We start from the raw sequence: 127,773 nt of genomic DNA, 5'->3' as shown, positions 1-127,773 counted from the left end.
GACGGAAGTGGCCCAATTTGCCACAGTGAAAAAAACAAAGCACATAAATACCATGCGGTGTCTGATCTCCTTGCAGAATTATATAACAAAATAATAAATAAAACTTATAAGACGATTAAAGAATGAAAATAAGTATTAAATTATGATCTAAAATTATATTGACACTGTCAAACAATAATGCAGACTGAAGTCATAGATGACATCAACTTAATGTATTTGATATCATATCTCTTCCCATTCATCGGTCAAATGGTTTACTTTTACGTGTTTTTTTCATCAACCAATTTTATAAAATGTTATTTATATATTTTAAATTCATTGTATTCTACCTCGTTCTATTGTTCTTCATTTTTTATTTTCCAGCCTAAAATCATGTTGCATGATCTATTGAGTGTAAACATTTATTGTAGTTGGTGTAACATAAATGTACAAAGTAAATAAATTTTAATTTTAAATCTCCAATCTTAAATTCTAAATTTTAAAATCAGCTTACCATTAAATTTGTTTTAATTTCAATAAAAGTTAATGTTAAATTTTTACTTAATATGAATATGAATATAAATTATATCAGTTTTTTAACTGAACATACATAGGAATGAAGGTAAATGTATATATGTTTGTATTTTAATATTTATGTAATTATTATTTGATATTTTATATAAGATTTACATTATAAAAAAATTTATAAACATTGAAAAAGCAAAATATATGTGTATTTTATTTTATATTAAATATTTGATAATATTATATTTTTATTGTATTTTTTTAAAATATATTTAATTAATATTTAAAAATAATAAAGAAACTGGTGATAAAGACGAGAATGAAACAAAAATTTATACATATTAAAAATAAAAATGAATAATTAATTTAAAGATAAATTAGTTAACCTACATCTCTTTCACTTTTTTTTCCCTATGTCTAGCATTGTAATTAAAAAATAAATTTCTTAAAATGTTTTTCTTTTAAAGTTTAGGAAACATTTCTAGCGGTTGTTTATTTTCTCAACTATGATTCTTATATTTATACTTGTCACCAATATTGAACTTTGTTTTTGAATCACAACTTTTAGTAACTTGTTTATATTTTATAAAGTTTATTTATATTACATATTCAGGATTTGGAGAATTGATTTTGTTCATGCAATTTTAATCATTTATCTATGTATTTTGAGTTCTAAAACATATATTTTAAGGATAAAAAAACATACAGAGGTTGGTATTAGAAAGTGACATAAAAGTTTATTGATAAGTACGAAAGTCTCAATAAAAAATGCATAAACATTATCAGTTTATTGCTACACTTAGTGTAAGCATTAGATTAAGAGTTCAAAACACATGATTGAATTTAGGTTAATCATTATTCTTAATGCGTAACACAAAAGATCGTTGTCAGTTAAGATACGTACAATACTGTCTAAGCCTCGTTTCTTTTATGTTGAATTATAATGTTAGTTAATTTTAATATTTATAATTTTTTATTTATTATTATAGAGTATTTATATGAAACAAAAATTTAAAGAAATATTTTTTTGTCACCCATAATCTTATTTGAAACTCAAGGTTTTAAATTATTGTCATGTGAATTTAAAGAAAAACACGTTCTTATAAGCTTAAATCTTAAATCAAATAGTGTAATAATGATGTCTTAATATTAATATTATATTTGTTTCGCATCTTTATTAATATATTTAATAATTACTACATCGAAATACTTCCTATTATGAGATCCACACTTTAGAAATAAAGCTTTTTGTTTTTGGAAAATTTCACTTTATTTCAAAATACATTTAAGGTGACTCCACACTTAATTAATACAAAAATAAAAATACTCAATAAGCTGATTAAATGTATGTATGATTTAAAAGGTTACAATCCAATGTATAGTTATAGTACGTGTTCTTTAATTGTTGCAAATTTCGATGATTGAATTTATATTTCTTTTTGGTATTCCTCAAATCTAAATGAAATTTCGTATTATATTAAGTAAGAAACATCAACTTATTTAAAGATAAATCAAGAGGGAAAAATAGTACACAGAATTTAAATATTGGTTTTCTTTGAATAAAACTTTTTTCTTTGATTGTTCCAATAGCATGAATCCACGTCTATTGAAAATTAATACACACACAGCTTTTACGTCATTAATTTTTAATAACATGAAAATTTCGAACCCAAACGCTACGCGTAGTTCTTTCATTTGTTTAGAGAATTAGCAAGAAAGTTTTATAAGATTTTAAATTTAGTTTGACTTCTAAACAAAACAACACCAAGTTAGTCATATTTTTCTTAAATCTAGAATAAGTATAGTTTTAGTCTCCAAATTAAAAAAAAAGGAACAAATTTTAGAAGGCTGAAACAAAATGAATCTTAAATTTCAGAATTGAAAATATAACTTAACAATATTTTTACTTTAGATTTTAAGAATTAAAAAAATGAAAAACTATTGTTTTGGATTTTCCATGATGAACAATTACTTTATCTTATTTTTAATTTTATTTTTTGTTTATACAGCTATAAAAGGCATAGACCGAATCTTGAAGAAGGATCTCATTTAATTAAATATTTTTGCATCATGAAATGTATAAAATAAATAAAGAAACGTACTCGATTCATTAGAATAGTATCAAGAGCATGTGAAGGGCTTCTTTGACCTTTTCCCACGCATTCTTAAACTTATATTGTTTTTTTCTCCTGCGTAACATCTTAGACTTTTGTTATCTTCCAAAATACTCCTTCAAAATTTTCTCAATGCCCCATTTGGTGCAAAAAGAAAAATGAAGAAAATTATTTGACGAAAATTAAATAAATGGAAAAAAGATTTCATTATTTTACGCATTAATGTAAGAAGCAAAGTGATTCTTTCTTTCCTCTTTTATTTCACCATCAATGACAGAGGCTTAATTAAGTAAAACATCTTTTTACACGAAATAAATCCGAGTTGTCTTAATTAATTTTTGTTTTGTTTCATTAATGATTTCTCGAAAATTTTTCATTCGACATCCTCGAACAATGTCTTGTTTTGTTTACTATATTAAAAGGAGTTTCTAGAAGCGGTGTGCAGCAATGGCCACACGTATTATATTTCACCATTGGCATCTACCTATCTACCTTGACTTTCATGACTTTCGAGATTCCGCTATTCACTATTCTTGTAAAAGAAAAAAATCACTCTTTGCTTTTTTCTTTTTCTTTTTCCAAAAATACATTTACATGCTAATTTATGAAATCCAACGTAGTTAATCCAAAGTAATGAATTGGCATTCTCATATGAACAGTATCTGTTATTTGTTAGAAATCCTTCACCTATTATTTCTCCTTGAATGACCCTGGTCCCAGAGAGAAAAAAAACAAAATTAGATAATTATTAGGTGGTTTTTTTTATGTGTAATTGTATTTGTTTATGGTCTTAAAATCGAGTATGGAGAGGGGTTAAGAGAAAGATCCATTCCCATGTGCACGTTGAAAAGTCTATTCTTGTTAGCCACGGCGAGTCAAACTGGGAGGGCAGTCACAATTCAGCTTCCAACCCAATCGAACACATAATAGGTTGCCTTGTTTCTCATCACTTTCATTCCAAAGTTATACCTTTCAGCTCTAACAAGGGAACCTCTGTTTTTTTCTTTTCTGGGTTTATCATATTTGTACAGATACATATAAAGAACAGCTTTTTTGCCTTTCTCTGTGCTTAAGAGTTCTTTCTCACCCTCTGCAAATCACTTCCTTTCAGTTGTTTGATTCTTTTGTTGGTTTCATTTCATTGCTTCAACGCCACATATCTTTCTTGATTTTCACAACTGCTTTTGAGGGTCATTGAGTTGTTGGAGCTGGGTTTGAAACTTTGAAAGGTAAATCTGATAAGTTTGAGAGCTTTTGGTGGAGTTTGAGCCATGGCTGGGGGTAGAAGGAGGAGGCACCACTTCGGCAGAATCCATGCATTCACGTGTGGGAAAGCTTCCATGAAGGAAGAACATTCACTGATTGGAGGCCCTGGGTTCTCAAGGAAAGTCTATTGCAATGACCCTGAACGTGCAACCGCGAGTCTTCTCAATTATGGAGACAATTATGTCAGAACAACTAAGTATACATTGGCCACGTTCCTCCCCAAGTCCTTGTTTGAGCAGTTCAGGAGGGTTGCAAATTTCTACTTCCTCGTTTGTGCAGTTTTGTCTTTCTTTCCGGTGTCTCCTTACTCTGGAGTCAGTAATGTTGTCCCTCTACTGGTTGTGGTAGCTGCCACAATGGTCAAAGAGTTCGTTGAAGATTTTAGGAGAAAACAACAGGTAATGTTCTGTAATTTTGATATCATCTTGGTTCAGAGGATGTTTGCTCTCTTACCTTGTGTTGTTAGGTAGACTGCATGTCTGTGATGGGTAGTTATGGATGATAGGCTTTGTGGCTAAAATTTGGACTGTTCAATCCATTATTCCTAGACTAGAACATGTGGCTATTGATTGCAGATGTATTGAGTACAATATTAATTGGTTGGGAAATTTATGATGAGAGTTGATTTGAACCGGTAAGTGAAATTGTGAGAGGCTTAGGGGTTTGTGTGCTAAATTCATGCTCACATATAGGTCAGATAGCTATTTTCCTCTTGGCGTACGCAGAGCTTTTTTGACAAATAGGTAATAAGGGTTGCATTAATGTTAGTGAACTTTTTTTCTTTCACAAATAGAAAAATGATTACGTTTTCTGCTACTCTTGATTAATCCCAGGCCGATGATATTGTTTTGTAATTTCCTCAGGATATAGAGATGAATAACAGAAAAGTTAAAGTGCATGGTGGAGGTGGTGATTTTTCCTATTCTAAATGGAGGGATTTGAAAGTTGGAGATATAGTGAGGGTGGAAAAAGATGAATTTTTCCCTGCTGATCTTATCTTACTTGGGTCAAATTATGATGATGCAATTTGCTATGTTGAGACTATGAATCTTGATGGAGAGACAAATCTGAAACTGAAACAAGCATTGGAACAAACTTCAAAGTTGCAAGAAGATTCGAGCTTTCAAAATTTCAGGGCTGTCATCACATGTGAAGATCCAAATGCAAATTTGTACACATTTGTTGGAAGCATGGAGTTTGGGGATCAACAGTATCCTCTTGCACCTCAACAGCTACTTCTCAGGGACTCTAAGCTGAGGAACACAGATTTTGTTTATGGTGTGGTAATCTTTACTGGACATGACACAAAGGTTATGCAGAATGCAACAGACCCGCCATCCAAGAGAAGCAAAATCGAGAAAAGGATGGATAAGATTATCTACTGCCTCTTCTTTCTACTTATTTTGATTTCTTTCATTGGGTCCATATTCTTTGGGATTACAACAAATGATGACATTGAAAATGGAAAAATGAAGAGATGGTACCTTAGACCAGATGATACCGAAATTTTCTATGACCCTAATGAACCTGTAGCTGCTGCAATTCTGCATTTCTTGACAGCACTTATGTTGTACAGTTACTTGATTCCGATTTCCTTGTATGTATCCATTGAAATTGTGAAGGTTCTTCAAAGCATTTTCATCAACCAGGATGTGAATATGTATTATGCGGAAACTGACAAGCCAGCACATGCTCGTACATCAAATTTGAATGAAGAACTTGGCCAAGTAGATACCATACTTTCAGATAAGACAGGAACTTTGACTTGTAATTCTATGGAATTTATCAAGTGTTCTATTGCTGGGGTTGCTTATGGCCGAGGAGTTACAGAAGTTGAGAGAGCTCTATCTATGAGACATGAATCAGATTCAGGTAAAGAGTTGAAAGAAAACAACAGCAGTGCAATGGTTCGTGAATCAAAGTCATCCATTAAAGGGTTTAACTTTATGGATGAAAGGATCATGAATGGAAATTGGATCAAAGAACCCAATGCCAATGTAATCCAGAATTTCCTAAGGCTTCTCGCTGTATGCCACACTGCAATACCAGAAGTTGATGAAGGAACTGGGAAGGTTTCATATGAAGCTGAATCACCAGATGAGGCAGCTTTTGTGATTGCGGCAAGGGAACTTGGATTTGAATTTTATGAAAGGACACATGCAGCTATTTCACTGCGTGAATTAGACCCCATAACAGGCCTGAAAGTTGAAAGGTGAGGTTACTGTGCTTAAATGTGAAGATTTAATTATCTAATATCTTGTTATACTTATACATATGCAATTGAATCTTTAATTGTGTATTAAAAATGGCATATAATTTCACTTTTCCAGGTCCTACAAACTTCTGAACGTATTAGAGTTTAGTAGTGCAAGAAAGCGGATGTCTGTAATTGTAAGAGATGAGGAGGGGAAACTGTTGCTTCTCAGCAAAGGCGCTGACAGGTTTGTAATCTCATACTTGGCTATCCCTAATACACTATGTAAGCATCATTCACTTTGTTTTCAAAGTTCATATATTGAATTGCTTTACTTTTCTGATTTTCACAATCAGTGTAATGTTTGAACGAATTGCAAATAATGGAAGGCAATTTGAAGAGAACACAAAGCAGCACATCAGTGAATATGCTGATTCTGGTTTGAGGACCTTGATACTTGCATATCGTGAACTTAATGAGGAAGAGTACTATCAATTTAATAAAGAGTTTACAGAGGCCAAGAACTTAGTGAGTGCAGACCAGGAGCAGCTTGTTGAGAGGATAATACAAAATATTGAGAAGGATTTAATTCTTCTTGGTGCTACTGCAGTTGAAGACAAACTACAAGATGGGGTATGCTCTAAATAATGTGTTCACATATATTTGAACTTAAATAATCGGCAGAGCTAGTACCTTTTCACATTTTCAGCTCATCATGTTTTGAAAATTTCCTTGTCTAATAACTTCATTATAATAGTTCTATATATTGTCTTCTTATGAATCAGTTCATGTTGCGCAGGTTCCTGAATGCATTGACAAGCTAGCACAGGCTGGGATTAAGCTATGGGTTTTAACTGGTGATAAAATGGAGACAGCAATTAATATAGGGTAAGTTAAAAAATAATCAATAAATCTTGGAGTTATGTGCGCAAGCAATATGATGTCACTGATTTGAAAATTTTTGTGTGGTTGCAGATTTGCTTGTAGCTTACTCAGACAAGGAATGAAACAAATTACAATTAGCTCAGATACTCCTGAAATCAAATCATTGGAGAAAATGGAGGACAAGGCTGCTGCTGATGCGGTAAACAACTCTGATCCTAAGTTCCTTCGACAGATACTGGTTTCCATTTAGCATGTCATGAGATGATTGCATGCTCTTTAGGTTGTTATTTCACTCAAGTACGACAATGAGATCCTATGTATTACATGCATTGATTAGAATGTGTTAGAAAGGGACTTGCAAAACTGAATATTATAACTAGATGTACAATATGTATTGATGGGCTCATGGAATCTTATTGATTTTTCAGGCAATTAAGTCAAGTGTTATTCGTCAACTAAGGGAAGCAAGTGCATTACTTTCTTCATCAGATGAAAGCTATGAGGCCTTAGCCCTGATCATTGATGGGAAGTCTCTTACATATGCACTGGAAGATGATGTAAATGATTTGTTTCTTGGACTTGCCATTGGCTGCGCATCTGTTATCTGCTGTCGTTCCTCTCCCAAGCAGAAAGCACTTGTAAGTTCTTTTTTGAAAAAAGCCCCAGCTATGTATGTCTTCTACTTATTGTGTTATGGTTAGCCTTGGAAGTTTTTAATGATCAACAAGGCAAAGAGATTTTTACCTAAAAGCGATATATTTAAGAGCAAATCATGGTCTCTTCCTTTGGTGGTTTTCCATGCACAGTCTCTTATTCATCTTCTACATAATAATGCAGGTTACAAGACTGGTGAAGATGAGAACTGGTAGTACAACACTAGCTATTGGAGATGGGGCAAATGATGTTGGAATGCTCCAAGAAGCAGACATTGGAATTGGTATTAGTGGTGTGGAAGGCATGCAGGTAAATCTCTAACATCTTGCATATTTTTTTCCTTTATTTTTTTAACATACTTTCTTTAACCCTGACCCTGAATTTGTATTGTTTTTACTTTTGTGTCTCTAATGTTTTCATTCCTCTCTTTCATTAAAACTTCCAGGCAGTTATGTCAAGTGACATTGCAATAGCCCAATTTCGGTTTCTTGAGCGGTTGCTTCTTGTGCACGGACATTGGTGTTACAGAAGGATATCATCAATGGTAACAATCTTGTCTTGTCTTCACATATGTTACATAATACTGAGACTCCTAAATTTGGCATGTATCTGCACTGATGCCACCCTATTGCAAAGTCTTTGTTCAACTAAGGTTACTATAATTATTTTGGTCTGTGACAAACTTTACCTTTTGTTTGGCAGATCTGCTACTTCTTTTACAAGAATGTTGCCTTCGGCTTCACTCTGTTCTTCTTTGAGATATATGCCTCATTCTCTGGCCAGGCTGCATACAATGATTGGTTCATGTCACTATATAATGTCTTCTTTACTTCACTTCCTGTAATTGCATTGGGAGTGTTTGATCAGGATGTCTCTTCCAAACTATGTCTCAAGGTAGGCCTCCGAACTCAGTAGCTTCACGATGTCAACTAGTGAAAACTCAGTTTCCTCAGTGATATAGTTAAAAACTATATGATTGTTGTCTTCTCACGAAACCTGTCTTCTGCTGTGATTTTACAGTTTCCATTATTATACCAAGAAGGCATCCAAAACATTCTATTCAGCTGGAAACGGATCATCGGTTGGATAGTTAATGGAGTTGTGACTTCTGCCATCATATTCTTCTTCTGCATCCGTACCATGGAACATCAGGCATTCCGCAAAGGGGGTGAAGTGGTGGAGCTGCAAGTTCTTGGTGCCACCATGTACACCTGCGTTGTGTGGGTGGTGAATTGCCAAATGGCATTATCTATCAGTTACTTCACTTATGTACAGCATATATTCATCTGGGGAAGCATTATATTCTGGTATATATTCCTCATGGCATATGGAGCCATAGACCCTTCCTTCTCCACCACTGCCTATAAGGTCTTCGTTGAAGCTCTTGCACCAGCACCATATTTCTGGATCATCACTTTGCTCATTCTCATTGCTTCCCTTCTTCCATATTTCGTCTATGCTTCCATCCAAATGCGTTTCTTCCCCATGTACCATCAAATGATTCAGTGGATAAGGAAGGACGGCCAAACAAGTGATCCAGAATACTGCAATGTGGTAAGGCAGCGATCGATAAGAAACACCACAGTTGGATTCACAGCTCGTTTGGAAGCATCCAAACGTTTTAATGCATCCAGAAGAGTTGAATCAAGCACAAAATCTGAAACAGCATCCATAATATTTGAATCATCCAAACGTTCTGAAGGGCAGTCTGAGGACCGATAATCATAATTTTGTTGCTGTTGTTGTGTTTTTGCCTCAGCTGGATTCATCCGTAAGAGGAAAACAAAAAGAGACAAGGATGTAAATTTTTCCATAGGTTACAAACCTTGTACATATTTAAGGTAAAGGAGCGTTTTCCTTATGCTGCATGACATGAATCCTTAAACGAAGCACAATAAAGCAGTCTGTTGGTTGGTATTTTTTGTGTTGAGAAGATTATGATATAAAATCTGAGTGCTTCGAGATTAGAAAGAGCGCTGTGGTCAACAATAATGTATGATTTATCCTAGTATAGAAGAATATATTGATTCATTCTTTCATGGTACACATTCTTCCCAACATTCTGTATCTTTGTCTGAATCGAATTTCAGAAATCTTTTGGCTTTATAACACAAACAACATAATTTCATGCTTACATAAACCTCTTCATAGTTCCCGAGTGTCAAACGTATAGCAATTTCTTTAACGAGAATGCAACGATAACAATAACAATGTTCGAAGTGAAAAATACGTACCTAAACAAATCACGCAGAATCAGTTCTTGCTTTAGCCTGGAGGACAAACCCTGATTCAGATCTAATAACAGTAGCATAGATGGACTATCTTAGAGTTCATATCATATATGTCAAAAAGTTTTGTATTCAATACTAACCATGTACTAAGATGATCACAGTTCAGTTTTTTTTTTCTATAGAATATATTAATTAATGTTTTTGGTTTTTCATGAAATATTTCTTTAACTTTTTAATTTAAACTTTCTTGAGAACGTAAAGTTATTTCAATAAGTGAAATCTCAATAAGGAAGTCTTAAACTATAATCATCTTGAAATACAAATACTAAGAATATTTTTTTTCCACAAATCACATATATATATACATCTCCCAGTAAACAATTTTGGTCGAGTAAAATTATTAAATCCATGATTGATCCTATTACATGTTTAAGACTTGAACTTATAACTACATGATCTACGCAATGACAAATAATTATTTCTACTTTATATTTTGATCCCAAAATTAATGCACTCATACAAATTAATAATATTAATAGTAATAATAATAATAATAATAATAAAGAAAACATGTCATTTGAAACGGTTTTGGTAAAATAACGTTATTTTCTTTCGGACAGTGGTACTTTCACTCTGCAATTTAAACTTTGAAGTATTATTATTTTATTTATATTTAATTTTATTATGTTAATATGGTATTTTATTATTAAAATGAGTTCAAATGTGCGTAAAAAAATAAAAGTAGTGTCAAATATCTTTTTATTTTTCTTGATATGTATGTTACATTGATGTGATTTATTTGAAGACATTAAAAGTAAAATAATTAATATTTTATAGAAAGCTAAAAATACTAGTGATTATAATAATGGTAAACAAAACTACGATGGTACTTGTTATGACCGAGAAAATATAAATAAAATGGAAAATGTTATTTGGACAACGAAATTTTGACACAGATTTAACAACGCCACGTGTCAGCTCTTGATTGGCCAAATAAATTGAAAATAAAACAGAGAAAGGGTTACGGGACGAGGGGTATTTTGGGATTTCGAGGTTAAAATTTGAAGAATTGGGTTTCGCGGTTTAGGGTGGGAAAGACGTTCGTTCAACCCTTGTCGCTCTCTCGCTCTCTCGCTCTCTCGTTAAAATTTAAAGAATTGGGTTTGGGCGGTTTCGGGTGGGAAAGAAGTTCGTTCAACCCTTCCATATTGTGTCTCGCTCTCTCGCTTCGTCTTCGAAGCTTCCATCTTCGCTGTCGTTGTCTCGCTCTCTCGCTCTATCATTTTTACTTTGTGTTAATCTCACTTATAATGACAAAAGTAGTGATTGAAAAATGAACGCAACATTATAATAAGAATTTGAAAAGTACGAGACCATTTTCAGTAAAATTAATGGTAATTAATGGGAAGGAGTTGATCAAATTCTGAGTGGGGAGATGGGTGTTGGTCATTGATGTAAACGCAAGAAGTGTGGAGTGACCCGTGATGAGTAGGGGGACGAAGTAGTGCAAGGGATGAGTCAGAGTGTTGAAAAAATGGTCTGGTAATCGTTTACAGAATCCTGGTAAAAGATTACCCGAGAGAAAATTGGATTTTGTACATAAAGTCCAACACAGGTAGTCAGCCAGGTGAACAGGGGTCACCATTGGAAAAAAAGCTCAGTTTTAGGCAGTTCTGCACCTGTCTGAGGCTGGTCCAGGTGTTTCAGTGGTGGGAGAGGGTGGTTGGTGATGTGATGTGTGTCCAAGGAGTGTGGGGTGACCCCTCATCAGTTGGAGGAGCAACCTCTGCAAGGGATGAGTGAGGGTGTTGAAAAAAGGGTCTGGTAATCGTTTACAGCATCCCTGTAAACGATTACCCGAGACAAAACTGGATTTTGTACAGAAAGTCCAACACAGGTACTCAGTCAGGTTAACTGGGGTCACCATTGGCCAAAAAGTTGAGTTTTAAGCACTTTTGCACTTTTCTTATGCTGGTCCTGGTGTTTCAGTGGTGGGAAGTGATGTTTTGGCACCCCATGATGAAGAAAAAAAACAATGTTTATGAGATGAGCAACTTGGGTGAGATAACATGCTGTCAACTTTGACCTTTGTTGGCTATTTTACTGATAACTTTTCCCACCGACCTCCAAATGATGTGATTCTTTTTTTATTAGAAACTAGACTCAAAAATCTTTCCAATGACTACTAATTTGTATTTTTTGGACATCTGAGTTGGTACAGTTTATTCTTTCAAGTTAGCGTTTCATATATTTTTGCAAACTCTGACCTTTGCTTGTTCTTTTGCTCATAACTTTCTCCACCGAACTCCAAATGAGTTGATTCTTGTTTTATTGGAATCTATACTCAAAGACCTTTCAAATTATGCCTTAGAAATCAAGTTTACACCTTTTTTGACACTATAATCGATTACAAGGACACTGTAAACGATTACCCGAGACAAAACTGGATTTTGTACAGAAAGTCCAACACAGGTACTCAGTCAGGTGAACTGGGGTCACCATTGGCCAAAAAGGTGAGTTTTAAGCACTTTTGCACTTTTCTTAGGCTGGTCCTGGTGTTTCAGTGGTGGGAAGTGATGTTTTGGCACCCCATGATGGAGGAAAAAAACAATGTTTATGAGATGAGCAACTTGGGTGAGATAACATGCTGTCAACTTTAACCTTTGCTGGCTATTTTACTGATAACTTTTCCCACCGACCTCCAAATGATGTGATTATTTTTTTATTAGAAACTAGACTCAAAAATCTTTCCAATGACTACTAATTTGTAATTTTTGGACATCTGAGTTGGTACAGTTTATTCTTTCAAGTTAGCGTTTCATATATTTTTGCCAACTCTCACCTTTGCTTGTTCTTTTGCTCATAACTTTCTCCACCGAACTCCAAATGAGTTGATTCTTGTTTTGTTGGAATCTATACTCAAAGACCTTTCAAATTATGCCTTAGAAATCAAGTTTACACCTTTTTTGACACTGTAATCGATTACAAGGATACTGTAAACGATTACCATAGTGTTTTTTCTGCAGATTGGGTCTGCACTTGTCCAACTTGGTCCCTTTAGTAAGAATGACTTCTTTCCCACTTCTTGGGGTCACCTCCCATCACCTACCACCCTCTACCACCAGTCAAACACCAACACCAAGTAAATACAAGTGGACTTGTGCTTTAAATTAACAGTTTTTGCCAATGATCACCCAGGACACTACAACTGACTACTTCAGTTCAACTTTCTGTACAAAACAGTGATTTCTCTCGTGTAATCGTTTACGAGGCCACTGTAAACGATTACGACAATGTTTTTTCTGCAGATTAGCTCTGCACTTGTCCAACTTGGTCCCCTCAGTAAGAATGACTTCTTCCCCACTTCTTGGGGTCATCAAACATAACCTCCCAACCAGTAATGACCCTTAAATTCACTTGTATGGTTTTTTGGTCAACAAATCCCTTGCAGAGCTTGCTCCTCCAACTGATGAGGGGTCACCCCACAGTCCTTGGACTCACATCACATCACCAACCACCCTCTCCCACCACTGAAACACCTGGACCAGCCTCAGACAGGTGCAGAAGTGCCTAAAACTCACCTTTTTTTTCCAATGGTGACCCCTGTTCACCTGACTGAGTACATGTGTTGGACTTTCTGTACAAAATCCATTTTTGTCTCGGGTAATCGTTTACAGGGATGCTGTAAACGATTACCAGACCTTTTTTTCAACACCCTCACTCATCCCTTGCAGAGGTTGCTCCTCCAACTGATGAGGGGTCACCCCACACTCCTTGGACACACATCACATCACATCACCAACCACCCTCTCCCACCACTGAAACACCTGGACCAGCCTCAGACAGGTGCAGAACTGCCTAAAACTGAGCTTTTTTTCCAATGGTGACCCCTGTTCACCTGGCTGACTACCTGTGTTGGACTTTATGTACAAAATCCAATTTTCTCTCGGGTAATCGTTTACCAGGATTCTGTAAACGATTACCAGACCATTTTTTCAACACTCTGACTCATCCCTTGCACTACTTCGTCCCCCTACTCATGGGTCACTCCACACTTCTTGCGTTTACATCAATGACCAACACCCATCTCCCCACTCAGAATTTGATCAACTCCTTCCCATTAATTACCATTAATTTTACTGAAAATGGTCTCGTACTTTTCAAATTCTTATTATAATGCTGCGTTCATTTTTCAATCACTACTTTTGTCATTATAAGTGAGATTAACACAAAGTAAAAATGATAGAGCGAGAGAGCGAGACAACGACAACGAAGATGGAAGCTTCGAAGACGAACGCACACAGAACAAAGTGAAGCGCCACGAAACGCGACCTTCGACCTTCCAAGAGAACGCACCTTCGTTTCCAATGGAACAGAGAAAGGGCTATTTTCGGAATTTCAGTAAAAATAAGGGTTACGGACTTCCGTTTCGTAGGTTTTAAAAAAATTTTATTTTTAAAACAAACCAATCAAACAACGACAGGTGGCGTTGTCAAAACAGTGTTAAATATGCGTGGTTGGAATATCGCGGTCCAAATAAAATATTGATTCTTCGTACATTATGAATCCATAACATACTTATCGCTTCGTATGCTTTTTTTAAGGGTAGATCTTCTTCGATAAATATTTTGGAAATATCAAACTCTTTTAATTAATATCAAAATTTGTTAGATATTAAATATATAAAATATTTTAAATTATATTAATTTATATAAAAAAAAATTGGGAGTCAATGTTACTCATTCCTAACCAACATTCGTCACTGCTTGTCTTAACTGAAAATTAAAAAAAAAATGATGCTCAAAATTGACAGAGAAACTATGGGTAAGTATTAATATTCAGTTTTAGTAGTTTATAAATCAGTAAGTAATTTTTTTCATAACATAATTCATATAACAGAAAATAATGCCGCAATTTTTTTTAATATTTCATAAAATATTGAATAAAAAATAAACATATTAGTGTCTTAAATTTACTGATTACCTAAATATGTTGGAGGATTTCGTAACGTAAGAGTAAAATTATTCTAATAATAATAAGAATATATATTGTTAATTAAAATTCTATATTTTGCTTCAATTCGGAGTTCCAAAAATCTTATTTTTACAGAGAAATGAAGAGTAGTATAGTGGTGAAGCAATAAGTGCAGCAGAAGCAAGAACCCTTATTTGTTTGAATCATTGAAAAGAAGCTACAAAATGAATGAAAAGAATATTCAGTCAGCGGAAGGAGAGGCCAAGAAAATCAGAAGCAGAGCGAGCCATGATGGAGGCAAACTCAGTGAAGCTAATAACGCCGTCGCCATCGGTGTCAGCCTCTCTGATCATCTCTGTGAGTTCTCGGTAAGTGAGTGGCTGCCCCATTTTGGCCATGGCCCCAGCCAACTCCGCCGCCGTAATGAAACCATTGCCGTCACGGTCGAAGTACTTGAACACCCCTAGGAGCTCTTCCTGGTTCACCAAAACCTGTTCGTTTATGTCATCCAAAATTGCCCTCACCAACTCCTCAAACTCCACTTTCCCATTGCCGTTTGAATCCATGTTCGCCAACAGGGCTTGGACTTGGTCCCCCGAAGGCTTCAACCCCAGTGCCCTCAGAAGCGCTGCTAGCTCCAACATCGTTAAACTCCCATCCGAGTCCATGTCAAATCGACCGAATATCTCTCTCAGTTGCTTCACTTGCTGCACTCCAAGCTTAGACATGGTAATGCAGATAGTTTCCAATGCGAAGAAGGAACAACAAATAGAGGAGAAAGGAAAAGGAGACGTGAATGTCTCAGTCAGAGTGTACAAACACAAGCCGCGTCGGTGGTTATATAAGATTAAACTATTCCTCTGAGAAGTTTCCTATCTACTATGTTTGATTCTCGGTACCACTACTTTAATCATGATGATGTTTTTGTATATTGTCGTAATTTGGTCAAAGTAAACGATTATATTACGTAGAAATCTGCACACACACAAATGGGAAGTTTCCACCGTCATGTGATCCATATGCAAAGGGTGACTTAGAGTGTTTGAAATTTTCCAAAGTGTGCTATGTTAAAATGTTACTTAGGTTGTTGTTTTTTTTTTCTCGAATTCAAGGTTTGACTAAACTAATGAATAGTATAGTACAGTACATATAGAATGAAAGTGACAGGGTTCATTAGTAAGCATCTTCAACCACCATCCATGTGAATGTGATGCTTCCTCTCTTCCAGCTAGGTTGAGGTGGCTTTATTTTCACACTATTTTTAGGAACTGGTCATTTTGGATTCTTTGAAAGAGAAAGGAAAACAGTTGGGTTTGTCCCCATGTGTTCATTATTGTTGTAACGTACACCATGTACAATTGCACACTTAATGTTAGCATTAATTAATATCCTATAGCATATGCATATGCATGCTAGCATTAATGTTCTTTTGCAATTCACCACCATACCTATTGGTTCAACAAATCGCCTTTATTAATTTCATCTCCTTTTTTTTCATTTATTGCTAGAAAGCGATGATTAGTTAAGCCTTGTTCTCAGACACTACAAGAAAAAGAAGAACAAAGTCAATATAATTGGACTAATTATTGGAAGCATTTATAGCTGCTAATTGTTGTTTTTACGTAAATGAATTAGACTTTCTTCTACTCCTATGCTACTTTTTTTTTTATCAAAGTTAAAAAAAAAACATCATTTGATTTTCTCTTTTTAATGTAATTTTATCATCTATATTTTAATTTTAGTATAGCATGGGTTATCATCCAAACTAAATACTCCTTAGACCAAGTTTTTCCAAACCAAAACCCAAAAAAAAATAGTTGATTGATTTAAAATAATTATAGTATGACAGGCATGTGATTAATAATGTCGAAATCGAACAAATTTCAGTTTAGGATCAAACTTAAGTTGTGTTTTGGTGATCAACTTCACCATTTGTACAATGATGAATTTCCTCAAGGTCATCATCACAAACCATGACCTTGGCCCCAACACCCCCAACTTCGATATCATTGCCAATGCGTTCCCTGCACACACGCTTTAGCCACCCAGAAAACCCTCTCCCTCTGATACTCTCCAATGGTGTTTTCGGTCTTCGATTCCACTTGCGACCCAAATAGCAAGAAAGAACAGCCAGAATTACAAGCACAGACATCACAGCAAAAAATGGACCAACAGATCCTGAAGACTTCCATGCGCTAGAACCAGTACTGCTCGGAACAGCTTCTCCCTCACCTTGTTGCTGCTCTGACTGCACCATTGAAGCCAGTGCTGGTGTTGCCATGGTTAATCAGCATTAATATAATTAAGGTGGAAGGATTTAATTAATCTTAATCTACCTCTGCTAAGAGGTAAGAATATATATATATATAAAAGGGTAGTTGGTTTGGTTTTTGTTTGCTAATATAAGAAAGATGTTTAGGTTTCTTAGCGTGGTGTGGAAACTTGAAATGAGTGGAAAACAAACGTGGAAAAGGGATAAAGGAAGAAGAAACTTTGCACTTTTGCAAATGGTTTTTACATATGCATGGATGTCTTCCTTCATTGCACATTGTGCAGAAAAGTAGAGCTTTCGTTTTTTCTTCGATATCTCAGTTAAAAGTTCCAAAGTGAGCCACACCCACATCAACAACATGTGAATGAGGTGTGATATCTTTTTTCTTTATCCTTTTATAAATATCTCATTCCAAACATAGATGTTGACTGCACATGCATGGAGTACTTTGAACTTTGTCGTCTTCTTTTCTTGTGTTGTCGCCTTTCATCACCTCTCACATATAAGGATGACTCTACGTGGTTCAATTATAATCAATTTTTAGGTAAAACATTATCTCATTAATTACTTCAATAAATTAAGTTTCAATAACTTTTAATGCTACTATTAATAATATTATTATTGTTATAATTGTTTAACGGAAATGTAAGGAAAAATATTTCTAAAAGATTAGAAAGTTTTAAAAAGTAATTATAATAGAATTAAAATTTTGGTATCGGTTCACACAATACATATTGCTTCGAGATGTATGGGTAGGGTTTGTGGTTGGTCTTTAATGTGACTACATGTGATTTCTGGATTGTTTGTTTGTGTTGTTTGAGTGCTATGTCGTGTTTTGTGGTGTGAGGTCGAGTTTTCTAGTTTAGTTAGATTATATTTACAAAAGATATTTGATATTAAAATTAATAGGTGATTGATTAGTATATTATTAATATTATATATATGTTGCCATGTTTAATTCTGTGTTATGTGAAAATCATATCTTAGATTTTTATAAATTTTATTATGAATTTTTACTTTTTTTTCGGTCAAATTAATCTGCTAACAAGTTGATTTGTGATTAACATTATTAATCTGATTATTATATAATAGGTAACAAATTGAAAATTAGTTAAAATATAATGAAGTATTATAATATCTAATTAAACTAAATTAAATTTTTATTAGATGTATCCTTTTCACTAATGATTATGATACGATATTAATTTAAAGTATCAATGCACTTAATAAACTCTTAATCTCGGTCTAGTACCTCTTTTGTCTTTTTAACACGTCTTAAATGGTTTTGATCACCATACACGTACTTATATTCTTATTTCTTATAAGTTAAGCAACGGTTTTCACTTCAATATGATAACTTTAAAATATTACAAATTGAATCTCATAAATAAAACTTTATTCTTATACATTCCATAATTCTTTTGCTTGTTTTAACTTATATATGATATAAATATAATTTATCATTAAAAATGATTTGTTGGACCCATTGAAAATATCAACATTGGTATTTAAAAATAAGCAGTAGCTTAAAAAGCATTGATGTCCAATCATATTCTAAATGAAAATAAAATGTTTATATTTTCTATTGAGTTACTATTGTTAATTTTGTCAGTCAATTGGAGTGATGTGACTATGTTTACACTTATTTATAAATTTGATTATTTTTAATTAAATTTTTATTCAATTTTTAAAATCATTATATTTTTAATTGAATCTTTTCTGTTAATTAGATTATTTGATTTTACGATCTCAAGTAAAATACCTTTAACTTGACAATTAAAAAAAACGAAAGTTTCTCAATCTTTTTTATAAATAAAATCAAACAGTTACCTACTCTAATTGACAACAATGATTCAATTAAAAAATATAAAATTTGTAAACATTTAATAAAATATTTTATAATAATTAATTAATTAATATTTAAATTCATGCAGAATTAAAAACTTAATTAAACTATTTTCTTGTTTTTCATTTAAAAACACAAAATACGTAAACGATGACAATATAAAATAACAGTCATGTTATATCAAACGACACAGTAGAATCAAATGATAACAGGAATTAAACTAAAAATAAATAAATATTTCAAATACTCCATAAAACAACAATTGTTAATAAAAATCCAATTAAAAGATATTTACATTTAAAAGAAAATCAAAACGTTAATTAAATTTATTATCTATAAAACATCATTTCAAAAGTTATTCTTACACAAGAGTATATTTATATATTATTTTTAAATAAGAGCTAAAATTACTGTAATATTCTAATTTCACGTGCTTAATACTTTTTTTGTTTTTTGTTTTTACACTTTAATTAGGTATCTTAACTAGAAATAATTTTCTAAGGCTAGGAATGGTTAAATCGACGGTAGCATGGGCGTTTTGTAAGTTAGTGGAATAGAGTTGATGAGGTGTTTTATAGAAAAAGAAGATAATATTAGGCTTTATCAATAAAGACAAATAAATCCTTAAATAAATAGTCCATTATTGGATGAAAGAGATACCCACCATTGCATGCATTAGTTTTCTGAACCTCCAACTGTTGCTTCTTTGTCTATATTCACGACTCTCCTTTCTCTTTCATTCCTCACATTCAACACTCTCTTCCAAATTAATAATGCACTTTTATGTTAATCACATTCCACTCTATTTTTTATATTTTTATTTTAGCAAAATTAAAACACTTCTTTGAAATGCTTCAACATAAAAAAAAAAAAACTCAGTATTTTTTCATTTTTAATTTAATAAAATTTAATCAATAATGAATGTGTTTTTAGAAATATATATAAAGGGTACGTTTCTTTCTGATTTAGCCATATGGGGTAACATTGTCAGGACATGAAATTTAGATGATAACAAAGTTGAGTGGCCTTTTTATTATTTTATGCTTTTATTTATGCCAGGCTATAATTAATGACAACATATTAGATCTATTAGACAATCAGTTCTGTTGTCGGTTAATTTGAGAAAAAAAATTATATTAACTTTTTTTATGTAATTATAATTTCACATTTTTTAAATAATTAAATCTTTACTATTTTTTAAACTTTATATGTATTTTTATTTTGAGAAGTTGTTTTATAATAAATTGACCTAATAAATATTTATTTGATTTTATTTCATTTTATTTTAGGGTTTCAATAATACTTCTATCAAATAAAAGATATTTAATTATTAATCATAGAAGTTAACGAAATAGTTAGGCATCCTAGGCTGATAATATACGTGGGATCAATTTTACGTAACTATAAATTCATTTTTTAATTATCGTTAAGTGTAAAACCAATAGAAAAATGTTAGGTTAAATTTTTTTCTAAACCAATCAATGGAAATTTCATATAAAAATTACTATTAATAAAAATATATTTAACGTGACGTCATAATTTTTAAATTTGAAAAAATTAAAAATAAGGATTATCTATAATTTTATGTCGCTAAATTATTATCCTATTTTAATTTTTATCTTTATCGATAATCCTCTTAATAAATATATAAATATACTCTCTTTTTTTTGTATAACAATGTTAACGTGATAAATTGTTGAATGTAATTCACAAATTATTCTTTTATCAACGTCTTAGGTCAATATGATCAGTTTGTATCTCAAACAACTATTAATGTTGTTGAGGAGGAAGGTTATAGAAACGAAACTAAAATCGCGTTTAGTGAAAAAAATACAATTAATTTTAAAATTAATAATTTAAAATAATTTCTTCAACTATAAATATTTTTTTAATTTAAAACTATTTATGTATTATGAAACATATTAAAACAATAACTTATCTATATATAAAATGTACTTTTTTTTTTAATTTTACCTTTAGGCAACCCTTATTTTAAATTAAAATAATTACATTTTTATTTTATCCTAAATTAAAATAATGATTTTATTATTTTATTCTTTTAATATATATTTTTAGTTTAAATATTTATTTATAGTAACAAAATATTTGATAAAAAATACAAATAATTTATTTTTATAAATATTTTTAATAAATTTTATTTTATAATTTAAATTTTTTTTTTATAATAAAAAGAAATGGACATATGTTTCGACTAGTATATATTAAATAACTGTGATTAGAGATAATATAATAAACTTGGTAAGGCACATGATAAAAAAAATTGATTACATAAAAATTGAGTAAATTACATATAGTAGGGCAGAATTTGGGTTTGGAAAGGAGGGATGGAATAGTAATTACGATGCCCCGATAAAAGAAACAAAAAAATGGAGAATGATTGGGCTTTGAAAAGTCACTGTGGATCTGTGACTCAAAACAAGAAGAAGAAGAGAGAGAAAGAGAGAGAAAACGATACACACACTTGCGGCAATGGTGCAATGGTGACTCCACAGATTCCTGGTTCATATCACATATATTTCTCTTTCTCTCTCTTCTATCTGCATCCTATTGTTTCCTTTTCTTTAATACTATTTATTGCTCAGTTTCTTATATTTCGTATTTTCGCCCGTGTATGTGTGTGGATTGTGATGGAAGGGAAATTGCCTCTTCCTTTCTCTTTATGTTCAGATCTATGTTTTACACATCACGGATCCTATTTGCTGTTTTTAGCTACCGTCTTTTTGCGTTCAATTTCTCAACCGTATAAACGAAAAAAGCAAAAAAAATGAAAACGAAAAATCACGAACTCGTTTTTGTCTGTTGTTTTGATTTTTGTTGAGAGATATTATTTGTTTTTGATGCGTATGGAGATGAGGTGAAGTCACTGGAGGCAGCGGTTCATCGATCTCTTCCTGAATTTGGCTGTGGAAGAACACAAAGCAAGAATCGGTCGATAAACCTCTGCATCCAGCGCTCACTTTGCCTCTCTTTACCGACAATTTCATTTTCTTTTTCTTCTTTTCAATGATAATACTCTTTAGATGCTTCCTCCTTTTTCATTTCGCAAGATTAGTTAGCTATATAACGCTGACGAATTCTCTGTATCAACATTTCTTTCAAAGTGTTTTTGTTTTTTCCAGGAGAGTAATTAAATCTAGATGTTTCCGGTGTGATTTGAAATGATGTTGTATTGGTTCCTTTCGTGTTTTTCCTAGAGAATGCCTATAGAGATGTTGTGGATGCCAGCCAATGTTTTGATTTGTGATTTTGCTATGAAAGGTTAGAAAAAATAAATCTGATATATTAGCCGTACTGAACAGAATGCATTATTGTTTGCTGCTGGTTACTTCTGTAGAATACTCTGCTAATTTTCCTTTTCATTGTTCTATCCTTGTGCGTTGATTAACTAGTCTAAAGTACTTCTTGTAGTGTTTGATTGAGTTTATTCTGAACTCACAATCTAGTGTTTTCAACATTTTTAGAATTTTTTTAAAATAACAATTATGTTTTTCGGAAATTGTCTGCTTCCGAACAAAACTGATGATACAGTATGATAAATTTTTCTGTAAGCATTTATAGAATTCTTTTTCAGATTTTATAATTAGTTTACGTATTAATTAATTTGAATTTTTTTAGAATTAAACTTGTTAAAATGCTAATGTCTTTTAATTTCCGTATAAATATATTTTACTTTTTGAAAAAGATTATTTATTTTTTCTCGTAAGCAAGTTTTTTAAGAAGTTTATGAAATAGATTCTTATTGAGATTGTAGTATCCTTGCAAGCGCAGGTTATTCTTTTTTGTGGTTGTGCTCCTTTTTTCCTTTCCCTATAACAACCTATTTACCTCTAACAGAATGCTTTCCAACCTTTAGTTCTTCGGCCCTGTGTTTAAGTAATGATATTCTTGCGCGTCGGTAAGGAATTCCTTTTCACAAGGCATGTTATATATCTCATGTTTTCATTCTGTCTTCGTGAAGAAGTAATTTGATTTTCCCTTTTGTTTATGCATAATTTCACTCGCATTTCAAATTCAAGAGTGAATTTTAGTGTATTCGTGAAACTTCGGTCCTTGACGTCCATAGCATAATTTATGGTGATGATAATCTATGACCCTAGTTTGTTCTCAGTCATTTAATCGACATGACTGTACTGTTCACTCTTGAAAGAACTTCTGTCTCGATTGGTTGGAGTTTTTGAATCTGATACGTAAAATGGATGTGCACTCTTCTTCCGGGTTTATTCCGATGCTCCAAATACTGGTTTGTTCATGGAATGGACTTATCTAAAAGGGTGCATTTTAGAGAATAATGAGCAATAATGACAGTGAATTTGAAAATCAATCGATGTGTTTTTAACAGCATAACCTATTTTACATGGGCATGTATTTTATCAGTCACCAGGGTTGATTCTGAGATCAGTGGCCATTTGTCTTCTAAATCATCTCTCCACACATCAGATCAGAAGAGACAAATCTCTTGATTCACATGTGTATCAAATAACAACCGGGAAGAAGTGTCTACGTTCATTTTAAACATTTGTTAGTATTTTTATTACTTGGAGTTTTTTGAAGAAGCTCAAGGGAGTGCCTTACACTAAACACGTCATTTTCTTCACCATGTGGTCTAAAGGTCTCTGCTTGTTTCTTTCCTGAAAAGGTATTTTGAATGTAGGTTTCCAAGTGGTAGGCAGCACACTACACTTCACCTAGTTGTACTGTATGTAGGTCTTTGCTGCGTGAATGTCAATAAAAGGTACTCTTGAAGGGAGTCCAAGTTGCAAGGGAATCATTTAGTTGGTTTTTAAGGGAATCTGGTATCAATTTTCCCCTATATATGTTGAATGAAATCGAAGTAAACCAGAATCGGATAAGGCTATTTGGGTATTATGCGCAGCACAAATTTTGATTCTAAGAACTGTGTGTACATATTGAGTAAGTAGGGTAATAATGTGGGGAAGCGTCATCAATCCAAGGATATTCTGACGTTTCATCACTTGTTCGTATTCCCTGATTCACAATTTTCTCATGCACTACCATTTAACAATTAACATTCTATATTTATATTCACTTCTCTGCCCACTGTTCGCCTATGCTTAATAGTGGAGTAATGTTCCTTTTCAATCATATAAAAGTAGTGCCAGAAAGTAAACAAAGAAATTCATGAGTCATCTAGAGTTTGGGTTATTCTGAATAAAGTCTTTTATAAATACTTGGAAGAAAATAAAACAATAAAAAAAATCATTACTATTTTAGATAAACTTTGTTTATATATGACCAATTTGTTAATGTAGTTTTACATATTGGTTTACCTAAAAGCTTATTTTAGTACATGGATATTAGTCAGTTTTATTTTAATGTGGAAACATACGCTACTTTTAGTTTAATGAAAGGTTTGTTTCATTTTTCTTTCATATTTTTTTGTCTCATAAATGTTAATGAAAGGACCTTTATAAACTTGTTTTGAAAAAAAAATGGGTTGGTTATTTATAATTTTCCGCTTAAGCATAACAATAATATGAATATTAGTGCTTCTTTAGTATTCTTTAAGTTCAACTACTTTCATTGATAAGAAAATGTACCGGCAATCGAAATATCTATTGGTCAGATTGTGTAAATATTAAAGGCTATTTATGAAAATTAAACTATCAATGTGCGTGTTTTTATTCCTCCTGCTTTTAGTTTGAAAAGAGTCAATTACTTGGTATCGAATAATAATGTACATAGTTGGGCTATATTGGATTAAAAGTAAGTTTTAACTTTAATTGAAACTGGATTAAATTTTCTTTTATATATATTATTTTAGCAAAAACGAAGAAATGTATCCCCTAGGGTAATTTTTTTTTAAGTGGGTAGATGATTGTAACAATTAATAATTAAACTTATAAGAGGTTACGAACCAAACACGCAATTAATAGATTGTAAAAATCATATTTAAAGCACTGATGACAAAATAATAAGTTTGATTGAGGTCCTTTTATGATATTTATTGCATAAAATACGGATACTTAAATGTGATATATTTTTTCATATTATGTAAACTACTCAAATCCCCGGTAGCCAGCCTGTATACTACTGAGCAACTTCATAGGCTTTTGTTTTACGTGCCTATCTTATTGAAGATAGTGGTGGCTTACACACACACACACACACACATATATATATATATATATATATATATATATATATATATATATATATATATATATATATATATATATATATATATATATATATATATATATATATATATATATATATATATATATATAATGCTAATGCTAATGCTAATGGTGTCTATATGTTGGGGCAATAAATCGAAGGTGGTGATGATTGTAAGGGTGAAAATAAGAAGGATAGTTTTTAAGAAGAGGGTTTGCGGTTGCAGTGGCTGCTATTGGTGTATGGTGGCTACCAAAGAAAATGACCCATACGAGATGCCAAACTCCATGACAATGACCTTTTGTCGTTTATAAAATGGTGATAATGACGAAAACTTGTAACTTATGCACAGTTGTATCAAAAGAAAGCTTTTTAATAGATTCATTATGTGAATAAGTGCTATAAGAAACTTCTCTATTTATGTCTTTTGTGTGAAGTTTAGTGGGAATCAAGCATGCATGAAAGCAAAAATGAATGTCATTAGGACCCAAATGCATTCAGCTAATTTATGCCTATCTTGTCCACCAACCAAAAAAGAAAGTTTATCAAAATGTTCAAATAATTTTATTTTTTTATAATTGATCTCGACACATAATATTGTTATAATTTTTTTTTAAAATTTAGAAACAATAGTGAAAGGTTAGATGTTTGACCACAATATCAAGCTTCACCTAAACTAAAACTACACTTGTAATAACAGATTTGGGGACAACCTCCATTACCGTGTGATCGAAGACAACAAGGAAGTCAAATTGATCGAAGCTAATAAGGAAACAGTTCATTTAAAAGCTTTTTTTTTTCAAATTTGTTAACTTCTGAATACTAAAATGTTGAAGTAAGTGATCATTGAAGAGTGCTTATTGTAAGTTTATGAAGTATTATTATAGTATATCTTAATCATGATGGAACGAATAATTCAACTGATTTCTCCAGGATCAACTTCCATAACTCCAAGAATTTAAAGAGTGATGCTATTTACTAAGAAAAATTTATACAAAAACAAGAATTATTGGTATGACCAATCGGGATAGTAATAATCATAGACGAGGAGTTAGAATGAAAATTGAGTAAATAGATTTTAGCTCTCTTGGTTGTGTGATTTTAGCATTTTTCATCTCTTGATTATGTATAACAGCTCGAAGTTGTGTCTATGTCTATACCTTGGTTCGTGGAACATGTGTTATCATCATAACTATTTACTTTAAACAAATTTAAGGTAATCAATCAAATAGTTCGGGTTAATTATAATAATAGTAACTCCCTTAAATTATAAACCAGATTTCGATCGGTGCCTTAGGTGGGGTGCCTTAACCTTGATAATGAAATACTTATATCATTAATTGTTTTACTTTAATACGTGATTTTGAATCCAGAATATTTTTTTAATTTTTTTTGCTATCTTTAATAGTATTAGTCCGCTTGAATAGAATTTTTTTTCTTACGAAAGATACACACTATTTGTAAAAAAATCGGAATATAAAGTTTTTATCATTTTTAATCGGTTCATAATAACATGATTTTTTTTTTCCAGAAATTTGAAATTTTCAATAACAATTCTGCAACCATACAACTATTTTGCTACGATTTTATCTTCATTATTTATTAATATACTTCTCTTCTGTTTGTACCATACCACAACAAACATTGCTACAAACTTTTAACAGGAGAAAAGTGTTGGATTTCTGAACACATGATTAAATTAACTATTTCCTATTCCCTTTCTACATGAAATTGGGATGCTTTAAAATATGAATACGAATATAAGATACGTGTCTATATTTTTCAATATATTGTTGAGCTAACTACATCACAGCATTAATTCTTGCTAATATGATTTTTTTTTTCACAAGATAATACGAATATTTTTAATGCATATATAAACAAGACCTAAAAATTTGACATATTTAGTGGTTATTACAGACTTATTTTGGATACGAATATTGATCTTTAAAGGTGAGTTGCAGCATCTCGCTTACGTGAAGATATTTGATTACCAAGAAGACCAAGTTCCAGAGATGTTATGAAAAGAAAGAACATATTGAGAAAAAATATAAATTATTAGAAGATGAACAAATTTCTATTTTTTATGAGGTTAAATATCCATTGTATAATTACATTTTAATTTATAAAGCAGACATGAAAAATATTTTCTAAGAGGAAGCAGATCTCATAAAAGTTGAAGAGAAGATGTTAAATTAAATCTCTTGAGTGATAACTAGACAAAGTAGTTACGAAATATAGACTCTTGAAGGGAAGATATTAAAAGAAGAGTTCTATGAAAACAAGAAAATAATACTTACTGCATCACATGGTGAGTGTATCATCATCATCATCATCATCATCTGGTGATAGCATGCATGTAACAGATATCATATATGCAGTGAAGATAACAAGATATCTGTTTGTGAAGTAAAATAGGTCAAGAAAGACATAGCAAGCAATAATTGCAGCAAGACATGCTGGCTTAGGGGGTTTCATCATGAGAAGAAACACTGAAAGAAGGAGCTACAACAACAGAAGAATAAACCTTAGAACTTCCGAAAGAAATTCCACAGCAGGCAGAGCCTTGTTCCGGAATGGAACAAACTATAGTTTCCTCAACAAGGGTGTCGTGTTCATCTCTCAGCATGATCTGGTTTTTCCAGCTGGGCATGAATGTGGAATAAAGAGATGCTGAAAGTGCATGGTTCTTCATAACTGCATGCTTAAGAAGTTGGTAAGACCTTGGATTCTTGCCCAAAATGCTGTAGTCTTCTTCATGAGTGTTCATGATTCCAGGGTTTGGAAAGTTTGTTTTGGCATTTCTCCCTCTAAGAAGCCTTGCAGCACAGTCATAAGCCAAGGCAGCTTCTTCTGCTTTGTCAAAAGTTCCTAACCAAAGCCTTAGTTTCTGTGAGGAATCCTTGATCTCAGCAATCCACCTTCCTGAAGGTCTTTGTCTCACCCCAAGAAACTTTTTCTCAATCTTTTTTCCTACTTTTGGAATCTTCATCACTCTCTTCTCATAGGGCTTGTCTATTTCAATAGCCATCAAGGAAAGATTCTTGTTTTGGTTTTGAGATTGGTGTGAAAGTTCTGAGCTGTCTATGTTTTCCATGAGAGTATTTTTAGCATACATATGAGAAGAGGGTGAACACTGATCACTAATAAAGCCGTGATGTAACAATGATGTCGATGATGAGGTTATAGCATGCTATTTGTCGGATTTGGGTTTGTTTCCTTCTTCGAAGGTTATTATACAGAAATAATTAAGCAACAATAAAGGAGAAGAATTATGGAATCTTATCAGAAAGAAATACTTTTTAAAAGACATCCCTGTCATATTGGAAACATGGATGTTGATAAACACTGCTCTAACTACTCCTTTAAATTGTGATGAACACGTCTAAATGTGGCATGGTTCTGAAGCGTGGTTCAATAATATATATAAGTTGGTTTTGTTGTGATTTTAATATAAGTGAAAAATGACGTTTTTGCTTAACAAGTACCCTTGAGGGAAGGCTCCAACAGCCTAAAAACAAAGTTAACACCTCAAAAGTCCGAAAAAAAACAGAACCCACGTGTTGGTTTCACTTTCTGACTCCAATTAAGAACTAATATGGAACATTTGTCACATAATGGATGTCTTTGTTGTCATTGTTGGTTCTTCCGAGTATGCTTTTATTCTCAATTCTGCTGCACTGCAGATGAATCAGTGGGTAGTTTATCTGTTGGATTATCTCAAGTTTGTTTCTCTATTTTCTTTTAAAACCATCTGCCTATTGCTAATCCTCTTGTATAGTTAAAAACTAATATTTAATTTTTGTCAAACTATTGCAATTACTGACATATCATTATCCTTAGCGAAGTATATAAAATATCCCTATCGGAGTTAATAGTCATTTGTAGTAGGTATTAATGGGTTTAGATTGCCTTATGCTTTATAAATATACGAAATTAAAATAATTGATTATTGGGTTTGATTGTTAAAAATATACTGAATGGTTAATCAATATGTTTGGCTGTCACAACCGCTATAAATATATTATTGAGTGATGTCTTCTACAAATCAACAACCCATCAAAATAATTACATTCTCGAAAAAGATTGAACGGTCGAAAAATAATCAAACAAAAAAAAACGACCGACGCTCAATCAATTCATTCGAAACGATTAGTATGTTGAGCCTGCGTATGAGAATGAAGTGTATCACTATGTCTTGTCGAATACTGCATAAAACAAGGCTAGTGACCAAATCTGATACAATATACAGACGCAATAAAGGATGCAATTGGGACATAAATCATATGCTTTCTGCCCTTGTAAGTAAAGTTGCTTTGTCTTCTTTCTTCTTTCTTTCCGTTTCTCGTACCAATTCAACATCTCGTATTGACTATAGATAAACTAAAATTATACACTAAACAAATTTTCCTTTTCTCATCGAGTTATATTTTAGAGAGTAAAAAATTATTATGGATTAATGAATTAGATAAATCAAATCATTTAAAGATAATAGATTAACTTGATCCATATATTTTTATAATAATATAATCAAACAATTCATCTATTTTATTAAAAAAAATGTTAATTGAAAATTAAAATTTCAATTTATATAATAAATAAATAAATTAAATATTTAAAATTGAATTTATTTTAAAAAATCAAATTGTCAATCTACATAATCTAAAATAATGAATAATTATAATAAAATACTTATAAAAAAATATTATTAATAAATTATTGATTAATTCACAAATCCTTTTAATCACAAATTGAATCGATTCTATCTATTCCATATTTAAAATAATTAATTATTTTATAGTTCAATTTAATTGAAATGCGTGATGAGTGAAGTTGATTTACAAATTTAAAGTCGTTTTAACATCTCTTGATAGAAACCTCGTAACGAAAGATCGATTGTTGGAATCAAATTCAATCTCTTAGGCTACTAATGCAATTATTAAAATGTGTAGCCCATGTAAGTTTCAATAAACTATCTAAAATGTAACACAAGTTTTAACTTTTAATAATTACAAAAGGATACGATTCTTTGTTGTGTATAAAAGTTATGATGCTTTAGGGTATCTTTAACTGAATGTGGGTCTTAAAAATAAATATCCAAAATATTCAATCATGATAAAGTTACGAAGAAAATTTATAAAAGGTGTTTATTTTTAAACTTCACACAATAAATTTATAACTTTTTCTCTTATATTTTATTCGTCTTAACTCTTCTCTTTCAAGATATTTATAAATATCTAATAATCATTTATATAACAATGCAAAATTTAATAAAACACAAATGAGACAAGACAATTCTAAAGATTTTTTTAGCCAGAGACGGAGCTTTGCTGGTCTCTAAGATTTTGGCTCCCAAAAAGATTTTCACTTCTTAATTAAAATATAATATATTTTCATTAGTTTAAAATATAAGCATTTAAAAAATCATGTCTTTTAGAGGTAAAACTTAAACAATTATTAAATTTGAAAACATGAAAAATATATTAACATTTATCATGTCTTTTTTTTCTCTCACTTGTTATCAATTAATATTTTTGTATTTATGTTTCAAATATCATATTCAAAAGAAAACTATTTTAAAAATTTAATTTCAGCATTTTATTATAGAAGTTCTTAACAATTCAAATTTGGAAAAATTATTAATCATATTCGAATTGTGTTAATTTTTTTAAGTATAAAAAATACATTTTAATTAATAGGATTTTTTTAAGTATATTATTTTGGTTTTCCTAATTACTGGTCAAGATACACCACTGCTTCAGCAACATGCATTATGATAGATTGAGGTGAAGAAGCATGTATGAGCAGTTATTTAAGCTTGTGTTGTTTTTACTTTATTTTTGGATACATAATTTCATATTTATTAAATATTTAAATATATCAAATTTAAATTAATCTTATATTAAATTATTTTATTTTTTAAATATTTTACTTAGATAAATTTATTTAAATTTATAAAATATATTTTTATTTAGATAAAGGAATAATTTAAACAAAAATATTTAAATATTATATAATTATTAATAATTCAAATATAGAATATTAATGAACTTATTTTACTTTGATTGAAGACACCCAAACCTTAACCAAACCAACAATTAAATTGAAAATATATATATATATATATATATATATATATATATATATAATTGAGAATATAAGACTTTTAAATTTTTACTAAAATTACTTTATTTTAAATAATTTAATTCCATTTAAAACTTTCAAAATTTCTAAATAAAAGAGAATATCTTCTCCAAAAATATTTTAAATTACCTGTAAAACTAAATTATCTTTTTAGAATTTTGTTTCAAATCCCACCTTAAACTCTTTCAAATATTTGTAACCATTTTAAATTACCGGTAGACAGCATGCAGGATGCATGTGTGAGAAAACATCCAACACAAAACGACGTTGTATAGAACTAAGAACGTGCTATAGATTGAATAAGATTTTAACCTAGCTAGCTTTTTTTTCTAGTTGTCACATGAAGAAGAAATTTGTTGGCATGACTATCTGACAAATATATTGTAAAAATTTACAAATGATCATAAATGATTTATATTCTCTCTCTATTATTATAATAATATAAAAAAATTTCTTAATTTTTTCTTTAATATAACTTTCAAAAAGGTTAAAACGTAGGTGAATAATCTAGCTCACTACAAGTTTAAATCAGATTAAATTAAAAAAAATTTATAAATTTTAGTACAGATAAAAATAGAATTGGTGAACTAAAAATCCAACTATCCGGTTGAACCTATATAAGCCAGATTGATAATCCAAACATATAAAAAATCATATCACTCTTAATTTAATCGTCCAATCCAAAACACGAATAATTTTTATTTTTAATTTTAAAGGAGGAGAAAGAGCCATATCCATCATCTCTCATTCACTCTCTACATTTATGTTTTATTAGTCTAACATTTTATCATTTTTATCATTTGTTTGTGTGATAAATGGTTTATTTATTCTCTAAAATGAAAAAAAAAATTAGACTTTTTAGATTTTGGTTATATTAAAAAATGTTAGATTAAAAAAAATTATATATATTTTTTAATTAAGTGGACCTTGATAACCGTTTTGACAGTTATAAATGTATTGTTTTATTTTAAAATTTTTTATAAATATAAACTTTTATATTAATGGTTGAATTAATGAACTGAACGCTATGAAAATTACTGTATTAAGTGGCTAGAATTAAATATGATTAATCCTTAAAATGTAAACTATGGAATTCCTGATTTCACCATCTCGAACATGCAAAATGGTTTGATTGCGGGTTTAAAATCGTTTGGAAAGTGTTTCATCCTGCACCTCCAATCATTTCATCATGCACCTCCAATTTCCTAAAATATTCCTAATTAATAAGTGATTTAAAAGTTTAATTTTTTGATTAATAAGAATTTGTGTGCCCCATTGACTCTACCTCCATTTTCCTTCAATCACCAAACATGCATTCCTGCTGCACCTGTGCATCCTTCACTCCTGCAACCCCTACACCCTTGCATTCCTGCACCCCATTTCATCTCTATAAAAAAACACTACAGCAGTGTATCTTTGGACCTCTTTCATAATATTTTTTCTAGAGCTTTTTACTTTGCAGCTTGTATTTGTGAGTGAGTGCTGTCTAGAGAGATTGTCCAAGTACAACTTAAAGTGGTTTAGTTGCTGCGGTGGTGCACTTGCAGCGTGTTAGCTCATTTTTCTCTGCGTTCCTGCTGAAGAGAGGTTAGTGTTGTATTTTAATTTGTGTGCATATACTTATTTGATTGCATACAGAGAGTATTTTATTTTTGTTAATCTGGTTGCATGGAAAAACTGAAATTGAACTGGAGACGATGTACGGGTGTCGGATGTGGACATCCGATTAGGAAGCTTCGGATTTAGATATCCGACTTTTATTCATGCCTCCAAACATTGTATACTTATTATATTAGTTTTAATTTTTTTAATACTTCTTATATTAGTTTAATATTTTTTTTATGAGTTTATATAATTTCTAATTAATATAAAATAATTTTATGAATGTATTAAAATAAATAAAACTAATTTTTAATAAAAAACCTGAAAATGAAAGTACTAATCGGATGTGGATATCCGAAAGCAACATAATCGGATGTGGATATCCGATTGTAACCTACTCGGATGTGGAAGTCCGACTACTATTTACTAATTTATATAAAAGTTTAATAATATTTATTATTTATTTATTTTATTAATTTGTAATTATTTTTAAAATTATTTACTAAGTTTATAATGTAATTATATAAATTTTAATTAATATAAAATAATTTCAATAAATTTATTAAAATTAATAAAAATTATTTGGAAGAAAGACAACCTTAATACCTATCGAATATAAAAAACTGAATTTATAGAAATCAGATGTAGAGATCCGATGGTGAAATATCATGACGAATGTTTAATATATGTTATATGTAAAACTTTAATTATATTACTGTTTGAATTATTTTATTAGTTTATAATTATTTTTTCATGTAATTTTATTAATATTATTTAACTAGGTTTGTTGTATAAATTTTTTTATAAAACTAGTTAACTTCATTTCTATAATTATTAATTTTTGTTAATATAAAAAAATGAATTTTAAATATTTAATTTTTATAATTTTTTGGATAAAAAAATGTATATGAAAAATTTTAATAAATTTTTATATAGTTTTAAGTTTAATTTGGCGTTCTTTTTTTAGTTGATTATATTGTTAATAAATTTATAACTGTGTAATGTATTGTATTAGTTTTTTATTTTATAATATAAATTTTAAATTTTTTATATTATTTTTTTTATTTGGTTATAGGTGATAATAGTCTGATCCTGTGTGGCACTGGAGAAATGAAATTGAAGATTGAGAATGAGATGAGAGAGAGAAAGTGAGAATAATATCTCTGCTAGAATCTTTAACTTTTAATTTTTTCTTTTAAAATATTAAATCCTCTTAATTATGGATATTAATGATGGATAATGTAGGTATTTTAAAAAACTTTGGAGGTGCGGGATGAACACTTGGAGGTGCAGATGAAATACTCTCGTTTGGAACCCAACTTGAAGGGATGGACATTTGTTAGGATGTTTTCTTGCACCTCCTAATTTCTAACTGCACACCATGATTTGAAAATGACCATTTTACGTTATTCAAAGGCGACTTATAAAAATTACTTGTTCCAGAAATCTTCAGAAAAGAAAATCTGAAATAATATTTTCAGAATATGTATGTATAATACTTTTTAGAATAATTTTTTCATAACAAACTTTCTAGAAAATATGAAATATATTTTTGAACAAGTTTTTTTTAATATGCTTTCGGTAAACCACGAGATGTTTAACTTCCCAAAAAATAATTCCAGAATTGTTTATTAAGTTCAAAAATAATATAAATTCTTAAAATGATAGGGTTCATGAAGAGAATGATGGGTTGTAAGAAGTTGCTTTGAGTAGAGGTGAATGAGGGAGCTTTTTAGTTCTTTGGGGGGCTTTGACCCCTCTAATTGTTTTTTCTAGATATATTATAATATAATACGTTATTTTTTATAATTTAAAAATTTTAAAAAGAAAAATTCCGAACAAACGTCACTGTTGAGAGGTGAGACATTGTTGACATTGACGATGGTAACAATGATAATGAACATGAGATAATAACAGAAGATATTTTAGTCATTTGCATTAATATTCGGTGCAGTTAGTAATAATATGGGTACAACAAGGCAAAACACATTTCTCGTAGTCGATACAAAAGTTTACCTTCTGTCTTTGATATTTACCATAGTAAACTATCATCCCGCCTTCATTTTCTTCTAATTTCACCCTTACATTTTCTTAGCTTTTTCAAGAAAGTTATGATGTTTGTACGAGGTATTGTTTCCGTTGTGTAATAGGATTATGACTTTTCGATACACAGTGAAAACACAACAAAAGCATGTTTGCAAAACAGCATTTGATCAATTATCAAATACCGATGATGAGTCAAACATGAAATCATACAAAATACACGTAAATCAAATCACGTGAGTGGCGAAAATAGTGTAAAGTATTTTTGAACAACCCCCTCGGACTTGATATGATTAAACTGGAGTGTTTGAAAGACAAATAAGAAAGTAAAGTAAAGAAGTGAGATAGATGGGACTAAAATCGGGTCTACCAAACTGTTTGAATTATCGTTCTCCACGAAAGTTCATGGTATGCCACGTGGAGTGGTGATAGTTTTGCAGCCTCAAACATAGATGGTGCATAGGTGGACATAAAGAACAATTAAACTCTGTCATGGCTTCACAATGGATTTTGGCCACACATCTCTCATCACTCTAACCAACTTTTTTCATCTATCGTCCTTCAACCAATCACTTTCTAAACTCACTGGCAAAGAATCTTTGAGTAAGGGAGTGAGTGTGTAGAGAGTAGCAACCACCAATGGAGATTTCTGCCATGGCTTCTTCAGCTACTCCAAGACCTTCTCTTCCAACTCCTTCTTCACACCCAGTTGTCACCACTTTTACCAAACCTCAACTCAGACGCAACCACATAGCACTGCCAACCTCATCCACCATTTCGCTCCTCGCTCTCTTCGCCCCTCCCAACGAAGCCAAAGCCGCTGTCTCCATCGCCAAGGATCAGATTGTTTCGTCTCTCACCCAGGTAATTTTTTTCGATTTCCTTGCCTACCCATTATCTGGAATACCTCGCAGCTTTTGTTTATCTTTTAAAGAATCTAACTTTATTTGTTTTATTTATAGGTTGAGAAAACGATTGACCAGGTTCAGGAAGTGGGTTCGAGTGTTCTGGACACGGCACAGCGTGTTGCTGAGGTAATTGGGAACGCTTTGAAACCTGGCATCGAAACGGCGTTGCCGATTGTGCAGCAAGCTGGGGAAGAGGCCTTGAAAATTGCTTCCCCTGCCATTTCTGAAGCTTCCAAGAAAGCCCAAGAAGCACTGCAAAGCTCTGGTGTTGATACCCAACCTGTTATCACTGCTGCTAAGGTTTGTTTCCTTAACTGCATAGTCATTTGGTAGGATGAACATGTTGCACTGTCGTTGTGTGCTAAATAATTTTTTGGGATGCAAAACCATTCCCTGGTTGGAAGCCAATCATGGGGTTGAGGTCCTTTTTCCTACTTTCATTTGTGCCAATTGCACCCTATGTGTGGATAAATCATAAATTTTTGTTGACATAGTCACACAATGGAATATCATGTTAAAAACGATCTTCTTTAAATGGAATTTGGTATCTCTGGGAACTACTCTGATTCTAAAGGAAAGTGTGTTCACCTTAAATTAAAACATGTTAAGAATTCAATAACTTTGTAACTGGTTCTATGCATGGATTTTATTATTTCGTTAGCAGTTGATTGGACAAGTTCTCTTTTGATTGAATCTCCTTTTCAAAGATTCAGTTTTGTTTGACATTTGAAAAGGCAAAACCTGATCAGGATAGTCTCTTTGATATCAGACAGTGGCAGATGCTGCACAACAAACGACCAAGGTGATTGATGTTGCCAAGCCAATAGCTTCTTCAACCGTTGAAACCATATCCTCTTCAGACCCTACTGTGATTGCTGGAACTGCAGGAGCACTATTCGTTGCCTACCTCCTGATTCCTCCTATCTGGTCTGTCATCTCCTCTAATCTTCGTGGTTACAAAGGTACCTTAAAGACTTCTTTTGATGCAAATTACATTGTTTTTTGTATGCATGCACTAAGCTATTGCATTGATGGATTTTTAAGCTCCACAACCCTATTATGGAGCCTTAACACTTCTGCTTCCATGACCTTGTAGGAGACCTAACTCCTGCTCAAGCCCTTGATTTGATATCTGCACAAAACTACGTTTTGATTGATATCAGGTCAGAGAAAGATAAGGACAAGACTGGTATCCCTCGCCTTCCCTCTAGTGCTAAAAACAGGCTGGTTGCCATTCCGTAAGTTATTGCTTTATCCACTACCGACCATTTTCTAGGAGAAACAAAAACATTCACCTACTATCACTTGTTTTGGTCTTTCAGTTTGGAAGAACTGCCAAGTAAGCTCAAAGGGCAGGTGAAGAATGTGAAGAAATTGGAAGCTGAAGTAGTGGCTTTGAAGATTTCTTATCTGAAGAAAATCAACAAAGGCACCAACGTTGTGATCCTGGACTCGTGGGTTTCTTTCCATGTCTACGCTTTGATTGATTATATTCCATTGTTTTTCATATTAATTTGAGCATTTGTTGTAACATTAGGTATTCGGACGTAGCAAAAACAGTGGGAAGAACACTGACTAACCTTGGTTTTAAGAACACATGGATCGTTGCTGATGGATTCTCTGGGAACAAAGGGTGGTTGCAGAGTAGATTAGGAACAGATTCTTATAACTTTTCGTTCGCAGAGGTGCTGTCACCATCCAGGATCATCCCTGCATCTGTGAGAGCTTTTGGCACAACTAGCCAATCTAGCACTAAGCTTCTTCCTGGGGCTGACTAACTTTTTGTGCACTAAACTCTTGCTAATAGAAATCACTCTTCTTCATGCTTCACTCATCCTATATATTTATTAATTATTTCCCATAATTATTTCATCAATTTTGTCAACCATGTTATTTCAACCCTTTACCTTTATGCAAGTTTTGAGTGCCTGCATTGCATCCCTTAGTTGCACATATTAGTTTTGGAATTCCAAGTGTCAATCTAATATACACATTGAATAAAGATATGAGAAGTTAAATTCCAATTGAATATAGATGGAAAAGTTGAGTGTCATATAAAACGAAAAGGTTAGAATTTTTTTTTTTTTAAATTCGATTATCAGTAGTATCATTATTTTAAAATTTTTATTCTTATTTTAAAGTTTAAAGTAATAAAGGAGGAAAAATCACTGGAAGTTTTTGCTTTGGTAATCATAAGCGCCTTGCACAACAAGAATCACTTTGTATTGCTAGGCTAACAAATATATTTGTTAGGTAAAAACTTTAATTTTACATTAACTACAACTCTAACAACAAACAAGGTTGGCAAATGAACTTGCACTTTTTGGACAAATTTCAAATAGAATCCTCAATTTTTTTGTGAATCAATGTTTTTAAGTTGTAGTCCTCATTAATAAATGCACAGCGTTTAAACAAATGCAAATGTTTATGAAAAATCATATACTTTCCAATTTTACTACTTATGAAATTTGGTGCTTTGTGAAAGAGTTAACACCCCAAAACCTCATCTTCATTTGTTTAAACTATCCATACCCAACTTTGCACCCTTGATCTAAAACGAAATGTTGTAAGAATTATATCAACTTTCTCACAAAATTTGCAACATCTCAAGTTTTGCAATTTATAGTTCATAAAAAAAACATTATAAAATTGATAAAATAAAACAGTCTCAAACTTATATATTGATATAATATCAATATAATTATCTAAAAGAAAATAACTATAATAATAAATATATTAACCATTAAATGACTAAAAGTAAAACTTTATCACGTTACCGTGTTTTATCATAAAAGCTTCATCATACTTGTTCACAACCATAATCATCATTAACAACTTTATCACCATATCATACATATTTATCTAATAACTATTCTCAAATCATATTAAAAATCAACTATTGTTTTAACATTCACATCATCACAAACATTAAACATATTATAAGAGACATAAAGGTTTAGTTAAAATTATTATATTTATACTCATCAAGTAATGCTAGATGTGATCAAATGGCTTGCTCAGCTATAATTATGATTTAGACGTTCAAACCGCTGCACCAAACTCCAAACTGGTCTTGCATTAGTTGCTGGGTTTTATTAGCTCAAGACCTACTCACTAATTGGCCAAGGACACAAAAAACAAATTGCACTCCAGCTAATTCACGCATGCACCAAGCAGGATAGAAGAATATATAGCATTTCTTTTTATTCTGGACACACCTACAATGCACTTTAATTACCTTTTTATTTTACACTGCACCACTTCAGCAAAGAACCAAACATCAAAGACTCCACGACCACATGCCTTAATTCCTTTTAAAGTCTATGAATAAGAAAGCTTAGGAACCAAATATTCATGTTCAGATAGGGTTTGGAGGTCCCCCACTGAGACACTCTTGGTTATATTGAAGACTGGATGGGCGTTGAAGACCGGACGGAAGAACGTTGCTCGTTCTCCCTCCCCCTTCTCCAAGCCGAGCGGACACCTGTCAAAGGTACTTCGACGCTCAAGTCAGTAAAATGACTGAACGGTTAGCACCGCAAATAATGCGCGTGGTGTGCATAATGAGCAGCGTGGTCCAGAAATCATACTTGGGACTCTTATTTATAATGGTTGTAATGGGCTTTTACCTTTTGCCGCCCTAATGACGGCCCAATTACGTCTTAATCTTCATTTAAGGGCTTAATGGGTCATTACCAGTTGACACGACCTAGGTGGACGGCCATGGGAGGACGTCCTGAGAGGACGGTGGACGACCTGGGAGGACCGTATGAAAGGACGACCAAGTGTGAGGACCGTATGGCCAAGAATGAGAACTATACGGTACAATACCACTCACTAATGGAGACGAATGGAGAATAACAACTAAGAAACTAGAAAACTCTAAAAAATAATTTTAAAAAAAATATGATGTGTTTGAAAACAATTAAACTTATTTATAACAAAATTATTTATATTAAAATATTTTAATATTAAAATAATTAAGTTTAATTATTTTTAAATCACTATCCTTTTTAAAATATCAATTTTTTCATCTTTACAAATCTTATCACCTACACCTATTTTTAATTTCTTACAATAAATTTCATCTTACAAGTTAACTCATGAAAGTTAAATTACAGTCAAATTATGTATTTTATCATTTAGTTTTTAAATAAACAAAATTACATCCTAACTATTAACTTTTTATTAACTTTTAAACCATGTTCTCAGATTTTTTAATTCATTGTTTTCATATTTAGGTATTTTTTTATTAAGTAATAAAACATCTAAATATATTAGATCATCACAATTTATTTAAATTTAGCTTTCTTATTAATATTAAAATATTTGAATTTATAAAATAATTAACAATAATAAATATATATTTTAACAATAATATACAACAAACTAAAAATAGTGAATGTAAATATAAACACTTATTAACATACTTTTTTTTTATCTTACATATATATATATATATATATATATATATATATATCATTTTCATGTAAATAGTATAATATAAAATTTATTATCGTACATATATAAAACAACAAATGAATAAAATACCTATTTCTTTCCTAATAGTTTAAAATGTAAATTGCAATGATTATGTTTATTTTATAAAACTGAAATTGCATTTACAACAAACGAATATCTTTCAATATAAAAAATATATTTTAAGTATGTAGTGAAAATTTTAATTAATAATATAAACTATTTTTAGAAGAAACAAAATGACTGAGATGAGTAATAGAGAACGTATAAACTAATCAGATACATAATGTATGAAATGCATGTACAAGAATCATAGTGATTTTTTTTTTTCTAATATAGGATGATAAAACGTAATGTATCATATTTTGAACAAGACGGTACCCTAGCAGGAAGTGGTTCACAATAGAAGACAAAAGTAATCAGTTATCTTCTTCCTCTTCTTGTTCTTCTTCTCAGTGCCAGAACCTAAAGAAGAACACGTTCCATTTCCCCTTTGCTTTTCCAATTTTCCACCTACCATGCTATTCAACTAGGGTTAGGACGTAGGGCGTTCTTAATTTTTTCGCTCTGTTAATTACAAAGAAGGCCGACATGGTTGTGCTTTCGCTCTCAGCTCCCAACCTCTCTACCGCTTTTCTCGCTGAGAAATTGTACCTCTTTCTCTCTTTGGTTTCCTTTGCGTTTTGAATGATTGCCTTTAGTTTTCAGATTAATCGACCTCTTATTTTATTTTATATTGATGGTTTCGGATTCGTCTATCATTGCTCGTGCATAAATCGTGAATTTGGGTTTCTTCAGGTATCTCCGAGAACACGCGAAGAAGCTTACGGCCTTTCGCACTAGATGCGCGGTGGACACGCCCTACGGAGGTATCACCTAAATCCTGTCAAATTTATTCATTTAATTACACAACAAAACTTCCAACCCTATCAATTATATAAAATAAATTCCTCGAAATGTTTTATTATTGATACAGTCATGAGGCGGTGAAGTTGCTTTATTGTTAAGGTTTCGCTACTGTGCACATTAATGCGTACTTGTTTATTTCTTGGCTTGTTTGGGCTTCAATTCAGTTGTGTCTAGCCTTGATTTTTAGTCCTGCTCAGGCTTCTGATTTTTTAGCTCAAGCTTAGTTCCCTTTTGTGTATAAGTTGATGGAAAATCCAAGCTGGGCTTTGTTTTGCTTTGTTTTGGGACATGGGAATTTAGATGAATTCTATTCCTATTTAAAGGACCTCCAATAGTAAGTCACCTTCTGCACCTACCCTCCCCTTCAGATTTTCTCTTTCAATATATTAATTATTTAAATATATGGAATTTTTAGCAATGTTACCTGAACTATTTAGATGTATCATTACTTTTTTTTTTCTGACTAAAATCATGCTGAGAGTTAAAGAAAGTAACGAGGATCCTTGTTATTTGATCTTGCAAAAGTACAAGATAAGCTATACTATACGACTCTATAGAAACAATCACGGAAAACTTTATCTCTAAAGGTTAAGATGAGACCCAACAGACGTGAATTAAACAAAGTTTTCCAACAAGGAGGCTGTCGGTTGATCAACCAAAAGAATAAACAATGCAGTTTCATTGTCTATGAAATTTTGTGGGAGGTCACCTGTCACTCTGTCAAGAGGTGCTTGGTCTTGTTTAGATGGAGTGAGACATATAGGTATGAGTCTCCAGTGAGACTTATTTAATTGGCAGCATTATGTTCCTGTCTTGAGAGATATCTTTTGTACCTAGTAACAAACTTTTGGCTACAGAATTTGATCTCAAGAACAACATGCCTTTTTTAATTTCTGGTGCTATTTCTTATTATCTTGCTAGTTGAGTGATCTCAAAAAGCCTGTCAACTTCTATATCATTGGCTATTGCCTGACAGCTGAAGTTTAACTGACTTAGATCATGATTCATATTTATTTGTAAAGTCTGCATTTATGCTCTTAGTTGCTTTTCTCTGTCTATTATTTTCCACCTTATGAGTTAACTATTGATATGTGAATTTATATATAATTCTTATATGCAGGTAATGTCCAGAAATTCCCTCGAATCAATGTTTGGGATTCTTACCGTCGTCTTGGTATTAGCCCTGATGCTTCTGAAGAAGAAATTTGGGGATCAAGAAATTTTTTGTTGCAACAATATGCCGGGCATGAGAGGAGTGAAGAATCAATTGAAGCGGCTTTTGAAAAATTATTGATGGCAAGTTTCATACAGAGGAGGAAAACAAAAATTAATTTGAAAAGCAAGTTAAAAAAGAAAGTAGAAGAGTCTCCACCATGGGTGAAGAACTTGCTAAACTTTGTTGAACTTCCACCGCCTGAAATCATCCTCAGAAGATTGTTTCTCTTTGCCTTCATGGGTGGCTGGAGTATTATGAATTCCGCCGAAACTGGACCTGCTTTTCAGGTTTGCTTTGAATTTCCTTTTTTTTTTTCTCTTTCCTCTTCTGTTTGGTGTATACCTAAATGCATTTTTTAGAATAAAACTGTATTTTTTTCAGGAAGAAAAACTTTATAGATTTCATTTTCTATAAATATTTGGAGAGTGACGCCCCTAGATTTTAAAAAAGAAAACCGAATTATATATTCATTTAGTCCTTACCTTCCGAGCCATTTAGCATATGTGTATCAGTCCTTATCCACACTGCTGGAAATGAAGTCAACTACCATTCAAAGGCTATACTTGAGTGGTGCCTGACTATTACTTACGGTTCCATAGAAATTTCCGATCATTGTGACTATCGGATTTTCAGGTTACCGTGTTCAGTACTTTAACCATAAACCATGATTTTAATCCAATTTTCTCCTTGGCCATTCTCTTTTTTAAGGTTTTCAGTATTTTAATAAAATGTTAATATTGTCTTGTTTTCCAAGAGCATTTCCCATGTAAGGGTCTTATAGGAAGGAAACTTTGATAGATCATGCTGATGTTACATCTCATGGTCAGAGTCTTGTCTTAAAGTTAAGACTCTGACCATGTATAAGACCTTGTATATGACCTTCAGTCTTTAAGTATAAAAGGTAACTTTTAACATCAGCCTCTTTGAAACACCAACATTAAATTAATATTTAGTTATAATAATTAAATTAATTTTTTTAAGTTAAAACATTGAAGTGCAAATAAAAAATTATAAAAGTGTGGGTCTTTTACAAGACCTCACTTTTAGAACAAGATTTCAAAGAGTAGCTTAGAAATGACTTGGTATGGTGAGACCCACTTAATGTAAAATAAGATCTCATGAGAGTTTCTTATAAGACCCTTACATGGTTGATGCTCAATGGTCACTTTGGGTTCCTCCAACTCTAAGTAGATTCGGGCGGGCAGTAATGCTCTCCTCTTTGTGTGCATACATACTCACTCAAAGGACTTGAACTTGAGATTTTACATAAGGGGAACCTGGTTCCCTTCTACTTGGATCAATTGACTTTGGTAATATTACCTTTGTCAATGCATGTCTACTTATTGACAGAATTATCGTATTGCTTCTGCAGGTGGCGATCTCTTTGGCTGCTTGCATATATTTTCTTAACGAAAAGACAAAGAGCTTGGGGAGAGCATTCATTATTGGGTAAGTGACTAGAGTATCCAGCTTATATTTTCCCGCTGATTTTTTTATCCTATTTGCCATCACCGTCTACATTGTTTTGTTTTTGCACTATGATAGATTTGGAGCTCTTGTGGCTGGATGGGTATCTGGTTCAGTGCTGGTACCCAATATTCCAGCTGTGTTGCTGCGCCCAACTTGGACACTTGAACTCCTAACGTCATTGGTAGTTTATACATTCTTGTTCGTTGCTTGTACTTTTCTCAAGTGAAGTAGAGCATCAATTCTTTCAACGTTTTATTAGGAGATGAGTTTATAGGCGATCGAGCTGCACTTTTGTTTAGCGAGCTTAAATGTTTACTGTCTTATACTTTATCAAAACAACTTTCTGAATTGGGAATGGTCAGCGTGATTATTTCAAAATAAGTTCATCTTAATCATTATTTTTTTATCTATCACATATTGCAGCTGTTTAATAAATATTGAAATTGTAATGATTATTTCCTTTTGAAGTATCACGAGGTGCAACGTGCAAAACTCTATTCTTATCAGGGTGAAAATTCTATTCCGTCTTCTAATTTTCACAATATTTTTATAATAATTGTTTTAAAATTTACACACACAAAATTATTGTTTTTATTAATATTTAAAACTTCTTTTACTATTAATGTCGGTTGGCAATTGAACTAAAAAATTAATAAAGTAAGAAATAATTTTAATCGTCACTTTTAGTCCAATTATTATTATTAAATTGTCAATAAATTGACGAGAAAATATGTAGTTGAAAGTCCAAAACTATTTATGCTGTCAATTTATCAATAGTTAGATTGAAGGTATTGTAAATACTACGACTCTTTACATGGTAAAACATCTGTTTCGGATCAATATTTCCATAAGCTTGTGGTAGGGTAGGGAGAATTTTGATGGGGTACAGGAAGAAACACCCTAGATATTTCCCGACAGCCCGTGAATTTTAAAGAAAACTTATTATATAAAAATAAAGAAATAACACTTGAGATAAACACTTACCTCCTTATCTAGTGAAACGTTGTATCCATATTTTTTTAGCATAACAAATAACAATACAATTATTATTATTATAATTATAAAAATAAATATAAATCACTGTTAATGGTCAAACGAAAAAGGATCCCTTAAGAAATTACTTTAATTTTAAAAAAAAAACAATACCTAAAAAATAAATTGAAAAAAATTATATATAAAAATGGAAAATCCTTTCTATATAATAGTAGATATCATTCACTCCTTGTAATTTCTGAAATAAATATTATTTTCTATTATTTTTAAGTAAACAAAACATTTCTATTATTTTATGTCTTTAATAAAGTGATTTTCACCTCCTGTATTTTATTATACGAAACTAAATATCTATATTTTCTTATAAAAAAATAAATTTTATGTTTTAAACTTTACTCCCAGTTTTCATAATTTTATTTTAAGTTTTAGTTAATATAATATCTTTACATAAAATAAGAAAAGCAAGTGCTATTTTATTAAAAATATAAAAAAAGTAAATATATCACTTTATTAAAATCATAAAAATTCGATGCTGACATAAATGATTAAAATTAACAAAAAACCTGGAAAGCAGTTTTCATTGAAGGATGAACACGACTGAGTAGGAAACATATGATATGAAGGCTAACATCATCAAGCGTTGATGATTGAAACCAGAACAAATAGTTCAAGAAATGAACACAATTCAAAACAGATCTAAACGCTAAATGCCACGAATAACAAAAGGATTAAAGAAATTGAGTAACAATATCCAGCATTACAAAAAACCACAAAACAATACATAATATACACACATACTGACGTCCAAACAATTAATACTAATGCACTTCAAACATTATAACTAAGTAATTAACCTAGATAATGAGGACACAAACTAGTTCTCTGTATATGTTGCATGCAAGAACACTAGTGGAATCAAGGAAATGGTGTTTTGGGGTGGTTGCACTGTGAATCGAATCTGTTGTTCTTGATGGCGTAGCAGCCCAAGGCATATATGGCAGTGACTACCAAAAGCACGCATGCGTTGAACACAGTGAGACGTCTCCATTGGTTCCTTATGTTAGCCAAAACTCCTCCCTTGCATGAATTGCAATCGTAGCACAGTTTGTCTTCTCTGTTGTTCCAAGTGCTGCAGTCAGAATTATTCACTGCTGGACCCTCTTTTGGCACTTCCCAGAACGTACCATTCTTCATTATGAACCCACAATACGCTGGTGGTTTACAACAACCAGACTGAAAAAACAAAATACAAAAAGTTAAGTAATTGCTACGTACGTCATTCAAATGCATTTGCATGTCGCAACCCTAGCCATGATAACGTAATTTAATCACCATGATTCGAACACTGTTTGCAAGATGATAACAAGTGAATGATAAACTTACATGAATTATTTATTCTTAATTAATGAAGTTAACAAGAGATTAGAAGGAGAAAGAAGAGATATAAAACCTGCGTTGTTGTTAGGTGTTTGAAAATGAGGAAGTCGTTGTTGCGGCCACCGTTGATGGCGAGGTTCTGGCACACGTGCGCGTCCATCAAGCAACTCTTCACCTCGTCCCAGTTCTTGTTGTTGACGACGTAGCGCTGCAGCCAGTGCGAGAAATCGGCCACCCTGTACTCGCCGTAGCCCTTGCCGGAAACCTGCTGCCCCACCTTCCTGTTCGTCACGAACAGCGTGAAGACGGTGAAGAAGGCGAGGCCCACGATGAGCGCAAACGTGACGAAGAGGTAGGCGTAGAGCGCAGTGTTGACACGGTACAGCGACCCCACGATTCCCAAGGTGGAGACCAGCACCACGAAGATGCCGCCGACTAGAAGCGGCACCTGCAGGACCTTCTGGCAGTCGGAGCCGCCGCGGATGTGGATGTAAGCGGAGGAGGCCACGGCGGCCACGCCCAGGAGCAAGGAGAGAATGTTGAGCGCGCCGACAACGGTGTTGCTTATGCGGAACATGTTGGCAAATTACGAGGAAGTTAATGAAAAGTTGAAGAATGAATGTTTGGTGAAACGTTGTGGATGAATAGGAACTGTTTTAAAAGTGGAAACAAAAGCAGTTTTTAGTGTAACTGTGGGAGGGATGGGAGTGTAATTACGGATATGCGATCTGCATGGTGTGGTGTTCCACGTGGCGCACTGTGGATACATCACATCACTCTGTATCAGTTCTAATTTGAAACTGTTTCACCTAATATATTTTTTCGCCTTGTATCATATTATATGAAAAATAAAAAAACTAAATTATAATGAAAATAAATTCGTACACTGATGAAAAAAAATATTCATATTCTACTTACGACAATGAGATTAAAAAAATTTAGGATGTTTAATATATTTTTTCTTTACACGAGATTTTGGTTTGAGTTTATATTTTAAAGTTTGATTATGATAAAGCCTTGTATTACGAAATTAATGGATTTAATGTTTAATGTTTAATGATGTTAATTTCTTTTAATTTTTAGTTTACCACTAAAACGGATGGCATACTCACACACCTTGTGTGCAGCACATATTTTTAGTTTACCATTAATAATTCTTTTAATTTTTCATATTTTGGTCTCAGAATTATTATTCTATTATTTACGCATAAGATAAAAAAAATAAAAAGAAAAACTAATTATCCATTTAAAATAACTTTATACGTTTATTTCACAAGTTTTTTTTTCACTTTCATATAAGTTACATTATATATAGTTTCTTTAAAATTTGTTCATTACATATGTCGCATACAAAAATAATATAATATATATAATTAAAATTAAAATAAATATTTACACAATTCTGTCAAAATACTCCAGCATATAAATATAGTTTGATTGAACAACTGCAAGTAAGTAGAATATTAGAGCAAACTGGTCAAGAATCGGTAGTTAGTTGTTCAGAAAATGCATAAACAACAAAAATTTACAAGGAGCAATAATTAAAAGAATTCCAGCAAGTTAAACTTATCAAATTTTAGTGGGAACTGGGAATGCATCTCATTGAAGAAAACATGAAAGTTTTCAGTCTATCAATCCATATAATTGTTAATGTGCATATATATGTTTACATTGAATTCACTGTATGTATATTTTATGCTCAGATAATGTAGGTTTTATTTACCCAGATAGTTCACTTTTACTTTTTCTACTTTATTAATTCGGTTTAATTTTAAACATGTTTTTGCATTAGTATGGCTTTTTAACAAAAACTCTAAAAACATGTTTAAATTTCGGTTTCTCAAAAACTAATTTTTCAACTAGCACAATAAAAAGCATATTATACAGGTAAAAATAAAACCTATAATATGTTATTTTGCTGAAAAGAAGTTCACGTTGTGTTATCTGTGTGAAAAATTCATACATTTACATGAAGAGAAAAAAAAAAACATTTTTTTGAATATTTGATGAGACCTACAGAAGATTGAAGCTTTGTTATGATTTCGGAGATAGTGGTTGAATAAATTTGAGAGGATTTAAAAGTAAATTTTTTTGTTGTTTATTTGAATGGATTTGGAAGTAAGTGAGACTGGATTTGAAAGTAAATTTTGTGAGAATTAGTGTTGGATTTGATTGATGTAACAGATTAAAAAAAATTACTTTCAAATCTATTCTCACTTACCTCCAAATTCACTAAAATAAATAACAAAAAAATTTAAATTCAAATCCTCTCCAATCCATTTAATCATTCTCCCCCAAATTCATTCAAGTGAACAAAGTGTTAGGGTTTGAGATGCATAGGAGAGAAAAACGTTCTTTTTTAACATCTCTTGAAGATTAAATAGTCTCATAAAGATTTGGAAATCATCTCATCTTTTGGTTGCTCTAATTTTTAGAATGTTATTTTTTTTTTGTAAATAAAATACCACTCTCTTTGTTTATTTAAGAGAGTTTTTCCATCACTTTGTAAGGGATTGAATATTTTCTAGAGTAAAGTTAATATGTTCAATCATTTCTAGAACGAGTTGAGATAGTCTCTTTTTGAGTGTTTTTGAGCTCCTCTTATCTTGAACCAAGGCTTAACTGGCACCACCACCACTTATCTTGTGTAGTCTGGTATCATAATAGTGTGAACACTTTATTCCCTTCGGCTTCATGTCTTTCCATCTTTTATTCCATTTACCTTTCCTATTTTTTTATTATTTTATGTTTCTACCATTTATGTTGTCTATAATATCTTATGTTGTTTTTTTTTGTTATATTAATTTCATCCTCTCGTATTTCTCCTTAAATAATTTGAAATGAAACTTCATACCTAAATAAATTAGTTATAGTAATGTCAAGTAGAAATCTTTATTATATTTTCTTAAACAAACATTAACAAAAAAAAAACAATTTGTTCTCTTAAAATTAACAATGAATATTTATCACTTATGTATTCTCCCGTATAATCACTTTGTATTATCTTTTATCTTTTAAATTGTTTCTATCTAGATGTGTTTTTATTTATAAATTTTAATATCAACTTTATATTATTTCTATTTTGTGTAGAATCATTCATATTTCATAATATAGCTTATAATTTTATTTTTTTACATACATTCTACTTTTATTTACCAGGGACCATATTTCAATTACTTACACTCTTTTGTTATTGTTAATTTATCTTTACATATTATTTTCACATATAATGCACCATACAAGAGTGTTTAATATCATTATTGTGTATAATTATATTATTATTGTTTTAATATATATTATCATAAGATAATATAACTATTTAATTCTTTTACATGATTCAACTTTTTATTTATTTAACATATCTATATGTTATATATGATTATAATAAAACTATATTATTTTTCTAAAAGAAATAAAAAAAGAAAAAGACCCGGCTATGCGAGGGTGAGAGACTAGTTGAAGTAGCAAAGAGTTTTTGAAAGGGAAATGGGGAATTTGGCGGGAATGGAAGGGAGTGAGAGTGAAGCGGTGTTTGATGCTCTCAATCTGAACCCACAACTCTTCTGTAACGAAGTTCTGAACAACGTCGACGATGTTCTCGATGAAGCTTTCGATTTTTTCTATCAGTAACACTCTTTTCCTTTTTTTTCTATTACTTTTTTGAAATATAATTCTGGAAATTATGCAACGTGAGCTTCAATTGCAGGGACGCATCCACGAAGTTGAACATCGAAGGCACCCAAAAGTCCCAAGATCTGAAAAGGGTCTCTCTCTCTTTCTCTTATTGCGTTGGATACAAAAATTAGGGTAATGGATCTTATTGTGTTACTGTTGTGTTGTGAAAGGGTGTTGATTGCATTCGTCAGAGGGTTCAATCTGTTTTGGACAAACAGCTTGGTGCTTGGGAGAATTACATCATCCGTCACTGTTTTTCTCTCCCCCGAGGTTTTCGTTTGCCAAACACGGTATCTTCTGCTGCAATTACTGTTTTTAAGCATTCTTTTTTAACTCAAGTTAAGTATTAATTCATTTTTTATTTGCGCGTATTGGCCTTTATAACATTACTATTTCGTTGGTAATGTTATATATGATGCTTTGGGTATGGTGGATGTGTCCTTTGAAGTGCATACCAGAAAACCTGACATCTAAACCCTAAGTCATACGTAGAAAATATATGTGCTGGTTTATTGCTTCCTTAGTATAAATTTTCATTCTTGGTTGATTGTCTGACCATGATAGAATGTGTACTTCCAGGATGAATCAACTGAGAGTGGCCATGATCCAGGTGCTCCTTTTGATCCAGATATAGATGCTCAGTTAGATTCTTTGAGAGAGAAATTAACTGAGGTAATAAGAATGGTGATTGCTAAATTCTTTCTTTTTTTCAGAATTGATTATTGTTGGACTTGTCTTGGTAATGAGTATGCTGTCAGGTGGCGAAGGATTCTGAAATGCTTAATCAAGAAATTCAACTATTAGAAAGAAAGTCTACTGTCAATGCTGGATATATCAATGAAGCAGTACAATTATATGAGAAAAACTCTATGAATGAGTTGTTTCAGGGTAATTAAAGAGCTCCTCGTCTTTTTGCTCATATCTTGACCATCAGTATTCACAATTCAATCCCGCTGAACTATTTTTTATAGCAAAATTATGCTTTCCATTTTAATCAAGCAGGGGATACTCCATTTCTAAACGGTATCTGTTTCGACACCTGCATATTGCTTTTGATTTACAGTCAGTGAACCACAAGAACATTGAATTCTTAGGTTATGTACAATTCAGATAGAACGTGATTTAATTATTAAGAAAATCCCTTTTACGGATCCTCAGAAATGGCATTTCCCATTATTTATTCTTTTTTCTTTTACAGTTGCATACCTTGGTCATTTTATTAAATGATGTACGTTCATGATCGTATTGGTCATTTTATTCTGATTTTTTTATACGTCGTTTTTTATCTGATAGGAATTTGACAAAACAGTTGTAAGAAGGGTTACTTTAGTTCTTTGTACTTAAAAACCACACCAATTATTTAGGGGCACCATCATTGGTGCCTATGGATTGGGATGTTAAGGTCCTGCCAAATAATGCGAACAACATTTTCCGGTGTCCTATATTGTTCTCATATGATGGCAAAAAAAATGCAATTTCTGGTTGAATTATTGTCAAACATAGTTGAATCATATTAAGCGTCTGAGTTGACAGATCTTTATACAAACCATTGATTGCTGCAGAGATTGTGACCACTGCCTCAGAACTTGGAATGAAGTTGGGAAAGCTAAACTCCAGCATGATTGAAGAGACTGACCAAATGAAAACAAAAAGGATCTATAGCACAGAAATGGATCTATCTGCTGTACATTCTGCTAAAGGTAGCCAAAATTTAATTCATTGTAGTGCAACATGCATCAACTTTTGCTAGTTAAACTCTATTCTGTTCTTTAATTGATTATTCATGTTTCCAGGACTCTCAAATAAGAACTTAGACGACATTGAAGAATTTGTAGGTATCATGAAGAGTATGTGAACTTGTCATTTTCATCAATCTAGTTGGACTGGACGCTGCGTGTTTTACCCACTATATAATTACTCCTGTATGTGTCAATTTCAGAATCTTAAAATTACCTACAAATTTAATTGGACTGAATTTCCCGTAGTTATATACTATATATATGTTGAAAATATAACAGATTAATTTCTCTAAATACATTCACATTAACAGGGCATGCCCAAAGTTATATCTCTGGTCATCGAATGGTAGCAATGTTAAAATAACATGATGATTTGGACAATAATTTACAATACAGAATAAAACGTAGATTTGAAAATATATAACTAAATCAAAAAAGGAAAATATGGTGGTAAAGATTTATGATAAAAACATCAAACACACAAAGGAAGAACTGAAAATAATACCTTTATAGGCTTTGGATGATCCTTGTTGTGAGCGACAGTTTTCAAAATGTTCAGGCATAAGACTAGTTCGCCCAGCCTGAATACAAGTAAACATTCTATCTTGCTTGAGTTTTTGATTCTTATGTGCATGTCTCACATGAAAAAAAAAAGAGATTATCTTTAGAACATAAAAATAAAATATGGACACAAAATTACCAAGAAAAAGAAATTTATGACGTCAAAACCTGTTGGAAGCTTCAACTTTAATTATACCTTACTTTTAACAAATTATTTAATTAGTCATTTTCTATTATGAAGCACAAATTTAACAAATTTCACGCCAAGATCAGGAATCGAGCCAAAATGACAACAATGTTGAAAGCACTTCTATTATAACCGAGAATTCAAATAATCAAGTAACATTGTTACAAAAATAGACATTCATAATCAGCAACTAGAAGCATCCCAAATAATTTTGAATCATACAGTAAAGTTGTTAATAGTAAGTGCATGAACACGTCATTCAATATGAAGCAGAAAAATAATCAATCCAGTAATGTAAGATAGAGAAACTTCCATATTGTAGACAGATAAATCAGTAGTTAGTTGTTCAGAAAATGCACAAACAACAGAAATTTTACAAGGAGCAATAATTAAAAGAATTCCAGCAAGTTAAACTTGTCAAATTTTAGTGGGAAACTGGGAACGCATCTCATGTGTTTACATTGAATTCACTAAATGAATATTTTATGCTCAAAACCTGTCAGTTTAATTTTTATAAATTGGAATTCAAACCAATAAGATATCAAAATTAAACTTTGAGACAGCTGTTAAGTCAATATTTTTTTCCCATCATGCCAAAATTGTTAGTGTTACCCTAAACATTCTCTAAGTGAATTTTTTCTCCACAGATTTTTAACTTCTAGCCGAATTTATCCTCAGATTTGACATGTATTCAGTAGGAGAAGCATTATAGTTACTGCTTACCACTCCAAGAAACAGAAATTTGGGGTAATCTGCATGAATCTACAGTTCCCGAACTGCGTACATGGTGGGCACCTCAATGGTGTGCCATCTCCATAAAAATATAATATGGATACATCACTTTTTTTTAGCCTAACACAGATTAGAGCCAAGATTTCAAATCTTTGAAAATCTAAATATAAGGATACTATGAAAACACAATACCTCTTACTGTCATATAATACAGGGACACAGGGGAATCGTCAATTATATGCAAGAATTTCTGATGGCAACTAATGTTCTTTGCCTGAAAAATGTAAGAAAGGAATGAAATTACTTAACTGAAAATTCGTTTAGAAAATTTACGTATTTCGTGACATGAGATACCAAAAGCACCATAAAGATAAACTAAGAAACGTAATTGAGAAAAAGAAGTACATAATGTTCAAATAAAAGAAAACCGGTTTCACAATGCAATAAATTATGAACTCTCTATACAAGAACAAGATTATTAAGAAAAATAGATAAATTTATTAAATTACCAACCCCAAAGAGAACATGATTTTACATCTCTGCAACATCGGATGTTAGATGAGGAAAATGGTGGAAGATTTGAGATTAAAGTTATGAATTATTTGAAAGTGGTTTATAAGCCAAACTCATCCTCACAAACCGGCTTGTATGGTGAGATTTGCATCTTATATATTATAATTTGGCTTTATCTCGTGAGACTTTCAACACCCCCTTCATACCGAGGTATAGACATCTCGAGCGTAAGAATAAAATTAATGGGTAGTCCAATAGTGACTCAACAACGGTGGAACAAAATGCTCATATAGATCTTACTAGGATAGGCTATAAGCATGACTCTGATACCATATTAGAAAGTGATTTTTAAGCCTAACTCATCCTCACAAACCAGTTTGTATGGTGAGGTTTGCATCCCACTTATATATTATAATTTGGCCTTATCTCATGGGACTTCCAACATGAAGGATATATGAATCTTAAAGTAAACAAAGGGATCAATCTTTAGGAAAGGAGACTAAGTTGAAATAACATTTGAGAAGCAGTCAGGTAAGGTGGGTTTTCTAAGTTAGGAAAACATAGTATTGATAAGAATGAAGTATCATTAAGGTTTTGTGCTTAGTTCAACAATCAAAAGAAGATGGTTGGACCTTCTCAACAAGTGTCAAATCGAAGTCAAGATTAGTTAAGATGTTCAAGATTAGTGATTAGTACATAAGTAAGGGTTGACTGTGGGCTAAGGTGAAAGATTCCAAGCATTGAAGGAAGAAGCACAATAGAAAATCAGTTTTGTAAGGAAAATCTATGCTAGTGAGTTTGAAGCACAATGAATGAATAAAGGAGAAGAAAAGTCTTGAAAAAAAGCTAAAAGGGTGTCTACGATAGAAGTTGTTGAAGTGGTTATCACAAATGATCAGAGAGCTTGAATGGGTTGAGAAGTTAAGAGACTTGGAGTTGCACAAGAAGTTTGGAACTTATTTCATTAAACGTAGTAGCCTAACTATATCTAGTGATCTTCTAAGTTTGATCAAAGAGAAATAGTTATTGGATCCTAAACTACAAAGTATAGTGAGGTTGATTGATACGGTTCAAGCCAGAGTGTTGAGGATGGGGTTAGATGGTGTGTTGAGGTTTAGAGGTAGAGTTTGTATGCCAGATAAGATAAAGTTGAAGAAGTTGATTCTTGAAGAGGGCTTTAAGTTGAGTGGATCGTTTTTCTATAGTTGTGATCAAGTGAAAATTTCTTGAATGTGTGACATGTCTTGTGGTGATCAAAGGATTCAGGATCAAAGTTTATATCAAGAGTGGATTGGTAGTTCTCCAATCTCATTCTAGTGGATTTCGATCTTCCAGAGATATTCCTGGTTTCAAAAGGGTTAACTAGTAGTTATGCATCGAATATGGATTAAGCTAAAAGATGTGGGCAAGTTTTATGTGAATCAAAGATGTTTGACAAAGACAAGTGAATAATAGAAGTGCGTGATTGTAGTTGTGGTAGAATTACCACCTAGGAGTAGTGGCATTCAATATTGTCTTGGTGTCTAAAGTAGAACCAATGTCAATGGTTCCTAATCAAATATTTTTTTTTGGAGTGTAAAAGTAGAAGAAGCGGGTAGAGAAGTTGTTAAAGGAGTAATGGTTTGGGCTCAATGTAATCATCGAAATAATTACAAGTTTGATGGATCTTGGAAGAGAAGCATAGAATAAATTGAATAGTGCTAGTATCTTTAAAGTTAGAAACTCATAGTGTTAGAGTGTTGTTGTATATAAAGTTTGTTGTTATGGTTATTATTAGATAACATATTTCATATGTTTTATTTTAAATTAACTATTTTTATTTATTGAATATGTGATGTTTTCATATTAGTGTTATTAAAAATGAAATGTTACACCAAACGCAACAGATTAAGAAAAATGATAAAATAAATATAAAATATTATGAATCTTTAACACAATCTATAAAAAAACATAATTAGATATTTTTAAAAACTAAAAAGATTTAATTTTATTAATTAAAATTTATGTATCATATTGAATTTTTCAAACAAATTGGAGTAAAATTAAGCCTATATAGATTCAAGAAAACAAATTGGTAAAAACATTAAATTATTAGATTGCGCCCAATAAGATAAAATGTTTATTTATCATACTCGTAGTAAATAAAATAAATATTTATTTATAAAAATACCTAAAGTATTCTTTATTATTCGCCGAGAATCAAAGAGTCAATATTTCTGAAATTAAAGCGGCAAATGATAATATAGATGGTGTAAAATAAAATAAAATATCTCTTAGTCATATTTAGAATCAATAAAATAAATACAATGAAATAATAATGTAGTGAAGGGAAAAATAGTATGAAAAAGTTATTTATCATATTAAAAAAATCTATAAAATAATATTGTATAAATAAGATAAATTAAGTAACATGATCAATTTATTATTTCCATAACTATTATAATATTATTAAAAGATTATTCTGGTCAATAAAATTAAATACATAGCCAGATCTATTATCATGTTTCGATAGATAAAATCTCTGGCTATCATGATCGCTGTAAAAAAGATAGTATTACTAAAAAATATTAAAATATTAATTAATATAAAAATGCATAGAAATATTTATTTATTTATTTTAGTCAATCTAACAATGTTAATATAATTAAATTAGTATTTATAAGAACATATACTCAATTTTTTTTATTTTATATTTAATAATATTTTAAAGTCACTCTTAAAATTATAAAATGAAATATGTCCATTCATAAAATTAAAACAGAGAACGAAAAAAGAAAGAAAAAAAAAAACTAAAACGTGATAATAAAATAACTTACTGGAGATGAAAAAAATAAACCATCCACCTTTGACTTGGTCTAATTAAGTTATAAATCTTTAGAATGATTTTGTAGAATAAATAATATATTTTATTATTTTATTTTCATATGATAAATAAAGATATATAAAATAAAAAGTATATGTTAATTTCAAATAAGACACATAATTAAAATTAAGAATATATATATATATATATATATATATATATATATATTATTTAGAAATAATATGATTTAAATTTTATTTTTAAAAAGTATTATATTATAAATTTTGATATTTATTACATATTTTTAGTTTACCGTAAATAACTCTTTTAATTTTTTATATTTCGGTATCAAATTATTAGTCTATTATTTACACAGAAATTTAAAAAAAAAACTAATTATTCATTTAAAATAACTTTATACGTCATTATTTAACACCATTATTGTTTTTTCCTCTTTCATATAAGTTACATTATATATATAGTTTCTTCTTTAACATTTCGTTCATTACAAGTCACATATAAAAATAATATAATATATATAATTAAAATTTAAATAAATATTTAAGTTAACCTCTTAAAATAAGATAGAATAAGAAAAATATACTATCTAATAGTATAATAAAATTCTCATCATCAACAATGATAAAATATTAAATTATAAATATTATATAAAATTAATAGAAACACTCATTTCACACTTTCAAATATCGTTGAGATAATATTGGTAAAAGATGAAACTGATAAATTGGATAAAATATATGGTTAGAAATATTAATCATCCTCACAATTAATAAGATTAAATTGAATAATAGGACAAATATTCATTTATTCTATTCAGATTCAATAAAATATATATTAATAAAATACTAAATCCGTAATAAATAAAAATCACAAAAATTATTTATCTGGCGAAAGATTTAATGGGCAGACAAGATAAAATAAATTGCAAAATCGATTAATATACAAATTCAATTAAAGAAATTTGGTAAAAATATTAAATTGACCAAAAATATAAATTATCTATTTATCATACTCAGAGTAAATAATAATTAAAATTAAATAGTAATGGAAAAATACTTAGAAATATTTATTTATTGTTTGTTTGAATCAAAACATGATATTTATAAAATTAAATCGACAAATAAGATAATATAGACAGTGAAACACAATAACATAAAATAAAATATTAATTCATCATATTTAGAATCAATAAAATAAATGTAATAGAATATCAATTGGTAAAGAAAAAAGTACACAAAAAAGATTTATTTAGTATATTCAGAATTAATAACATAATATTGATATAGATCAACGTGGTAAATGGGGTTAAAATATATTACATTATCTATTTATTATTTTTAGAACTAATAAGATAAATATTATAAAACAGATTAAAATGGTAAATAAGATTAAATAGATATCAATATCTATTATTTTGGCTAGTGTTTATATGTATATATAATTTATATCTTTTCACATTTTTACTCGTTTTAAAATAAACCATTAACTTATTTTTAAATCAAATAATTTATTTTTATGTATGACAGTAATATTCATATCTTTTATTATTTTTAAAGGAATTTATCTTCCTTTTAACTATCACACTCGTAATTATTATATTAGATAAGATAAGATAAAATAAAACTATAATCATTTAAAAAAAGTTAATAAAAATTGATATTTAATATGTATTTATCATATTTGATTTATATACAAAATATTTCGTATAAATCTTCTAAACCTTTTATATATATAACTCACACTGAGACATATTTCATCATTCACTATCATACAATTTTTTATTTTGAATCTTCAAATTTGAATCTCAATATCAAGTAAACATGACAACTTCAAAATCGATGAAGGCACAGTCCAAGAAGAGGCAATGCCATGAAAGCAATGAGTATGCTCATTTGATTGGAATGGAAGAATCACTTCAGAAAGATAACAAAAGACAACGCACTGAAGATGACAAATCTACATTGTTTCCAATCAAATCACTTCCCACAGACTTATTACTTAATGTGGTTGCAAAGGTAAGTTCTGAATCTTGCATTGATCATTACAACATGAAAGTATGTTGTAGAGATTTTTTGCATGCCACAAAAGACAATTATATGTGGCAACAAATTTCTTTAGAAAAGTTTTCTTTGATTTCATGGTCATGTAAAGAAAAGGCAAGGGCATTTGATATTTTCATGCAAAGTTGTAAAGAAAGTGGAAATATTGAAGCTTTGTATAGGGAGGGATTAAGAGAAATAATCAGATATAAGGGAAATATTGAAAAAGGCATTAATGACTTGAAAATGGCTGCCAAAAAGGGTTATCTTGAAGCAAAATATGTATATGGTTTGATCTTATTATGTTCATATGATAGTGATTTAAGAAAAGAAGGAGTTAAGTATATGCAATTTCTGAGAAATGTCAAGTGTGTTGTAAGGTGTAGAAATAAAGTAGTAACTTTGTTGGGAAACTTATGGAGAAAACCTTATGGAACACTGGTGCGCAATTCAACTCCTTTATGTTCTGAGAGACAATGCAATGGTTGGAATATGAAGAAGTGTCACTCTTGGAAAATAGTGGATAGTGAAGACGATGATAATAATATTAAAAACTCATGTGAAAATTGTAGGTGGGATGTTGAGTTAAATTTTTTTTATAATGTTTTATTCCATCCTATTTAGTTTTAGTTATCTTTCAATCATACAAATTATCAGTTTTTTTTGTAAGAGAGTATTTGTAACATTTTGTTTTACAATTATAAATACTTCTTTGTAATATACAATTTGTATAAAGATGTGAATATGTTTTTGAATTATTAATGTTTTTTTTCTATTGAGGAGTTTTTTTTATTGTAATTAAATGTCATACTTGAATTAATAAATATATTGGAATAATCTTTAAAAAAAACAAGAAACCATCTTAATTTTCTTGACCGAATTATGGAATTGGAGAATGAAGTAAGATTTAGAGAACGATTTTTGTTCAAATTTCTAAAAGAAAAAAAGTGAGAAATACTAATTCTTAGTTAAAACATTTTTTTTGTGAAACGAGTACATATTATATTTTACATTGTTTTGAGTGGTAATGACATAGATTTTGATAAAAAAAAATGACAAATTATCTTTAGATTTACAACGTGTAAAAATGTGAAAATGAATTTTGGAATGAACTGGATTTAAAAACCTTACACAAGACAAAATTTTGGAGTAATGAAATGCGATTTTGAATTTTTATTAGGACAATTATTATCACTATGATTGGTATTACTATTACATTATTATTATTATTATTCACCATTTCGAAAACAATATTTTTTGATATTCCGAAACAAACATTTCAAAAAATATTTTCCAAAACATTCAATCCAAAAGAATATTTTGAAGAAATATTTTCATATCTAAAAATACCTTTCAAAACACTCCATTTCAAATATAATTTTTAATATATTTTAAAATGTATTTTCAAATCTATAATTACATTCTAAAGTATTCAGTTTGAAAAACAATTTTATATTTGAGATTAGATGCTCCAAAAGATATTACCAAATTTAGTGGAATATTCAATATAAAATGTTTTTTTATACTTTTTGAATTGAATATTCTGAAAAATATTTTTCGTTTTCAAAAATGCCTTCAAGCATCCAATCCAAAAAATACTAAAACAAAAGTTAAAGATTTATATTATAATTTTAATGACAAGTAGTTCGAGAATTATAGATTTGCAGAAAAAAAAATAGAGCGGAGAAAGAAACACCCTAATCTAAAAGGCAAGAAAAACTGCCGCAGCCCAAGCAGCAGACACCTTTTGTATTGACAATTTTCAAAGGAATCAATATCCTTGCAGTCTCGATTTAAAACCAAAATTAAGCGTGTTTGAAAATAACTAATTATGGTAGAGATTATACCTATTAACAAATTCGTAACTTCAGATATTCTAAACATGTAATAACGACAAAACTCGGTAAAAAATAATACATCTATATAATGAACAAAACACCCTAAGTTACATTCCGCTTCCCAGCAAGCGTAGTTCTAATTGCAGACCAGACATGTATGGGGAAGAAGGCGTTTGCATCGTGATTCCCAGTTTGATAAATATCTATATATTTTTTGAAGCGTGATTCGGTCAAAGCGTACCTGCATAAAAACCAAGCCAGAATTTTACCTAAGGAGGCAATGTAGCAGTTCGGGGAATAGAGGTGAATGACATGAGCAACAGCATGAAAAAAAAATAAAAACTAACAAGAATAAGTTTCGGATGACACTTACTAATTGATACAAATGATCACAAGAAGCTTTCTATGTTAAGTTCAACAAAGGAGCATGGATCAGGAATGTCGAAGTTGTTGAGTACCTGAAAGTATATATAAAAACACAATTAATAGTTGTATTATATACGACTCCAAAATATTTCGTTCCGAAAGAATAATGTCACTGTATGGAAAAACATAGGTAGAAACCATGGTCAGGTGAACAGATAAAAAAGTTATGCAGTACTTAATTTCCATTCACGCATCCCAAAATACGCATATTATATATACCTTGACTACCTAAAAAATATATTACCAAAATTTTAAAAAAAAGGAATTGCAGATTATATGCTATTTGGACATATTACAACAAGACGATGACATAATTTTAGCGATTACAAGTACCTCGGGATGAACAATGCCAAAAGTGCCGGCATGCTTTCCCTTGTAAATGATTCTAGCTTGTCTACCGGCAAGAAACTCGGGTTCCTTCAATGGGCAAATGAGTCATACATAAATTATCTTAAGCAGAATAAATATCGCAAAAATAGGACAAAATAAAAAAGACAACTCCTATGCAATGTTATTCACTTACATCTGACCGCTCAATGTAATACCCCAACTTATCACCAGGTGAAACAAAGGGAACACCGTTCTTTTCCATTACTCTGTCGACCAAGCCGTGAATTATCTGCATATAATTGGATATTTATATATATATATATATTGAAATACAGCCATCCCATTTATTTTTACCATGTCAAGGAATAATAGATTGTAAGTGAAAAGCAGTAATTTATTTTAGATATGATTTTTTGTTGAAAATATAGCTACTTTAAATTCTAAGCAGTACCGGAGTTCTAGTCAATCAAGTAAATATAGCTACTTGTATTGAAATACCAAACAACCAAATGAAGCGTCATATACCTCAAATCCGGCATTAGCACCACAGTACAGAGCAGCAAGTTGGCGAAGATTTTTTGCACCAACATCTCTAGTATCATCCAGAAGTGCTACATCACCCACTTCAAAAATCTGAAACACATTTAAGATAGATACGTATTCTTACAAACTTGCAACACAAAAGAAAAACAAAAATAGAAATGTACACATTAGAGGAAGAGTAAACAATAATTTTGAAAGTTTGAATCTTCAAAAGACACTACCATGCCTTGAAATATTTTTGAATGAAAATCACTAAAAGTTGCACATGCTAATTAATTATTAAATCAACAATTGTCTCTGGCACCTAAAAGGAAGTTTTAAACAAAAGGTAATTGGACACATGTTATAACATCATGGCAGGGTACAGTACAAAAAACAATTTTACAGTTTTTGGAGGATGAAATCAAAGTCAAATGACTTAATAAAGGCCCTATTATTCAATAATGACAAAGGAAGACAGACCGAGTGGGAAAAGACTCAAATTCAAGGGATGAGACAGTTTAAGCGGTTACTGCTTACACACTTTTTGCAGCAGTCCATATGAAGAATTTATAAGCCACTCAAGATGTGCCCAGACACCGCAAAATCATCTTTGTTCCAACTTCCAATTGCTTTTTACGTTTACTTTTCCTTTCATTTGCAGCTTTTATTTACATTACAAGCCAGTTTAAGGCTTTCTTTACTGTTTTCCGATTATGTATATGCCATTTATTGTTGTTTTCTTTAAAAATGATATCACAAATACAAAAGATTAATTTCTCTAGATACATTCACATTAACAGCACATGCTCAATGTTAAAATAACATAATGATTTGGACAATAATTTACAATACAGAATAAAATGTAAGATTGAAATATATAACTAAATCAAAAACGGAAAATATGGTTGTAAAGATTTATGATAAAAAAAACCAAACACCCAAAGGAAGAACTGAAAATAATACCTTTATAGGCTTTGGATGATCCTTGTTGTGAGCAACAGTTTTCAAAATGCCAGGCATAAGACTAGTTCGCACAGCCTGAATACAGGTAAGATTTAAAAATTACAGTACATGACTTCAAGAAAAAATGAAAGCAAAAAAAAAACAAAAAAACAAAGGAGAATATCAGTTCCGATGTTTCCAACTCAATATAGGGTACAAAAAAAAAGGAAAATAAAACAGTGATCTAATGAGAAAATATCATCAAAGATAAGGAGTAAGCTTTGTGAATTGATTTCTAGATGGTCAGCTGGATGCATCTGCATTGCTATCCTCTTGTATGTATACTGTAGCATGCTCTTATTTTCATTTATCTTAATTTCATCTAAAATTAGCATGAATAGTGTATCTATGTATAATTTCCTCCTGCAATTAACCAAAAATAGTCATGTATAACAGTACCAAGATCATGAAAATAAAGAGGATGAATCAATAACATAACACATAAGTAAAGGCTATAAGAACTCAAAACTGTTTGCTGACAGGAAAGAATATATAAACCACCAACAAGAACTATGCAAAACAACTAAAGAAAGAAACAATGTGAAGAGGGGCCATTTTAAGAGATCTTATGTTTTCATTGCAATTAAATAAATAGTTATAAAGCTTAACAGTGTCAGAAAAGAAAGATAAAGTGTTTAAACCTCAAAGTCCGAAGATCTGGGGTTTCCAATGATAACTGCTCTAGATTTATCGTCTTTGCGGTTAAGCATGGCAAAGTTTTCCTTTTTAGAGCAGAGTATAAATGTCAAGACCTCTGTAAACCCAATCAATGCAACCTGAAAAGAAGATCAAGACATTTTATGGAAATTTACACATGAAACATCAACTTCTCCAATCACAAGAATAATATGTTCTGTTATTTTGTTTTATACCTCTTTTCGGATAAGGTCACTTATCTCGTTCAGTGGAAGTAGAGTCAGGGAACCAGCCAGCCTCTTTGAGCCCTTATTATCTGCTACAGCTTTATCCTTAATACTATTGAATCCATAAGCAATTGCGACATCCTATAGATAGAAAAAACCAAAAATAAAAAAGGCACGCCTTGTCAGTAAAACATACACACCACACACTAGATCCAATATACATTCAGGAATGAGAAAGTCTGTCATTATCCATACCTCCATAACATCACATGGATGAAGAACATCACTTCTAGTCGGAGGTACCGACACTATAAAGTTACACTGCTTTTTAGCAGACGTAGACTGCTTGGCATGCAATTGCATCCGATTTAAGAACTTAGTGACCTGAAGGAATGTGGGAAGATTATGAACCAGTAAGTTCGAGAATATTTGTTTCACTTGATATTGCTAATATGCAAGAGCACTGATCGTGCACCAGAGACAAGCATCAGCAACATAAAGACTAAAAAGATAAAAGTTAAGGAAATTTAACACTAACAAATGAGTAACCAAAACTAGAAGTAAAAAAAGTTTTCATAACATGTACAAAAATAAATCCTTGAGATATATTAATATGGAAATTTACAATCACAATTAAAACTAAAAAGAGAAGAAAACAAGGCCAACAGTCTGTCTTGCTTGAGCTTTTTATATTCTAATGTGAATGTCTCAAATGAAACAGAAAAAAGATTAAGCTATCTTCTGAACATAAAAATAAAATATGGACAAACCTATAAAAAGAAATTTATGTCAAAATCTGTCAGAAAGCTTAACTTTTAATAATTCCTTATTTTTAACAAATTATTTAATCACTCATTTTCTGTTTCAAAGCACACATTTACCAAATTTCACACCAAGATCACGAATCAACCCAAAAGTTGACAGCACTATTAGAACCGAGAATTCAAATAATTAAGGAACATCACTACAAAATTAGACATTCACAATCGGCAACTAGAAGCATCCGAAATTATTCTACATCATATAGTAAATATGTTAACAGCAAGTGCAGGAACACGTCACTCAATATGAAGCGGCAAAATAATTACCTCTTCTGCCTCCAAAGATACCCCAATCAATCCAGTAATGTAAGATAGAGAAACTTCCATATTGTAGACAGATAAATCAGGGTATATGTTTGACTTGCCATCAGAAGAAATCACTTCAACTGGTTCAATGACAAACTTGTCCGCACAATATTCTGAGAAGGCTGTTACCTGAGAAAATATGAAACAGTGTATCATCATCTAAAACAATTGCATTGCTTACAAAATGCAATGGAAAAACATACAACAAACTCACTACCCTACCATTGTATTTAAAACAATCTTTGCCTTTGTCAGATCAGTAGCAGTACATTCAATAAACACATTCTTTGTCTCCAGAGTGATGGCTGAGTGAGCACCATTAATAATTGGGGGTAAAGATAACACAGTTCTGTCAATATACTCAAGCATATTAATATAGTTTAATTCAACAACTGCAAGTAAGTAGAATGTTAGAGCATATTGATCAAGACTCAGCAGTTAGTTGTTCAGAAAATGCACAAACAGCAGAAATTTTACAAGGAGCAATTATTAAAAGAATACCAGCAAGTTAACCTGATCAAATTTTAGTGGGAAACGGGAATGCATCTCATTGAAGAAAAATGAAAGTTTTCATGGTTTCAGTTTATGCATCCATATAATTGTTAATCTGCATGTATGTGTTTACATTGAATTCAATATATGTATATTTTATGCTCAAAACCTGTCAGTTTAATCTTTATAAACTAGAATCCAAACCAATAAGATATCAAAATATAACTTTGAGACAGCTGTCAAGTCGATCTTTTTTCCCTATCATGCCATAATCGTTATAGTTACCCTTAAACTTCTAGCCGAATTTATCCTCAGATTTGAGGGTGAGCACTGGCAGTTGGACAAACAGTATAGTTACTGCTTACCACCCCTATAAACAGCAATTTGGGGATAATCTACATGCATCTACACTCTCTGAACTGCTTACATGATGGGCGCCTCACTGGTTTGCCATCCCCATGAAAAATATTATATGGACCAGAAATATAATATGTATACATGATTTTATTTATTTTAATTACATTTATTAAATATATATTTTTAAAACTACCCATAATACTCTGAGTATACTACCCATAGAGTTCTACAAAACTCTAACAGCATAATGCAATGCAAATGACAGATAAATGATTTAGTCCCTATAGTGGTCCAAACGTTATCCATTGGTCCCTCTAAAATAATCTACTTTATTCACAAGAAAAATACCATTTTAATCCCTTTTAGTCCCTAATATGCATACCATTTTTAATCTCTTTTAGTTCCTACAGTTCATTGAGGCTAAAGAATATTAAAAAAGATATGTTTAACAACTAAATTCAATAATTTATAAGTATAGGAGCAAAAAAGGTAAAGTCGTCGAAGTATAGGGAGAAAATGAGTAATTTTACCGATATTAAATGCCAGGATAAATGAAAATAGCATCTTGGATGGCACTTTTTTGTAGCCTAACACAGATGAGCCAAGATTTCACATCTTTGAAAATCTAAATATAAGGATACTATGAAAACACAATACCTCTTACTGTCATATAATACAGGGAAGACAGGGGAATCCTCAATTATGTGCAAGAATTTCTTTAGTTTCAAATCTGACTGTCAAACAAACCAACATGTATTCAGAAATGTAATAACTTCTAAGCCTTCTTCTACTGGGTTCCTAATAAATGTTTATAAATACAACAAGGAAAATATCACACAAAAAACTTACTTTGTAGAACTCCATCAACTCATCAGCCCTGAAGTTCCTTTCCTGTCATGCAAAGAGAAAAGGGGGAAAGAAGACAAAAGATAAGTTTGGCGGTTGACATAAAAAATTTGAAGTCCATTATATGATGTTATCTGTAGTGTAATAAATGTCACCTGCTTTAGTGGCGTAAAAGTTATACTTGAAGGTGGCAAAGCCTGGAAATTAAATATTAGCAAAGTTACCTTTACAGATGATGTACAATAATTCGATATAATTAAATTACACAAGAAAATGTTCATCAGCTATTAAGGTCTCTCTTGTTAATTGGGTTTGGAAAAATTCAGAGAGAATTTGGATAATAAACAGCAGTAAAAAACGTCAAGATTCACTGTGCTTCCTTTGATACCAATAAGTTCTCAGTCAGAGCATACTAATATGTCAGTGATGTAATCAATAAAGGTGGCCAGGAAGAAACTTCCTCTTCTAGTTAGCACTAAGCTGTAGGTCTCCTACTTCTTTAAACATAGTACCCAGATTTCTATCTGAATCCTAACGTTTGTAGGTTATCTATCTATCCAAATTTCACATCATTATAAATTTCATGATCTACAATTCGATGAAAGAAACCTCATAGGTGAAAGGACCCTCCAATTTATCCAGATCATGGGTTCCGATAGCAACAAGTGTTCTTCGCCTGCAAAATATAGAAAGGAATGCAATTATTTAACTGAAATTCATCCAGAAAATTTAGGTATTTCGTGACATGAGAAGACCAAAAGCACAATAAAGATAAACTAATGGGGAAAAAAGAAGTACATAAAGTGTAAATAAAATTAAACCAATACCTACTGTCACAGAGGACTTACCTATTTTTCTATCAAATTAGCAAAGTAAAACATTCAAAATAAAATTTACAATATCATTAACTAAACTCGTCTGATAACACAGACTTTTTTTATATCCTAAAATGTATGGAAGTAGTTCATCACAAACTTGGCAACAAGAAACACATTACTTGGACGCATTCAAATTTGAAACCTGTTCTAGTTAGACTTCAGAGACAAGTAGTATTCAGCTCAACATGAATAAAGAAGTAAGCAAATCACATTACCGACATATGTTTTGGTGAAGCTTGTCCTGGAGATCGATAAAGCTGTTGTATCTCGCTTTATCAAAAGTTACACCTCTTAATACAGCACATACAACAAATGGACGAACCACAGAAGTCTTCAATGATTCAAGAGAAAAGAAACATGTCATTTTCAACTTCGCAAAGAACTATTCTAACAAAAGAACAAGAGTTACAAGACTACCTCCGGCTTCACATGCATTTTCAGCATTTCATTCTTACTAATGTCAGATAGTTTATAATTGGGGATCTCCTGAATCTCACAGAAAACACGGAGGGCTTGAGCAAGCCCTTCAAGGCACAGGAGGTCATATCTATGTGCAACAAGAAAGCAAAATTATAACCAATTTTGCGATAGGGAAATATATCCAACAGAACGGGGTGACAAGCTGTAATACCATGCTTTAAAAAGTTATGCGCTTAGCAGCAAACATGTTATAAAATTCAGTAATTTGAGAATTGCAATGAGAAAACAGTGAACCACAACACTCATTCTGACTTGTGTAACTTTTCTTGTACAACATATAATCCCGCTAGCATTAATTCCTATTGAAAAATCAACATGTTTGAATTTTCTTGTCAATCTCCCACTGAAGTATAAAAACCCGGTTTTACAATGCAATAGAGTATGAATACCGGGTAAGAGAAAAAGATTATCAAAAAAAATCGACAAGTTTATTAAATTACCCACACTAAACGCTCCGTAAATACAACCATACAACCATACGAGTCAAAGAACCGACAAAGTAAAAAAAATGGATCGAAAACAAAATTCTTAACAGGATTAAAACATTTTCTTGAATCCTAAATGCAGCAAAAATAAAAAATAAAAATGAAAGACGTCACAGCGGTGTACCTATTGGCGGGAACTTCGATCTTGTAGATAACTTCTTCATCCTCAGCAGCTTCTTCTTCGTCCAGATGCTTTTCTTTCCTTACAATTGCCTTCTCCGTCGTCTGGTATAATCAGACTGAAGTCATCAGATGATGTTTATAACAATTAAATTTATTATTAATTTAAAAATGCAGTGGTCGAAGCTCCATGTTTAGACGATAACAATGACGGTGAAATGCTTACGACGTCATCGAGCTCGATCCCGAAACGGAAGCACAAGTCTTCGAATTCCTCTTGCGCTGAATAAAGAAAGGCAACAACAAAATGGACGATTCAGTGAAGTCGAAGTGAAATTTGATAAATATGTTAACAGAGCAATTGAGAAATGGAAGCTCACTGTAAGTTCTTCCTAGAGCTGCAAACAGGCGATCCCGCCCCACGCTGACGGTAGGCATGGCGCCGTTTTGGTCTCGGAGTGAGTGAGTGCAACCACGACGGAGAAAGAAATGTTCGGAATCCCAAAACCTTTTCCTAGGTATTTAAATGGGCCGTTGCTTCTCTTTTGAATCCATTACACAGGGCCGAGTTTCTTCCTCCACCTCTATTATTTCTTCTAGTCACCTCCATACACTTTAAAATTCCAAATTTATCCTCTCTAATTTTTTAAATTTCAAAATATTGGGAAATGTTTTCGAATATAATTTGAAAGCTAAAATTTATACTTTTAGAAAGTAAAATAAAATATATGTTTAAGAATTCGAAATATGAATTTATTTTTTGAATTGTATAAATTAAAATATATTTTTTTATTTCATACTATAGATTGTATAATTAAAAATATATTTTTCATTTTACATTTCGAATTTTATAGTCTATAAATATAAATTTTGTATAGAATGTTAAAAAAAACACATTTTCAATTATAAAAATACGATGATGGAGGATGAAGGAAATGAAGAGAAAAATATGAGGATAAATTTGTCTTTTTCACTTAACTTGTGGAGGTGGAGAAATAAAATATGGACGTTGTGAAAAAATACCCATAAGAACAATGTCTAACTTTATACTTCTTCTTCTTCATGACAATTTGTTCACTTCACACACAACTTTTTAATGATAAGAATATTTTGAAGAAAATATGTTTTATTGTAAATAATAAACTTTAAAAAATATTTTGTTGTGTTATTATTTTTCTCTCACTTTATTATACACAACAAAAATAAAAATGTAAAATATCACATATAAACTGTCTCTTTATATTAAGTTTAATTGTATTTTTTATTAAACTCTAATAGCCGATCTTGGTATCATGACAAGATCTTTAAGGAAATATAAGTTCAAATAGATTTTGTTACAAGAAAATGCATGTTGTTGTATGGTTTTGTTATATGTTTTAATGGAGATGTCATTTGTTTTAACCTTGGTTAAATCATTAAAATTATTTTCTAAAGTGTGTAAATTTTATCTTGCACCGAGTGATTTATAATCTATATTGACAACCCAAGTTGCCAAAATACATGGTTGCACACACCTTCATCCATATATAATATTGCCTATTTATAAAACATTTGAAGCTTTAAAATTATACTTTTAACAAAAACTTGGTGATAGATTTTTTTTATTCTAAATAAACTTTTAAGCTAAGTATATCTATAAACGTTGATATCTCAACTATTTCAATCATTAGTTAACTTTATATTAGACTGTATCTTTAACATCCCTTGTTTCATATTTTTGTTTTCAAAATTCTTTATTGTGTATTATGTGTCAAGGATAAAATTTCTTAACTTTGTAACTAGTTTTCTATCTATTCCTTTACGAGTGCAACGTCTTGAAATTTAAATGTATGTCCACTTATAAACGATACACTCAAGTAAGTTATAAAATAATAAAATAAAAATTGTTATAAAGAACATTAAAGTGAATATAAGTTAAGTAATATTGTCATAGAGATTATTCCTTAAAGCACACAAGAAAAAGAAATATGAACAATGATTAAATAATTATTTGTTTGTGATAGTGGGATCCATATCACAATTAGCAGACAATCAAATTAATTTATATGGCTATTGATTAATATTGTTAATTAGGGACGACAAATAAGTTAAGTGAGGTAAGAAATGTATTTATCCATAATCATGGTAATTGGAGATGAAAAAAAATCTAACATGAATAAAATTCGCAATGGACAATTAGTATTCGCGGATATTTAATATTTACGAATTGCGAGTAACAGATATTTTAATACTTGCTTATAAACGGGTTAGGTGCGGGTATTACACTATTCGACAACAGATACCCGTTACCCGCTAAAAAATTGAAATTACACTTTTATCCTTAGGTTTTATTGTTTTGCCTCTTTCTGCATGCATACGTGTAACCGTCTTTTTACTTATCCAGTGACCTTATTTGGATATATGTTTTAAATATTATTTTTATTTTTTTGCAATTTAATTTGGATTTTATTTAAAAACTTATAAAATATTTTTTTAAAAATATTTGCGGCTTGAAACTCTGCAAGTTGAAAAGAATCGACAGATTTTGTTTATGCGGATATCCAACGGGTAGTAGGTCAAGTAATAAGTACAGTTTTATCCGGGTCGGGTTGCGGGTAGACACTATCCCTGTCCAACCAGACCCATTGTCATCCTTAATCGTAATTATAAAAATTTCCTATTACTTGTCGGAAACATGTATCTACAAATATTTAAAAAAGTATATTTTATAAACTTGTAAACTAAAATTATAAAATAAAATATAAATTATTTTAAATATAAATTAAAATTTAATTTTAATTAAACTTAACCTATTAACAAATAAAATAATTTTATCCGGCGGGTCGGGTTGCGGGTAGACACTATTCCTGTCCGACCAGACCCGTTGTCATCCTTAATCGTAATTATAAAAATTTCCTATTACTTGTCGGAAACATGTACATATCTACAAATATTTAAAAAGTATATTTTATAAACTTTTAAACTAAAATTATAAAATAAAATATGAATTATTTTAAATATAAATTAAAATTTAATAATTAAACTTAACCTATTAACAAATAAAATAATTTTAATTTTAATTAAATTTAACTTAATAAAATATAAATTAAATTTTTATTTTAATTTATTGTGAGTAATGAATACTTGTAAATACGAATAGTTGATACTATACTCGAGTTGTTTATAAAAAATATTAAAATATCTGTTATCCATAATATTTATCAATATCAATTATTCATTATAGATTTATCGACATATACGTATAATTATTTTTGTCATTTTTTTAATAATAACCCATTTAAAAGGTGAGTTTTCGAGATATTCAAATACATTGAATAAAATGATTGTGAGATCAATTTTTTGATTTTTTTATTTAAAACTTTAATAAAATGGTTATCTAATTAGTTGAACAATTTATTAAATGTGTTTATTTTACAAGGGCGAACATTAAATTTATTGCATAACTACTTGTTTATGTTATTTTAAGAAGTAAGTTAGTGCATAAATATTTGTTTATGTTTTTTGTTTTTTTGTTATATCGTGTAATCACGTCACACTCCTTTATATAGTTTGGTAGCTGTTTGGTAGGTGTTGGGGACCCTTGTGGAAAATAACATCAATGAATGAAAATGACAACTGTACTCAAGAACAATATTCATTTTAATTTTTAATAAACTTGACTTTTAATGTTTTCAAGGTATATGTTCTTTTATGGTATCTCAGATCATAATTTTATTTTATCCAAAATATTTATAGTTTATATTTTTATATAACTTATAAACAATTTATTTTTTAACTTATAAAATTCTCAATATTTTATTTAAAGCATATATGTTTTAAATTTAAATTTATTTATATATTTTTTCATAAATTATTATATTTAATGGTATAATTTAAAATAGAAATTTTGTATTCTATAACGTAGAATATTATTTTATATTATGAAATATAAAATAAAAATGTATTTTTTTGTATTTCAAAATGTATAATTTTTTTTTGTATTTCGAATTATATAAATTGAAATATATTTTTATTTTTTATTTCTGAATATATAATCTGAAATATAAAAATTCATATTTTAAATGATATATTTCATAATACAAAATTTTATTAAGTAGAAGTTGAAATTATGAAATTATGAAAAAGATAACCATTTTTTATTAGTTATTTTCTCCTACGGGGCAGGGTTAGGCCCATATATCCTCTCCTTTGTCACTGGGCTCTAGGCCCGTATATCCAGTTAACTGCAAAATTTATGGTGAAATCGTAAGGCTGAGAAGGGTGGACGAATTTGAAGCCGTTAGATCACATTGAATGGAAAAAATATCTCTTGTCCCTCTTCTTCCTCTCGTCTGTCTGAAGGAAGAAAGAGTACCGCGTCAAAATTCTTTGTCGTCGTTTCTTTGCTTATTTTCTCTTCCCAAAACCATTTTTCTCTCCACATCTCAAACTTTCCTCTTTCTATTTGTTTCATCTTGGAGTTGCCACGGCTCTGTTCGAAGCCTGTGAAGAGGAACGTGTTACATTTCAATTCCTGAATATTCAAGGTACGGAAGAAGTCATTAACGCCTCGTTAGTTTTGATGAGGTTGTTCTGGTGATAACACGGCCTGTTCTATTTTCGTTGTAATTGTTTTTGTTTGGATTGTTTTACTTGTTTGATTCTCTCCTCTCTGATTATCTGAGTTTAGTTACTTTCTTACTCTTTCTTGTTAATAGTTTGTGATTTTCAAATTAAATTACAATTAGTGGAAGAATTGAACCAAAAAGATTATGACCAGGGAAATAATTACTGCAACCGTGAGTGTTGAATTTGTTGGAGTAGATATTATTCGAAGTTGAATTGTGTGAAACGCGTTGAATTAGTGATACGTAAACTTCTGGTGTGATGCTGGGGAATAACGTTCGAGATTCGAGCAACACTATCGTTGTAGAAATTGCAAATGGGGCTGCTGTTTCGGAAGAGTATAGAAATCTCTGAAAGGAACGTGTTGAGCTGTTTTAATTTAGACCACTTGTGCTGTTTGCAAGAAAAAAAGAAACTGCCTTCCCCATCACCTGGGCCACGCCCACTAATTGTTTGTGTCTTTGGTGAATATATTAATTGGGTTTAAATTTAACCAATATTAAATAAAAAACTGTACTTACACCTAGTAGTTAGGGAATCTTTATAATCTTGTCACACCCAAAGGAACTTGACATATTTAAATCACTCTTCGTGTACAAGATTTAACACACAACAACATTAATAATAGTAATGGAGTCTATAGTCAAAAATTAAGATGGTTAATTAATTTCTTAAATTGTTCTGTGCATCTGTTTAATTAAGTCATAAGTATTTCTAGTAATAGCAGATAATGTTGATAGATATAGAGACTGATATACGAGAATTGTGATAAGAAGGAGATTAGTAGTAATGGGTTAATTAATATAATAGTATAGAAGGTTAATAGAAACCTGACTAGGATTATTATCCTTAAAAAAATCAGAGATATAGATCGGGAAGAAAAGGACTAAAAAGAAGAAACAGATTTAGAAGTCTAATCTAATGGGTCTGACACGTTGACTCCCTTGAAGAAAAGTAGAACCCAGACGGTAGCCCCGCGCAGGACCCCACCTAAAGAAAGGCGCAAGACGGAAATAACTAACGGCAGAGAAGATAAAGCAGCTGAAACTATGTGTGAAAGACCTTCCCGCGGGAGAGCCTTCTCCGATGTGAATAAACAGGTTTTAGGACAAGACAAGAAATTGAAACCCTAATTTTTGACTGGGTTATTTTTTCTATTGAGATAAATTAATTGGGGTATTGAAACCCTAATTTTTAATATTCTGGGTGATAAAAACTCAGATTTGTGTCATTAAATATAACTTCACTTTTCATTTTATTTTAATCAAACAATTAATCTACCTTTATCCTTACCCGTGATATAAATATGATTTTTAATAAAATCATATTTCGATTATATTAATATATATATATATATATATATATATATATATATATATATATATATATATATATATATATATTTATTTATCATTTTTAATTTATTATTTATAAAAATAATAAATTATAAAATCATATATCTATATATATATATATATATATATATAATTTTATAAAAATAATATTCATAAGATTATGTATTCGTTATTAAAAAAAAGAAATTTTTATTTAAGTATTTATTTATTAAATGATAAAATTGTGGAAATTACTATGGATACCACCCTTTTATATAATGGTACCGATGATAAGGAGCTGGTACTTGAATCCACAGTGTAAAAAAAACACTATGATAACACAGTTTCCGAATTCCGTCACTTTTCAAGAGGCTCGATCTCTCTGTTTCACTATATCTAGCGGTAGTTTCTTTTACATGTGTTTGTCCTTAAATTTGTTCACCGTTTTGCTTCATCAAATTTAGTTCAATTTTATGGTCCTATATATATAATGCATTTTTGGTTGAATATTTGAAGTCAATTCCTGTAATTTTTTTTCAGCCGTTTTTAAATCCACAACAAAAGAAAAATTTTGTTCAATTTTTTATGATTCTTTCAACCTTCTTAGGGACTAAAAAAGTTTAGGCCAAGACAAAAGTTTAGGATCATCATTCAGTAATCTTTTCACATGCATTTTGTAGTTCTGTGTTAGTGGAAGTATGTATTTCTCCTCCTTTTTCCTTGTAACGGTAAAACGTAGTATGAGAATGACAATTTGTTTGTGTTATGTGTTTTGAATTGTCAAATTTCATCTTTTGATTCCATGTGCAATTTATGCAGTTCTGAGTCATTATTTGTTCCTGTTTGGTTTGTATTTTTCTGTTCAACTTTCATTGCCAATTTCATTTTTTTGCAGCATATGACTTAAACAACTTTGGTTTCGGTAATGGCACAAGATACTGTTTTTGGTGCTGACTCACCTCGACGACGTCTGTTGCGAGATCAGGTTCAAGTTGTTAAAAGAAAGGATTCTGATCGCTACGAAATTGTTCCTATCCAAGATTCCCTGTCATTTGAGAAAGGATTTTTCATATTCATTCGTGCGTGCCAATTACTGGCTCAAAAGAACGATGGAATCATATTAGTAGGAGTTGCAGGTCCATCTGGAGCAGGGAAAACTGTTTTCACTGAGAAGATACTCAATTTTATGCCAAGCATAGCTGTTATAACAATGGACAATTATAACGATTCTAGTAGAATTATTGATGGAAACTTTGATGGTAAGTCTTTCTTCAATTATTTACTTTTAAGTAGTCTATGATGATTGTGTATATCTGTATTTCTTGTTTCACTTAGGATTTTGCAGAGTTTTCTTTTCTTTGCCTGAGTGTTACTTCCTGCTACTCGTGAGTATGACCGAGAACTTTTATTAGCAAAGTTACTTCTGCTGCTAATTAAGAAGAACTCAAACTAACTTAAGAAACAGAGGAAAAAAATAGGGTTCAGAGTAGAAAACAGAGTGATACGTGTTTATTTCTCTTCATGTCCGTAGTATGACTATTATGTGGTAATATAATGTTCGTGTACTTTCATATTCATCAGATGTATTGTATTTTTTTAAAACAACGTTCTAAACCTGTCCACAAATGGTTTCATGCGCATTTTGTTGATTTTGCCAAGGTCAATCTAAAGCTATTTTTTAGCAATTTTCAAATATACAGCTTAGGTTCTCTATGGACGGTGACAGACGTGTCAAGATTTTTTTTGTGGGTTAGGGGGCAACGGGTTAGAATTGATGAAATTTTTCAAGAGATGTGGTGACAGTCCCTTGCTACTTTCTTTGCACACAGTAGATTGCACGACCTCCGTTTTATTACATGTTCAATGTATATTTGAGTTAGAAATAAACTAGCTATATTGTTAGAATATTTACCCTAATTATCATGATTATATTGTGTCTAGAGTTATCCTATTTATCATGATTACATTGTGTCTAGAGTTATCCTATTTATCATGTGTCTAGAGTTACCCTATTTACGATGATTATATTGTGTCTAGAGTTACCCTATTTATCATGATTATATTGTGTTTAGAGTTACCCTATTTATCACGATTATATTGTGTCTAGAGTTACCCTATTTATCATGATTATATTGTGTTTAAAGTTACCCTATTTATCATGATTATATTGTGTCTAGAGTTACCCTATTTATCACGATTATCTAGAGTTACCCTATTTATCATGATTATATTATTTTATTTTTATAAATAGAAGATTATGAGAGAGATCAATTAAGCCCTCAAGAATTATTTCTTTTCAATATCAAGTTGGTATCAAAGCAGGGTGTCTCAGTCTCTTCCTACTTGGTCTTTGTTGTCGCCGGTGGCCAGCGCCGCCATCGGCGGCTTTAAAAGTTTCATCTTTTCTTAAATACCTCAATGAGCAGTCATGTTCTGGTTTTAATCTAGTCTCTAAACCCTAGTTGTTGTCCGCAATCGTCTGACACGGTTTGCTGCTGTCTGGTGTCGTTTGCAGTTGCCTAGCGTCGTTTGTCCTTGTCCACTTGGCACTATTTTTCTACTATGAGGAGTTGTCCACATAAGTTTGTCACCATCAACCTCTGTTTGTCATTCCGACGTCGTCTGCTAATTCCCGTCACCGACCACCACCACAGTTTAGTCCGACGACCAATGGATCTGGATCGCCTCCTTGAGTCATGGTCAACCATGCCTGTGTCGAGGGCTAGTTTTCATCCAAGCACTGTCACATGCGCCACATCTGTTCAACCTCCGCCGCCGCTGCCGTCTCGTTTTCTCTGGCGAAGTTAGGGGTTTTTTGCGCATCGAGGAGCGCGACCCATCCCTCGTTGTCGCTGCCATTCATCTCGCTGGACCAAAAGAAAAAAAATATTCTTTGTTTCAGCATTGTTTTTTAGCTTCTTTAATGTGTATTTAGCTTTGCATATGGTAGCAGTTGTGATGTTTCTGATGGCTTGTGTCATTTATTTACAAGTCTCCAAAGAGAGTCAATGCTAGAGACCATTATGATTTTTCACCTTCACAATTTGTCATGGGTGCGTCGTCATTTCCGTCGTTTGCCGTGAGGGGAGTATGTTTCCCGCCACTGCAATATGTTTCCAGCCACTGCATGCCCCATCGGTCAGTGATGGTAGTCCCTGCATTTTTGTCCTTTCAGTCACTGCAAGTCCCCCATCACCTCATCAGTCAGTGATGGCAGTCCTTGTAGTTTTGTCGCTTCCAACCACTACAGGCCCCATCAGTTAGTGATGACAATTTAGTTCCTGCAGGCTCCATCAGCCAAAGATGACAGTCCTTGGTTTTAGCCACTGTAGGCCCCAATTAGTCAGAGATGACAGTCCCTGCAGTTTTGTCGCTTTCAGCCACTGCAGGCCCCAATTAGTCAGAGATGACCGTCCCTGCAGTTTTGTCGCTTTCAGCCACTGTAGGCCCCAACTAGTCAGGGATAGCAGTCACTGCATTTTTTTTCGCTTTTAGCCATGCAGGTCCCATCCTTACTTGATGGCAATCTAGTTTTTGCAGTTTGTCGTTGTCTACCACTCATCATTCACTTTTGATGGAAATCAACTTTGTCAAAGTCATCCTACTTGAAGGTTCATGGTGCTAGATGAAGTTTCGTGGTTGTCCAATATTATTCTCCATAAGCTTATGAGGATTCTCTTTTGGTTATGCTGATTTGTGAGTCCAATTTTGTTTATAGACATTCTCTTGATGGTCTGAAGCATATGTGCATCTTGTTCGAAGCCAAAGTTACCATGTCTATTGTCTCGACATTTGAGACAAGTTCATTTTGTTGGAGTGAGTTTATTTATTCCAAACTTGGTACAATACATACAATTTGTATGCTTCAGCTTGAGGGAGTGTTAGAATATTTACCCTAATTATCATGATTATATTGTGTCTAGAGTTACCCTATTTATCATGATTATATTGTGTCTAGAGTTACTCTATTTATCAGGATTATATTGTGTCTAGAGTTACCCTATTTATCATGTGTCTAGAGTTACCCTATTTATCATGATTATATTAATTTATTTTTATAAATAGAAGATTATGAAGCGCTCAAGAATTATTTCTTTTCAATCTCAAGTAAACTAGCTATATGAACACAGAAACAGCAACCAATAATAATAATGAAGTTGAACAAAATAATGAAGTGGATTGTTGCTGAAAGCACCGATAAATAACCTTTACTGTCTATGGCTATCTCTATAATATTGCCTGACTAATAATCCTAAAGTTATTTGACCTCAATTTCAGTGTTCTTGGAAACTCATTCAACACCTTAAAATTCACATTCATGATGTCAAAAGCGCAAAAGCAGTGCTACTAGAATTCGCTTTGACGTGAAAAATCATTCCTGATCAATTTCCAAGCTCAGACTTAAACAAAACATCTTTTTAATTTTGAAATTTGTTGACAGCCGTGGAGACTCCTAATACATTGTCATAATTTCCAAGTTTGCTTTGCTGGCCTAATAGTAAATATTAGTGTAAATTACACTAATAAACCTTGAATTTTATTCAAATTACATTGACACTCCTGTTTTTATTATTATTATTATTATTATTATTTTTTTATTTTTTCTTTAATTCTACACAAACCTCCTCATTGTTTTAAAAGGCATTACATTTCCCCGTCTTACTTTACCCATGTACCCATTTACGTTTTAAAAACATTACACATGTCTCTCTCATTGCATTACACATGCACCTTTTATAGGAAAGTTATTGTAATGATGAAAAAAAATAGTGTAAGTTTAATTTGAAAAAAACTTCATGGGATCTCAACGTAATTTTCTCTATATATTACTCAATTACTCATTCTTACATAAACACATACTTATCATCTATTGTTGGCAATATGCACAAGTTTCCCATAAATCTAATCTAATTTATTATTTTCATTTATAACCAATAGTTTTACTTGTTAATCATATAAATCAATGTTCAAGAAATAAGAAGGGATGTTATGAAACACTACATTCTAATGTCATTGTTATTTGAAACAGACCCTCGGTTGACGGATTATGATACCTTGCTTGAAAATATACAGGGTCTTAAAGCAGGCAAGCCTGTTCAAGTTCCACTATATGATTTCAAGTCTAGTTCTCGCATAGGTTACAGGTTGTGTACCTTTTTATTTTTATCATTTTAATAATGTGCAATTGTCTATTTTCTAGTTGTTCTATCTAGCTTTATTCTCACAGATTAGAGAAACGTGGAAAAGAGAATACAAAAGCTAATGAAATTCAACAATGTTTTATATGGATCAAGTTATTAGATTTGAAATGCTTTATGCGCAGCATTAGAAAATTCTTGTCATCTGGTTATTTGCAATTGAATTATTTTTAGATTCTTTGTCAATAATCGACTGTTCAATTATTGAGTGTGATTAAATCAGTTTCATGTTTTGATACTCAAATTGAAAAGTGATTTTAAAATTATACATTCATATAAAAGTATATTTAGAAAATCACATTTTATTTTAAAACTATCAAATGTGTATGTAAAACTATTTATATATATTAGCATGTAAAGCTGTTCTTTAGAGATGCAGTATAATAAAAGATGTTACCAAGCAAAATACTAAAAAAATATTTTTTCTATAAATGGTGATTTTTCAGTATAAATGAGATCACTTAAAACTAAACATATTATAATTTATCAAAAAAAACTTACATAAAAAAGATTGGTTCTTATTGGAAAGACTGTCAAACACCCGCCCAATAAATAGTCCACATTCAAACAATATATATTTGTGTGTGTAGTTTCCTCTCCATCCCCGGCCTCTCTTCTTCTACTATTACCCCTAAGCACGTCATTCTTCTCTCTCCATTCTTATTCACGTAGCATGTGTAAATGCACACCTATTAATGCATCCGCCTTTGGAAATCCACAGACACGCAAGAGGTACAGGACAAAATGTATAAATGTGGAAATACATGAGTACTAGAATTAGCATCATATTATTCCAACCGAAGATCTTGTTTCATTTATGCTTATTTTGTTCTTTCCTTTTCTACTATTTTCTTTACAGGACTGTTGAAGTCCCTAGCTCTCGTATTGTAATCATAGAAGGCATCTACGCCTTAAGTGAAAAATTAAGACCTTTACTTGATCTTCGTGTTTCTGTCACTGGTGGAGTTCATTTTGACCTTGTTAAGCGTGTATTACGGGACATTCACCGTGCTGGTCAAGAGCCTGAAGAAATAATTCATCAAATCTCTGAAACGGTTTTCACTGATCCCATGTTAGATTTTTTAGGAGTGTTGAAAACTTGCATTGCACAATGTAAGACCGATTATTTTGTTTCCCTTTGTAGGTATATCCTATGTATAAAGCTTATATTGAGCCAGATCTTCAAACAGCACATATAAAAGTCATAAACAAGTTTAATCCATTCTCTGGATTTCAAAATCCCACATATATATTGAAGGTGATGTCCTATGCTATCATAGTAAGGTACTCTATATTTTTAAGTGTACTCTTGATGATACATTGTGTTGGTTGTTCTAGTCAGCAAGAACTGTGACAGTTGATCAAATCAAGGAAATTATTGCTGCACAGCATACTGAAACCAAAGAGGAAACGTATGACATATTTCTTCTACCGCCTGGGGAAGACCCTGAAGCTTGTCAATCATATTTGAGGATGAGAAACCGCGATGGAAAGTACAATCTCATGTTTGAGGTTAAGTGATGGAAAACTAGTCTAGTGTTATAGTTATATCAATTTTTAAGAGAATGTCTAGCAAACAAGGCATAATTTTGAGGGGGCTGTAAGAATGCATACAAAACTTAATTGAACCTGTGAGAGATGCTTATGGTCCCTTTAGGTTTTTTTAAACTATTTCAATAAGCTTCAGGGAAAAAATGATCAAAATATGTTCTTTGAGCTTAATTTAGTAAACTTCATATTGAAAGCTTATGAATAAGTTCTTGTTAAATATTTATGTAAGTATTTTTAACCAAATGTGTACTTTGAACATTTATTTTATGCCAATGTGTCACTAATAATATTGTTTACTTACAATATTTTTAAGAACCTATTATAATGAAAAGAAGCTTATTTAGCCCCCTGTATAGTTACAGTACAACCACTCATTGGTATTGTGATACTTAATAAGACCCCTGAAAGAGAAAAAGAAAACCATAGATAAATTTTCAAAAGCTTAAACTTTTGAACTTTTTTTCGGTGTACATATCTACCACAGACTCCTTGCAAATTGAGTTCTTGAAATTAATGAGACATGTACTCCCACTTATTTTTCTTCTTTTACTGACTTCGGTACGTTGTTTGTCTCAAACCTGTTCTTTGGTTGATGCCTTTTTCAACGTATGGAATTATTTTCTTTTCAACATCCTCCTTCCTTTTGAGCTTGAGATTTGCTGAGAATTTTGCACCTAGAAGTAAAATTACTGAAAAACCTCTATAATGGTAATGAATTCTTGTTTCAGGAATGGGTGACAGATAGTCCATTCATAATATCTCCTCGAATTACTTTTGAGGTCAGTGTGCGCCTTCTTGGAGGGCTGATGGCCTTAGGATACACAATTGCTTCTATCCTGAAAAGAAGCAGCCATATCTTTCGTGATGATAAAGTGACCATAAAAACTGATTGGTTGGAACAACTGAATCGCACATATGTTCAGGTATAACGACATATTGTTTCTATCATTCCTTACATACCTTTTATGCTTGTTGATTGTTATGTGACAAGTAGTCTTAACTTTTGATATTTCCTTCCTCTTGAAAAAGGTTAGGGAAAAGATTAAAAATATAGAAGAAATTCTTATTCAAATTCTTGATGAAAGCAGGACAAGAGGATTCATTATGTAAAACTCCACTGCCTTACATATAAATACTATGATTAGTAATAAATAACTCATCATATCCCTACAATGTCTCAATAGTCCCAATAACTAATAGTATATCCTCGTAATTCAATACTCCTTCTCAAGTTGATGAATGGACGCCTATATTTCGCAGTTTGCATGTAAGATCTTGCAACTGCTTTGTGCAAAGTCCCTTTTGCAAACAAATCTCTCAGCTGAAATTCTCATGGGATGTAGGATATAATGACAAGACCATTATTCTGTTTGTTTTTGATCTCGTGTTTGGTCCTATCATGTTGGACTAAATTGTTAACAATACTTATATCCTATTAGTTATCACAAAAGAGAGCCATAGATTCTTCTCTTTTCACTTTAAGATCATTCACTTTCCATACTAGAACATGCAATATTTTGGGATGGATCTCCTATCAGTAACTAACCCAACATAGTTTGCATCAATATACATCTCCATATTTAATTTTCCATCCTTCTTGAACAACAATCTCTTTCCTAGACTTGTCTACAAGTACTGAAGAATTCTATTCACAGCCTGCAAATGTTGCTTCTTTGGATCATTCATGAATTGACTAATCGCAATCACAACATAAAGTTATGTTTGGTTCGCCAGGGGCTATAAATGAATGAGCTTCCCTACTAACAATGTTGTCAAACACGAGGATTGTAGGAAGATAAATGATTGTAATTCAAATATTGTACCGAGTACATATATGAAAAACTATATTTGTAGGCCTATGCATGCATTAAAATTAATATAAACAAGAAAAATAACTCAATATATTGTAAATATTGAGATCCAATACATAATACAAATGGAATAATAGGTTCACATGTCATATAATTGCTCATAATAACCAATAAATTCGTATTGCTTAATACAAACAAACTATCCAAGGTGATAATTTGTCCTCCTCAACATAGTCTTCCTCCTCATTAATGTCATACTGTCAGGTGACAGTATCAGACTGACAAACCAAAATTGTTCTCATTTAAGTGTAAACCTTGGAATAATAGTTTACTGTTAGTCTTAAATTCTTTCTTCTTTTGCCTTCGTTTTCAAACCTTGTCTAAAGGTACCACTTCCATCATTGACCATAATAATTCCTTGTACCATTTTCCCTCACCTATTTCTTATGTGAATCTGCATAAAATGTTTTAGAGCCAGTATCATTTCAATACAAAATGTTATGTTTGCATTAAGATTATTAATAACAAATGTATCTATTAAAATGATCATCTTATTTGTTTACCGTTGGCATTGTTATTGTGTTTTATTGTAAATATCCTTATTAACTTATTTTCTAGTGTTTGTTTCTCCCATGTGTCCTTGTTAGATGGTATTAGAGTGGTCCTGGACTCGGTTTTAAACATAACATTAACACAGTAACATATTCCAGCCCTCAGGCACTTATTCAAGCCTAAGAACTTCAATGTTTTTGGCTAGGCCTGGAGGTGTATGGAGGTCGAGATACATGCCCTTACCTATTACATGTTTGTCTTTGTTTCTTTTTGCTTTCATTCACTGAATACTTTATTTAAGCTGTTTTCAAGGTGCAAGGGAAAGACAGGAACTATTGCAAGTTTGTAGCAGAGAAACTGGGGTTGGATGGTTCCTATGTTTCTCGCACTTATATTGAACAAATTCAGCTAGAAAAGCTTGTGAACGATGTGATGGTATAAACTATCATTTAACCTTTTATTTGTGGTTTAAATGTTTATACACTCAATCTCTAATCTGATTAAACTGCAGGCATTGCCAGACGATCTTAAGTCAAAACTCAGCATAGATGATGACGTAGTTTCAAGCCCCAAAGAAGCCCTTTCCAGGGCTTCTGCAGATAGAAGAATGAAGTATCTTAATCGGTAATTGTTAACTTTCATTACCTATTTGTCCTGTCTTAAAAATAATAATGATATTGCTTCTACTTGCTTTTCATATTTGGAGTAAGAATTTCTGAATCTGATTAAAAGTTTGTTAAAGTAATGTTTTTGTCATGTTCTTCTCGTTTTGTTTTCTGTAGTGGTATTTCACACTCATATTCGACTCAAAGGGACAAGATTCTACCTAAGCTGACTAAACTTGCTATAAATAACAGAAGATTCGATGGAAGAACTCTGGAATCACCTGCATCGATTGCTAACCATGTAATATATATATTTTCCTTGAGAAAACATTTAATTGCAATCATTTTGGCCTCTTCATTTATCAATGTATCACCTGTTGTGTCTTATTTTGTGGAACATGGAAAAGTACTTGTTGAGTCCATAGACAGAAATGTTGTAACATAATGATATACAATTGCAGTGCATATTGGCAAGAAACTTCAGAAAATATCTATGTTAAAATTTTATGGAAATTATATTCACCTGGTGTTTTGGCATATAGGTGTTACAAGTAATAAATGTTTGCCATTGTGCCTAAGAAGTTGAATTTTCTACCCATCTAAATGATTCATCTACTGATATTTGCTTTTGAGTTGTCCAGGGGGTCATCACTCAACTTTCTGATCAAATTTCCACATTAAATGAACGAATGGATGAATTCACCTCCCGTATTGAAGAATTGAATTCAAAGTTTGCTAGCAAAAAAGTTTCGGCCAGTCAACAAAACTTGGCTTCACAGGCTGAGGCCGGTAATGGCTCAGGCCCTACTTCCTTGTTTGTAACTGGATTAGGCAATGGTTCATTGACTGGATCATTGCTGCCTAATTCTTCATCATCTTCTCAATTGGCGAAAGAGTCTCCCCTGATGGACGAGGTTGGTCTCCTGATTTTTTAATTCACGTGACATGATTGGTTTGTCCAAGAAAGAGAAAGGAAAGAGAAAGAGTAGAAAATGACAAGATCTTGTAGATTTTTTCCTAGGAAATAAGACGGAAGGGAAGAAAAAGTTAAATAATAAAATGAAACAAATGGCCATAGTAATAAAGGTTAAGAACCTAAAGATAAGAATAAATTAGTCTTTTAATTACAAAAGATTCTTTTTCTTTAATTAGAAGGATAGACTATATAGATGGGTCAATTCTTTTCCTTCCTTTCTTTTTTAAATGCTAAAAAACAGTGAAAGGAAAGAAAATTTTGGTGGTTTTCCTTCTCTCTTTTCATTCCTCCCAATTTCATACCTTCTAAACACGCCACGCCATGACAATGCTATGTGCTACACATATCTCATATGCATACTGTGCATGTGTCTATTGAGTGTAAAGATGCGTACTATGTCTCACCTGAGATTGAACATGATGTGAAGGACTTGTAATGGATGGGAAAAGATAAAGATTAAATTTGTATAAGGTTTTGTTGAGATGGTCTTGCCCGTGTTTAGGAATAAACTTAGATACTTTTAAATGAAAAATACAACAATTTATAGTCTTAAAATCCAAAAGTCATTAAATATTATTTAAAGTAATTGGGAATAATTTAATGAAGATTAATAATGTCATTTACCCATTTTCCATATTCTGTTGAACAACATATATGGTTCCTTATAGGAAAAAATGACTTTCACCCACTTTTTACTTTACAACCTTTTCACAATTCTAAATAATAATAAAATATTAAAAATAAATTATTTAATTAAAATAGAAATTAATTTATTTTATAAAAAATAATTAAACTAGGAGTAAAAAATTTATGCAGTTGTGAACTTATCATCCTCAAAACTAGGTGGATATTATGTTTTGATATTAAGTGATCTTGTCAAACATTTTCATTCAGGAGCTCCCATTTCTCTTCATTTCAAACAACATCGAGCACAAATTTCTACTTTGAAATTCTGCAAGGAGCAATAGACAATTGAGTTCTTTATTTTAATTATTATTTTTTAAAATAGGTATTAGTTATTGCACGGGGACAGCGTCAAATCATGCATCAACTTGACACTCTGAGCAATATTTTGCATGAATACTTTGGAGAACGGTCACGCCTTGGAAGACCAAATCAGACAGGTAGAATGCGTGAACCTGATTCTGTTGTCATCCCTATGGTTCTGACTCTGGTCATTGGTGTTGTTGGTGTGTTTTTGTTCAAGGGTGTGACATCCCAAAAGTAGGCTATATATGTGTTTCTTTCTATTTGTGAGAGAAACCTTGTAAATATAACTAAAGCTTAAAGAGTTTGTGAAAACAATTACATCTGCGAGTGACTGCTTCACATGAAGTACTAGTAGTAGTGGACGACCTTTTTGGCATTCACTTAAGAAGTAATAGAGTCGTGTGGCATCACTCAATGTATAAACTTCTGAGTGTTTCTTCCACTTAGTGGAATACTGAACTTGCATATATCGTTTATGGCTTACGTGAGACTACGATAGATCTAAACCACTTGACTGTTTTAGCGGCGAGTTTACTCAACGTAATAAACTGTTCGTTTATACAAAATTGTCTCTAAGTAATTAAGTAATATATAATTTATGTAATTTTACTATAAAATTTCAGTTGAAAATCATAATCAATATTTACACTACATTCTTTTGGTTAATTCTAATAAAAACCATAATTTCTTGATTGTTAAAGAAAATAAAAGCATGTGTTGTTCATTTCTTTATATCACTTAATTTCAACTCATATTCTTCTTATTTTCAAATTCAATGAAAGAAAACGAGATAATGTATCAGAACTTGAAAGACAGTGATAGAATATGAAGGAAAGATGTTGATAGGGGTGAGAGTGAGAGAGTGGGAGTGTAAGAAAGGGGAATATAATTGAAAGTTTACTTTAATGTTCTTTTTATTTCCAAATCATGCGCATCAAATGAAAAGGGTGTATTTTACGTGTTTCTTTATGCTTGCTTATTTTAAGTTATCTGTGATTTGTGGAAGTGTCATTATCACCCTCGTACAGTTGTGACATGAAATGAGAGGAAAAAAAAACTGACTGGAGCGCTTATGCTTATGCTTTTACCCTTGTTTTTTTATTTTTCTAATCCAACATCCACTATATATAGTGTTACATGATATTATTCTTTCTTTTTGAATGACAGAAATCTTACTTGACCAACACATTTTTTACATTAGTTTTTATTATTATTTATTTTAATTTTTTACAAATACAAAAAATAATTCTTTTTTTTATCATTTTATCCCTATAATAAATTTTCAAACGATTACTTTGGTGTAAAACAAATCACTGGAAAAGGCAATGGTAAGAAAATAGAGCCATTTGGACGAAGAAGAAGACAAGGAAGATGAGTTATAAGTTGCGCCAAAAGCGGACATTTGGATGTGTAAATATATATATATATATATATATATATATATATATATATATATATATATATATATATATATATATATATATTGACACATTTTATTTTATGTATAATTTTATAAAAAATAAATAATTTTAATAATATAACAAGTTTTGATATATAAATACCATATCTATATATTAAATTACATATATTATGATGAGTTTGCTTAAAAAAAATTAAAATACAATTTTACATAAAATATAATTATTAAGAACAATTTAAATTATATTACTTAATAAAATATTATCTAAATAAATTTAAATTTTGAAAAACAAATTTAACTGAGTAATTTTAAAATATAATTTTTAAATTTTAATATTTCATAAAATAATTTTAATATTATATATTAAATAAAATAGTATAAATATATGAAGTCAATTTTTTTTTAAAAAATTATTATTAATTTTGTTTTACAAATATTTTATTTTAATTACAATAATTTTTAAAAAATATTCAAGTAAAATTCGGGATATCCATAACCCACCTCTTTAGCAAACAATTAAATATTCGTATTTATTTTCGAAGGATATCTATTAAACAATTATTTAATATTTATTACTTATTTTATGAATATGTTCAGTTTTCTTTTTCATCCTACAGCAAAAACTGAATTTTATAATTTTTTTCCTGTAAAAAATTCTTTCACCTATTTATTATCACCACTAGATATACGCAACTTTTTAACTATATCCTTTTATTGTTGATATAGTTTTTTATATTTCAAAAAATATATATTTTTATTTAAAAAGAATATTTTAAACTATAGAAATATATAACTTTTGTTTAATTTAATTAGAAAAAAATATAAAATATGACAAATATCAAATATTTGAATTGAAATTTGTAAATAGAAAAATTATTAAAACTTATAAAAAAATTATTTAAAAAACAAATATAAAAATAAAACTATCATTTAAAAAAGCCAAAATGAAAATTGATATTTATTGTAGTGGTATACAAAATATTTCATATAAATCTTATAAATCTTTTATATATAATCCATAATTAGTCATACTTTATCATTCACTATCATACAACTTTTTAGTCTGAGTCTTTAAATTCGAATATCAATATTAAGTAAACATGACAACATCAAAATTGATGAAGAAGATAAGTTCAACAAAATGCAACACCATGAAAGTAATGAACATAGTCATTTGACTATAATGGAAGAATCAATTCGGAGAGACAACGAGAGACAATACATTGAACATGATAAATCTACTTTGTTTTCAATCAAATCACTTTCCACGGACTTATTACTTAATGTGGTTGCAAAGGTAAATTCTGAATCTTACATTGATCATTACAACATGAAAGTATATTGTAGAGAAATTTTGCATGTCTGAAAAGACAATTATATGTGCCAACAAATTTCTTTAGAAAAGTTTCTGTTGAGTTCATGGTCATGTAAAGAAACAAAGACATTTGATATTTTCATGCAAAGTTGTAAGGAGAGTGAAAATATTGAAGCTTTGTATAGAAAGAGATTGAGAGAAATAGTTAGATATAAGGAAAATATTGAAAATAGGCATTAAAGATTTGAAAATAACTGCCAAAAGGGGTTATCTTGAAGCAAAATATGTATATGAATTTGATCTTATTGTGTTCATACGATAATGATTTAAGAAAAGAGTTGAGTATATGCAATTTTTAAGAAATGTCAAGTGTGTTGTAAGGTGTAAAAATAAGGTAGTAATTTTGTTAGGTAACCAATGGAGAAAACCTTATGCAACACTGATGCGCAATCTAACTCCTTTATGTTTCAATAGATAATGGAATGGTTGGAGTACCAAGAAGTGTTATTCTTGAGAAATAGTGGATAGTGAAAATGATAATATAATATTAAAAACTCATGTAAAAATTATAGGTGAAATGTTGAGTTAGACTTTTTTTTTATAATATTTTATTTTATTTTATTTAGTTTTAGTAATCTTCCAATCATGCAAATTATTAGTTTTTTTGAAATAGAGTATTTGTAATATTTTGTTTTACAATTATAAATACTTTTTTATAATATACATTATGAATAAAAATGTAAAAAACTCCAACTATTTTGTGTAAAACATGTAAATAAAAAACGGTAGAGAAAATAAAAAAAAATCACATTTAAATAATTAAATATAAAAACACTAAATCCTTAAAAATATTTCTTTTTATTTATATGTTTAAATACAATAAAAATAATCAAATTTATTTCAAATATCCTAAATTGCTATATTTTTAAATTTCTTTTAAAATAAAATTTCTTAAATATATTTTTACACTTTTTTTTATTTTGGGTTAAATATGTTTTTAGTCCCTAAACTATTTGCCGTTTCTGGTTTTCGTCCCTCTTTCAAAGTAAGGTACAATTTGGTCCTCATTTTTTTCGAAACGTTCGTTTTAGTCCTCGAAAACTAAACACTATTTAAAAATTTGGTCCTCATTTAGCAACAAATGAGGACTAAAACCAAAATTTCGAGAACTAAAACGAACGTTTCGAAAAGAATCAGGACCAAATTGTACCTTACTTTGAAAGAGGAACGAAAACCAGAAACGGCTAATAGTTTAGGGACTAAAAACATATTTAACCCTTTTATTTTCAATTTTTTATGAATTTCAATTAAAAATTCTATATTTTTCATTATTTTTAAATTTCTATTTTTATTTGTTTTTTCTAACTATTTAATACATTTTAATATGTTTTCCATTTTAAAAATTTAATAAATTTAATTAAAATATATATATTTTGTTATATATTTAACTTTCTATTTTGATATATTTTTCTAAATAAAACTTATTTGTAAACAAAATCTATATATTTCTATAACTTTAAATATTATTTTTATATTTTTTCTAAATAGAAATTTGTATTTTTCAAAAACAAAGAAAGTAATTAAACTGCAGCTATAATAAAAGATACGACAAAATAAAATACATATAATATAATAAATATGTGAAAAAGTTTATTCCTAAGAAAAAATTCGCAAATACGTCTTATTCTTTCAAGACTTTTATTAAAGGAAAATAAAATTATATAATAAAAAAAATAATTATAGGATAATAAAATTTTGACTCTTTTTTAACAATATTTTAACTCCCGTGTAAAAAAAATGTATCCCTTTTTTTTCAATTTTTTATTTTTATAAAATTAAAGAGAGAGGTTAGCAACAGTGAATCTCTCTGCATAATAATGGGGTGTGTCCCTGGCTATCTTATCTTCGTACCATTTCTGGTGTACTCTGCTGCTCTGCCATTATCTTCTATTGTGCTTTCTACAGAAGTTTGGGACGGTGGCGTTACAGTATTCTGAATTCGATTGTATCTTGCGAAGGATCTTCGTCTTTGTTTTCATTAAGGTAAGTAGTTATTCCAACCCCTCACGTCGTTTCACCTTTTCGTTAGGCTTGCATGGGATAGGATCCGATATTGTTTTCACCATTCTGTGATTTAGTTGTAGTATAATAGGTTATGTTCTGCTTGTTCTTCTACTCAATATCAATCTTTATATTTTTGTCATTTAGGATTATGTATCTGCAAGGGCCGGACGCCGTACGGAAGGATCCATGTGAGCGGACGCCCAAGCTAATTGGGCGGATCTCCATGCGGACGAGGCGGACGCCCATATCACATGGGCGGACACGACGAGCAAAATCGGACGCCGTACGGAAGAGCCCACATGGGCGGATCCCACGTGGGCGGATCCCACATGGGCGGATCTCCGCGGACACGGCCAGCAAGCGGACGCCCAAGCTAATTGGGCGGATCTCCATGCGGACGAGGCGGACGCCCATATCACATGGGCGGACACGACGAGCAAAACCGGACGCCGTACGGAAGAGCCCACGTGGGCGGATCCCACGTGGGCGGATCCCACATGGGCGGATCTCCGCGGACACGGCCAGCAAAACCGGACGCCGTACCAAAGAGCCCACATGGGCGGACCCCACATGGGCGGATCTCCGTGCGCGCGAGGCAGACGCCCATTTCACATGGGCGGACGTCCACGCCCGCCAAAACACTAATCAACATAACTTAAGGAAAAGTAGCCTGGTTTAAAGGTAAGTAGAAATTAGAAGCTATCGGGCCGTTTTGGGCCGTGATTAACTTTTCACTAATCCCAAGCCCATAGCAAAAACTATAAATACAGGTCCACGGTGAGTGGTAGATAGATTACATTGAATGCACATTTATTGCTACTACTGAAAATAGCCACTGCTCTGAAACTGACTTTGGCATCGGAGAATCTTTTGTAGGTCTCCACCCCTCCGGATCAAGAGGAGAGCCAAAGCGCCAGGGGAAGATCCGCCAAGGAGACAAGACTACGGGAGGACTTGGAAGGCTTGGAACCGCACAGCCCTACACATCCGAAACATTTGGCGCCCACCGTGGGGCCGTGTGATTTCAAAAACTCAATGGTGACCACAAGAAACCAGGGCACGGACGACCCGGTGGAGATGATCCGCGCATTGCAGCAGAAAATGGAAGAGATGCAGCAGCGTCACGAGGACGAATTGGCCGCCGTAAAGGCCGACTACGAAGCCCGGATAGCCCAGGAGGTCGGGCGGATAGATGAAGGAAAGCAAAGGAAGGATAAGGAAAAGACGGTAGCGGAAGACAGTCCACCCGCCGATACCGAGTATGATAAAACCTGGAGGCCTACCGGGTCCGAGGCGGAAGGAAGCAAGGCTAAATCGGTGCATGCGGAAAGCGCTGCCGAGGACGGACGAATGATAGTGAAGTCGGAACCGTCGTCCACCTTGTTACTCCCGTTCACTCAGAACATCATGGATGTCCAAATTTCGGAGCAATTTATGGCTCCACAATTCAAAATGTATAACGGAACAACGGACCCTGCCTCCCATATCCAGACGTTCTCGAACGCGATGGCGTTCCGAACAGGCAATGACGCCATCTGGTGCAGAGCGTTCTCGCTCTCATTGGAGGACGAGGCATTGGAGTGGTTCAACACCCTCCCCCCTAATTCGATAGAAAATTTCGCCGGGTTGAAACAGCTGTTCGTCAAACAATTTGCGGCCAGCAGCACTCAAGACCTGACCGTATTCGAATTAATGACCCTCAAGCAGGAGAAGGACGAGACCTTGCGGACGTTCATGGACAGATATCAGAAGACCGTCCGGCGAGTGAAAAGCCTGACGCCGGAGCTCGCCCTTCACTACATCCTGCCGGCTCTTAAGCCGGGGCCGTTCAAGGATAGTGTCTGCAGGCGAGCACCCAAAACAATGGAGGAGTTGAGGGAAAGAGCAGCTGATGAAATAAGGGTGGAGGAGATGAAGCTCTCCTATAAAAAAGAAACTCAAGAAGCCAGGGGAGAGAGGACGGACAGTAATAAACCCGCCAATTCTACGGGAAAAACGTTCGGCCCTAGGCCCCGGGAGCAGAAGAAAGGACCTCGCTTCCAACAATATACGCCCTTGAACGCCTCAAGGGAGAAAATTCTCCGAGAGGCCCTGAGTGCAGAACTGATAGTGGAGCATGAGGGACTCCCAACTTTGAAGAACGCTGACCGGAGCAAACATTGCTCCTACCACAAAAACATGGGTCACAGCACCGAAGAATGCTGGACCCTCAAGGACAAAATAGAAGAACTCATCCGGGCGGGAAAGCTTAAGAAGTACGTCCGAGACGAGCGCCCGTCGCAGTCGACCGAACGGTCCGCCCAGAGACCGGCCTACCGAAAGGACAAGCCGCGGAATCCCCGAGCGGAACGACCCTGCTCCGAAAGGCGCCCGAGCCGAAGTCGAAGCCGCAGTCGGGAACGCCCCTTGAGAGGACACATTAATACCATTTCCGGAGGATTCGCAGGAGGAGGGTCATCTTCTTCCGCCCACGGGGTCATCTTCACTTATCTTCATTATTCAGGAGTTCAAGATTCTTTTTCCCTCAGGTAATAAATGGCATCTATGTCCATTGAGTCAGGTTCTGGGTCGTCGGGCGGAGTCCGGGAGGGGTCGGCGCGGGGCGACAGCGGCGATTCTCTAAGCTCGGCTTCTTCCCATTTTTTGGAGGAGGCGGTTGGGTCTTCCGGAGGGGACCCTGGGTCACCGGTCTCGATGAACGACCGGATCTTTCACGGTGTGCCTCTGTTCTTGCTCAAAGGCGGTATTCGTGTAGTCGGGTCGCCCTTCGAGCCGGATGGTCAAGGGACGGTGATATCGGAGTTGGCTCCCGTCGTTCCCAGCCGGTATGCTTCCTGTTATGCTTACCGCAAGGATTTAGAATGGCGGATCCGCCATACCCATATCGTACGGGATATGGAGGATTCGAGGTTAATTCGTGCTGGGGTGACTTTGTTGAACGAAAGGGTCTTTCATGATGGGCGGTCTAGTCCTTACGATTTCTTCTTCATGTACGTGACCTTCTTCACCCATCTTTTCGTCCGGGTGCCCTTTACTAAATTTCAAACGGCCGTTCTTCGGGAAGCTAATGTGGCTCCGACGCAGCTGCATCCCAATTCGTGGGCGGCTGTGCAGGCGTTTATGGCGATGTGTTCAGCAGTGGGTGTCACTCCCACCATTCCAGTTTTCTTTTACTATTTCGAAGTCCGCCCTTCTTCTTCTGGCGGTTGGGTATCTTTTAATTCGGTGCGGGACAGGACCCTTTTCCGCCCCTTCTCCGATTCCTTTAAAAATTTCAAGCAACATTATTTTAAAATAATCGTTGACAAGGCCGGCCTCCACGAATTTTCCGATGGTGAACGGAGGCCGCTGTTCCCATTCTATTGGACGAGGGACCCTCGACGAATACGGGCGACTTCAATCGGGGATTTGACAGCACCCGACCGAGAGGCCGTGCGCACCATTAACACCCTCCCTCGCCGGATCTCCGCCCGCCACTTGGTTGAATGCCTTAGTCTTGAGGATTGTGGACCAAAGGCGTTCGGTATGGTCTTGTCACACTAGGTGTGCTCGTTTTTCGTATACTGACGTTAATTTTTCTGAATTTCTTTGTTTTTTGCAGAACTAATGACGACTCCGGGCCCCCGCAAATCCAACTTCCTCACCGTCAGGAAGAAGTCCGGTGCCAGCTCGTCGACGGCCCGGCCAACCGGTGCTCCAGCAGTGCCGCGCCCTCCTCCTGCCGGCGCTCCGACTGGACGGGTCCCCCCCACTGGTAAGGCCGGGGGTCCAGGCGTGAAGATTAGAATCCGGGAGCATCAACCTGAGATGGCGGCCGTCCAAGTAGGTCCAACGTCTGGGGCGGCCATGACTTCCGCGGATCCTACTCGAAAGAGAAAAGATCCTACTGCTGAGGGACGCCAAGACAAAGAGGGCTCTTCGTCTCGGTCAGCTTCCAAGAAAGCCCGTAAGGACAAGGGCAAAGAGAAAGAGCGGGAGAGGGTATTGGCCGTCCCCCTCCCTGGCGGCGTTTTCAGCCCGGAGTTCAGCATGAGCGACCGGGCAAAATTCCACATGAGCTCCTCTCAGCGGGCGCTCATTGAACCCTTGTCCGAGCTGGAGCTAACCAACGCCATGCTAGAGATGTCTACCCGGACATCCGCTCTGGCCTGGTACCTAAGAAAGTTTGCTGACCGCCCTGGCGTGGCGGAGGTCCGGGCCGAGCTCGACAAGGAGAAGAAAAACGCAGCCTCCCTTCAGTTGACCTTGGAGCAGATGGTCCTTAACCAGGATGAATATGACAAGAAGATCGAGCAGTTAGAAGCCGATTTTGAGGAGGCCAAGAGGGAGGCCGCCGAAAGTTTGGCAACCGCCCAGGCCGAACAGGAGCGCTTGGCGGAGGAGGGTCGCCAGCTGAAGGCGGAGGTAGCCCGCCTAAAAGAGGTCGAAACGGATCATGCTAAGACCAACGAGGAGCTCACTCTTGAAGTTACTAAGGCCAAGGAGCAGATTGCCGAGTTGGAGTCGACCATTATGTTTGAACATGAGGAAGGGTTCAACAAAGCCCTTCGTCAGGTGACTCTGCTGGCGGGCATCCAGGATCCGTTTTCTTTGGGCGTGGATATAGAGAAGGACGTTTTCGACGGCGTCCTTATGGATCTGAATGCAGTTGAAGACGACGTGCCCAATGTAGAGGCTGCATCCGGGAAAAACACTTAGAATTCTTTTTCTTTTAATTTTTTGGTGTATCTCGTGACCATCCGCCCAACATCTCGGATTGTCCAGAAGTTGGCCGGGCGGTCCTTTTGTAAATCGGCGCGTTTGAGCGTCCCTGATTAATACACAGTTGGTTTTTCCTGTTTCGTATATTTTGTGCGCCTTTTATTCCTACAAAGAACTTGCTTTAGCACCGGTCCGGCCTGGGGGAACGACGCCTCCTTTTCCCGGGCGGGTGTCGACGTTTAGCTTTTAGATGTTTAACTTTCGCTTCATGGCCCGCCCGATCCAGCTGAGTCGTTCTCTTTGGGACGTTCTTGCGTCAACTTGGGTTTGATAGGGCGGACGTCCCTTCGCTTTGTCGCCCAACCAAGCTGAGAGTCGTTCTCTTTGGAACGCTCGTTCGCCAGCTTGGGTTTGGTAGGGCGGACGTCTCTTCGCTTTGTCGCCCAACCAAGCTGAGAGTCGTTCTCTTTGGAACGCTCGTTCGCCAGCTTGGGTTTGGTAGGGCGGACGTGTCTTCACTTCGTCGCCCAACCAAGCTGAGAGTCGTTCTCTTTGGAACGCTCGTTCGCCAGCTTGGGTTTTGTAGGGCGGACGTGTCTTCACTTCGTCGCCCAACCAAGCTGAGAGTCGTTCTCTTTGGAACGCTCGTTCGCCAGCTTGGGTTTGGTAGGGCGGACGTCTCTTCGCTTCGTCGCCCAACCAAGCTGAGAGTCGTTCTCTTTGGAACGCTCGTTCGCCAGCTTGGGTTTGGTAGGGCGGACGTCTCTTCGCTTCGTCGCCCAACCAAGCTGAGAGTCGTTCTCTTTGGAACGCTCGTTCGCCAGCTTGGGTTTGGTAGGGCGGACGTCTCTTCGCTTCGTCGCCCAACCAAGCTGAGAGTCGTTCTCTTTGGAACGCTCGTTCGCCAGCTTGGGTTTGGTAGGGCGGACGTCCCTTCGCTTCGTCGCCCAACCAATCTGAGAGTCGTTCTCTTTGGAACGCTCGTTCCGTATTAGACGTCTACAAAACAAAGTGAGTTTTATAGGAGAAAATAGAACTTGATTCATTAACCATGGGGGTACATTACATCAAGCCGTGGAAGTTAACTGAAATAAAACTTTAGATGCGTGGCGTTCCAAGTGTTAGGGATGGGACGTCCGTCCATGCGCTCCAGCCTATACGCTCCGTTTCCCAGGGCCTCCATTACTCGGAACGGCCCTTCCCACTTGGCGGCCAGCTTTCCATGAGCTGGGTTTCGGCGGGCGTCTCCCGCTTTTCTCCATACTAGGTCCCCCTCCTGGAAGCTTCTTGGCCGGACCTTGGAGTTGTATTTTCTTTCCACCATGCGCTTGCATGCTTCGGCCCTCAGCGCCGCTCGGTCACGCCGTTCGTCCAGGGAGTCCAACTCGATTCTCAACTCTTGATCGTTGAGGTTCAGGTCCTCGACTTCTCGCCTCAAGGACGGTTCGCCGAGCTCAACCGGCAACATGGCATCAGTACCATAAGTTAAGTTGAAAGGGGTTTCGCCTGTGGTTCCATGAGGGGTGCATCTATAGGCCCATAGGACCTCGGGCAGTTCGTCCACCCATGCTCCCTTCCTTTCTCCCAAACGCCGCTTAAGTTCCGAAACTATGGTCTTGTTCATTGCTTCGGCTTGACCGTTCGTCTGGGGATGCTCCACGGAGCTGGTAATGTGCTTGATTCCCAATCCTTTGAAGAATTCGGCGAGTTTTTTATCTATAAACTGCCGGCCGTTGTCTGTGATGATGGATCGGGGGAGGCCGAAGCGACATATCAACTTCCAACAGAATTTCTGGACCTGGGCGGCCGTGATGGTTGCCAGGGGCTCGGCCTCTACCCATTTGGTGAAATAATCCACCGCCACCAAAAGAAACTTCTTCTGCGCCCGCCCTAACGGAAGCGGTCCCACAATGTCCATTCCCCATTGGGCGAACGGCCAAGGGGATGATATTGGATTCAGAGCGTGTGGCGGTCGGTGAGAGTGGTTGGCGTGCGCTTGGCAACTGAGGCACTTCTGGACGAACGCTTTCGTATCCGCCTCCATGGTAGGCCAATAGTATCCGGCTCTTAGTAACCGGGCTTTCAACGTCCTCCAACCCGTGTGGAGGCCACAGACGCCATTGTGAAGTTCGTCCATGACATAGCGCGCCTCTTCGTTCCCCAGGCATTTAAGAAGGGGGGAGGAGAAGCCTCTTCGGTACAAGTCGTCCCCTATGACCAGATAACGGGCCACTTTCTTGGCTTCGCCCGGACCTACCGTCCGCCCCTCATCCTGGCGGGTCATGATCTCCCTGATTTCGGCGCGCCAGTCGTGTCCTCCCCGGGATACCGCCGAGCATTCTACTGAGGGCTGGAGTAGGACCTGCCGTACGACCGTAGTCAACTGTCCCGTCTCCCTTCCCGAACTGAGTTTAGACAGTATGTCTGCCCTCGTGTTTTGTTCCCTTGGAATGTGCAGTATGTCGACCTTATCGAACGCTCTTGCGAGTTCCGTCGCTTGCTGGTAGTACCGCAAGAGGCGCTCCTCTCTGACTTGGAAGTTGCCATTCATTTGGCCCACTACCAGCTCAGAGTCAGTCCGGCAGGTTATCCTTCTCGCCCCCATGTCCTTTGCCAATTCTAGGCCGGCCACCAGAGCCTCGTACTCGGCTTGATTGTTGGATACTTTGAATTTGAATATTAAGGAATGCTCCAGTAAGAATCCATTGGGGCCTTCAAGTACGATGCCGGCCCCGCTGATCGTACGTCCGGATGCTCCATCTACATACAAATCCCAGTTATCTTGGCCGGACGGGGGTAACTCGGCCGCGAAGTCTGCCAAATGTTGGCCTTTAACTGATCCCCTCGGTTCGTAGCGCAAACCGAACTCTGAGAGTTCTACCGCCCATCCCACCATCCGTCCCGCTAGGTCCGGCTTTCTGAGGATTTTGGAGATTGGGAAGTCTGTCCGGACTATCACCTGATAGCTTTGAAAATAAGGACGAAGCCTTCGGGACGCGTGCAATAAAGCCAAAGCTACCTTCTCCACCCGCTGGTACCGGGTTTCTGCATCTAAAAGCGTCCGGCTCACGAAGTAGATCAGCCTCGCCTGAGGCCGTTCTTGCATCAACACGGCGCTGACGGCCGTTTCGGACACTCCCAAGAAAATGTGTAAGTCTCCCCCTGGAACCGGGCGGTTCATGACCGGTGGGTTGCTAAGGATGACCTTGACGTCCTTGAATGCTCGCTCACACTCGTCGTCCCATGACGGACCGGCCCCTTTCTTCAACTTACGTAGGACCGGCCTCATCCGTTCCGCCAACTTGGGGATGAACCGGGACAAAGCAGTAAGGCGTCCGACTAATCTCTGCACTTCCTTAATGGTGGCCGGACTCTGCATTTGTAGTACCGCATCGCACTTGTCCGGGTTGGCCTCGATTCCCCTGGATGTCAGCATGAAGCCCAAGAACTTTCCGGCTGCTACCCCGAATGTACACTTCGCGGGGTTTAGGCGCATGCCGAATTTCCTAACTTGGCGGAAAACCTCCTCGAGATCTTGGATGTGTCCTCCTCCGTCCGCTGACCGGACCACCATGTCATCAACATAAACGTCCATGCACCGGCCTATCTGGTCCCGGAATATTCTATCCATTAAGCGCTGATAGGTTGCCCCCGCATTCTTCAGGCCGAACGGCATAACCTCGTAACAGAAGTTAGCCTTCTCCGTGATAAATGCTGTCTTTTCAATGTCTGGCCCGTACATGGGTATTTGGTTATACCCAGAATATGCATCTAGGAAACTCAATATTCGGTGTCCGGAGGCACCGTCCACCAGGGCGTCTATGCTGGGTAAGGGGTGTGAATCCTTCGGGCAGGCTTTGTTCAGATCCGTGTAGTCAGTACACATGCGCCATTTCCCGTTGGTCTTCTTCACCATGACCACGTTAGCTAGCCATGTGGTGTAAGTGACCGGCCGGACAAAGCCCGCTCTCCTCAACTTCTCCACCTCCTCTGCCACGGCTTTACGCTTCTCTTCACCCATTCTTCGCTTTTTCTGGGCCACGGGGCGAGCGTTCTGGAACAGCGAGAGTTTATGGCACATCACTGCAGGATGAATGCCCGGCATGTCTGCTGCCGTCCACGCAAAAAGATCACGGTTCTTCCAAAGGAGTGCCCTCAACTCCTTTTCCATTTCAGGGTCCAGCTCCCTGGCGATGAGTGTGGTCTGGGCGGGCTCCCTCCCTATCAGGATAGGTTGGGTTTCTCCCATGGGTTCCAGGCGGTCCTCTGTATTGGTCCTCGGGTCGAGGTCCGCCATGGCTACCTCAGAACCTGCCGTCCGCCTCTTTACCGGTCGAACATGCAGCCTTAGCCGCTGCATAGCATTCCCGGGCCGTCTTCTGGTCCGCCCTGACGGTGCAGATAGTCCCCTTCTCGGAGGGGTATTTCATCGTGAGGTGGGGGGTGGAGACGATCGCTCCAAAAGCGTTTAAGCACGGCCTTCCGAGCAATACGTTGTATGACGTATTGGCCTGTACCAGCAGATACCGGACCCTCTTCTCCTCGCTAGACCGTCCGGTCCCCAACCTCGTCCTCAACTCCACATATCCCCTTGTGTCAACTCTTTCTCCTGCAAACCCTACTATCTGCCCATCGTAGGGGACGATCAGATCTTCTGAGATATCCATTTGCAGGAAGGTCTTCCAATAAAGGATGTTGACCGAACTTCCTTGGTCAACCAGGACTTTGCTTATCCCATACCGTGCTATTTCTGCCGTTATGACCATTGGGTCGTCCTGGTCGGGATCAGGGGCGTGAAAGTCCTCGTCCGAGAAGGTGATGGGCGGCATGGAGCGACGCGGCTTGTCAACCAGATGGACGGATTGGAGGGCCCGAACGTCGGATGTATCTTGGCCGTTTAGATTTGGTGCAACCAACGCTCCAGATTTGGCGACGCTTCAGCTCTATTCAATGGGGACGCGCCACGTGTTTTCCCGCCTAAAATCCGAATTCAAAAAGCCCACTGGATAAAGCCCAATTACGGGTTCCCAACCCCCACGCGCCGTATTCAAAATCCTACGTTCACTACGTGTACTAGGACTTGGGGGGCTTGTGTACCAGAAAGTGCCAGGCGCCGTACGAAGGGCGCCGAAGGGCCAGGCGCCGTACGAGGGGCGCCGTACGAAGGGCGCCGAAGGGCCAGGCGCCGTACGAGGGGCGCCGTACGAAGGGCGCCGAAGTGCCAGGCGCCGTACGAAGGGCGCCGAAGGGCCAGGCGCCGTACGAGGGGCGCCGGAGTGCCAGGCGCCGTACGAAAGACGCCCGAAATATCGGGCGCCATACGGAAGGACCGTCCGGTTGTCCAATGATCGCCTACCCAAAGATATACCGGAGTCCACTTCGGAGGCTACGGCGGCTTACGACAATGCCTGTACGCAATCGTAAAAGGCACGCCGGAGGCTCATGCGTCGAAGAGCCGGCCAAAGATTGAACCTAGACCCGGTATAAACTCTCCTAACCCTCTTGTAGCAGGGAGGAACACCTACCAACCGGGCCGAACCTCTTTATAAGAAAAACTTTGAAGAACTCACAAGGAATCCTACCATCACAGAGCAGCCCGGCACGACAGCCACTGCATCAAATCTTGTCTGTTAGGTGACCCAAAGTCCTACGTTCACTACGGGCACTAGGACTTGGGGGGCTTGTGTATCTGCAAGGGCCGGACGCCGTACGGAAGGATCCATGTGAGCGGACGCCCAAGCTAATTGGGCGGATCTCCATGCGGACGAGGCGGACGCCCATATCACATGGGCGGACACGACGAGCAAAACCGGACGCCGTACGGAAGAGCCCACATGGGCGAATCCCACGTGGGCGGATCCCACATGGGCGGATCTCCGCGGACACGGCCAGCAAGCGGACGCCCAAGCTAATTGGGCGGATCTCCATGCGGACGAGGCGGACGCCCATATCACATGGGCGGACACGACGAGCAAAACCGGACGCCGTACGGAAGAGCCCACGTGGGCGGATCCCACGTGGGCGGATCCCACATGGGCGGATCTCCGCGGACACGGCCAGCAAGCGGACGCCCAAGCTAATTGGGCGGATCTCCATGCGGACGAGGCGGACGCCCATATCACATGGGCGGACACGACGAGCAAAACCGGACGCCGTACGGAAGAGCCCACGTGGGCGGATCCCACGTGGGCGGATCCCACATGGGCGGATCTCCGCGGACACGGCCAGCAAAACCGGACGCCGTACCAAAGAGCCCACATGGGCGGACCCCACATGGGCGGATCTCCGTGCGCGCGAGGCAGACGCCCATTTCACATGGGCGGACGTCCACGCCCGCCAAAACACTAATCAACATAACTTAAGGAAAAGTAGCCTGGTTTAAAGGTAAGTAGAAATTAGAAGCTATCGGGCCGTTTTGGGCCGTGATTAACTTTTCACTAATCCCAAGCCCATAGCAAAAACTATAAATACAGGTCCACGGTGAGTGGTAGATAGATTACATTGAATGCACATTTATTGCTACTACTGAAAATAGCCACTGCTCTGAAACTGACTTTGGCATCGGAGAATCTTTTGTAGGTCTCCACCCCTCCGGATCAAGAGGAGAGCCAAAGCGCCAGGGGAAGATCCGCCAAGGAGACAAGACTACGGGAGGACTTGGAAGGCTTGGAACCGCACAGCCCTACACATCCGAAACAGATTATAATATAAAAATCCTTGAAAGTCTTTGTTGGAATTTAAGAGATAGGCCAATTTATAACAAGTCAGGTGGAACAAGCTGGATCTTCTGGGTTTGAGTTAGTTTTAAAATCACTTTTTTTAATATAGTATCAGTGGTTAGAGTCTATCTTAACTAGTTCTAAGCGGTCATTTTTGTTTTCACTCCCACTTTCTAACAGGATTTCGGGTGCACTTTTAGTGAAATAAAACGGGATATGATATGTATCTCCTAGGTTAATTATGACAAATTAGGTTGATTCTCACCGACGTTATTTTGGATTTGTGGTCGCTTTAGCTTGGTTTCAACATCGAGCTTCGAAAGAAAAAAGGCCAAACCGAAGCTAGATTCATGATGCAGCTCCAAGGAACACCCTCTGCTATTGGATTCTACATGCCTGCAGAGTGGGAAATCCACACTCAGTGTTGGATGGGTTGGCCAGTGAGTACTGCATCTAAACTCTATTATTATTTTATTACATATTATTATTATCATTTTTTTATTACAAGCCCGATGAGTGTAACAGGAACGCCCTGATAACTGGCGAGAGGGCGCCGCACCCGCCCAACATGTGTTTGCCAGGGTGGCAACTGCCATCTCAAAATTTGAGTCTGTCACTGTTTGTGTTAGTTCTGTCCAGGTAAGTTATTGATGTTAGACGTTATTTTTATCAATGGACATTATTGTTGCGGTTTTCTTTGATGCTGCCTGAATTGTTTAATAGTGGGAGAATGCACGAAGTCAGTTACCTGAACATATCAGGGTGGTTGAGATGAGTATGAATGATTCTTGGTTTCGTGATTCTGGACCCACTGTGAGTTTCTCTTACTGTGCAAATCAACCTTTGTGTGATTGGATGTATAAGCATGCTGTGTGATTTGTTTTGTTTGTTAGTTTGTTGTGAGAAGAAGCACGACAACAGAGTCTGGTGGTGCAGTTGACAGAATTGCAGGGATTGACTGGCAATTTAATAGTTGGGGGGGTAAGCACCAGGACACAATTGATATTCAGATCTTTTTATTCTAAGAGCGTTTGTTAGGATGGCTTATTTGAAGAATGGTTAGGGGATATAATATGATCTTATTATTGTGTGTTGATTGTTGGTTCCTTTACTAATGGAGTTTTATGAACTGTTTAGGTTTAGAAGATGGATGCTATAGTGATTGGAGTCTTGATTTGCTTGTGGCTAAGAAGGTTTGGAATGTTCCACATTTTTCTTATTTATATATTTATTATTTTTTTGACCATGTGAATTCTTTACCGATTTTGTTTTCCTGTTTGCTAGATTTTGGAAACTGAGAAGATTCCAAGATTTCCGCAATCGATGGTGCTTGAAGGTGGAAGTATCCATGTGGATGGAGAAGGTAAGAGTTATATAGTGATTATTTGCCATGTTGAAGGTGCATTTTTTTTCCATGTAGATGTCCGAACTAGTAAATCTGTAACCATGTAGAGGTACTTGTTTTTATTAATTTCCTCAATGGCTAACCTGCTGTTACTTTTTAGTCAATTATTCATGCAATAATAATAATTAGATGGAGAATATTCTATATAATGTGGTCAATGGAGATCTTGTGAAATGATTAAACAAGGTGATACAATTTATTTGACGCTAAATGTTCTTGTCCCATGTTTTAATAAATTTATTTTGATAATGTATCCTAACCAGTGGTCTTTATGTTTTAAGCCTTCCCTTGATCATCACTTATATTTGTTGTGTACTCCTATTATGTTTTTCAGTATTTATTTGGTGTTTCTTCCTGGATAGCTGCTAAAACACTGGTTGTTTTCTGTTATCATCTCAAATTATAAGTCTATGTAGCTAATGAAATTCCTTTGATGTTGTTGGTGTTGGTTTCTAATCAAAACTGGAGTGACTCCTGTAATCTGCATAAAAAGACTTGCATTAAAGACCAGTGCAAATTACCAAGGTGGAAATCCAATTTTGATTGGAGAACAGAACCTCAGAAGCACCCAAAGAACTGCAAACAAGTTTTGCCTTATTTAAAAAGTTTTGTATACAAAGTAGAATTTGACTTTGACTGGGTACTACATGCCTGTTATCTGGCAGATATTCATCTCTAAATAAATGCACTTTTACTGCTGATTTATTCAATAACTAGGATAACATGCAGCTGTGCAAGACGGCATTTTATTCTTGCTGTATTCATGAATGTGGTTTTGTTAATTTCATGTCTTTCATTTCATTTGTCAATCAGATCGTATATATTTAGATTTACTGCTCTACCTTGATGCCTATATGAATTGGTTAAAAACTGTACTAGTTTTTTTGGTTTACTTCGGCGTTTTTGTCTTCCTTCAGGAACTTGTCTTACAACAGAAGAGTGCCTCTTGAACAAGAACAGGAACCCTCACTTGAGTAAGGACCAAATAGAGGATGAACTTAAGACATATCTTGGAGTCAGGAAGGTTATATGGTTGCCTCGTGGATTATATGGTATACAAACTTGATATTGCTATTCTAGATTAAGAATCTTTCCATAATGTAAGGTAGTTAAAAAATTCCCCTGCACCAGTAATCATGTGTTGTTTCACAAGGTTTGATGCAGAATTGCAGATTTGTTTCGTAGCAAGAATAATTTGATTCAATACATGTTAAAACCTTGACTTGCGTAAACTAATAGAACAATGGATCAATATATGGTTCTACTTAGAATCAATGATAGCAAGATAATTGGTTGTAGAACCATATAATGATACTTGTATGATAAGTGAAATATAGCTGTTCTCTTCTGCTGAATGCCCTTTGTGTCAGGAAATTAACTTCTGTGCATTTGACTAGCTTTCCCTGTTACATAAAAGACTCAGACTTTCACTATTACTCAATTAGTTTATTGTGATTATATCACCTAAGTATTTTTCTTTATTACAAAATGAAACTAAAATTAGGGTATAATTGACAAATTTCTTTCTGTCCTTTTTTGGGTGAAAGCTAATACAAAATATTGGGAGGACACATCTGGACACTAGTAATGAGAAATTTGGAGTTTTTGCCTTAGTCTTGCTAGTTAGGTTTCTGTAGAAAGAAACAACAATCCGGTAGATATTTTATTTTGTTATGGTGTTCTTATAACTGTCTTTGGGGATCCTTGTGTTGTTGCTAACTTCAGTAATGACTTTTTTTTTTCCTTTTGCACTTGAACTCCATTTGAGGCTGCAAATTTTAAGAGCACATGTCTGCCCCTCCAGATGACCTTGAAGTATTATTGTACATATTAGAGTATATATCATAGGTTCAAAGTGGTTTGTAGATTTTACATATCCCCCAAAATTCTAATATACTGCTTTTATGCAGGGGATGATGACACGAATGGTCACATTGATAACATGTGCTGTTTTGTGAGGCCTGGTGTGGTTATGCTGTCTTGGATTGAAGATGAAACTGATCCTCAGTATGGAAGATCTATAGAAGCTTATTCTTTGCTTTCAAGTGAAACAGATGCTAAGGGTAGAAAGTTTGAAATCATTAAAATCCATGTTCCCGGTCCACTCTATATGACAGAGAGCGAGTCTGCTGGGATTTCCCAGGTAAACATTTTTTCCTTTTCATGTAGTTTTTCTGTTCTTGGTTGAAAATAATGATAATGAGAAACAAAATACCTAGTCGTCATTAGTACTTCATTTCATTAAAAAATTAAGGAATAGTTCATACTGACGCCATCATTACCGAAATATATCTTTAAATTTTACAATGCATAGTTGCTGTTGGTCATCAGCTATGGAATTTTATGATGTCATATGGCAGCTCATTCCTTTTTTGTCTGTGTCTCTAGTTTTTCTTTTAATCATGGTGTTGCCCCTATTTTTTTCATCAGTAATTGTTAAACTATTGGAAAAAGAGACATTGAACTTAAACTGTATGTTTCTGAGACAACAAAATGCTTTGTTAATTAAGAAAAAATAGTTAATACAATAAATTTGACTCAGTTGTACAATACCCTTGTCATTGTTGCCTATGGTAACAATGTCGTCCATGTATACAATGAGATAGACACATCCTTGGGAAGAATGATGATAAAACAGAGAAAGATCAGCATCACTTGCATCACTTTTAATGATTTCAAACTGATGGATGATAGTCTTAAAATGCCCAAACCATGCTTCGGGTAATTACTTAAGGCCATATAGACTATGAACCCGAATAGACAACATACCATATCAAACAACTCTCCCTTAGTGACAAAACCAGAAAGTTGCTTCATATAGACTTCTTCATCAACATCACCATGTAGAAATGCATTTGTTAGGTCAAGATGAAACAGAGTACAATGGGGAATAGTTGCAATGGAAAAGAAAAGTTTAATAAATTTCGTTTTGGCAACGAGAGAAACTGATAGTATAATCTTGGCTATAGATTTTCGTGTATCCTTTGACAATCAATCGAGCTTTATAGCAATCAATGTTACCATCAAGTCTTGTTTTAAGTGTGTACAACCACCAAACCCAACAATTTATGTGCCCGCTGGGAGAGGAACGAACTCCCAAGTACCACTACTTTAAATGGCAAACATCTCATGAAACATTGCTTGATGCTACTCTAGATTAGATAAAGCTTCACCTGGAGACTTAGAAATGGAATCAAAAGATAATAAAGACAAGCAAGTGTTATGTATGATGGAAAGTGAATGATAGTTGAGGTTTGTGTAATGTGAAGAAAGGTTATGAGTACACCGTGAACTTTTGTGAAGCAATACATATCATTATCCATTGAAGATGGGTCCCGAACTGAAATATCAATAGGTCGTGAATAATCTTGATAAACTTTTGAAGAGATGATGGAGAAGCTTCCAAGTTATGGTAAAGCCAACTGGTAGTAATGAAGATTGCTAGTGATAGGAAAGTGACTATATATGTCATCATTAGAAGGAACAGGTTCGTAGTGTGCAAAAAACTCAAAGAAAGAGACATCTACATATACAAAATACCCATGAAGATGGAGAGAAACATCTATACACTTTTGAAGGATGATGTTATCCCACTAAGACATTTGAACGGAGGAAATTTATCTTGACTAGGTGTGAGGTTGTGCACAAAACATGTGGTGCCAAAATCACATGGAGGGAGACAATATAGAGGGGAACGAGGAAAACGGAGAAAGTGGGATTAAGGACATATGATCTCATCTGGTTAATGAGACGACATGTTGTAAGGACAGCATTCTCCAAAAATGGCGAGGAAGATGAATGGGAAGAATTGTCAAGTATTTCCAATAAGACGTATGTTTTTTGTGTTCGGTTACTCTATTTTGTGAGGAGTACACGAACATGAAATTGATTTAGGATATCATTGGATACCATGAACTGCTAGAATTGGTGAGACAAATATTCATGAGCACTATCACTCCGAAAAAGTGATATATCAAATTGTTTTTGATTTCATTAAAAAAGCTTGAAATATAAAAAAACACTTATGATTGATTCTTCATTTACCAAATCTAAGTACATTAGGATAATCATCAATATAGGTAACTAAATAACGATAACTAGATGGGGTGGAAGGACCCCAAATAACAAAGTGAACTAAAAGAAAGGAGACAAAGTTCGTTTATTAAGAATATTAGGAAAAGATTGACTAGACATGTTTTAAAATTATCACTATCTTTTGCAATTTTGTCAACCCAAGATGTATGGATTATCATTGGAGACCATAGATGCACATAGTGATGGAGAGAGAGATAGGAAAGGTCATATGACTCACATCCAACGCCAATTGAGCAAAGCGATATATGATCCTGCAAGTTAACATTTTTCATTTTACATTAACCACTATATTGTTTTATATTAATCACAAAACTTCATGTTTCTTAACACATGAAGATAAGGAAGTAAGATGACGGCAAGATACCAATCATGTCATTCAATTGAAAAATATAAAAAATTCAAGTACTCAATTGGCAAAAAATTTAATAGAGACTCAATGGAAAATACACAAATTTATAAGGGACTTGAAATTTAATTTAGCCTAATAATTGTAATTTAAAATAAGCAAAATGAGGTGCCATAAACTAGACAAATATTTCATGCAACTTTTAGTGACAGTGGTTTGCAATAGTCGGTTGTATGCTTAACTGTGATATTCTAATAATGGCTATGGCGCTATACTGCAACTGATAATGTGAAGATTAACATACTGAGCTCAATGCAACATTGATACCTGATGATATAGTTAAAGATTGTTGTTGTCTGTTTATTGCAATTGTGAGTGAGTGATGAATTATGAAGCAGATAGATTCACTTCCATTTAATTTTTGATACGTTATAACTTTATATTTGCTAGGACGGTGAGGCTAAGCCAAGACCTGCGGGTACTAGGCTTGCTGCTTCCTACGTAAACTTTTACATTGCAAATAAAGCTATCATTGCACCACAATTTGGAGATAGAAAGTGGGATGACGAAGCTATCCGAGTCTTATCTAATGCCTTCCCTCATCATGAAGTAAGTAAAACTTTTGTTAACATGATATTTTTTTTGGTTAAAGAATCTTGTAGAGGCACGTATAGTTGCAATAATTACCGCTGTTTGTGTAAATAAAGTAATATTTACGAATGGTTTATAGGAATTTAGGGTACATTTTCTCTAAAACGTCTTGAAGAATATCCCTTAAAAGGGTACATTGTCCCACCAGCCGGTCAGCCTGGTCGACTTCCTAGTCGGTCTAACTTATTAACCAAAAGGGTATGTAAAATATATTAATAAATATTGTTCTTAGTAATACATATAATTTAGGTATTTTGTATTATAGGATTTGCTTTTTGTTTTTATAGTTATAACACTATTCAATAATTTGGATTTTTGCATTGACTATCATCATGAATTATTGAATAAATTTGACGGTGTATATAGCTGTCGTTTGGCCGAGCTGCAGCATAGTACTAATCTTTTATATTGTACTCTTTTATATTGCTTTAGTATTTTGTATGGTTCTTATTACTGAATCACATTTTCAAATGTTTGCCGGTTATTAGGTTGTGGGAGTTGAAGGTGCCAGGGAGATTGTTTTGGGCGGTGGAAATATACACTGCATTACTCAGCAACAACCAGCAGTTTAATCAGCCGCAATGTCAATATTCCTTGACAGGTGGTATTGATGCTTTTAGGTTTTCAGAATGATTATTTACTGCAAATGAGGAGGAGCGTGTAGCAGCTTGGGTGGAAGTGGAAGGGTATGCTATTCAGATGGAAAACCGAGGAAAATAAAACCAGATTTATTAATTTTAAATCTGGATATCGTGGTTACTCTGAAATAAATCCTATTTATTTCACTTATTTTTCAACGGAATAATAGTTTTTATTTTGCTACCAAGTTGTAGAAAATGGATCCTGCGTTGTTTTTTTGGTGTTCAAGATTTGATAAAAAAAAAAAGCAGTGCAGATCATTGCAAGTCTTGAAATGAAATAACAAAATTTTGATACTCCGTGTTAAATTTGCACACACCGGAAGATATCTCGAAATGTCTCAATCAATCGCTGTGTTTTTTGGGTTTTGTATTAATGAGTGAAAAAGAATTATTGTGAATTGGTAGAGGCTGTAAAGATGTGATCTATATTTTTATATCTTTACCGTGCCCTGTAGAGATTTCTTACCATGTCTTGTGAATATCTTTTTCTTGCACTTCCATAATTTTCATAATTTTTAATTGTGATTCCATAAGGAGTCTGTAATTTAGAAGTAAATTTAAGTATTTTTTATATTGTATTTTTTATTTTAGATTTTAAAATATACAATTTGAAATATATTTATTTTATTTTGAAATAGACAATTTAAAATACAAAAGTTATAATTTAAGTTATATATTCTGAAAAATAAATATATTTTAGATTGTAAAATTTTAAATATATTTTGTATTTTATATTCTATGATATATAATTTGAAATAAAAAGATTGTATTTGACATGATATATTTTAAAATATAAAAAATTTAAAAGTGTATGTTAAAATTATGGAAGGCCAGAAAGAAGTTGCATTATCCATCTTTAACACGTAGTTAGGTTTAATTTAATTTAAATTTAAAAAAATTAATTTTTTTTTCAATCTAGTCTCGTTCGAACTCTTAATGAGTAGGAGTGTTAAAATAGAGAGACAATCCAATCTACATAGGTTGGTTCATTATAAATTGAGCTAAACAAAATATTGCTTCAACTTGAATTCATTTTTTTACGAGTCATACATTTTTTAACCTGCGACTCATTACGGATTAATGAATTAATGGGTTAACTATTTATAAATGTTTTTTTTATAATTTATTTTATATATTTGTTGTAATACAATGAGAGTGGACATGATTTTTATTTTTTGTAATAGTCAAATCAAAGCGTTAACTTAATTATTCAAATATTATAGTAACTATAATAGTTGAAAATTTTACAAAAAAATGATAATAAAAATTAATAAAGAAATATTATTAGTGAGTTGTAGGGTCAACTTATCTTCAATTCAGTTCGAAATCGTTTAACTTGTAGTTTAGTGAGTTGATTTCAGTTTAACATATTTTAAAAAAATTAAAACTTTTCCAATTCAATTTGGCTGAAACCGTGACAAATCATATTCACTCATGTGTTAAAATTCATTTTGACATTTTTATCAAAACCAGACACAATAATATTCAAACTACTACATTTTAAATAGAAAAAATTACATTTGATATCTATTAATTAATTTTTGATCTAGTAATAAATATTTGATTCAACAAGTGATATCGATTGAAAAATAATGAGTTCTTAGAACAATTATTCATGAAGAAAGAGAAAATCAACATAATCATATTAAAAAAATTCAATTTCTAATAAAGTTGATCCAAGAATATTTCAACAAGGTTTGAGTAAAAAAATTACCGCCAAACTAATATTCCAACCCGATATTTTGAGATATTCATTTCTAATTCTCAACTTTTACAATTTTTAACCCAATAATTTTGATAAAGCACTCACACTTAATCATTATACTAGAAATAAAAAGGTGCTGTAACAAAAGTAAAAATAAAAATAAAAATTAATTATTTTAAAGTAATGATATATTTATTCATTTAGTTATTTATTTACGCACAGTTAATTAATTCTTCAACTAAGCTCTTTGTTATTTTGCGGTTTTTAACAAGAATATTAATTGTTGAAATTCTCCTATTGTTTTACTCCATATTCATGCCACTCATGTATTCAGTCAACTGTGATGTCCAGATCTAGGTAATTAGGTGGATGTGCATAGTTAGTTTTATTAAGTTTATTATTTAATTTATTTTATCACCATCAATTCTGAATATTGATTTCATTCTTTGACATTGGGATCAAACCTAAGTTGGGCAAGCGTCGTCAAAACAATATTTAAAAAATTTAATTAAAATGAACCGAGGACATAATTTTACGATATAAATTATGAATAATCAAAGCAAATTTAAGCTTATGATAACGGTAAAAGAAAATACCAGCAAAGTTTTACCTAATCAATAAATTATGAATAAATGTTGTTGTCTGTTTTTTTTACAGTGAAATTGAAAAAAAAAATATCATATGAAGTAAATTAATTAATTTTTAGAAGGACAATTTTGGAAATGGCGTCGGGGGTGATTTTTTATAAGTTGACATTTAGAATATCACTGCAGAAACTCACTATTTAGTCATTAATCATGAATGAATTAATATTATTAATGTGTAGAATTTGGCGTATATGACTGTAAGGAAATTGAAGTAAATTCTTAATTAGAACATAAATGTATGGATGAAAAAAGCACGGAATGCGTGCCTGAAATAAACGAGACAAGCGTTGGGCTGAGAATGGAGGGATCCAAGAGAGGTGTTGGCTCTTAAGAAAATCTGAAACCCGGAATAACATATAGGAGAGGAGGGTTGACGCTTGCAAATTACGAATCTCATTGCTCCCAACACAAATAACGTGAAATCAGGTATTCGAAAATCAATTTGGACACCTGATTTCAGTTCTTTTCTTAATAATTGTTTCTGTTGTACACAAACGCAACGCAACACCAACACCCACACGAGCAGGGAGAGAACAAGAGGGAAAAGAATATGGGGTGCTCATTCTCTGGTTTGAACGCGCTGTACGATTCCGTTAACAGCGGAGGCGATGCGTGGATCAACGAGAATCGTTTCCGCATCGTGCGCCAGCTCGGAGAAGGTGGCTTCGCCTACGTCTACCTCGTCAAGGAGCTTATCAACGACTCCGCCGCCGGTGGCCTTGCCAAGAAGCTCAAAGACTCCTCTCATCTCTCCGGTTCGTTTCATTACTTGACGTCTTTCTTTCTTTCGTGTTTCGTTTTTTTTTCTCTCCTGAAATTGACCTTGTTGTATCCTGATCTGTGTGATCTGTGTTATTTTATTGTATTCTTACATGCGTTTTTGTTGATCAGTGATGGCATTTCCTCGCCAAATGAGATACTCGTTTATTCGTGGAGATTTATTTTCGGATCTGATTGAGTTAGTTTCTGATTCGAGCTTGTTGTTTTGGAATGTTTATGGAATCCTGGACTTGGAGGATGTGGCTTGTTCGTGGATAGTGTTATGCAATTCTGTTGATGTGTAGCGTTTGCTTAGTCTTGTTTTGTGGATATTGAGAAAGTAATTTTAGTTTATGAATCGAGCTTGTTGTTTTTGAATACTTGTTGAATCCACGCGTTGGAGCCTATGGCTTATTCTTAGAGATATATTTAACGCAATTTTTTTCTTTAGATCGGATGTGTTGGACGTCCTATTTCTCGTTGTGATGGTGGTGGTAATTGATTTGGCGGTTAATTTAACCACTCCTTTCAGCAATTGAAAATAGGAGATTCTGGGTTATTATGCAATGATGGTGGTGTCGGTTCAATTTCGATTATCAGTGACGAAGAAATTGGAGCGTTATTATAGAAACTAAAATTATTCGGTGGTCTTCTTAAAATAAAATTTAAGTAGGTGGCAACGTAAGGTTCTGTGGTTGAAATTTATTCATTAACTATACCATCTCTTTTCTGCAGAGGATGGGACTTATGCTATGAAAAAGGTCCTCATTCAGAACAATGAACAGCTGGAGTTGGTCAGGGAGGAGATCCGTGTCTCGTCACTGTTCAATCATCCCAATCTGCTCCCACTTCTTGATCATGCAATTATTTCTGTTAAGGTAAGTAGTTTTTGTAGCCAACACGTATTCCTCTCGTTATTGTATCACAATTCGGATTTTTTTCTCGGATAAACAGAAGTTGACTAAAGAGTGTTACTGGTTCAGCTATGACACATGCCTTTTCTGTCCGGATTTTCACTTAAATATTTGTTCCTGGACTACGACTTAATTTGCCGAAATGTATCTTATCTGAAACTTTTCTTAGAACTTGTTTTAGATGGTTTCTGAAAATTGAACAAAGAAAAACATTTTCAATAACAGTTTTCCTAACTGCCCTTCACACCACCCTCCTCCACCCTCGGCTTCTACGACAACCAACCACCACCCTTCTTCCTCTAATTTTTCCCACCATCTTGTCCAACCGCTTTGTCATGAGGCCATCGTTCTGGACGGCACACCTCCATCTAAGCTCTTTACTTCCCATGCTCTTGCTCCCTAACCTCTGCCCCGATTTCTTCGATCAAGGGCTGCATAGCTGAGGCTGTGAAGTCCAAGCACCACCTGCTGGAAAACCTGGATCCCAGGGGTCCCATCCTTCTTCGAACATGGGTCACCCTGCTCCATGGTCTCAGATCACATACATACTCTTGGTCCCCGAAACCCACATGACAACCCTGCCAAACAGTTTCTGCTGTGCTGACTGAGTCAAGCTCGAGTGCATGAACCCTGATGATGATGGGTGTGTGCATCGGTGTAGGATTTTGATTTGATCATGGAACAGAGAAGCGCATGATCTTCAAGGGTGCAAAGAAGCACAAAAACATAACACGTCCTCAAAAATCATCTTCAAATATTTTTCCGTTTTTCTTTTCTTGTTTTTAGAAACATGTTTTCAGAACTTAAAATAAAAACGATTGGCATCAGACATGTTTTTTGTTTTTCTGCTTTTAATGCCACAATTATTTTTAAAAGTTGTATTCAAACAGGGCTTTTGTTTGTTGAATGAAGTTCCTGAATTCTAGGCTCTACTACATTTGCTTCTACGATTTATAATGTTGTGGGGAATATTACTTTACTATCTTAATTTCGTGTTTATGATATCAGTTGTTTGTTGTGATTGAACATTTGAGCTTAATTAGAACACTGAAATATCTAGGCAATAGAAAATGAGTACACATTAATTTCTGATATTCTCTTTGAATGCAAAATGTTATCCCTTGTATCTTGATTGGACTGAGCAGCCTTCTGGCCAAAATGTTTTTTGTTTCTCTATTTTACTTGTATTGGCTGGCTACAATGATCTCATAATTTTCTTGGCGAGACTCAATTCAATGATAATATGTTATTAAGATATGTGGTTGTGAAGAGATTATAATGAGGCACCATTGCAACTCAATTCATGTTGTGACCAAGTTGATCAAAGTTTATTATTCTACAATTTGTAATTTGATAAAGTCTGTAAGAGTAACAAGTTTGCTTTTGGTAATATGTCCTCTGAATCGATAGTGTAGTAGGAATGAAACTATTCTTAGAAAGTGAACGCGTAGATTTTCTCATTTCCTTGGGAAGGATTTGGCTTAATACTATTCCTTCTTGCTGTGTCATTTCTTGGGCTTCTATAGTTGCATTCAAGATGTCCTTTATTCTTGCAGCCTACCCAAGAAACGTCTTGGAACCATGAAGCGTACTTGCTGTTTCCAGTTCATATGGATGGAACATTGCTAGACAATGCCAAAGTAATGAAAACCAAGAAGGAATTCTATTCCACCTCAGATGTTCTTCAAATATTTCGTCAGGTATGAACCATCTTTCTATTATGCAATATGCTATCACTGTTGAAGCTAAAGATTTTTGGCACTAAATCTCTTTTTGACTAATATTATAGCCTTTCTTGGATTCATATATACTTACTCATAACTTATTTTTGTATTAACCTAGCAATTCTTGCGACATGGGGCTATCTGTTATTGTAAGAATTATATTGTAGAAGAAGAAAACAATTTGTTTTGTTCCGAAACTCACTCCTTTAACCCTGTGAAGTCAACAGCTTTGTGCAGGACTCAAGCACATGCACAGCTTTGATCCTCCTTATGCACATAATGATGTGAAACCTGGTAATGTTCTCATAACACACAGAAAAGGACAGCCACCTCTTGCCATACTGATGGATTTTGGCAGTGCTCGTCCTGCAAGGAAGCAAATTACGAACAGATCAGAAGCACTCCAGTTACAGGTGCTTCTTTCTCCCTTCTCCCTTTTCTTATAAATTGTTTCATAGAGAAATTCAAAGAGAAAAAAGTTAAATGGTAAATGTTTTTCATTTCATTTAACCCACCAAAAGCATAATACAGAAGGAGCATTTATTGAAGCATCCCTTAGGGTACAGTAGTGAAAAGGAAGAATAACGAACTGTTACAGATGGAACAAAAAAATATTCTAGAAGTAATAGTTTCCATTTAACATGTATTATACTCTAATCCCTGCGCCCCCACCCCATCCTCCTGCTGGGGTAGAGGGGCTTGTTGAGCACATCTGCCCATTACCTGGAGCTGGAATGTGATAGATCAAAAGTTTCAGAATGTTTAGGCTGACTGTGAAAGACGGAATTGTGAGTAATAGCTACTGCACTCTGATTATCATAGAGCAGGACAAGGTAGTAAAAGGAACATGAAGTTCCTTTAGCAAAGCTTTAACCCGTGTTAACTTGGCTGAGGTCTGAGCTATACTGTGATATTCTGCTTATGTGCTTGATCTGGTTGTAACTTGCTGTTTTCTTGACCACCAATAGATCAAGTTATGTTCCTAGAAGATAGCAGAATCAGCGAGGTGATTCTTCTCTCATCAATATCAGAATCCCAATTGGCATCAACAAGGAAAATACTTTCTTTTTTCTTATTTTCCTGCATCAGTCACTTTCCACTCTACTCTTTCACTTCAAACAAATTGACCCTATGAGATTTGCCATGAATTGGAAGACTTTTTTTAATTGCAAAGCTTATTTCAGATCTTCTGAGAGTAGCATACTACAAGGCACCAACTACAAATCTATATAAAGATTTGGATCTATCACCACTTGCTTTAGACAACTTGCATGTAAAGGTCATAGGAGTCGAAATTGATTCAGCATCAGCCATATTTGTCATGTGTAGGTGATCTCTAAGTACCTGCTTTGAGTCATAAGAAGGGATTTGTCAAGTAGGTGTTTGATCTCAATACCCAAAATATAGTCCGAATTACCCAGCTGTTTAAATAGAAAATGTGGAGCTCAGATTTTTAGTAATCTGCTGAATGAGTTGTGGATGAGATGACAGTGATGATTGCATAAACAGTGAGCTTGATTTTTGTTCTGTCAAACCACTGCCTGCGTGTGTTTGTTCAAGGCTATAAAGGGCCCTGTTCAGTTTACAAACAAAAGATTTCTCTTCAACTTCAAATTGTCAGGTTTGCACCATATTTATTGTGTCATTCAAGAAGTCATTAAGAAAAGGATGATTCACATTCAAATGAAATAATTCCCAATTACTAGTGAGAGCAAGAGTGATGATGAGTCTAATAGTAATAGGTTTAACAGGAGAATTCTCACAAAAATCAACACCGATTGAAGTTGAAAAAGCAGCATTTTATATTCCCAATCTTCATATGCAGGATTGATGATTAGCATCGGAATCTTGAATCAGTTAGGTACCGAGGAGGACTCAATGTGAAAGAGATGGAATTCGAGGTTGTCATGGGAGAAAAAGAATTTCAAGGAAGATTAGGATTTACCATTTGAATCAATGGCTAAGATACCATCTTAGAGAAATTAAAAGAGAAAAAGGTTAAACTGTAAACATTGTTTCATTCATTTAGCTAACAGGGAACAGAGTACAGTGGGAGCATTTATAGAAGCTCCTCTTAGGGTACAGTTGTGCAAAAGCTGGCAACAGAATAACAAACTGTTACAACTGGCACAACAAACAATAGAATATTCTAAAGTGAAAAAGAAAAATGAAAAGGTAATATTTTTCATATTACACATTATACTCTAATATGGTTTATCGATAAAGATATTCTTTCATTTTAATGTCTTGGCAGTTCCACTGGCAATCCTGATAATTTCTTCAGCACAGTTCTGAATATGCTGTGCCTTAAAAGTATATCTTATTTTTGAATTTTTAAATGTTTTTACTACATTTGAAGTTTGTGAATTGTATTACCTAATATGATAGGTGCATATAGAAGTTGTTGTACATAAAATGGTTCTAAGTTTCATTTAAACATTTCAATTGCTTCGCTTATGTGTCCATTTTGGCAATATTAAATTCTTTTAGTAGCTTTTATGTTTTGAACAAGCTTTACAAATTTGAAGGATCATAGTTACATTTCGGTTACCTGGCTAGGATTTTCTAACCTGCTAATTGCTGCTTATCTTCCTATGTAGGAATGGGCAGCTGAACACTGCTCTGCACCTTTCCGAGCTCCTGAGCTGTGGGATTGTCCAAGCCAAGCTTCTATAGATGAGAGGACTGACGTTTGGTCACTAGGATGCACATTATATGCAATAATGTGAGTACTAATCCTTCTTTTGCCTGATTGTGCTAACTTTTATGGTTAGAACGTTTGTTAATTGTGCCTTTATACAGCATGATAACCATATTTTGGTAATTCTTTTCGGGTTTTCTTTAAGTTTTTATTCTTTTCATCAAAATCATGTTTCAATGTGCAATGCATTTGATTTGGAACCCTTGTGCATACAGATTCTGCAAATTAACGTATTAAAAAATTTTAAATAGCGTGAGGAAGGTTTTCTTAGTTATTCTATTACCATCACTCACCATTATAATATTGTATGGAATTGCAATATGTTGTTTTGTAGTGAAAAAACAACATATGGTGGATTCACATTTTTTTGTTGCTTGAGTATGACCTATAAAATAAGAGAAAAAAAGGGAGAGTCGGAAAATAAGTTATTTTATTTGCTATGCCCTGACCAATTCTTGCCGTAATAGTTGTGTAACCAAGAACATTATGCTTGAAAGTCAACTGCTGTTTGGGTTGATTGGCAAATCATACTTATTAGCCAGAGCTATGGCTTCAAAATTGTGGTGTATTTGTGTAAAAGAAAGCTACAAAACTTGTCACATAATGATATTCTGCATAGGGTATTGATTTGGAGAAATGCTTTCATCAAATACAACGTGTATTTGATTTATGTTCCACGAATTCCAAGGCAGTTGAACGGAGATGTGCGAGCAGGAATTGAAATGAACTCTCGTTTGAGTTGTTGAAAAGGAAATTCGAGCAAGCTCTACTTCTTCAAGTATGACGAGAAACGAAATCTTTTAGCTATGGTGTCCCTTTGCATATTTCACTGATTTGGCCATCGAACTACATTTCCAAAGCTCTATCATGATGATTTTTATCTGGAAATGTCTTGGTTTTTTCCTCCTCGTGGGTTTCATGTTAGAATTATATCGTGGCAGATATAGTTCATGTTTAATTGTTTATTTGTATCTGATGATGGTTGAAATGTTCAGGTATGGGGTATCTCCATTTGAATATGCACTGGGAGAGTCTGGTGGAAGCCTGCAATTGGCTATAGTAAATGCTCAGGTGAAATGGCCAGCTGGACCTAAGCCTCCATATCCAGAAGCTTTTCACCAGTTCGTGTCATGGATGCTTCAGCCCCAGGCTGCTATGAGGCCCCGAATAGATGATATCATCATCCATGTGGATAAGTTGATTGCAAAGTTCACCCAATGAGAGAAGGGAAAAGTGGTGCATGAGATTACATATTTTGCAGTTATTTAAAGATTTGGTGTGCATTTACTGTCCGGTTATATGTTAATGGATAGAAAAGCAACAGCAGTTCCTCGCCTGACGGAGTTAACCTTATAATGTATCTTCGTTTTTGGTGTTAGTCTAGGTAGTCACTCCGCCGTTGGCAAAGTCTTCTTTCTGTCATTTCTACATAATTTTTGTTTTTGTAATCAAATCTCCAATCTCCCGTGTCTTCACAATTTATCAATAAATATTATGTATCATTTATTTATTCACTTTCTTTCTTTATGTATATTATATTGTTTACTATAGTATTTTTTTATAGGATAAGTTTTTTTTTTCAAACCTCAAAACGTTCTTTTAATATAAATTATATTAGTATAAAATTATTCGATATCTTATTTATATAAATGTAAATTGATGAAACATATATTTCTTAAAATATAATTAATTATGAATTATTTTATAATTTTATTTGTTTGACTTTAATAAAATTTAATATGAATAATTATAATAATATAAATTTATAATTTAAAAGTTGTATTGACTTTTATATATATATATATATATATATATATATATATATATATATATATATATATATATATATATATATATATATATATATATATATATATATAATTACTTTTGACATGTCTTCACCGATCTGTCGGATTATTTTAACATTATATTTCTTTGAATAGGTGGTCGAAAAAAATTTAGTGGCATGAAAGAAATCTAAGTCCCCATAATTTATTTGATAATTTCACAAAAGTAGGACATTTCAGAATCGGCTGAAGAAATTTAAAATTTATTTTTTTAACCTAATTTAAAAACTAAATAACGATATAAATTTAGATATTTTAAAAAGAGTACAAGTTTAATTTAAATATAATACTTTTCCTGTTATTAAATAAAGGGATTGTTCTTATAAAATTTAAAATATTTTTAACTCTACAGTAATTCCACGCTCATGTTAGCCAAGTGTTTTATTATCAAAATAATTGAAAAAACATCATAATTCTTTTATCGTGAATCATTTACATTTCTTTCTACTATGTATAGAGTTGTTTTTTTTATTATTAAAGTTAAATATCATGTTTTAATTAATCAGATGTTATCCACTTTAAAGTTTAAAATTTTGTCATAATTTTATCTTTAAAAATATTAAAAACGTACAACGACCAGTACAATTTTTTTCTTAATAAGATTGTAAGCCCATCCAGTGCAAATTTTTTTGTAACCAAAACTGCAAATTTTTATTATGAACTGACAAGCAACGTTTACTACATAGACTATCCAAATTTCATTTATGCAAATTTAATAAAAATGACTAAATTAAATTGATTTAACACAAAAATAATATTTAATTGAAAAAAAATTAAGGAGACCAATATAAATAAAAACAACAAATATAAAAACCTAAATAGTAATTAAATTTATTTTATATTATTTCTTTAATTCTTTATCAACAATATCTAAATATTAAATAAAAGTTTATATATATAAAATAATATTATGTATACATACTTGTCTTTCTTACTATCAAAGAAAATTAGGAGTTTTACTTATTTCCATTTCATTTGTACAAATACATTCATGTTAATTACTACCATAGACATATTGATTAAAGAGTGTGGATTGTGACCGAAAAGTAAAAAGTGACCATTATCTTAACTAGGTTCCTACTTTTAGAATTTTCAAATGGTCATCGATCGTATCCCTTCTCGGAGTTTAGCAGAAAAGTTCAAATTTACTATTTTATGGAAACTTAGATGCTGAGATTATGCCTACTACATGAAGATGTGATTGCTGTGATTCCTAAGAATTCTCCCACAGTTCAAGAGTCTAAAAGCAATTATTTTTATAAATGTATCTCTTTCTATATTTATTAATTTCATTTATGATTACTTTTTGTGGTGATTTTTCCAACACTATTGAGTTCATTGATAGATAATTCATGTAATTTTTATTTTCTCTCCAAAACTTAATTTCACTACAAATCTAATTGGGATAAGAACATGACTCGTGAACGGTAATTGAAATGGAAGAATAGATCGAAGTGAAAAAGAATATATGATAGCTTCAGTTTTCTAACAACTCTATAAAATGTGTGAATCTCACCGCAAAGAATTTTAGTACAGCAATTTCCACTTTTACTGGAACTTTTTTTTCCATTAAGCAATTATTTATATATTAGTTATTGTAAAAATTCTTTACACTTATTATATTTTTTTTCTACCTCTTTATTTCATTAGATGTTAAATATATGATATATTTAATTTAATTATGCCTTTTACACCATTTAACACTGTCAGTATATTTTTTTGTGAAATTTATCACTCAAGATTTTTCTTTTCACATATTTTAATGATCTACTAAACGTCTCAATTTAAAAAATAACATCATTTTCATGTAATGGAACAATGTGTGTGTGATTAAATCTAGGTAACATAAAATTGAGTGATATATATACACACACAGTTTTCGTTTTGGAATTTCGCAAGAATCCATTTTCTGAATGGACAACGTTAAGAAATTAAAATAAATGCTTAAATTTATCCTTACCACAAAACCATATTTTTCATGATTTATCTGTGACCAATCCAATGTTCAAATCAACGACTTTTGGATTTATGATAAGGCAAAAACCACGTGGCCACCATCATCACCCAATTTATAAATAAAAGAAGAAAAATATCAATATTTAATTTTAAAGGGATTTATTTTATTTTCATAACCTTTATTTTCCTCTTAAAGTCGCGCCAAAATTTTGTGGAACCAAAAATTATAAATAAACTATATGAAGATTCTATTATTCCATAGATTTAAATAATAATAATAATCCATACACAGTCTTTGAAGAACGTAAAAATAAGTTTCCAAATTCGAACCCTAGGTTGAAATTAAATAATGGGTGTCCATAACCACCTATAAAAAAAACCCCTTAATTAGTTCCAGAGCAGTAACAAGAAAAAAAAGTTAAAGATAGAACTTAGAAGTTTGGTTGAGTTGTGTAGAAAAAACAGAGTCTGGTTGAGTAGATATATATAGAATATAACTGCTGTTGAATCTCTATTTGTGTGCGAAAAATGTTTGAGGATTGAGTGATAAAATGAACGAGACGATGGCTAACAATGAAACCGGGAGGTACGAATGGTGGAACTCTTCGGCTTCGTTTCTGTACGGTGGTCTTGCACCGATTTTTGGAGTGATTGGTTTGGCGTTGTTGGTGGTGGTGTGTTCGCGGTGTCGAAGGTCTGATTCTGAAAGAGAGGCTGAGATGAACCTGAGAAGAGGAGTAACGGCAACAGTAGCAGTGGCAGAAATTGAAGAAGGACCTAACATTTTGGTAATCGTAGCTGGAGAAAACCACCCAACGCATTTGGCCAAGCCTCTCCCTTCCACTCACAACCAGTGAGTTCTTCCTTTCTGTTATTGCATCTCTCACACCTTCTTCATTCTTTCCATTACCATTTCAGTTTCCATTTTTATAAATAATATTTTTTAATTTTCTCATCTTGTTTTTTGAACTTCTTAATTTGCTTTTATTTTTCTAACTAAGTCATATTTTTCACCTAACTTATGTATTATAATGACATTTTATATCTCATTTTAGTATATAAATCAATTTTAACTCATAATTTATTATTTATTATTTATGTTTTGTGTTATTGTTGAACTATCCCTACCATTGATTTAACAGAAAAATTATATTAACTTGTTTTAAAAAAAAAATCCAAAATGAACGTTACAAATTATGAAATCAAATTAAAGAAAAAAACTATAATAAGAGAACTAAAAGAAGGTATTAAACTCTTTTTTTTAAATATTACATCACACCGAATGTGATATTATAATGTATCTACATTTATTAGAAGACCTTTGGTAGAGAATTTTTTTTTTTTAATTCTCCAACCTGGGAAAGTAATTATGTTTTAGTTTAGTTTCTTGATTTCTAAGAGGAAAAATTATATAAATATTTTTAGGAAAACTTTTGTTAACACAAACAAAATTTAATTATTCTTATGAATTATAGTTGTTGAGTGTAAGACCAAACGTCTTCATAAAGAGAAAAATTTATTGGTGTTACAAGAAAAAATATGTATCTAATAGTTTGTTAAAGAAAGATAGTTATGTAGCTACTTACAGTGAGTTTATGTATTAATGTCTTTCTTTTATTTTGTTTGCTTTTGTCACGTGAAATAATGATAAATCTAATTATTTTTAATATATATAAATGTATTAATCAATTATTTGTAAAATTAATTCAACATATAAATTGGTCACATATAATTTTGTGTTAATTATAAAATATTAAATTAAAACACTTTAATTTAGATTAAAAATAATTATTTATTAGTTTTATTGATAAAGAATTCAACATCGAGTTGATTTGATTAACTTATCAAAATTAGATAAATCTAATTATTTGTAATGAAAAATTATTGTTTGCAAGTCTCGTGTGCATTACAAATAATGATAAAATATAATATAATATATATAAATGAAAAGATAATTTTTTATCTCTTGTGAGATTGAATGAATTTTTAGATCACATATTTTATTCTGTTATATAAAGTTGTCTTAAATGAGAAAAATGGGCATTGAGACGCCTTTCATTGACTCAATGAACATGTGAAAAGAAATTGGCCTAAAAATGAATATAATATTGGATATCCTGAACCCCCAAAAGTATTCCTAAAAAGATAAAAAAAAAAAATTAAATGTTTTTGCTATACAGAACTGTTGCTAGCTAATCTTTCTTATTCTTAAACAATCACTAATTCGTTGACAATAATTAAATTTACTTGTGTTACAATTAAAACGTATAATATTACATATATAAAAGTATATGTATATAATGCAATCTTAATTGTGAAAATAACATTTTATGATATTTTTTTCAGTGAAATATTTCATGTTTTTATATATATAATGTTCATGCATTTTTTTCCCCTTTCTATACATATAATTTTGTTCACTTTAGTTTTTATAGGATGGTATGTAAAGTTTATTGTGAATAAATGAAAAATTATATGAGAAATGGTTTTTAAGGTAAGTATTGTAAATTTATAAAATGATCATACACCTTTTATTAAATCATTCCAATTCATGATGGAGCTGTGGCTCTTGGCGAATTGAAAGTTTTTCACATATAACCAGATTATTTAATAATTATTTTGTTTCTTTTAATAATGATAATGTTTGGTTTTAATCAATAAGCAAATTGCACCATCTATCTATTTTATTACAGCTTATTCTAACAAGCAAAATTATAAAAATAAGTTTTAAAATTTCATTAAATTCATAAAAACTACTCTCTTGATTTAGTCTGTGTGCTTTATATAGGAAAAAAATGTTTATATCAATGAAAGCCACAAAAATAATAATTTTTCAATCATTCTTTCATTACATGCGCTAAAGTTCATTGTCCTCTTTTCTTTTCCATTCTATTTAACTTGACTCAGTGGTTAATAATTTTATTATGACTGTGTTCGCATATATGATGATTTGGATTTGGTGTATGGAGGAATTCACAGGTATGAATGATGATTTGTGAAATACAACATTAATTCCATTATATCAAGTTGAAAAGATTTATGCAGATAACATGTTATCATAATCTCCCTTTCACATGCATTGCTCATTGGTGAAGAACATACCTTCCAAGTTGAGGGATTCCATATCCATGTGTGTGTAGGAGAACCTATAATTGAATCGATTCTGTGTAAGTGATGATGCATGACTATATTAGATGTATATGGGCATGGGAGGGAAGGAACCGGTTACACAGCCACTTCCTTGGGTTTTTATATATATATATATATATTGATAATAAATAATAATAATAATAATATATCAATTTTTTTATAAAACAAAATAGTAATTTTATAGTTTAATTTATTAAAACATTTCTTTATCTATTATATCAATCAAATCACTCATAAAATTTCACAAACTTATCCTTAAAATGCACTTATTTTCACCTCTAAATCTCTTCAAATAAACAACACAAATTTTACTTTCAAATTCATTCATTTACTCTTTTTCAAATTCATCATTTTAAAAGAAACATTTTTCTACTTTCTCTCTTTCCCAAATGCTATGAAAATTAACATATTTTGTATCCTATAAATATTCATCTCCACTCGACTTAAGTAAGGAACTTGATAAATTTAAACTTTTTTTTCTTAAGACACGTAGTTAGAAACCTAACCCAATACCTTTCTTGGTTATAATTTCGAGTATGAATCTAAGTCTTACATAGGATAAAAATGAGAAAGTAGAGTAGTATATGAAAATGAAGATCCATTAATCCATTACCTTAAGGTTTTGAGTTAAAAATGATATCAATCACTTATGTGATTGGACTCAAATCTCATTGATGTCGTATATCCTCAAATATAATAAAAATGTTATATCAAAATAATTAATGTTTTGCAAACTAAAAGTGATTTTGAATTTGTCGTGAAACTTCTTATACTTATATTCCATAGAAGATGGGTGCCTAAAAAAGAAAATAGGCATTTTTTAGAAATTGGCACAAGTACACTCTATTTCTAATAAGAGTAGCTCTAAACTAAATTTGTTACTTGTAAATCAAATCCTTTTATTGAGTGTTCACCTTTAAAACTCCTCTATGTAATCGTTGTTCCTGATTCTTCATCTCTCAAATCCCGAATGAGTTATCTTTATAGATGTAGTTGTTATTGTCCAGACCATCAACCATAGAATGAATAACAAATAATCTTCCACAACCAATCATAAACCTTATTTTTGACAATTTCTACAAATTTTTCTATAAAAGCAATTTTAAAGAAATCTACGACAAACTTTAGAAGGATTAAAATGTTAAATCTAATGATCTTTATAATAAAATGTAACGTCAGAAAAAAAAAAGTAAGATTTAAAAGATGTTAAACAAAATTTGACAAAAAAATTTGAAAATACAGAAAGAGCATTACAATATTTTAAAAACATAAAACTACTAAGATAATAATAAGTATGATAAGTGATGCATATAAAATCATAAGTTATGCATATAAAATCACTAAATGATGCTTATAATAAGCGAATAAAAATAATTATCATTTTATCGTTGACGTCATTGATGATCAAGGTCCATCGGAATCTCACTAGAACTGTGGACGAGAAAGAAGATGTTTTGTTCTGGGTCTAGCGGTGAAGAAGAAATGGCGATAAAGCGACGGTTCTCGTTGACGCCGTTGATGGTCAAGACCCATCAAGGTCTCGTCGGAACTATGGGGAGAAAGAAAATGCTCTGGGTTTGACAGTGAAGAGGAAATGGCGGTGAAGAGAAATTATATTTTATATTTTACTTTTATAATTAAAGGCAAAATAATAATCTTTTATTTTTATTTATTAAATCTTTAAAAAAATTTATTATATACACAAACTTTAATATACTTTTATTTTAAATTCTTTCATATCATTATCTGTTAAAATTTAATAGGACTTGGAAATAATTAAACCTAAATTTTAATTTATTAATCAAATAATTAGAAACTCTTAAAATAATAAAAAAGGTGAATTTGTATGTTTCATTCACCATTCAGTAAAAAAATAAAAGTTTCTGTATTTAAAACACAATAACTTCTATTTAGCTGTACAACTATTGTGGGAAGCACGACTTTATCTTAAGGTGCTGTTTTAGAAGTATGACTTACTTATTTATATAATTTTTAAAAATTATTCATTTCAGTAAATTTGAAAAATAAAATAAAAGTACACTCATTTTTAATAAAACTATACATTAGAAGCTTTAGAATACAATAAAATGTATAGAGATTAAAAAAGAAGAAGTAAAATTTAATTATACATGTAGATTCCATAGAGATTGAAACCTTATAATATTACACGCACAAAACATATAATTTTTATTCAGAAATATAATACATGCAGTACTATGCATAGTATTCCCATTATCTCAGAAGCAAATGTCCAAACAACAGTAGCAACAAATTCCAGCACAACTGCAAACAAATTTAGTAAAATAAATATATATTAGTCACAAATTAAATAAAATAATATAACCAATATATATTCGAACGAAATAATTAAATTTATGACGAAATTACACTCTTCATGTTACATCTCTATAGTTTTAAAATATATATTTATATTTTTTTATAAAACAACATTAACATATTTTATATTATAAATAGTTATCATAAGGTTCTTATCCAACAATAAATACTTTATCAGACGAGTAGATATGATTAATTTTGTGATATCTAATTTAGGTAATTGTTATTGTGTTTCTGGTTCATGTTTAAGAAAATTATATGTCCTAATTTATTCGTTGATATAATTATTTTACATATTATTTTATTTATTTATTTATTTTTAATAAGAATATAAATGTAATTTGTCTTCCAAGAAATCTTGAATTTAGGAAACATCTCACAAACGACACAAAGCGGTTGATTCGCCTTGTCTCAAAACTCTGCTTCAACGTCGTAAACATCATTCTCCGACAACCAACGGTGCTCGACTCCGTCGTGACGAAGACTCATAAGAAAGATTTTAAAACATGAAGGAACACACCAACCATGTTCTCTAATGATAGCTTTATAATAATACTGTTGGAATATATGAAACTGTTTAACTTTATTCCAGAAGTCAGTCGCAGTATATATCACGAATGTGTAACATGTAACTAGGGGGATGATGAGTACTCAGACTTTAACAACATTCATGGCATGGTTTGTGTAAAAATGAAAACTAATAATTTAGTCAAATATGACTGTTAAATTCTGAAACAGGTAATAAATTAAGAATATATATGAACGATGATGTTAC

The 127,773-nt window shown here is 33.1% G+C and overlaps 13 protein-coding genes and 1 pseudogene across 16 annotated transcripts; 8 read left to right on the top strand and 6 right to left on the bottom strand.

Moving 5' to 3' along the window:
* The first annotated feature begins 3,440 nt into the window (after positions 1–3,440).
* On the top strand, positions 3,441–9,661 carry LOC124833267 (phospholipid-transporting ATPase 10-like). Its single transcript, XM_088105083.1, has 11 exons — positions 3,441–4,282; positions 4,748–6,096; positions 6,215–6,325; positions 6,435–6,711; positions 6,878–6,966; positions 7,054–7,162; positions 7,392–7,601; positions 7,801–7,926; positions 8,063–8,161; positions 8,320–8,511; positions 8,638–9,661. The coding sequence occupies exons 1-11, from the start codon at positions 3,890–3,892 to the stop codon at positions 9,337–9,339; spliced, it is 3,657 nt and encodes a 1,218-aa protein (XP_087961209.1). The 5' UTR covers positions 3,441–3,889; the 3' UTR covers positions 9,340–9,661.
* A 5,340-nt stretch (positions 9,662–15,001) lies between these two features.
* On the bottom strand, positions 15,002–15,761 carry LOC148206960 (putative calcium-binding protein CML16 pseudogene; annotated as a pseudogene).
* An 848-nt stretch (positions 15,762–16,609) lies between these two features.
* On the bottom strand, positions 16,610–17,292 carry LOC148206959 (uncharacterized). The gene has a single exon (XM_088115422.1). The coding sequence runs from the start codon at positions 17,101–17,103 to the stop codon at positions 16,723–16,725; it is 381 nt and encodes a 126-aa protein (XP_087971548.1). The 5' UTR covers positions 17,104–17,292; the 3' UTR covers positions 16,610–16,722.
* Positions 17,293–27,310: 10,018 nt separating this feature from the next.
* LOC124845255 (uncharacterized) lies at positions 27,311–28,331 on the bottom strand. Its single transcript, XM_047322318.2, has one exon. It carries the CDS (start codon positions 28,215–28,217, stop codon positions 27,564–27,566), a length of 654 nt encoding a protein of 217 aa, XP_047178274.1. The 5' UTR covers positions 28,218–28,331; the 3' UTR covers positions 27,311–27,563.
* A 7,079-nt stretch (positions 28,332–35,410) lies between these two features.
* CAS (calcium sensing receptor) lies at positions 35,411–37,668 on the top strand. Its single transcript, XM_047291163.2, has 6 exons — positions 35,411–35,752; positions 35,851–36,096; positions 36,566–36,758; positions 36,893–37,034; positions 37,119–37,250; positions 37,334–37,668. The coding sequence occupies exons 1-6, from the start codon at positions 35,528–35,530 to the stop codon at positions 37,572–37,574; spliced, it is 1,179 nt and encodes a 392-aa protein (XP_047147119.1). The 5' UTR covers positions 35,411–35,527; the 3' UTR covers positions 37,575–37,668.
* Positions 37,669–40,635: 2,967 nt separating this feature from the next.
* Positions 40,636–44,280, top strand: CDF1 (cell growth defect factor-like protein (DUF3353)). The gene is made up of 5 exons (XM_047291170.2): positions 40,636–40,925; positions 41,074–41,144; positions 42,305–42,687; positions 43,773–43,849; positions 43,946–44,280. Exons 1-5 carry the CDS (start codon positions 40,867–40,869, stop codon positions 44,094–44,096), a joined length of 741 nt encoding a protein of 246 aa, XP_047147126.1. The 5' UTR covers positions 40,636–40,866; the 3' UTR covers positions 44,097–44,280.
* A 1,311-nt stretch (positions 44,281–45,591) lies between these two features.
* Positions 45,592–46,831, bottom strand: LOC124819619 (tetraspanin-11-like). The gene is made up of 2 exons (XM_047291173.2): positions 46,314–46,831; positions 45,592–46,096 (listed from the first exon to the last, which is right to left on the bottom strand). Exons 1-2 carry the CDS (start codon positions 46,815–46,817, stop codon positions 45,779–45,781), a joined length of 822 nt encoding a protein of 273 aa, XP_047147129.1. The 5' UTR covers positions 46,818–46,831; the 3' UTR covers positions 45,592–45,778.
* A 2,844-nt stretch (positions 46,832–49,675) lies between these two features.
* On the top strand, positions 49,676–51,948 carry LOC124819613 (protein MIS12 homolog). The gene is made up of 7 exons (XM_047291165.2): positions 49,676–49,866; positions 49,947–50,004; positions 50,086–50,205; positions 50,495–50,587; positions 50,674–50,803; positions 51,478–51,615; positions 51,709–51,948. The coding sequence occupies exons 1-7, from the start codon at positions 49,727–49,729 to the stop codon at positions 51,768–51,770; spliced, it is 741 nt and encodes a 246-aa protein (XP_047147121.2). The 5' UTR covers positions 49,676–49,726; the 3' UTR covers positions 51,771–51,948.
* An 8,265-nt stretch (positions 51,949–60,213) lies between these two features.
* On the bottom strand, positions 60,214–68,788 carry LOC124819615 (tRNA synthetase beta subunit family protein). Its single transcript, XM_047291169.2, has 20 exons — positions 68,660–68,788; positions 68,506–68,561; positions 68,284–68,384; positions 67,612–67,741; positions 67,410–67,525; positions 66,926–66,992; positions 66,472–66,513; positions 66,320–66,361; positions 66,128–66,204; positions 64,844–64,970; positions 64,583–64,750; positions 63,750–63,878; positions 63,504–63,635; positions 63,273–63,407; positions 62,593–62,667; positions 61,630–61,737; positions 61,298–61,393; positions 61,108–61,191; positions 60,722–60,806; positions 60,214–60,589 (listed from the first exon to the last, which is right to left on the bottom strand). The coding sequence occupies exons 1-19, from the start codon at positions 68,715–68,717 to the stop codon at positions 60,738–60,740; spliced, it is 1,812 nt and encodes a 603-aa protein (XP_047147125.1). The 5' UTR covers positions 68,718–68,788; the 3' UTR covers positions 60,214–60,589; positions 60,722–60,737.
* A 3,781-nt stretch (positions 68,789–72,569) lies between these two features.
* LOC124819614 (Phosphoribulokinase / Uridine kinase family) lies at positions 72,570–86,384 on the top strand. 2 transcript variants are annotated; one of them, XM_047291167.2, is made up of 12 exons: positions 72,570–72,805; positions 75,114–75,477; positions 79,248–79,362; positions 80,276–80,471; positions 80,561–80,674; positions 80,755–80,928; positions 81,696–81,890; positions 83,643–83,765; positions 83,842–83,954; positions 84,113–84,236; positions 84,577–84,849; positions 85,921–86,384. In XM_047291167.2, the coding sequence occupies exons 2-12, from the start codon at positions 75,144–75,146 to the stop codon at positions 86,137–86,139; spliced, it is 1,980 nt and encodes a 659-aa protein (XP_047147123.1). In that variant the 5' UTR covers positions 72,570–72,805; positions 75,114–75,143; the 3' UTR covers positions 86,140–86,384. The 2 variants fall into 2 exon arrangements, with proteins under 2 accessions (XP_047147123.1, XP_047147124.1); XM_047291168.2 differs by lacking the exon at positions 72,570–72,805 and having other exon boundaries at positions 75,310–75,477; positions 79,292–79,362.
* Positions 86,385–90,518: 4,134 nt separating this feature from the next.
* Positions 90,519–109,552, top strand: EMB1873 (porphyromonas-type peptidyl-arginine deiminase family protein). Of its 3 annotated transcripts, XM_088105080.1 has the most exons (11): positions 90,557–90,679; positions 102,417–102,560; positions 102,646–102,759; positions 102,844–102,933; positions 103,014–103,101; positions 103,258–103,313; positions 103,405–103,483; positions 104,443–104,577; positions 105,436–105,668; positions 108,417–108,575; positions 109,106–109,552. In XM_088105080.1, exons 2-11 carry the CDS (start codon positions 102,471–102,473, stop codon positions 109,187–109,189), a joined length of 1,128 nt encoding a protein of 375 aa, XP_087961206.1. In that variant the 5' UTR covers positions 90,557–90,679; positions 102,417–102,470; the 3' UTR covers positions 109,190–109,552. The 3 variants fall into 3 exon arrangements, with proteins under 3 accessions (XP_087961207.1, XP_087961204.1, XP_087961206.1); XM_088105081.1 differs by lacking the exons at positions 102,417–102,560; positions 102,646–102,759; positions 102,844–102,933; ... (5 more) ...; positions 108,417–108,575; positions 109,106–109,552 and adding an exon at positions 90,845–96,076 and having other exon boundaries at positions 90,519–90,679; XM_088105078.1 differs by lacking the exons at positions 102,417–102,560; positions 102,646–102,759; positions 102,844–102,933; ... (5 more) ...; positions 108,417–108,575; positions 109,106–109,552 and adding an exon at positions 90,845–94,308 and having other exon boundaries at positions 90,519–90,679.
* LOC124820680 (uncharacterized) lies at positions 99,706–100,230 on the bottom strand. The gene has a single exon (XM_047292422.2). The coding sequence runs from the start codon at positions 100,228–100,230 to the stop codon at positions 99,706–99,708; it is 525 nt and encodes a 174-aa protein (XP_047148378.2).
* Positions 109,553–111,846: 2,294 nt separating the features above from the next.
* PK3 (serine/threonine protein kinase 3) lies at positions 111,847–119,222 on the top strand. Its single transcript, XM_047309607.2, has 7 exons — positions 111,847–112,036; positions 112,137–112,365; positions 113,105–113,247; positions 114,840–114,983; positions 115,235–115,420; positions 117,608–117,732; positions 118,704–119,222. Exons 2-7 carry the CDS (start codon positions 112,161–112,163, stop codon positions 118,927–118,929), a joined length of 1,029 nt encoding a protein of 342 aa, XP_047165563.1. The 5' UTR covers positions 111,847–112,036; positions 112,137–112,160; the 3' UTR covers positions 118,930–119,222.
* A 2,620-nt stretch (positions 119,223–121,842) lies between these two features.
* LOC148206958 (protein GLUTAMINE DUMPER 6-like) lies at positions 121,843–126,242 on the top strand. Its single transcript, XM_088115411.1, has 2 exons — positions 121,843–122,364; positions 126,071–126,242. The coding sequence occupies exons 1-2, from the start codon at positions 122,063–122,065 to the stop codon at positions 126,240–126,242; spliced, it is 474 nt and encodes a 157-aa protein (XP_087971537.1). The 5' UTR covers positions 121,843–122,062.
* Positions 126,243–127,773: the final 1,531 nt, after the last annotated feature.

Source organism: Vigna umbellata, chromosome 1 (genome assembly GCF_029865625.1).
Source record: "Vigna umbellata cultivar VRB3 chromosome 1, Vumbellata_1.0, whole genome shotgun sequence".
NCBI lineage: Eukaryota > Viridiplantae > Streptophyta > Magnoliopsida > Fabales > Fabaceae > Vigna > Vigna umbellata.
The sequence above is the reverse complement of the archived record's forward strand: the minus strand, read 5'-3'. Positions and strand labels throughout refer to the sequence as shown.

What these genes read in the sequence shown, in the direction of transcription:
- LOC124833267 (XM_088105083.1), top strand. Translation starts at nt 3,890, where the DNA reads ATGGCTGGGGGTAGAAGGAGGAGGCACCACTTCGGCAGAATCCATGCA. An exon ending in ATTTTAGGAGAAAACAACAG is followed by an intron (nt 4,283 to 4,747) that starts GTAATGTTCTGT and finishes TAATTTCCTCAG; the next exon opens with GATATAGAGATGAATAACAG. An exon ending in CTCAGCAAAGGCGCTGACAG is followed by an intron (nt 6,326 to 6,434) that starts GTTTGTAATCTC and finishes TTTCACAATCAG; the next exon opens with TGTAATGTTTGAACGAATTG.
- LOC148206959 (XM_088115422.1), bottom strand. Translation starts at nt 17,103, where the DNA reads ATGGCAACACCAGCACTGGCTTCAATGGTGCAGTCAGAGCAGCAACAA.
- LOC124845255 (XM_047322318.2), bottom strand. Translation starts at nt 28,217, where the DNA reads ATGTATGCTAAAAATACTCTCATGGAAAACATAGACAGCTCAGAACTT.
- CAS (XM_047291163.2), top strand. Translation starts at nt 35,528, where the DNA reads ATGGAGATTTCTGCCATGGCTTCTTCAGCTACTCCAAGACCTTCTCTT. An exon ending in AACAGGCTGGTTGCCATTCC is followed by an intron (nt 37,035 to 37,118) that starts GTAAGTTATTGC and finishes TTGGTCTTTCAG; the next exon opens with TTTGGAAGAACTGCCAAGTA. An exon ending in AACGTTGTGATCCTGGACTC is followed by an intron (nt 37,251 to 37,333) that starts GTGGGTTTCTTT and finishes TTGTAACATTAG; the next exon opens with GTATTCGGACGTAGCAAAAA.
- CDF1 (XM_047291170.2), top strand. Translation starts at nt 40,867, where the DNA reads ATGGTTGTGCTTTCGCTCTCAGCTCCCAACCTCTCTACCGCTTTTCTC. An exon ending in GCTTTTCTCGCTGAGAAATT is followed by an intron (nt 40,926 to 41,073) that starts GTACCTCTTTCT and finishes GGGTTTCTTCAG; the next exon opens with GTATCTCCGAGAACACGCGA. An exon ending in GGTGGACACGCCCTACGGAG is followed by an intron (nt 41,145 to 42,304) that starts GTATCACCTAAA and finishes TCTTATATGCAG; the next exon opens with GTAATGTCCAGAAATTCCCT.
- LOC124819619 (XM_047291173.2), bottom strand. Translation starts at nt 46,817, where the DNA reads ATGTTCCGCATAAGCAACACCGTTGTCGGCGCGCTCAACATTCTCTCC. An exon ending in AACACCTAACAACAACGCAG is followed by an intron (nt 46,097 to 46,313) that starts GTTTTATATCTC and finishes TTGTTTTTTCAG; the next exon opens with TCTGGTTGTTGTAAACCACC.
- LOC124819613 (XM_047291165.2), top strand. Translation starts at nt 49,727, where the DNA reads ATGGGGAATTTGGCGGGAATGGAAGGGAGTGAGAGTGAAGCGGTGTTT. An exon ending in AGTCCCAAGATCTGAAAAGG is followed by an intron (nt 50,005 to 50,085) that starts GTCTCTCTCTCT and finishes GTGTTGTGAAAG; the next exon opens with GGTGTTGATTGCATTCGTCA. An exon ending in TATGAATGAGTTGTTTCAGG is followed by an intron (nt 50,804 to 51,477) that starts GTAATTAAAGAG and finishes TGATTGCTGCAG; the next exon opens with AGATTGTGACCACTGCCTCA.
- LOC124819615 (XM_047291169.2), bottom strand. Translation starts at nt 68,717, where the DNA reads ATGCCTACCGTCAGCGTGGGGCGGGATCGCCTGTTTGCAGCTCTAGGA. An exon ending in ATCGAAGTTCCCGCCAATAG is followed by an intron (nt 67,742 to 68,283) that starts GTACACCGCTGT and finishes TGTTGCACATAG; the next exon opens with ATATGACCTCCTGTGCCTTG. An exon ending in CTTCACCAAAACATATGTCG is followed by an intron (nt 66,993 to 67,409) that starts GTAATGTGATTT and finishes TATATTTTGCAG; the next exon opens with GCGAAGAACACTTGTTGCTA.
- LOC124819614 (XM_047291167.2), top strand. Translation starts at nt 75,144, where the DNA reads ATGGCACAAGATACTGTTTTTGGTGCTGACTCACCTCGACGACGTCTG. An exon ending in AGTTCTCGCATAGGTTACAG is followed by an intron (nt 79,363 to 80,275) that starts GTTGTGTACCTT and finishes TTTTCTTTACAG; the next exon opens with GACTGTTGAAGTCCCTAGCT. An exon ending in TTCATCAAATCTCTGAAACG is followed by an intron (nt 80,472 to 80,560) that starts GTTTTCACTGAT and finishes TTCCCTTTGTAG; the next exon opens with GTATATCCTATGTATAAAGC.
- EMB1873 (XM_088105078.1), top strand. Translation starts at nt 91,736, where the DNA reads ATGGTGACCACAAGAAACCAGGGCACGGACGACCCGGTGGAGATGATC.
- LOC124820680 (XM_047292422.2), bottom strand. Translation starts at nt 100,230, where the DNA reads ATGCCGCCCATCACCTTCTCGGACGAGGACTTTCACGCCCCTGATCCC.
- PK3 (XM_047309607.2), top strand. Translation starts at nt 112,161, where the DNA reads ATGGGGTGCTCATTCTCTGGTTTGAACGCGCTGTACGATTCCGTTAAC. An exon ending in AGACTCCTCTCATCTCTCCG is followed by an intron (nt 112,366 to 113,104) that starts GTTCGTTTCATT and finishes TCTTTTCTGCAG; the next exon opens with AGGATGGGACTTATGCTATG. An exon ending in CAGAAGCACTCCAGTTACAG is followed by an intron (nt 115,421 to 117,607) that starts GTGCTTCTTTCT and finishes CTTCCTATGTAG; the next exon opens with GAATGGGCAGCTGAACACTG.
- LOC148206958 (XM_088115411.1), top strand. Translation starts at nt 122,063, where the DNA reads ATGAACGAGACGATGGCTAACAATGAAACCGGGAGGTACGAATGGTGG. An exon ending in CTCCCTTCCACTCACAACCA is followed by an intron (nt 122,365 to 126,070) that starts GTGAGTTCTTCC and finishes TTGATGATCAAG; the next exon opens with GTCCATCGGAATCTCACTAG.